Source organism: Nilaparvata lugens, chromosome 3 (assembly GCF_014356525.2).
Source record: "Nilaparvata lugens isolate BPH chromosome 3, ASM1435652v1, whole genome shotgun sequence".
In the NCBI taxonomy this organism is placed as follows: domain Eukaryota; kingdom Metazoa; phylum Arthropoda; class Insecta; order Hemiptera; family Delphacidae; genus Nilaparvata; species Nilaparvata lugens.
The window spans coordinates 35,921,570-36,065,748 of NC_052506.1; the positions used below are offsets into that span (position 1 = coordinate 35,921,570).

Sequence of the window (144,179 nt, forward strand, 5' to 3'; positions counted from 1 at the left end):
GGTATTCTGATAACATTATTTTCAAATCAGTGTGGGAGTTTCAGAAATGATGCAAAGAAATCTATGAAGAAACATTATATCAATTGTATTATAATTATGACCATATGATAAGCAAACAGTAAAATATGCTAAATAATAATTATTTTATATTATAAATTATATAAACAATAATACACTTATAATTATACACATAACATTATTTTATAATTGTAAATTGAAAGATTATTAATTTATTTGAAATGGGAAGATTTCAAAAATTAATTACAATTCAGCTGATAGCAATATCATATTTTTCAAAATAAAAGTAGGTACCTAAAATAAATTATGTCATCTCATGATGATAACACAGAATTATTAATCATTATTGTAAAGCTGTGTTTACACAAAATTCATTAAATGTTTATTTTTTCGTACTTATGGATTCTACTAGCCGTCAGGCTCGCTTTGCTCGCCATATCCGTCTAGCCAGGGGGCTCCGCCCCCTGGACCCCCGACTGGATCGTCCAAGAATGAGATCAGCAGGCTCGCTCCGCTCGCCTGCATTTTTCATTTGAGCATTTTTATCATATGTTAGGACGATCCAGTCGAGGGTCCAGGCTAAACGGATATGGCGAGCGAAGCAAGCCTGACGGCTAGTAATATAATATTCCCAGGATTGAAGTAGCAGTGCCCAATCAATTTTTCCGCGATAAATGCATTTAAATCTTCAACTTGGTGCCAACCTAACAAAGTCAACTCAACTTAATGCCAACCTGACAAAATTATTAATTTAGTTGCCAGTTAACAACTGTTTCGAAGAGGTACTCTATCTAGATTATAGTTCTATAGTAACATATGATATGGAAATTTCAATTTTAATTAAGAGATTGGGAGAAGAAGAATATACATGCTAAAAGACGAACTTTGAACCCTTAAAAACAACCCTTAGAGTTAAAATATTGCCAAAAGATTTCTTAGTGCGCCTCTAAAGGGCCAACTGAACATACCTACCAAATTTGAACGTTTTTGGTCCGGTAGATTTTTAGTTATGCGAGTGAGTGAGTGAGTGAGTGCCATTTCGCTTTTATATATATAGATTAGATTATAGTATTATACTATCAGATTCTATTAGTATTATATGCTGCTACTTACACTAATTTATATTAATACCATAAAAAAATTTATAATATACCGTATACAAATTATATGATAAATATACTATATTCATTATATTCTGATGCTTAACACCAAATTTATATCCATAAATTACATCATACATAGAATGTGTGATAGAATGAATGATAGTCTTTGTAGGGAAACATTCACAATTTCTGCATCAGATATTATTTATTCTTTTTTGAATAAGGATTATTTGTTCTTCAACTATGTTTTTTATTTTAGATGCTATAAAGTAGGCCGAAATTTTCAATAAACATAGAAACTATCACAGTACGGTATAACTTACTAGGAATATAACCAAATTTGTTGTTTTATTTTTGGTCAAATAAACTGATCTATATAGAAAGAAGTATTGGAGATGTATGTAAAACAAAAAGATTTCTTCAAATTAATTAAAAGAATAAAAGTTTTTGACTTACCTGTGAGATGGTATTTTATTTCCTTTAACATGCCCATTCTTGCATCCAAATGCAACACAATACATCACCATTTTTCGGTCGTATTTTTATTCAATTCTACGCATTTCACTACAAATACATCACAATATTTAAGAGAAAAGGTTGTGATCTAATACTAATAGCCCTAATACTCATTCAAATCCGTTTTTAAACTTTAAAAATGAAAAATCGTACTCAAGAGCTGCAACAGCCTGCTTGAATGTATGAGTACGAGAGAGAAGGGAATCCCACACGGTATGCCTGTCTCACTCACTCCGCCTTACACACTTTTGGTTGTAGCTAAGCATTGGACAGCCCGTTCCAGTTAGTTTAGAGTTCACTGGGATATAAAGGCTATTGGATGAAGTGGTTTCATGTATTTTTTGCTCCCTCACGATTTTAAAATCGCAGTGGCTACTAACAGTAAAGCCCTGCACAAACACATCGATTTTTGTTCTTACGATATTTTAGCGTCTTTATGAATTCTATCAGATTAAACGGAACTTGACAAACATAATCTGTTGAATCATCTGTTTAATCTAATAGAATTTATAAGGACGACAAAATACCGTACGAACAAAAATCGATGTGTGTGTGCGAGGCTTTACGGTAACCGTGTCACCAGTTAACTGTAGCCACAGTGCACACGTCTTTTTCCCAATTCTAAAATATTGGGTGAAATTGTAGATTGGGTGAAAAATTAATTGGGTCTATTGGTTGGCCCCTCTTGATAGGAAAGGGAAGTAGGAATAGGAAATCCAAATAATTTAACCGGAGCTGTTGTAAAATGAAAACTGGGTGTATCCCACCGGCAAAAGTAAAACATTAGTAATTGTTTATTTGCACAATTACAATGGATAGTGAAGGAAGGAAGGTTATTGTCTGTGATAATGGAACTGGAGTAAGTAGAAAAACTTTTTTTGACACTGGTTATAACACATTCTGTCACATAACCTAACTTTGTATTTCTCTCCTATATTTGCCAATGTTTTAGTTGTTTTCTTTTCTGTGCTCTTATCTTATTAAAAATTTAAATTATTAGATATTAAACTAGACTTTCTTTAATTGTTACTTAACTTTAAAGGTAAATAATTAGAGGGATAAAGTTGATCTTATATCCTTGTAGGAGGCAGCTCACAGATAACACACCTTTTTGCTTTCCCTTTATCAAAATTAGGCTTACTTATTTATAACCTACTCATCCTAAATCATGAATCAATAGTGATATTTATTGAAAACCCTCAATTTAGATATTTGAATAAAGCACTTTTCCTGGTAAATTTCGCTCGTCTCGTTGACAAGACTTGCGGCCAGAAAACATTACCTAAAACTCATTAGATTCGATGATCTCAGTAGATATAATTTGTAAAATCAATATAGAGAAATAGCCAACACTTCCAGTTTATCTACGGCCTTAACGAGCATACAAAATAAATTCCAATAATACATGGAATTCAATTTATTTATAGGCAATATGCTCTAGCCGCGGCGGATCAATCTACGCGACTCGAGCCGCGCCTCTCAATTCGTAGCTAAGGAACCGCAACTCTATAAACAATTATTTGATGAGTCGCTCAGTAAATGCTTTCCAGTTATCAAAAGAATTAGATCAAACATAGTAGCTTACTTTGTTTTAAGTTACTTCATATGAGTTACTCCTGTAACTCATGATTACAGTATTTATTATATTCTTACTAAACTGCATTATATTCCATCTTATATATATCTATACTCTTACTTGATTCAAGTTTGTAACTATAACTTTGAAGTGTAAGCTTCAAGTTAAAGTGAGGTGAAGATAATTCAGGTGTAGGTGTGCCGTGCTATGAATTTAGAAAGTTAATTTTGAATTTAGAATTTAGAAGCACACACAATAGGCTATAACTTAATAAAAGGGATGCTTGATAAACATACCTAGTGCTAGAGAACGGGAAACCAGAAATGACAAGAGAGACAACGAAATAGAGAGAAGGTATCAACTATATTGTCACCTCTTACAGTTAAATTCAACAATTAATAAAACAAAGAAGTTACATCATGAAAACCGAAAATAAAATTACTAAATTTAAAAGTTATCTCTGAAATAGATAATTCGGTAATAACCTACTCTGTATGCTCTACATTTGAAAACGTTTTAGATTGAATCATAAAAAGCTTAAAGGACTCTAATTTCAAAAGAGCAATTATTGAAAATTATCATAGATATGTCTCAGAAGTTAATCATAAATGACAATTAATATTTCAAGAGAAGATCCACATAAAATTCTTAGAACATTAAATTTAGAACACACTTGGAAACTTTAAAACATTATCAAATATTAATGATCCCCAATAATAACTATTCTGTAGACTATCTTTATATCATGAAAGCTGCAAAGACAAACATTCCTCAAGTATCACATCATGGAATACTACCTTAAAAAAAACTATTCAAAAATATATGTCATCAGAACAAATTTAGAAAAGGTTAGGGTCCTTGAAACTTCATTTGATCCTTTACAACTTTAAGATGAGAAATATTTTAAAACATTAATTTAATCAATAAGGGACCTTTAAAAATTCATATACTCATTCAACTTTTAGTAGTTTAGAAGATTATAATTATTTATAAATTTAAAGAAAACTGAAATTCCCAGCTGGATCCTTACAGAGAAAATATGGCCTCACATTTCAATGTAAAGATACAACCGAAAATCTATTACTCAAACCAAATTAATAAAATTAATAATCTATCTATCCCCAATAATATCTCAAAATTACGATTTAACAAAAAGTCTAATTCCGCACGTTTTAATTGATTGAAAGTCTGTCATCACTAAAACCCATTTTGTCACATCCGGAGTTCCTGGGACGTTCATTTAATTTGGAAAAAGTTGTTACCTCATAGCCGTTTCTTCAATTTGAATCTAGGCTCGGTGATCGAGCTCTACACGTCCAGATGGACAGGAGACAGCATACCGCAAGCTTCTAGGACGGCCATCGATTCAGAGGCGTCTTAGCGGCTTAAAGACACACGTTCATGAACCCGTGAATTGATGGATTCGTACGTTGATCCCATACTTGATGTTCCCGTACTTACATCGCTTTAGTAGCGGTTATAGGAGAAAAATCTCCATTGTGAGGTGTTAATTTGATACTCTCTCTCTTCTTAATTAAAGCAACTACTGAGGCGGAAAAAAAACTTAAAATGCTACTGGAACAAACGGTTCCAGAGCCAATACTAAAAAGGCCTAAAGCTGGCATGAGAGCCATGATTAACACAAAGTTCTGAACAGACTACATTTAGTACTGCTTATGTCGGAGGACAGATGCTGAGTGAATGCACTTCGCTTTTCTCATATTGCCATGGACAGCTGCAAACGGCCTCACTAGATGGGAAGCCAACCAACGCCAACTGTGATTGGTAGCCACTATTCTCTAGAAAAATTTCCACCAATAGAAAGGAATGTTACAACTACAATTTAAGATACATTCTCCCACCAAGTGAAAGCTATTTTTCCTTGACAGCTATAAATTCCTTGCCTTATAAGGTCGTGAACCAGACTGATATTCTAGGAAAATCGTTGATCTTCCCAGTACCACAACTTCTACACACACACACCTATAGAGTCGACACTACACAACGCAGAAAAGCAAGGGTCATGAACTAAGCTGTTGCTCCAGGAAAATTTATGTTATTCTTAGGATCATAGCTTCTACGCACACACTTACAGAGTCAACACAACACAACGCCAAAACGCAAAACAGCAAAATCCATTTTCACAACAGGCTAACTTCTCAGGCTAATTCACATAATTCTCATCACTCACAATTATTGTAACAATATTTATTGTTACATAGGATAAGGTAGGACATATGTATAAGATAATTTGAATAACTCAATAGTGTTAATTCTATTGCCAAGGAATAACTTGTCAAAGAATATAACGATCACTTCTGAAAAACTATAAATTATCAAAGCTACAAAGCACAGAATTATCACGGTAAGTGATTAATAATACTAGAAAGAAGATTTAATTTTATAATTTAATGATTTTATTAAATTCTATTTAATTAGTGTTTGTAGATTTACCCTATTTCCTTGATAGAAATCCTTGTTGAGAAAACCTTGTGTTCGATCTCAATAGATTTAATCCAACCAATTAAACATAAATTAAAAATTTATTTTAAACATGTTTCTTGTATTGCAGTTTGTCAAGTGTGGATATGCTGGCTCCAACTTTCCTGCTCATATTTTTCCATCGATGGTTGGAAGACCAATCATTAGAGCTGTTAACAAGATCGGTGACATTGAAGTCAAGGTAAATTATTTATTTTCATAGCCTTGATATCATGCTGATTATTACAATGTCTTCAGTGCATGTCTTCAATACTGCCACACGATTGTGCTAAGAAGGCAATTCTATTTTCCCATGAATATCTGTCTAATAATATGATTAGAACAAATGAAATAGGCTGATCAACTTAGAATATTTAAATAAAAATAGCCTTATATTGTTTTCCAGAATAAATTTACTGAAAGTCTAATCTGTAAATTTTAAATTATAACATTATTATATTAATATAGCGTATTCTTTTATTATTTTTATCATCCTATGTTATTGTAGGCTAGGCTATACAAAATCTTCTTCGGCCGTATCAGAAAAATGGCCTTCCAATACCATTTTGATGAAGAAGTTCTTTTATTAACCTTCCGGCAGTCGCGCTGTTGTAAAAAGTAGAACAGTGTCAGTTTTTTTGCTGCACAAAACTATTGAATGAGGTGGTGTCAGTGAATGAGTCACCTATGCATTCCAAAACTTTTCCACCATCACTTCACTGAGTTGCAGTATCAACCCAGCAATGGTTCAGTCTTTAGGTGCCATTTAGTCGCGACAGTGCATAAGTCGCACAGTGCATAAGATAGGGGAAGACTGTATACGGGGACTGTAAACGAACCAATAACACATAATTGATGGCTTTGCTTGATGCACCTTATTGGGCTATGAAATGGTAATCATCCGAATGTTCATAGGCGTAAAATAATCCAAGAAGATGGAAAAAGTAATTATACAATATTAATTAATATGTTTTGACAGTAAACTGAGTACATAACACTTGAAAAATTGGATGTTGTAAGAAAGGTTAATTTCCATGATTTAAGAAAAATGAATACTATCTTATAAATTTTTCATCTACAGGATATCAACCACATTACGTTCACCGCTTTATATACATAGGGTTTGAACTCAATTCTTCATTTGTTTAGATAAAAGAGTGACATATTGTTGGGAATTTTTTATTTCTTATTTTTATTCTATAAGAAAAATTGGTGTTATAGTGATTGACAGAATGTTAACTCCTTGTTTCTGTTTATCTGTGCTTAGAGAATATTATTTTTCCAGGATTACTGTATCAGAGTAAGAAAATACTACTGTAAGAGACCTCTCTCAATTCATTGTCTTTACTCATTGAATATTAATCCTATTGTGTGGTTTTGAAACTAATAGTGCAACTATTACGATTTCAAGTTATATTAACACTATTCATCAAAATGCTTCAAATCATTGTTTTCATTCAAATGAAAACCATTTTTGTAGTTTCATTAGTGTTATCTGTGACAACTTTTTAGATATTGTAGTTGTAAGTGGTGATTTGAGATTGAAAAATTCCCTCAAATGATCAATGTACAACAATTTCAAGTTATACTCTATTGTTTTACCAGTTGGACTCCTAATTGTATAGATAGAAAAACTGGATAATAAGTTAATCCAACTCAGTCTAATCTATAATTATTATGTTTTTCACCTTGGTTTATATCACAAATTACACAATTTTTTGCTTCATCTTCAAGTGTAGCCTATTGTTTCACAATACTTGTCAACAGATCATAATTTTAAATTTTATTTCTGCAACCATAAAACCAATTCAGGAATTACCTGTAAGTGAATAACATTGTCATTATCTATTCTTGTTGGATCGTATGAAACTAAAAGATGCATGGGTTTAGAAATGAATTCGTAAGCCTTTTAGCTTCTTCTCTCGAAACTCAAATTATCAAAGAATAGTTGCCAGCTTATGCTTGCGTTGTTTTTATATTGTGTGATCCATTTACTTATTTTTTATGACTATAATTTCAACTCATAACATAACTTTTAGTTATTTATTACTTCTTTAAATAATGAATAGTAAACTGACTTCCACTATTTCATTAGTTTAAAATTACTTGGAATCATGACATAGAAATTTGAACTTGGTCAGTCTAAGAAAAGTTTTTGCCATTTTCAATTACAAATATAATTTTTACATCAGTTAACAATTTGAGCCATTAGAAAATTATTTTCAAATCAGTGTAATCATTACTATACTAAATTAAGAATAATAAGTCTTTATAAAATATTTTATATGCTTGCAACTGATGCCTATTGGTGTACTCTATCCCCAATAAACCAATAATATTGTTCATTGTCACTTGGAAAAGTAGGATGTGCATAACTTCTCACTATTTCTCATAATAAACCTGCAGCTTAGATAATCAGACAAGTGGTTTGGGCTACTGTGTTTCCTGTAGTGAGTGTACCAATTTTAATAAAATTATTCAAAAATAAAGAAAGAGTTTCCAAAATTATTGTTCAGTTTTGTTTCACTGAATTTATAAGCTAGATCGTTTGAATATTAGTTATTTGAAGTGAAAAAACGTGTTGTGATTACTGAATTTATTTTATTTAATATTTGAAGTATATATGCCTTTTTATTTTGCATGAATTTCAAAAATTAATTATTACAATGAGTGTACCAGTGTTCTCCTTGAGTTATGAAAACTGTTCCTGCATGAATTGAACTATGTAATTTATATGTTGTAGATTATTTAATTGAATCTGTGTCCTTTAATTATACATATTTAATAACTCGTTAGCATCGCTATTTTGCAGGAGTATATATATATCATTGAGCATTTCAGAGCAAATCATAACTTCGAAGGATAAGAATTTAAAATTAACTTAATTAAGATTTACTTAAAAATTGTTGAAGCAAGTATTTATAATTTTTTTGGTACAGTAGAAGCTCTCAGCCCTGCATCAATTGCGAGGATTTAGTTCCATTGCTCTTTCGGGGCTCAATATTTTTTTCTTTATTATTTCTATTAAAACTAGACACTAGGAATAACAATCAATTTTGTTCTCTTATTTCTCAACCTAAAATATGAATTTTTATTGCTCACGTCTTCCAGTTAAGCCCACAGTTCTAATCTATTATTTCACTACTTTTTTATTTTTTCACTACACATTTATTTAATATACTTTTTCGCTCTACTAGCACTACACCAACTCGAAGGGGTTTGTTCTCTTCAACCTCCTTGTGAGCTCAGTGTTGTCTAGCAGTTTAATGACTCATGATGGGCTGCCAATCGTCTCATCTCACTGGTCACATAGGGGATGTGCAGATCTCGGTGCAAATCGCTGTTCCTTATGTACCAGGGCACATTCACCATGTTCCGCAGTACTTTGTTTTGAAATGTTTGGATCTGATTGATGTTTGAAGCTCTAGAGCAGCCCCAAAGCTGAATTCCATACGTTCAGACTGGTTTTAGAATTTGTTTGTAGATCAATATTTTGTTGTCCAATGAGAGTTGTGATTGACGACCCAACAGCCAGTAGATTTTACTGTATTTGAGACCGAGCTCGCTCCGTTTCATCTTGATAAGCTCTTTCCATTTCAACTTGGCGTCAAGAGTCATTCCAAGGTATTTTGCTGTGTGGTACTACATTCCCATTTACATTTATTCGAATCGGATCATTGATATTCTTGTTTGTGAAGTTTATATGAATGGACTTCATCTCATTCAAATGAATTTTCCATTTTTTGGTCCAGTCACTGAATCTGTTGGTAGCAGTCTGTAGTTTTGTGGCTGGTTTTTTTACTGTTTCCCTTTTGCCAGTATTGTAGTATCATCAGCAAAAGTAGCAATTGCCACTGCATCCAATTCAGGAAGATCGCTTGTGTACAGCACATAAAGAACTGGTCCAAGAACATTACCTTATGGAACTCCAGTCCTTATTTCCTTCAATTCAAAGACGTCGTCACGTTGTTTTACTCTGAACAATCAGAGTTGGTGATGTATGATTTTAAAAGTTTCACAAGTTGAGTGGGAAGAATTTTATGAAGTTTATAGATCAGTCTTTCATGCCACACTTTGTCAAATGCCTGAGCCACATCAAGGAAGATTGCTGAGCATATAGATTTTTTTCTCTAATGAATTCTCTATTACATTGGTGATTCTATGTACTTGGTCCAGGATTGAGTGCTTCTGCCTGAAACCAAATTGATGGGCTGGTATCAGATTCCTACTACTTATGATGGGAGTCAATCTCTTCATTAGCAATTTCTCAAAAAGCTTTGAAATTACTGGTAGAAGAGATATCGGGCGGTACAATTTTGCTTCTTGAGGACATTTCCCAGGCTTTTGCAACATAATGACTTCTGCCACCTTCCAAATTGTAGGAAAATGTTGTAATCGGAATGATGCATTAAATAAATATGTTAGCATGACAATACCTTTCCTTGGAAGTTTCTTCAAGATTTCACCTGTATACAGTTTAAATCCAGGTGTTTTTTTGGTATTCAGATTATATTTTATTTCTTCTTGAACCTCATTTATAGTAACTGGATCAATCTCTGAATCGGAATCATCTATTATATCTTCTTCAGGATCAATTTCAGATTGAATGTTGTTTGGCTGGAAGATTTCTTCTAGATGATTAGCAAATAAATCTGCCTTTTCTCTGTTATTTCTTGCCCAAGTACCATCTGGTTTTCTAATTGGAGGGGATTGTAATATTGACCGCTTAATTCTTTTTGTTGCTTTCCATAATGAATAATCTGTACTGGCATCAGCTGTCAAATTTTGAAGGTAGTTATTAATGGATTCCTCAGCTAGTTTCCTTACCCCTCTTCTCAATTGTTGTGTTTTATTATTCAATTTTTTTTTTGTCAGCAGGATCACGAGTTTGTTGCCATCTTCTTCTTGCCCTTCGTTTTTCTAAAACAAACTGTCGAATCTCCAGGGGTAGTCCAGTCAACGAAAGATTATAGAGGGAAATGTTTGGAACACAATTTTCAACTCCAAAGCTCTTTTAAGGATAGTAAGAGGATTAACATATCAAAATTCCTCACCCCTACCCCCTGTGCTAAAGGGGTGGGGGTGGTTTGAAAGTACCATTTTTTCATTTTTCGCATATATCTCGGAAACTATGCATCTCATGAGCATTTGTATCCTGTGCAAAATTGAAGCTTACACAATTACTAACAAGTTTTGTTCTTTACATTTTTTCCATATCTCTCATAGTTTCTGAGATATCCGCTCTTGAAGGTGAGACATTTTTTGAAAAACCACTTCTGCTTCCAATTTTTTCATCTTTTCGGCCTTATAATTCTTGAACGATTGATGAAAATAATCCGTGCTGGTTATGAGCTGATAGAGCATCAAATTATCTTCAATTAGATGTATATTTTCACTATTTTACGCATTTCCCTACGACTGTTGCAGCAGTTTTAGTGTTGATAGTGAAATTTTCTGTTCAGCAAAATATATCAGTTGACAATGAAATTTGGAGGGAATGATTGGAACACAAATTTTGACTTTGTTGACACTATTTTGGAGGTGATCATATAAAAAATCCCAACCCCTACATCATGTGCTGAAGGGATGAGGGTGGTTTGAAAGTTGCATCTTCCACTTATTACTTACATGCTTACATCTTGAAAACAATGTGTTCTATTGACATGATCAACTACATAAAAATGAAGCTTAATAAATTTCCTACAAGTTTTGTTTTGTAGAGGTTCTCGATAAATCCGATAGCCTACTTTTCGAGATATTTTTGTTTTAAAGTGATGCATTTTCAAAGAAAAAAAAACAGTTTTTCTTCCATTTTTTCGCTCTTTCAAGTCTTAAGGTGCGTACAGACTTTCGCTCTGCTCCGCAATCGAACGTCACTCGAGCAGATCGATTGATGATCGAAGGGGGAGCAAGAGTGGAACGCGAGAAGAGCGTGTAACAGAGGTCGAGCTTGGCTAGCTCCTCCTAGGTCGAACGTCGAACTAACCAATAGTTGCGCATGCGTGGTCAATGTTTTTGTTAGTAGCCTAATGTTTGTTAATAGTTACGATCTCTGTGTTAGCAAATAAAATTATCGAAATTAATAATTAATTATTAAATTAAATACATAATATAAAGTCATGAAAGCATTTATTATTATTATAGGTACCGGCATATTAGCATTTAGAAGAAAGAATCCGAACTCCCAACCAAGCCTTCCACCTTTTGAAACATTTACAGAAATTAACTTTTATAATAAAACATTAAAATAAATGCAATAATCATAATATTTATTATAAACTAGCCGTCAGGCTCGCTTCGCTCGCCATATCCGTCTAGCCAGGGGACTCCGCCCCCTGGACCCCCGACTGGATCGTCCAAAAATGAGACCAGCGGGCTCGCTTCGCTCGCCTGCATGTAGACCTCAGCGGAACCTCTGTACCGAATTTGAACGTATTATGTTAATTTGATCTCGAAAAACACCTGTTACTATATCGGCTTATCTTTGGCGAACAAAATTCTTCCACATCAGCTAAACCTGTGTTTTTTTTTAAATATATTTCCATCAATTATTGAAAAAGGTGAGGAAACGCAGAAAAGCTGAGAAAACGCTAATTTTGGCTAATTGGATAAATATGGTATTTAGGAGGTCCTGGATAAATGCATTTCAATCTTCAACTTGGTGCCAACCTAACAAAGTCAACTCAACTTAATGCCAACCTGACAAAATTTTTAATTTAGTTACCAGAACAACTGTTTCGAAGAGGTACTCTCTCTAGATTATAGTTCTGTATTAACTAACATATGGTATGGACATTTCAATTATAATTTTAAGATATTGGAATTTATTTATTTATTTATTCATATGCAAATACAATTCAGGTAAAAACAACAGGCATTTGCCCAAAACTGCTTCAAACCTTAATTTGGAATACACAGTCTAAAGGTTATGCTACTTACGTAACTTAAATGATAATTCGTACTCAATTTTGAGTCCAGAAAATGTATCTACTACAATTTTGAATTTATTAGATTGATCAATTTCCAAATACGAATCCAAATAAAACTCTTCCTTCACAATTGCAAAAAAATATTGAAAATTTCACTCAAATCCACAAACTCATGTAAACATCAAAACATATTGAATGATAGTTCATCTTGTTTTAAAGAATAATATACATGCTAAAAGAACTTTAAACCCTTAAAAACCACCCTTAGAGTTGAAATATCGCCAAAAGATTTCTTAGTGTGCCTCTAAAGGGCCAACTGAACATACCTACCAAATTTGAACGTTTTTGGTCCGGTAGATTTTTAGTTCTGCGAGTGAGTGAGTGAGTGAGTCAGTCAGTCAGTCAGTGAGTGCCATTTCGCTTATATATATATATATATATATATAGATTTATTTTATAAACATAATTTATTATTAGGCTACCCAGCAATCCCCTGGTCAATCTGTGTAATCACTTGTCAGCTGATTTATGATGAATAATTCTATAGTCTGATTTTTACTCTAATATTGGCGTATGAAGGAGGCTCCTTTTTCCTTTTATATTATCCTTGAAATGCAAAATTTCCAAAAACCTTGTATATACGTCGACGCGCAATTAAAAAAAGAAAATATCTGTCAAATTTCATGAAAATCTATTACCGCGTTTCGCCGTTAATGCGCAACATAATATAAACATTTAAACATTAAGAGAAATGCCAAACCGTCGACTTGAATCTTAGACCTCACTTCGCTCGGTCAATAATGATAATTATTAATAATTATTATTTAATAATTGGTGGAGAACCAACTTTCTTATCAACTTTTTTAACATACCTTAACTATTGTCTGCGAATCAGTTTATAGAATGCATCTATATTTATCACTTTGAAGAAAATAGTGCAGTACACTGGTTTTATAATTGTAATACAATTATTCCAATCCAAAATAAATATATCACAATTTCATTATAAATTATCTTAATTATATATGTTATGTGTACTGTAACTAAACTTTTATGAATAAAACTAATTATAAATTATTGTGTCATCTTTTATACTTTCAACTAGTTCAGAAATGTAGTCTTTTGTAGATCTAGTTAGAAAAGCAAATTATACTCAAAAGATTATAATATGATACAATACATACACATCATGAGAATAGGGTGTAATTTTAGCTTCAAATTTTCTGAAATAACTTACATACTTACTTATGTGGCACTACAACCCGATAGTCGAGTTTTGGCCTGCTCTACAATCAGTCTCCACCTCTCTTTATCCTGTAGAGTCGTCTTCCATCGTAGTATTCCCAGCTCATCCAGCCATCTGAGTTTAGGGCGTCCCACTTTTATTTTTCTTGTACTGTGCAGTACAGTACATTCTTTGGTGCCCTTGCCGGATCCATTCTCTGGACATGTCCTGCCCATCTTATTTTATTCCCAATTATTAATAATGACACCAATAATGTCAGGTTCCCTGAAAATGGCATAGAGTACCTGGTTGTATCTCCTTCTATAACCATCTTCTTCTCTTACTGGTCCCAGTATTCTACGAAGAATTTCTCTTTCAAATGCTGCTAAAACTCTGTAATCCTCTCTAGTGAGCGTCCAGGTTTCGCTACCATACGTCCAAAACTGGCCGAATGGTTGTTTTATATATTTGAAGTTTTGCCTTCCTGGATAGAAGTCTTCTGGAATAACTTAATTTATTCACTTTGCTTTGATTATTGAGTGTAATATTTTACTATAATTTGATGTTTCAATCCTTATAAATTCAAAATTCCTAGCTCATATATATTTTTTGGACGGAAATTGGACTTGAATTTTCAACAGTAAAAACATAACATTTTTTCGGTCATCTTATCAAAATTTGGGAGTAGGATAGTTTTGGGCCAAGCCTGCTTTTCAATCCCTATCATCTTCATAATAATATGATCTGTAATATTGTATCCACATATGAATAAATGAATAATTAAATGAAGTTCAATTTTTCTGATGTACAGTAAATATAACCACAACCCTAAAAGATATTCATCATAAAAACCGTTACAAGCATCACAGTTCCAAGTAGATGTTTGTAAAATAGACACTGAAACAGGAAACTACTAAGGTATCTAAGTCAGTATTGTTAATTGTTAACTGCAGACACAGTACATCACAACATTTCTTTCTGTGTCATAATCACCTCGCGCGAAGGGTGCACGGTTAAATAGATTTTTCACATCATGAAATTAGGTTAATTTTGTCGAGCATGGTTGGTGAACATGCTGCTCAATAGGTTCTTGACATCAGAAATTAAAATTAAAATGCTGTCGAACAGGGAGACATAGTAAAAGTATAATCACTCAACTACGTCTTATTTTTGTATTTTACAAATTGAAAATGTACTTTATCTATTGATGAAGATACGTATGCATTTGAAGTATCCTCAATTATTTTATGTTACGAATTTATTAGAAGTTTGTTCAATTTTTCTAATGATGAAGTTCATTATTTAAAAAAATCCATCAAACTTTCTATCATATCATTTCAACTGCTAAAAGTGAATAATTCTGTATTAACTGTGAATATTTATAACTCTTTTTTTAATTAGGATCTGATGGTGGGTGATGAGGCCAGTAAACTGCGCTCAATGTTGGAAGTCAATTATCCCATGGAAAATGGAATTGTGAGGTAAAGTAGGCCTATCATCGCATCTATTCTACTCAATATCATAATTATATTTTGTATCAAACACCACTCAATCTCAACAATTAAAATCCCAGATTTAAGTCTCAAATTGTATTCTTTCATTTGTGATATACCATTATCATTTATTTTCAATATATATACTTCATTTCTAACTGTATTTCATTAATCTTAGACCAGCTTGAATGAGATCAGAACATTTAAATGTTCAAAGATGAGTTGGAGATCAATTAGTGATGATTTTTATAATGCCAGAAAAAATTTGAATCAAATAAAACTGAAATGTTTTCTCCATAACTGGAATATCTAAAAATATATTTATTTGAAAGCTCATTGAAATTACCAAATAATTTTTCTATATAATTTGGTGCATTGACTACTTTGTCAATTCAGTTTGAACAAAATGAATCTTCATTTTGGTTTTATTTCGACGTAATTCAGTTCCTTATTTCAATATTTGATATATATAACACTGTAAAGGAAATATGAAATTTTGTAAAAATATGTAAATCAGTAGAGATAATTGATTAGCACTTACAAATTGATTGTCTTTTTCCACCTGATAATTTTATTTTTGCAATCTCATTCTTTATTGACTTTTCTCAGAAGCGTGTTTTATTTAATAACATTACCTATGTAAAAATGTTCTTCTATTTCAGGAATTGGGAAGATATGCGTCACGTTTGGGATTATACGTTTGGTCCAGAAAAAATGAACATTAACCCTCAAGAGTGTAAAATATTGCTAACTGAACCTCCAATGAACCCAACTAAGAATAGGGAGAAAATGATTGAGGTAAGTTAAAAAATTGATCCTTTATTGTAAATATTCTTTATTATTACAAGTGGATGTTGTAATTTCCACTTGGAGCTTGTCAAAAGTCATGAAATTACGCAGTAAAATCAATTTAAATTTCAATTCAATTTCTTTAGTATAATAATGTGAAGTAATTATATCAATACTCTTCAATGTTTCCTTCCATTTCGAAAACTGCTTGTAAATTATCACTTTCAAATACTTAAATTATGACATAGCAGTCTGATTTTTATGGTTAAAAGCTATTACCTTCTACTCACGTTTGTGGCGCGCTTTCGAACACCGAAAGTGTTGAAAAAGGGCCCAGCGTTCCTGCTATCAGACTGTTATGTCCTAATTCAAGTATTTGTAAGTAATTATTTCAAGTTGTAAAGTTATCAAGACTTCTTCTTAAGATGCGTACAGACTTACGCTCTGCTCCGCAATCGAACGTCACTCGAGCAGATCGATAGATGATCGCAGGTCGAGCAAGAGTAGAACGCGAATAGAGCGTGTAACAGAGCTCGAGCTTGGCAAGCTCCTAGGACGAACTAACCAATAGTTGCGCATGCACGGTTAAAGTTTCTGCTTGTAACGTTTGTTGATAGTTACGATCTCTGTGTTAGCATAAAACATTATCAAAATTAATAATCCATTATTGAATCAACAAAATTAAATAATAGAAAATTATACAAATATTTTTAATAATAGTTACCAGCATATTAGAATTTTAGAAGACAGAAGCCGAACTCCCAACAAAGCCTTTCACCTTTCAAAACATTTACATACATAACCTTTTTTTTAATAAAACTTCAACATAAATGCAATGAACATAATATTTATCGTCAATTTATTATATAAGCATAATGTATTATTAGGCTACTCAGCAATCCCCTGGTCAGAATATTTTATTTAGTTTTGTCACCCGATCAGCTGGATTGAACGTTTCACATTTGTGAGGTTAGGTTGTACCGAAGTTAACAATACGACAAGCGCGCGATCATCCTTCGAACATATTTCGAACCTCTAGCGTAACATCTCGCGTAGCGTTCATTATCGGAGCGTGTTCAAGGCGCTTATATCTGGCACGTACCTTTACATGTGAAACTAAAAAATTATGAGCGTACGTATTATGATTACGTTTTTTAATTTTACAACGATATGCATGTTCTGCCCGGAAGGTAATATCAATGATTTCTTCCAAATCCATCGTATATTCCAGAGTGCTGCGGCACTGGAAGACTTATAGTTTGGGGTCTTGTGAACAAAGCCGACTTCGCGCCAGCTGGCTCCGCCCTGCGCGAGAGTTTTACAGGCATTTCCGAGAAAGACGTTCTTTGACAAGTCAGAGTTGAAAATGCAGTGCTCCCTTGAGCAACGCAGTGTGTTGAAGACCCAGAAGTTCCAGAAAATTGTATCATCGGAGATGATTCTTGAGTATTCGAGTACAACCCATTTCTATTTTTCAACAACATTTCCTAAAAGTCTGGTCTTTGTCGCACTGCGTTCACGAGGGAGCGTTGCATTTTCAACTCTGAAGCGTCACGGATATGTCTGTGAAAAAATGATTTGAAATTCTAAAATTAAAATAATAATTCTGAATAATACTAGCTGATTGCAATTTGAAATTTAACCTATAACCCAACCTTGACCACTCCATAACCTTATCCAATATGACGTTCCTTTATTGGGTTTTAGCCGTTTGACAAATTATAGTTATATGGTCAGTAGACCAAAAACATCTGGAAAAACATTTTTTTTAGCCTCTACTCTGTTTGATCAGTTGCGATGCACTCATTCAACTTCATGTTAGACATTCACTTTCAAAAAAACGTTTTGTCCTACCAGTGTGCGATGCACTAATTTTCTTCCATGTTAGGCCATCCACTTTCGACTGTTTTTGTCTCACCAGTTTGCGGCCAGCTCAAGAATTGTGATTCGTAAGTCCTCAGTAACATTGATTATTTTGATTGATTTGCAGGTGATGTTCGAGAACTACGGCTTCGCGGGTGCTTACATAGCGATACAAGCGGTGCTGACGCTGTACGCGCAGGGGCTGCTGAGTGGCGTGGTGGTAGACTCTGGTGACGGCGTCACTCACATCTGCCCTGTCTACGAGGAGTTCGCGCTGCCGCATCTCACCAGGAGACTCGACATTGCTGGCCGCGATATAACGCGCTACCTCATCAAGGTAATCTCACCACTTCAGTCAATCTCAACGTTTGCCAAATGGGACGAAAATTGTTATAGTTCCATTCACAGTCTGAATAATCAGATAAAATCATTCTATCAGTCAACGCTATAAACTTTAGCACAATAAATAAGAATATGAATCGGTTGCAACTTCGTATCATTATAATACTACTTATTCATAATAGCTACAGTATTTATGTATTAAGAGCGTAAAACGTGACTTTATTACTTGAGCAAAACCGTTATTGTGCAAAATAAAATGTTTTAATCTCCTGTTCTGAGACATCATAAACTTGTGACTTGTTTTTTACCATCTTCAGACTTGTGTAATAGTTTTGTGCTTTAATTTTTAAAATCATTCCTATTAGGCCTATACAGATTGATAATCACCCATTATCCCCTCAGTAGGAGAATATACTCTTTGTATACTCCTTGTCCATCCACTCATGCTGGGCTTTGAAATAGTCACTCTATTGCGCTTAAAAATACTCGACTTTTCTAATTTATTTGTCAACGTTTATGTTGGATTTTGTGGGATTACGGAGGACCGCGATTTTACAAGGGAGTTCAGACAATAGAAATAATTAACAGTGGCAAGCAGCCAATAATTACCTGCGATTCAGACGGCGTTTCGCGACACGGCACGGTTCCCACAGAAGTTGTAGGCAGACTGGATGAGGTGGTGACTGCTGGCTGGTGGCTTGCTAAGGGGAAAGGGTGAGGGGATGCGCTATCAAAATATTATCTCTATTGAAACCTTTTATCAGAGTCAGTTCGATTCTCAACAGTTTATGTTTGATAACACTTTGTCGGATAAATATGTGCGAGTATTATATTTTCATACCGGTCCTGCCTTCTTGAGATTTATAATTTTGTATTAGGCTCAACTATAATAATAATGTTGCAACAGGCTATGAGAAAAAAATGAAATTGATCAAACAGCAATAATAATAATGCAAATAATGTAGATGTCAAATAATAAAAATGTTGATCATGCCAAACATAATACTTTCTCTGCAGTTTGTGACTGGGCTATCCATACAATATTATGTATAAGATTATGTATAACTAGCAGGAACCCGTGCTTCGCAAGGATCTATTTTCAAAATTGATAATCTGAAAACTTGACGTAATGAAATTTTGAAGAATTGAAAATAGGCCTATAACATAACCATCCTTGGTTAATTAAGAATCTAGCCTATATGCAAAATTTCAAGTTGATTAGTCCAGTAGTTCAGACGTGATAATGCGTCAAACATAATTTTCCTATCCCGTACATGTATAAGCCAACTCTTTATTTTATTATAGATACGGTTAACGACTGCAAGAGATAGGAGTGTGGAACAGAATAGTTGTGAAACTATGATAGCCCCAGAAGTTTATCGAACACAATAGTAGGTACTACATGAACTTTTTGAAAGTGATTTGAAAAAAATGTTTAAACAACAGAACTAAAAGTTGTCAACCTTATCATTCTACCTCCATTTAGAGAGTTCGATTCTTGTTGGCAAGAAACATGTTATTCAACGCAGAAATCATTGTTAATTTACTAAACGATAGGATAAGTTGAATAGTTTCCCTTTCAGAGGGAGTTTTGACAACCCACAAAACTCATTTGAGGAAATATCGAAAAGGTGCATAGGATCTTATTTTTTGTTCAGCTTGCCAAAATACCCCTCATTTCAATATTAAAATTTTTGACTGACTCTACAGTGAGTCAATAATTCTATCATGGCTCGAATAATTTTGAAATTTTAATAAAATAAAAATGGTAGAGAATAATTAATTCATGTGAATGTCAACACCTTTATTTAAAGACATATTAACTGCATGCGTTTTTGTATTGCCGATACAGCATTGATAAAACTGTAGACGTTTATATTTAGCAGTCTCAAAAAACTGTTCTAGCTAAAAAATTAATAATCCATACATTGGGCCTATACATTGCATCAGGAAAATGAAGTTCAAAACTATGGTTTTCCTAAACATATGTTGTTGACATAATTTCTTTGATGCAGCTGTTTTACATTCGTCATATTATTATACAGAGTTTGTGAAAAAAATATTGATTATCAAAACAATACTTTTATTATATTAATAATAATATTAAACATATTTATCAATTATCAGAACAATATTATTGAGGTTAGGTAGAATCAGGTAGAAAGCAATAATAGAAAAGATGTTCTTTTTTGAATTTATATCATATTATTTTGTTATTTCCAATGATTACAACTAACATATGTTAGAATATCACATGTCAATAAATAAATTATCTCATTTCCATATGGCACTCACCTTACCATGTTCATAACCTTACTTAATAGGATCCTTTTTCATCCTTTGAAACCCTTAGAGGCAATATATCTCAAAATCCGTTCTTAGTGCGCGTCTAGCATGTTTGAAGAATATTTGTGCAAAGTTTCAAGTCTGTAGGACAATTAGTTTGAGCTGTAGTGTGATTTTACATCAACATTTTCGAAAAATGCCCTCTCCTGGACCCCCCTGTGCTCCCGATCGAAATTTTTCTGCATAGATCTAATTTTTTTTCGTAGCTGAACAAAAAAGTTCCTCATGACTTTGCTGTGCAATGAGCGGTTAAAAAGTAAAAAAAATTGGGGGGGCCCTAGCTCCCTCAGGGGGGCAAATTTCTGAAAATCCTTTCTTAGTGGATGTTTTCAGGCTACCATAAACAATAGTGCAAAATTTCAAGTTTTTAGGCTCAGTAGTTTGGGCTGTGGTGTGATTTCAGTCTGTCGGTGCTTAGCCTTTTATAAGTATAGAGATGATGAATAATGCACATGAAATATCGCGAAAAAGGAGCCAAATGCTATCACCTGTATTTTTTCTACTTTCAATCAATGTCAATTTCACTAGAAAATCGAAATAGCCTCTAGGAATTGAAATATAATTTGTTATTGGAAGATTTTCATTTATCTATTCGAGGTCCGAATCAGAATCAGGTCAGAATCAGACATAATAGGTCTAAGGCCGGTTGCAGACGAACCACTATTGCATGTGGGATGTGGGACCGAAATACCTCAGAACAATACGACAAATGCAGAGAGTCTTTCACACTACATTTGAGAAAACGCTCATTAGTGCGATTGTGGTACAGAAGCTAGGGAAAGCGAGGTGATCAAACCAGTGGTACCTACCACTATCGCAAGGAAAATAATCGCTACCACAGCAGGCAACGCCATGTGGAAGTATCAGTGCCACTGCCATGCATTCCATATGCGCTGCGTTTGTGGTACCACAGAAGGAAAATATTAGCTCCCACATCCCACATGCGATAGTGGTTCGTCTGCCACCGGCCTAAAACAGACTTCATTATACTGACTTCATTCAGTCTACTGTAAACTCAACTGCAATATTATCCATATTTGAATAAGTTTTTTCATAGTTTTGTTCAAATCAAAAATATGAATTTAAACTTTGAATCAAAACACTTTTGAAATGGAAACACCTACTTCTTAGCAGTGATGACGTTTCGAGCTGTTGTTGGTAAACTTCAGACTCAACATGAGTGAAGAAGAGCAACATGAGTCTGGAGATGAGCAACATGAGTGAAGATGAGCAACATGAGTGAAGAAGAGCAACATGAGTCTGGAGATGACCAACAACAGATTGAAACGTTGTCACTCTTAAAAATTGAGTGTTTCCACTTCAAATATGTTTTTAATTCAAAAAGCATCCTATTAATTTATGAGTATTATTACATGATTATTTATAATTTAAAAAATACTTTTGAACTTTTTAACTTATCTATAAACTTTTTTAATTATCTCACCTATCTAATTTTTTATCATTTTTTTCAGTTGCCAGATGGTAGAGTTATCCGGGTTGGAGGAGAACGTTTTGAGGCTCCAGAAGCACTTTTCCAACCTCACCTTATAAACGTTGAGGGTCAAGGTAATTCAATACAAATTTCTATCACATCCAATGTAGGCCTATCACTTATTATATCTAAAAACAGGTTCATGCACATTCAGTTCATCAACTGATTGGACCTTGAGAATCTTACAATAATTCATAATTAGATTGACTTCAATAGATTGTGGACATAGCAAAGTATTAAATGTATTCTTTCATAAAATTAATTATTCATTATTAATTAATTATTATATAAGTATCTGGGTGTCACTTTTGATTCTAGGCTCAAGAGGATAGAACATAATACAGACTTTCAGTTAAAAGCATTACGTAATTAGTCTATATTTATTTACAATTAGGCAGTAGTCCAGTCACTATATACATTGGTGCATGCAATTTATATTGTAGTTCTGATTTTTAATATATTATTTAGGTACATAAGAGAAGTCCAGAACCAATTTCTTCATGCAAAATTTCCTTGTGCTAGATACCACCTAGAAAAACCTCGTATTTTCGGCTCATTCTCCAGTTTTCAGCTATTTCTGCCAAATCTCGTAATCGGACAGAAAAATTCGTTCTAGCCTTTTTTTAGATTTTAAAATTTTGAATCAGATGAGATCATTCGGAACTCTCTATCTCCAATGAGTACTGAGTTATGATTTTTCAAAAATGAGTGAAATTTGAAGGAAAAATCATTGTTGATGAATTTTAGTTTTTGATCAACAATATCTTCCGATTGTTAACATTTAGATGTATAATTCAAAATCCCTCTGGGCGTATTTTTGTGCTCTACAATCTGAGATCAGGGAGAGCGCTCTATCTCAAATAGATTTCCAGGTACATCTGACAACAATGCTCCTTGTATTGTGAAAAACACCCAATTTTCAGCTTCAACCATCATCACCAACTACATTGTCCTCACATTGATATTTTGCACAATGACATAAGTTCATGAGATTATGTTCTATGAGAATCACCCGTTAGATGCACTTTATTTCAGTATTTCCTAGTGGAGAGGCGCGCTTAAGGACACTTCAAGGATCAAAATTTCAAACATTTATAACTTTTGATACAATGCTCAGATTTCATTGTACTACACTTCATTCTTCTCGGCTCGTCAATATGGTCCAAAATCATGCATTATAAGTCAAATTCGATCGAAAAATGAAAAATTTATTGTTGTTTGTACTTGAGCCCATATTCCAATGCACAAAAAATGGCCAATTTCTATATTCAAAGCTGCATGTCTTGTGAAATACTTCTGATAAAATTTCCAAATCTAGTGAGGATGTGAAAATTGTCCCCCTCTACCCATTCCAATAAATGATACTTTTGATTCAAATACAATTCGAAAGTTACAGAAGATTTTAAAAATGGTGATTTCAGATTTTACATTTTTTTTAGTGATTTTACTGTTGATCAATAGTTTCCAAAACGAGTCTAATACATCATGAAACTCACGATTGATTCCAAATTGTAGATAAATTCATCCTCTACTAGCTAAGCTGCCTAAAATCCATCTTGGATCACTCTGGCATATCATAGAACTGCCAAAACCGTTAATATGAGAAAAATATCTACAATTTCCGGATTTTTTTCAACAATCAAATCTCACTCTACGAACATATTTTTTCATGAATCGTTTACAGCAGATGAAAGAGAAAATGCCATTGCACATTTCTAGATCAAGTAATGATTTTTATAATAAGAGGTGTAAAGCCGTATTGACTTGTACATATAATATATATGCCCCACGTTGGTTGTGACGTTTCTATGTAACATCCTTTTGGGGTTACAAGTGCCCAGCTGGCAGTAGTCGGTAGAGCAAAAGAGATTTGAATATTTCTTATATTTGCGCGTGCTGAAATAAAAATACTATAAAGTTCTTACCAGCTCTTTAAGGAGCTCATATAAAATTCTGCTATCAATTGCTGCAAACTGCTGCCGCTTTATCAATCTGCAACCCTTACCGCTGCTCTGGTTGACTCCACTGAAGATATAGATAAATATAAGGGTTCTAAATATTGCACAAGACAATATGGTATCGACACCAATCCAACTATCTACCATCTGACAAAGAGGTCAGCAATGTGAGATAATACCGAGTGTGATCGAAGACGGTATTTGATTAGAATTCCTTATACTTTCTATTGATTTGTAGCACTGCTTCAACTTAATTCTATGACTCTGTGTTTCAGTCAATTTGATTTCAGTAATTATGTTGAACCATTTAAATAAATCTTGAGAACGTAATATTTCTGAAGATTTAATTATCAATGCTGTATATCGCTGATGTATCCAACACATTCGATGAAGAAAATAGTTGGTTGATAATTTTATTAATTTGTCAATAATGATAAAATATGCTAGTACAACATTGGTCATGCATGAAGACAGGATTATAAATGAAAGGTACATCATTCAACAAATAAAATATATAATTGTACACAAATGTATATCCAATGAGCAATAATAAAATACGAAACAATAAATATAAAACAATATGAGAAAATATGCAAGAAAAATATCACTGATAGCTCACTAAAAATCTTACTATGCTTACCAGCATCGATTGATAAATCTCATATTTTTACTATCAGCATATATTATATGTATTTATATGGCTGAATCTGTCAACTTGCTTTCGCTTGTCGAATAAAATTCATAATTCTGTATTCCAACAATATCAAAAACTAAATGTTATTAACTTTCAGGGTTTGAGTTCGGCCTTCAGTGGAATTTAGATAAAATAAATTATCTTAGGAACTTTGAGCTTCTGGTAATTCTTTTAAATAATACTGATATTAAATGAGCATATATAATAAATTAAATATCGATAAATATTAATTCTGTGAATACTTAAACATTTAGTTCTCATCAATGTTCTTAATAAGATTTTCCCTTATTTTTAATTAATTGCGCAAGTAATTTTAAATCAAGCTTGATTTTTAATTATGACCCTCGATGAGCTTGCTTTTTTTAATAACTCTTGTCATACAACGACTTCACTGAGTTATGATAATTTATTTTGATTATAGTTCAAAATTTAAACTTTGGTATAATTTACTTTAAAATAAGGGTTCAGTCTATGGATCTCAATTTTTGCTGGTGACTCTGGTGACCCCTGGCAAGCAAGTGAGAGATCTCGCTTTTGCATTTTCTTACGATACTTCCTTTCCTAAATTTGCATAATATTTACATAGTTGCTACTATTGGTGGATTTCAACAAATCCCCATGAGGTAATTTGACTCTATCAAATAGTTCACAATACAAAGACATAATACTCAATTATACATAAATATTTTCACACTTAAATCTTATCCCATGCAAATTATAATTATACATGAATTTTACAATAATTGTAGGCTATATTTTTATAATTTTAAAAAAGACCACGTGGTGACTTTGAAATATATATTTTTAGCGCCTACTAAATACTGGATTATGATTGGTACATCACCAGTTCTTGTACAAATTTTGATATTGTATTACTGTGCCTAATAAAACTAGATCCAATTTCCTTTTTATTTTTATTATATTTTTCATAAGTTTGTTTGCTCGTATATACACAATAAATATTTTTATATTTTTTCAAACGTTTTATGTCCCTTATTTAGCATGCTAGAATTTACAAAACCCCTTTGTCCTCGCTTTATTGAGTACTGTATGCTTGCAATTATTTTTTCTGGAAAGTATCTAACTGAATTTCAGATGTACGGCTTGACCGTTTTTAATGTTTCCGACAAGTGCTATCTCCAAAGAACCTAACCTGTATATTTTATCATTATTTTTATTGAATAATTAAAAAATGACTTCCATTTTCGTATTGTTGCAGATAATCATAGCCTTTAGCGTCGTTATTATCTTATCTCTATTATCCGACTGATAATATAATTGATGATAAACGTTTCTGGTTTCTTTCCATGAGACCTAATAATTCCTTTAACAAATAAATTTGAAGTGTGCCAAAATGCACCGCTATAGGGGTTACAGAGATACATATCTTTGAATATAGAAATTGGCTATTTTTGTGTATTGGAATATGGGCTTAAGTACACTCAATAATAAATTTCTCATTTTTCGACCAAATTTGACTTATGATACATGATTTTGGACCGCCTTGACGAGCCGAGAAGAATGAAGTGTAGTACGATAAAATCTGAGCATTGTGTCAAAAGTTATAAGTGTTTGAAATTTTGATCCTTGAGGTATCCTTAAGCGCGCCTCTCCACTAGGAAATACTGAAATAAAGTGCATCTAACAGGTGATTCTCGTAGAACATAATCTCATGAACTCATGTCATTGTGCGAAATATCAATGTGAGGACAATGTAGTTGGTGATGATGGTTGAAGCTGAAAATGAATTGTTTTTCACAATACTAGGAGCATTGTTGTCAGGTGTACCTGGAAATCTATTTGAGATAGAGCGCTCTCCCTGATCTCAGATTGTAGAACACAAAAATACGCCTAGAGGGATTTCGAATTATACATCTAAATGTTAACAATCTGAAGATATTGTTGATCAAAAACTAAAATTCATCAACATTGATTTTTCCTTCAAATTTCACTCATTTTTGAAAAATCATAACTCAGTACTCATTGGAGATAGAGAGCTCCGAATGATCTCATTTTATTCAGAATTTTATAATCTAAAAAAAGGCTAGAGCGAATTTTTCTGTTCGATTACGAGATTTGGCAGAAATAGCTGAAAACTGGAGAATGAGCCGAAAATACGAGGTTTTTGAGCCACTCTGTATCTAGCACAAGGAAATTTTGCATGAAGAAATTGGTTCTGGACTTCTCTTATGTACCCAAATAATATATTCTATATTAGAAAATCAGAACTACAATATAAATTGCAAGCACATCCCCTTTTTATGTCTATATTGACTGGACTACAGCTTGGGGATAAATTTTCAATTTTAGTAAACTACCTATATAGCTTACTATAGCTATATATATACTATTATAGCTTACTTTGCCTTTGTTCAGTCTCGCCTCTCATATGCATCTTAGCATGGTGAGCAGCCTACTGCACAACAAATTTTTTCTCTTAGCTCAGGTGGCTTACCGTAATTATCGAAGTTTATTCCTTCAAAATGACATTTCTTTTATCAGTTAGTCTTTAATGTTCAAGAATTGGTCGTTTGAAATAAGTGATGAGGAAGCCGTGGTTGTGGTCTTGGCGAGCGACGGACTGATGTCAAAACAGACAGATGTATACCAAATGATGTTATATTGACAATCATTTGAATAACATTCACTCTCATTAATCAATTGGCTTCATTTTGGCTCTTATTCTACTTTTTCATCATGACGATTCTCTACTTGAGTTTCCCAACTCGAGTCTACGCACAGGCCACAGTGCCCATGTCATTAATCATTAATCATTCATTTCACAATACACAATCATTCATTGAAATGTAGGCTTTTCCATATTGTATATGAAAACTTAAATTCAAGTACTTTGTTATTTGCTGAGTGAAAAAAATCTCATCGCACTGACTGATGGTTTTTTCTTAGACCCAGAGTATCCGCTTTTACCGGATCGATTTGTTAAAACTCGATCCGGCTACGTCACCCGGTTGGCAAGATGGCAACAGTCCGTTTCTTACAGCTGCTCCAGCCATTCTCGACCAGATAATCTAGCAGTGCCAATTCAAAAATAATTATAAGAATTAATAATTATTTTATTTATATTGTTGGTAGAACTTACACTAAAAGTCTCATTATGTGTTGCAGGAATAGCTGAACTTGTTTTCAATACTATACAAGCGGCTGAAATTGATATGCGAACGGCATTGTACAAGCACATAGTGCTATCTGGTGGGTCGACCATGTATCCAGGATTGCCCAGCCGTTTAGAACGAGAAATTCGTCAACTCTATCTGGAACGAGTTTTGAAGAACGATATTGACAAGCTCTCTGTAAGTACCTATAATACTTTTTGAACAATTTTAAATAATTCCCAATATTTCATTAAGTTATTAATGAAAAATGAGTAGTCTCTCTGGAATAGTTGTTATTTGTGCAACTAGTACGCACATGCCATAGGCGAGTGCGGAATGGTTTCTTAAGTGCAGCAAAAGAACTTTGCACACGTATTTTACATTAAATTTTCCTACAGTTACCATTGAATAAGTAAAGTGAGTAATTATGAGTAAAATGTCCTGAAATTCATCAAATGTTTGTCTGTGTGATTTTTTAATTAATAATTAAATAGATTCAATCGATTTGTACATTTAATTAATTTAAAATCAATTTTGATTCATAAATAATTTATCAGCCAATTGATTAATTGATTTTGAAGAAATATTTAAAATAATTAATATTAAAAATGTTTAATTAAATATATTTTTTTTAATTTTATCATTCTAAATACAATATAAGTATTTACTATTACAGTAGAAGCTCTCTTAACCGACCTCGGATCAACCGCCTGTCGGATTAACCGACCGTTTCCAGGAATATATAAACTTCCGCTGCTGCTGCGATAACGATCCAAAAATAACTTTCATGTTTCAACAGGTCGAACATATGATTCCGTAGCAAGTCAAAATTCAGTCAGTTGCTCTCAATATCATGTGCGGGCAGTTTCTCGTGTGCTAACTGTGTTTGCAAACTTTGATATTTAACAGTTTTTGATACCATAATTGTTTTTTTTAATTGTTTATGTAATTGACTTTGTTAGTGTAAAGAACAGTAGTGTAAAATGAGTGGTGTTAAACGTAAGAGACTGGTTGTGACGATGGAACAAAAACTAAAAGCAATAGAACGGCTTGATAAAGGGGAATCTGTTAAAAGCATTAGTGATGAACTCGGTGTCGGTGTTACAACGGTCAAGGACTGGAAGCGTAATAAAAAATCCATTCAAGACTACTGCACCCAAATTGAATCCGAGAAAATCTTAACCTCTCGTTGCACTTTAAAGAAACCTACAAACGAGATTGTTGACGATGCATTATGGCTGTGGTCTACTCAAGAGCGGCGGAAAGGTACACCGATTAGTGGACCAATTTTTAAGGAAAAGGCGATGGCGTTACACGCTAAAATTGAAAACTGCGGGACTTTCACGGCGAGTGACGGTTGGCTAGCACGATGGAAGAAACGTCATGGTATCCATCTTCTGAGTATATGCGGTGAAAAACTGTCAGCCGACCCAGGTACATCTGCAGGAACAGTTTTTAAAAGCTTTTTTTCACGTCTTTGAATGATTTTAACACCTATTACGACTATTTACAAAATTATTCGGTTCAACCAACCTTTTTCGTTATCCGACCACGGTCCGGTCCCGTAGGGGTCGGTTAAGAGAGCTTCTACTGTAATACTATTATTTATTATTAATTAATAATTCAACCTATTTTAACTTAAAAAATCTTAATTTTAATAATTAATCAATTAGTTTTAAATATTTATTTTGTCAAAATTACACGAATAATTTTCATTGAAGTTGAAAATTATCAGCCGAAAAAAAAGAGACTTTGGATGGAATCGAACTCCCAACCTCATTATCTATATCAATCTTCCATTTACCAGGCCAGTACGCTCTCAACTGAGCTGCTGAGCCACTCTCTGATGATTGAATGCTTGAAGGGGGTCTCATCTCATGTAAGCATTGAAATGACTACCACAGTCAGTGTTACCAACTTAATTTCGATTCTCCCGCACTAATCCTCTATATAACTTATAGTGAGGTCCACGTTATAATGGCAGTGTACGATTGACAATACTGTTGCTGTCCTTTTCTATCATACAACAAAACAGATAGCGCTATCTCTCTCTAGCTTTGCAATGTTGTCAGTTTGCTAGAATATATTATTTTTACTTTTGACAGTGACTGTACAAAATTAACTCAGCCACCAATTTTTTTTCTTCATTCTATCAAAATACTTTTGTACACAAGTCGTATAATTGATTTAAAATGTATTTTTGAAACAATTAAATAATTTTTAGACATTACCGTATGGGAAACACTAATTAAAATACCTGAAATGACATTTTAAAAGTTAATAACTAACCATCCAGCTTCAGCTTCCACTTCTCCCATGTACAGTCATATACTTTTGTAAGAAACATTATCACAAAAATACAGGTCTATTTATTTCATTTTATCATCCATTCTATTACCCTTGTTGTTTCATAAAGCTGAAGTCTGTTGATAGAAATTAATATCACTATTGAAGGTAATATTTATTACAATTATTTTATTAATTACTTCGTAAGTAGATTAATGTTAACGAGGAGGAAGTCTGAATACCTTGCTACATACGGCGGACAATTCGACAAATATATGTTGTACTAACGATCAGCATAGTATCTACGGAAATTACTTTTTCCTACAGTTACCTTGAAAAGTGACCATTCCTGCACTGATTACAGAACGCAAAGAATCACTTTTCCGCTCTAGTGCGCAAAGTATTACTTTGCGTACTCCAGATTTGCAACATGGCAACACAAAATAGTTGGTGGGTTATATGGAGGATTAGTGCACGAAAACAAAAATTAAGTTGGTAACAATGACTGTGGTTAGATTTAGATAAGAATCATTTTAATGGCTACCCTACATTTATGATAAAATCCCAATCTAGAAATCCAAAACAAGAATAATGTTCATCTAAATCATCATTTATGAATTCTCATCATTCAATAATAAATAATAGTTCTTTTCTATTGATAATAATTATTATTTCAACTGCAAGCAATGAGAAAAGTAGCAAATATACATTATAAAATTCGAATTTTGAGGTTAAATGATTACCGTTTGATAACCATATAAATAAAAATAATAAACATAAGAACACTACAATAAATATTCTCTGATGTCTATGTTATTTTTATAAATATTTTTCAGTTTACTTTGAGCATTTTTCTCGGTAATTTGAGCAAAAGTCTAAATTTCTGAATCCTGTTTCAGTACTTTTTAGCTGGACAAAACAAACTTAGGTACGATTATTCCCGCTAGGTCGCGCGCTTGTCGGTTCAGCCATCTTGCAGCCATCCCAATCAGCTGTTAGCGTGTATTTTGAATGCGAATTTTTGTTCTATCTGTATTTTTTCTGATTCTTGAATGAATAAAAATGAGAACTTTGGCTGAGAATTTTTAACTTCAATTTGATTATTAATTTTTAAATGAATTAAGGTTGTTATTAGTAACAGCATCACACACACAAACATTTGATGGATTTCAGCCATCATTTTACCCATAATCAACCATTTCTCATATTCAATAGTAACTGTAGGAAAAGTTTAATGTAAAATACGTGAGCAAAGTTCCTCTGCTGCACTCAAGAAGCCATTCCGTAAACGTTTCTTTCGGTGCAGCAAACTGTCACTTTGCGCACTAGTTGCACAAATAACTATTCTGGATTATTTTTGAAAGTCTCAGTTTGTCAATAATTGGTTGGATTTGTTTGCAGAAATTCAAGATCAGGATAGAGGATCCACCGCGGCGCAAAGACATGGTGTTCATTGGTGGAGCCGTGCTCGCTGACGTCATGAAGGATCGAGACAACTGGTGGATAACCAAACAAGAGTACGAAGAAAAAGGAATTATGAAAGTGCTCGGTAAACTAGGATCGCGGTGTAGCTAGTTTACCACCATTTTCTTCAAAGACTGGACTTTCTTGAACATTATTTGGCTACATAGCTAGATCCATTCCAAGTATGAGCCTCATTGTTAAATGAATACAGTAGTTCAAAGACATACAATTTGGAATTCGACTGGCTCTACTCTTGCGCATTCTCATCCTCCATATTTGAACAACTATCCAGTTTCTATGTCCCAAGTATTTTTTATACATGATCGAATGGTCAACTTATTATACCCTTAGGTTTCATTTTATAAGCTATGCAAGTATAATTAACAAAATTCATATTATCTAGAGTTTATTAATCAATTATTATAGTTTGCAATTGTTAAACAGATTTTTATTTATTTTATTTTATATCGAAAGTCTCTGAATTACACAACAGTTACTGTCTTGTTGATGCAATAAACCAATATCAAATATTGCCCGATGAATAAATATTATTAGTTTTTGAGTGCTCTAACTATTGAAAATAATTGGGTGCTCAGTCAAAAAATATAGTAAAAAATTTAGATACATTGCATTTATATCAAGATAGTTGCAATCTATGTAACTTATAGTTCTAATCATATTATACTTGAAATTGGTTCTACCATCCAGTCATAACCTATAAAAGACTACTTCGACTATTCAGCGGTATAACAATTCATCTTATCAGAGACTGTTGTGTATTTCATTATTACTTCAGTGTTGATTTAGGACGTTGATTATAGTTATTTGTTTATCTAGAGTGAAAAGTACTGCTTTTTCTCCCTGAGGGGAAAAGTTTGAAGCCGAGGGCAACAATTTCCCTGGGGGAGAAAAAGCATTTTTCACTCGTGATGTACACAACATTTTTCCTCCACCTACATTTTTTGTAGAAACTGCAAATCAAATAATTTTATTAACTCACGTTATTGGTGACAATGTTTTCTTTTACAACATAACCTAGAATCTAAAACCTAAAAACCGGTCATCTGGTTGGCACCGCCGATTGCGCTATCTATTGGCAAAAGCTGTAGCAATTATCAGCTGGCCGACTATCAACAATGGCTGACTCCAGTTCGCGCGTTTCAGATTATAATCACAGATGAAAAATATTTTTTGGCTGGTATTTTGAATATAATAAATATTTAAAAATATGTACAAATTTGTATTGTCTACTAATATGAAGTATGTAATATCATGCAAACATATATTTCATGAGTCATGATCAAATTTCTGGTTGAGGTATTGAATTCAGTTGACACAATGACAAACACTTCTATCAGGTTTCCTCATCTGAGCTCAGACCTTCTAACCTATTTCAGAAGTAAGTTTTTTAAAATAGAGATGCTTCCCATGTTATTTAAATGGAGTTACTTTTACGCCCTAGGGAGTTTTTCTGTTTTTTCGTCCCGAATGCGAAAAAGTGACACTTTAGTATTATGTTCCAGAGAGTAAAGGGAGGACTTAAGACAGTAGGTGGAGGAAAAATATATTTTCATCTATCAATACTATACTTTTGGAATGTAATTGGCAATATCATTCTTCATTATTAAAATCAATCAAAATTTATTAGATTTCCAGATGTATTTATTTACTTCCTGCAAACTCCTCTCAATTTCCAAATGGATACTGAAACCTGTGTTCTCATGAAATGTGTCTTCATGATGGATTGCTTACCCTTTCAAATACTAGTATATGAACTATGTTCTTTGAAGACGCGAATTTCATGTTTTGCGTGAATTATGATATAGATTAATAAACTTGCAGTTTTAGTGAGTTCCGACCTAGCGTGAAGTGATATTAAAGCTCTTAACTGTAACTGTTCAAAGTTACTCGTGTGAAAATAGTAGCTACAGAGAGTATTACACTTATCTACTCTGAGCTATTAGATTAATCTTCCTCTTATTCCAACTTCTGTCGAATAAATTGGCATTCAGATAAATATTAATATAGGTTTCTCATCGAATAATTTATTATGCTATACGTGCACAACAGTATTTTCAATTTCTAAAACTTTCATTCAATACATCTTTACTAAAGTGATGTAATCAGCTCAAATAACTCATATATTACTTGAATTTACGATATTATTCTTGCCTGGAAAACTGGTATCTCCGCCACACCTAACTTATGATTTGTACATCCTTAATATTTCATGTCTACTAACCTTGAATGAAAATTGCAAGCAGACAGTAATTCATTTTTTTTCTTATCAATATTATTTGTTGGCAATCTTGTCTGTTTAATTTAAAGTAATCATTGCTATTTTGGAAATTCATACTGTAATTGATGAAATTACGTCATCATTAGCAATAAGAGAGAACTGTTGAAAAGCGTTACCACTCCACCACAATGATTAGGTCAATGCATTCAACCTTGATGCTCGTTTCAAGACAAGGGTGATCTGTTCGCCGCTAAATTATGTTCACTCTCAGTTGAGTGTCTACTCTCTTTACTCTGTTTATTCATTACAAATGTGTTCATTCCTGTTCTCAGTGATAGTTGTGTGATACAATACTGTAATACAATTCCAGTTTAATTCTATGAAACTTATGCTTAGTTTGGAATAAAAAGGTACGGTAACTTGAATTAATTTATTACTAGATTCTACTGTTTTTATAGGTAATCAATACTATCTCAATGTTTTATTTATGTGTATTGTTAGTGCCGAAACAAACATGTTCCGTAGTTCTCTTTCAAAATTTCAAACTAATTTAATAATCATTTAATAATCCCTTTGTTATCAAATTCGATTATTGAAGTAATTTTTTCAAATGTTCTGGGGTCTTTATCTGATTATGAAATTTTTCTGTTATCTAATCATACAAAAGGCGTATTATATCTAAATTATAAAGTTTCCTTTTTATTGCAAAAAATAATATAGAAGTAATTTTTTTTTTTAATTTTCTGGGATCTTCAACTGAATATGAAATTTTTCTGTTATCTAATCATACAAAAGTATTATTTCTAAATTATAAAGTTTCATTTTTTATTGCAAAAAAAATATATTATTGTTTAGCTTCTTCAATCAAACCATTACTCGTGATTTAACTTGTTTCGCTGAATTGTAATAACTTGTTTGATAGAATTGTGGGATAGGATAGATATTGAGTTAGGAGCCTTCCTGCTGATGAGACTAGGTTCAAGAGAACCTAAAAAATAACGACAACAAAATAACTCCTCTTTTTTGTTGAATGCTCTTCCTGTAATCTTCAAAAAAGCCTGCATGATTCATGAATAAAGTATAACAAAATAGAAAAGTTAGCGTAATATCTATCTCTTGCTATCTTTTTTACATGATCTATGCTATAACGACTCAAATGCCTTGGTAGACTGATAATCAAGCCACACTAGATGTGATTATAAATCTTCCTTATGTGCTCTTACCAGATCAAACTTCTGTTCTCTTGTTTCTTCAAATTCTCTTATTTTGTCATTTTCAGGATTTTATTTTTGATTCGCGATGGATTCTGGTAATCCCATACTAATATGTATTGGTTTATTAATCAGTTTCCTCATCACGGTTGCTTATGTCTATTGTGAATGGTTGTATGGTTATTGGAAGCGAAAGAATGTGCCACACAAGAAAGCAACTTCCATCATCTATGGTAGTATTAGGAAAATATTCAAAGGTGAAGAGAGCCAAGCAATTTTCTTCAAGGATATCTATGAGTGAGTACTTCACTAATTTATTATTATAAATTTGAGTACGATCCCTTATTACGCCTCTAGTCAAATAAATCACCATGCATAATAAATCACCCATGCTCTGTAATGGATCACTGCATTTTTCAAATTTATTCTCATTGGACTACTTGATGGTTTTTTATCGGTAGGCCTACCGGTAGCCTTAAATTTATTATTTCGTTTTTCATGAATATTCTATATATTTTTTGTCAACAGTTCTTTTCCTGGCGAACCTTTCGTTGGATTTTATGAGTTTCAAAGGCCTAGTTTACTGTTAAGAGACCCAGAAGTTGTAAAAAAAGTAATAACTGAAAACTTCAATTCATTTCACAAGAACGTTATGTACATCAACGAGAAGGAAGACTCCTTTTTCAGTCGAAATCCGTTCGTTTTGACCGGTACCGAGTAAGTAATAATCCATTATTTATTGGGGCAATAAATTACGACGATTTGAAGTTGGCTAAAAATTCAAATTCCATGTTATAAAAAATGAAAATAATTACTATTTTCTATTCCTCTTACTCTTTTCAATAGAATATCTAGGCTATTGTAATTGTTATTAGAAAATGAAAATAATTATAAGTGAAATACAAATCCATAAAAAAATTTAATTCCTAAGAGGTAGTCTTGTTATTGGGCATTATTCAAGGTTTTGAAGATTTATATAGCATATGGGTAAAAATTCAATTGAACGATTAGATAATATTAGATCATAATCGATTATTCTATTTATTGCAAGAAGAGACACATACTCGCTTACACAGATTTGAAGGATACCGTAAATCTCTTGTCTATAAAATGATTAGTGTTATCATTCATTTGAACTGTAACAATTCAGAGCTAATCCAGTCATGAATAAAGTTTGACATCACCATGATTCTCATGTTATTTGCTAAGAAACAAGTATAACTTTGTGCAATATTTTGCTATAAAAATTTACCTTTGCTTCTTCAGTTTTCTTTTCCCAATAAATAAACGATATTCATTCTCAATTAAATTCATTTGCCACCAACTAGTTGGTAAATGAATAAAATAAAAAGAATACTAACAAAATATAGCGACATTACACTTTCAAAATTTAAAATAGTAATATACAATCTATCCTGTTCAAAACTCTTAATATGGTCCATAATATATACATATAGATTTCAATCTAAACTTCAGTATATATTTATATGAGAATGCTCATTGGCCTGTAACGCATATTTTGAATATTCATCACAATACGATTATCTTATTGCTCAGAAAACCTTATGAATGATAATTAAATGTAAGTAATCGAAATTGATTCTTTGTAGATGGAAGGAAGCTAGGTCAAAGCTAACACAAGCTCTAACAGTGAATAAGCTCAAATTTATTCCTGAAAGTGTTTCCAGAATGTATCCAAGCATGAAGACATTCCTGGATGAAACAAACGATAACATCGAGGTAAAAGAAACACAACTCATATTCTCAATATTTGTATTGTTTCTATAGAGATAGAGCACAGTATGTTACCGTACAATAATTTTCCCCTAATTAAGTTTATCCTACTGGTACTTCTGCAATGATCATGTAAGTTCTGCAATAATTTTCAATAGGAAATTTACCAATGCTATCAAAATTGATTATTTTAGTTGAAATATAAAGGTGTGTCACTACGGTACAAATTCTCTTTTAATCCAATAAATTTCAATTTCTTATTTTGAGTTTTAAGTTGTGGTATTCCATTTTTATTTCTTATTCAATCGTTCTACATTTCAAGTATAAATATTTTTGGACAGAAAACTGTTTAGTGGAGTAAAAGTAAAAAAAGTACTCAACCTTATTCGAACTGATATTAATTTAAATTTGGGAGAGGAATATTAAAGGGGTTGCCTGTTTTTCCTCTTCCAATATCATTTAATTTAAGTGATTTTGTACAAAAATGGATAAATAAATTTCATAGTTCATGTTTACCGATGTAGGCTACAGACTTTCTAATACTTATCTTATTCGTATTCATATTGTCAACATTTTTAATGTTCTAGATCATACTTTCTTCGACCAATCAACATACATTGTACAAAATATTTCAGAAAACAATATATTTTATGAATGATAATAATTAAATATAAGTAATTAATCGAAAGTAATTATTCAAAACTAGACAAAACATAGCTGCCTCACTTACTGCTACCTCCAGTTCTTATTGAGCTCAGTGTGTACTTGTCGCATGCATCGTGCCAGCTATGCATTCCCAGTCAATAAGTCCCTTTCCCTTCAGGATGCTCATTGACCTTCTACTTTTTCTTTTACCTGTATCGCATATTTCGGATATTCATCACAATACGATTATCTTATTGCTCAGAAAACCTTATGAATGATAATTAAATGTAAGTAATCGAAATTGATTCTTTGTAGATGGAAGGAAGCTAGGTCAAAGCTAACACAAGCTCTAACAGTGAATAAGCTCAAATTTATTCCTGAAAGTGTTTCCAGAATGTATCCAAGCATGAAGACATTCCTGGATGAAACAAACGATAACATCGAGGTAAAAGAAACACAACTCATATTCTCAATATTTGTATTGTTTCTATAGAGATAGAGCACAGTATGTTACCGTACAATAATTTTCCCCTAATTAAGTTTATCCTACTGGTACTTCTGCAATGATCATGTAAGTTCTGCAATAATTTTCAATAGGAAATTTACCAATGCTATCAAAATTGATTATTTTAGTTGAAATATTAAGGTGTGTCTCTACGGTACAAATTCTCTTTTAATCCAATATATTTCAATTTCTTATTTTGGGTTTTGAGTTGTGGTATTCCATTTTTATTTCTTATTCAATCGTTCTACATTTCAAGTATAAATATTTTTGGACAGAAAACTGTTTAGTGGAGTAAAAAGTAAAAAAAGTACTTAACCTTATTTCGAACTGATATTAATTTAAATTTGGGAGAGGAATATTAAAGGGGTTGCCTGTTTTTCCTCTTCCAATATCATTTTAATTTAAGTGATTTTGTACAAATGGATAAATAAATTTCATAGTTCATGTTTACCGATGTAGGCTACAGACTTTCTAATACTTATCTTATTCGTATTCATATTGTCAACATTTTTAATGTTCTAGATCATACTTTCTTGAATCAGGACGGAATTGCTTATTTCAAGACATTTAAATTGCTTTGTAACATTATTTGTAATTTTGCTTCACAAAATTATTAGGTACCATTTAATAAATCTCAATTCTCATGCCTTGGAAAAATGAATTTCATTTAGAACACCTACCATGAAGGTAACCTTCGATGTAATTTTACGCAAGGCATACGAATATTATTCATTATTCATTCTCAATTTTCGACTCTATTATTACATCATTTCATCATCGTTGATACCGGTGATAAATTTGAGTTTTTATTTCTGTATGCTTTCAATATAAGTTTCCCGATTCATTAAACACCAACTCATAAATTCTCTGGTTGCAGGCTTATGAGTTGGGTACAAATATCACTAGCGGAATGGCAGCATCATGGAGCTGGGGAATAGAGGACAGTGGATTTACAAAGACCAACTCCTATGTGAGAGAAATTGCACAGAAATTTGTAAATCAGTTTACTGGATCTGACTTCTCTATGCAACTTATTCTTACCAATCCATGGTTTACGCCTCTCTTCAGACCCTCGTAAGTTCTATTAGAATTGTTGCATGGGAATACTCGTTAAAATCTCTAAAAAAGTACATAAATTTGTAAAATTGATTAATTATAATAGGATCGATTAGATATTATATATCAATATTCAAATTGTTCATGTATGATCGGTCAGGCTGCATTCAAAGCTCTTATGGATCCGTTTGATCCGCTAGGTGCCGTGTAGTTGCATTTAAATAGTTTTCAAGTTTCTACTCTGAAAAATATTAAATAATAATTTTACTTGGTCACAAAAGATCTTGAAAAGACATACTGTAATAGGTTTTACGAAGCTCGGTCAAGACCGAACACAGTCAAATCGAAAACGCTTTAAATGAGTGCTCTTGAATTATCAATTATAATAATATAGAAATCATTTTTTCAGTGCACTCTTTGTAAATCGTAGGCGATTTGATAATCATGCTCAAACGTCTTGACCGAGTTTGGTGAAATCGAGCACTTCTCGTCTTCAATGCTGTTGAAGTTGAATACTAATGTTTCCACTTTTATTATTCTGATTCTAATCCATATATAGTTTTAACTCGGTTTCGTAATTATATCAGTATCTGATGAATTTTTAAAATGATTTCAAATCGTTCTGTACTATAAATCTGAGTTTATTTCAAGTATTGATTGAACAAAAATCAAAATTTTCTTCAAAATAATTGAAAACTACCGCAACTACGAATATTGCTAACAGAGAAAATAGCTGAAGAATAATTATCAATAAAACCCACTAAATATTCTATATTTGCCAAAAGTTATTTATTTGCATAAATACATATATGGAGACAACAGGTTAAACCCTTATATGTCTCCTTGAAACATTACAACATTCTTCATTCAAAAATTAGATTTAAAATAAATAACTAGCTAAGAGTAAAATAAAATAAGAACAAAATAAATTAAATAACAAAAAAGCGTCTCAACAATAGAAATGTGTTTTTTAATATAAAATCCTATCATAAATTTATTGATGAATCAACTTCCCAAGAGAAAAGATGAGAGGTGGAAAAATATGCACTTGGAATATCTTACATGGGCACAAACCATGTAAGACAGAACAAAGAATCATGTGGGCACTGAGAAGAAAAAATGTTATAAAAAAGAAAAATGTCATACAGAAACCTGGCCACAAATATCTATCCTAAATGAAGCCCTTCAGAGTGTTGCGGAATCTGCCACGAGAGCACCCAAAGACGTCTAGGCACCCAGAAAAGAGATTGAAAAGCCTCTAGATTCTATTAATTGGAGAGTTATAATGACTTTCTGTTCTGGAGCGTGTTACTAGAAAAGAAAATGAAGAACGACGAGCTATGGATGAAATGTAGATATTAAGTTTTTAGAAAGTAAATAAGCAGAATCGATTTCACTGTTTAGTAAATTGTAAAGGAAAATAAGGGATCCGATCCTTCCTTGATTTTAATGTTTCAGCTCCAAATATAGGCTACACCTCAGCGTATCAGTTGGAAAATCAAATGGACAGTAGACAGTAAACTTCTTGTAATACATATATCTCAGAAATTTGTTTTGTAAACGCTCCAGAATGAGAATTTGGCCATTGCAATATGGACTCCAGATCACAGAGGCATATTCCAAGAGCTAGCATATGAGTAATTTGTAAACTTATCATGAACTTGATAGCGATCAAAAATTACGAAATTCCTTCCATGTATGAGTAGATTAATCTTCAATTTTTCATCAATGGTATCGATAAAATTGTTATCAGTTCTAAACAACATTTGTACTGTTCTTTCTCTCCATGTTGTTATCAAGTCTTTTTGAAATTCCTCTTGAATTATTTGTCACAGTCAAATAATTTTTCGTAATTCTAACGTGCCTTATGGTGAGAGGGTAGGCTTTTCATTCACTTGAATGTTTATTTTGATCATCATGTAATCAATATTGAAATAATGCTCGAGGTGGTCGTAATTTATTACTAATCTTTATTCACAATTTTCATCCTTGCTGACACGAATGATATAGCTAATTATGTGTTAGCTATAAAGCGGGCCATTCACTATCCGACAGTTTGCTCCAACAACTTCACCACTCACGCTCCGTCTGGTTAGGCAAACATTCCCACTTACGTTCCAAATTGAACCTGAATAGGTGGCTGGCCTTACGTGGTCGGCCAAGTCAGTTGAACAGATCACCAGACTTCCAACAGCATTAGCCCCGCCCATAACAGCCCCATTCACGTTCCGATGTTTAATTGAAGGACCTCAAGTTGGACAACATAATCGGATACTGAATGGCCCGCTTAACAGAGTCTACACTTTCTGTAACCAATAGCCAAGCTTTAATAATATTTATTCGAGAAATCCATCTTGTGAATGAAAATAATTGAAAATAGGAAGCTTCTTCCTCTCTAAAAACTGAAGTGCCCAACTTATTCGATTTTCAGAATGGTCTCTCAAGAAACTGGGTTTTTCAACGACCTCACTGCAAAGTCATTGAAGATGCTGATCAGTACCGGTAACAGAAATTCACCCTGCATTTTGAATTCTCTAAGACAAACTCGGCTGAAGTCTGGACAAACAGATGATGATTTGAGTTGAGTTGGCAACATCCTATTCATTTACATTTTTCAGTTCATGCTTTATCATTAAATCTTTATATCTTTACATTTTTACTATGAAATCAGATGGTTTATCAATTACCTTGTATATTTCCTTCATTGCAACGATTCCCCGTGAAACAGGAATCGATGAAATTATAATCTAGTGTATTCAAATATTGTACAGTGTTAACGTAAAAAGTTTCATAAAATTACCCATCATAAAAACCAACACACTACTCATCAGCAAACACCAAAATTTTTTTTGAATTGAAACACTAAAAAATTAATTAATTTTATGCAAGATACTCAGAAATTGTACCCAGTATACAAATTAATAAAATGAATTTTACCCGCTACAATTCGCTTGTAATGATAGTCTAGTTGCCAACGTTTCCATGAAGCATGATAATATATATCTCTGAATTAGAAGATTGAATCTGTTATGAAATATTTTCCAATTCCCATAATGGTTTATATTAGTAAATTAGTCATTTAATTAGTTAATGCATTTTTCTCAACTGAATTTTCTTAAGAAAAGATCATGTGTAGTCCTATATTTCAATTTACTTTGTTCTTATTTTTCATTATTTTTAATCCCCAATCTAACACATTCTAGTGAAAGATGATGCAATTAAAGATCTGAGCGGAGTTGTTGCATCCTTCTACTTCGATGCTTACGAGACAACAGCCAGAGCAATGAGCTTCATGTTTTATTCTCTTGCCCAGTATCCAGACGTACAAAGTAGGCTGAGAGAAGAAGTGAAGAAACTTTCCAAAGAGCAAATAACCCTGGAGGAGGTTCAAAAGTTGCCATATCTGGATATGGTTTTTTCAGGTTAGTACTCAAAACTTTTGAATTTTTTCCAATGTACAAAACTCAGTTTTGATGTATTGATAGTACACATTTTAAAAAATCGGCAAATAATCTACGTTGGATAAAAACACCTATTATTAAAGGGTCTTGATTTTAACAAATGAAGAAGAATAATAACGAATTGAGCTAGATTGTAAACTTGAGGTCTAATTTAACACCATCGAATAAACCTTCTTCAAGAGAGACATGGTGATGCGTGAAAAATGAGGCGATTGATTAATCAATCTCAGAGTACCGGTATTCATTTCTATTCTATCAGACAGTAGAACGACAAATGATAAAAATGGTCTTTCCAAAATACTATGATATTAGATAATAGTATCAAATATATTAGCAATTGAATCATATTTTTATGATTAACAGTGTTGTCCCTTATTAATAGATAATTGTTTTTTACAAACTACCTACCGTAAACAATTTTTCGTCGTCCTAGAATTTTTCCTCTGTCATTCGAGAGCTGTATTTAATTCCCAATTTCAATCTATAATCTATAGAAATTTCAAGCTAATAAAATGGATGTAGAAATTAAGCAAAGGGCAATACAGTAAAATTTGAATTTAAAACTTTAGTAATTATTAACGTAGCACTTGCATTTTTGAAACAATTCAATTGAAGAATATGAGTAGAATGAATAATGAATTTCTATAAGTGCATCTCCCAATAAACTATTCATAAAAATGATTCATACCAGGAATTAATCATTGGTATTTATTTATAACGATTGAAATCATTTTTGTAATTCTGATGTATAGCAAAATTATTGAATTATTTTGTAGAGGTGTTGAGGATGTATCCTCCAGCAACGTTTTTGAGAAAGAAGTGTACTCAAGATTGTGAACTTAGTGGAGTGAAAGTAGAGGCTGGAATTCACATTGTTTTGCCGATTTTGGCGCTGCACATGGATGGTGACATCTACGCTGATCCCGAAAAGTTTGACCCTGAAAGATTCTCCGAGGAAAACAAGAACGATCGCCATCCTTATGCGTACATCCCATTTGGCTCTGGACCTCGCATGTGTCCTGGTAAGAACCTTTCTATTTCCAACTTGGACCATAATTTTTATTCCTCTTCATTTAGTTAATTCAATATTTTGCCAGCTGGCATGTTGTAGTGGTCTGGGTCTTCCAACTTCAGCCTGCTACACTCTGCCTGGTGGTGGGTTCGAATCCCGCTGGCAGGCATTTGCACCTACCGACAGTAGCTCATGGATAATCTTATCAGTCACCTACTCACAAGCAAAAAGCTTAAGCGGGTATTATCCACTATGAAAAATAAATGAAGAAAATATTCACATTGGAATAGACCTTCACTTTATTATTGAAAAATGTAATTACCGTAATTCTTGATTTTTAACGGTATAATTACAAATAATTGAATCTGAATGAATTTTTTCATTTGTAATTAATTTCAAGAGTTCAATATTATACACTTCTCCAGCTAAAATTCTCCTTCAAATTTCATTGCAATTTCGCTGAAAATTCAATTTTAATATCGCTATCTATTCAAAACTCAACAAATTGGAAAGTAGGCCTATGTTTACTGAAAAATCAATTAAACGTTAATTTCCAAGTTACAGTTTCCAGCTACCTCTCATAGTTATACGTTTCATTACCCATGCATAAGCCTGGAGCTCATTTGGGCATCACCCTCAGAAAAAAAAATAATAATAATAATCATAAAACTATTCTATTTAAAAATTCGTTCAGACTGTTTTCTAATACAGTTTTCTTGTTCAATTGTTTAAAATGAAATTAGGCATTGAAATCACTTAGAGTTTAATGAAAGATTGAATTACTGTAACCTAAATTTAACAAATTTTCCGAAATATCAAGCTCATTGAATTTTATATTTGAGCTCAAATAAGAAAAGATTTCCCTAGAAAATGAATAAATAATCATGATTTCAGGAAAGTCTGAGTACGAATGAATTAAGGTATTCTAAGTATTTTAGGGATTGGCTCTAAATTGTGATAAATTATAGTCAACTGTTGTTGTAGTTGCTGTATTGATAAGTTTCATTAATAATCTCCAATAATCATAAAGAAAAGAATTGACCTATACATGTACGGGATAGGAAATACACGATTGACGCATCATCACGTCTGAACTATTAAATTGATTGACTTGAAATTCTGCATAGAGATTCTTATTTACCGAGGATGATTATAGACCTGTTTTCAGTTCTTCAAGATGTCAGTAAATCAAGTTCTCAGTATTTCAAGTTTACAATTCGTCAGGTTTACAGTTCGTTGAGTTTCCAGTTTGTAATTCTTTGCTTGAGTGGTCATCTATCTATAATATTATGAAGGAACGAATTGGCTTAAACATGAATTGTACGAGACATGGAATGCACGATTGACGCATTATCACTTATGAACTACTGAACTGATTAACCAGCAATTATATATTAATATTCTGAATTTACCGAGGATGGTTGTAGGGCTATTTTCATTGTTATTAATTAATCAATTCTAATTTGACAATAAAACAAATTTATTCATTTGTGATTTAAAGCTTATACGCAACGATAAAAGCCCAACTAAAAGGAGCTTTCTCTATGTGATTCCGTGGCGGAATTGTTATTCTTGTTCCAGATGCTCCTCTCAAACTACATATTGTCAAACTAAAAAAATAGTTTTTCTTATTTATGAAAAGAATTCCCTTAATGTAGTGCCAAATATAATAATATATTCCTGTTAATCGCCATAATGATACTCTTCAGAATGTAATTTTGATTTGAATATGTCTATAATATATCCATATATCCTCAAGCAACTTGATAGATTTCCAAATTTTTTTGAAATTATGTATTTAATAACGCATTCTTTGACTAGTTTTTCAGATCGTTTAAGATTTAAGACCTTAAGCCTTAATGTATGAAAACATTCTCAAAATGTTAAATAATAAAAATCTTTTTCTTTATTAGTAGGGAAACTGTTGATGTCAATTGATAAAATTCTTTAATATCAATATTAGAAAACCCTCCTTAGATGTGTATACTTTTAACAGGTTTTTCAGTTAGCATGAGGTTCATTTTATTAGTATATAGAAGTCAAATTCAGTAGTAATGTAGTTCATAGTTGAGCTAGAAAATATTAAGTAAAGGAAACGAGTTAATAACAAAAAATGTTTTGTTGAATTTGAAAATACAATACTATTTCCATTTACTAAATACTAATTACTACTTTACTTTAAATACTAATTGATAGTTTTCGTGGTTTCTTGGCCATTACATCCAAAACTTGATCAGGGGTTACCTTGACTACGGTATTTCTCTATGGATTGACAAATGTGCTAAACCGTTGAGTCTATTCTGTGATGTAGGTGGTAATGACTCATTTAATTCTACTCACTTATAATAGACATAATAGGTAAGTTTGGTAAACACTTAATGACAAACTACTTGTGCAATGTGCATGTTGTAAAGAAGATTCTTGTAAAATTTTTCTGTTTTCTCCTAAAAATTTCGGGCGGATATCGGGATGATGATACGGGATGATCCACTGGACGTATGTAGTCTCTCATACTCAGCCGCTCTCACACTCTCTCCCTGCCAAAACAGTAATAATAGACAGTAATAATCGGCTTGAGTTATCAAAAAATGGGCTTGAAATTTGGAACATAAACGTCCTATACCATGGGATATCTTCTTATGCTATCTCTTCTCTATATTGTATTAATTTATAGGTACCGGTACATAATAATTACTATTTTCTACATGAAAATAATTGTTCATCTCACAACACATTTATTTATTGCGCATTTTTAGGCTCCTGGATGATTATCCAATTGTTTTTTTTCTATTTTGAAGCTTTATTTTCAATTTATCAACATTATAGACACATCTTAATGTGTCCTTTATAAAAAGTAAATTCATATTGGTTGTCCCTTGCGGAAAGATCCCTCCTCGCCTGAATGGATAATTTAAGCTGTCAATGGGCCTTAAGGCTGTTATACTTCAGCCGGTACCGACAATTAATGTGCCCATCCGATACTCGGGAGTGATTTGGGACTAAAAACTCTTGTTCATATTTTGGTTTGAACCCGGGATCTCTAAGCTACTATGCAATCACTATACTCACTACACCACGGATCTCTGTTCAAAAATATAAATATAATTATATTAAACTGGGTGTTTACGAACTCCCTACCAATACACTAGGGCATTGTTCCTGGGTAAGAAACATATCTAAATATCATATTTAAATTGTCCGGAAGTCTTCAGTTACTCACACAGCGGTCATTTTGCTTTTTTCACTTATTATTTCTAAATAATGGTTGAACATACGGAATTGAAAGTGTGCACAATCATTTATAACAACTAGACAAAGCTACAAAAAATTATGATAATTTTTCAAATTCATAAAACAAAATGGCGGTCATTTAACATTTTGTTTCTCAAATAACTCAGAAACCGATGGTTTTACAAGAACTTTACAAGAATAACTTTTTTAGTACATTTAATCACCTATCGATTGGTACCTGATTTTTTAAGATTGGACCAATATTAACTGAGATATGGTAACTTTAGTGGTTCGTGACCCACCTTTGGAGGGTTATGTAACGTTATTTTTTTATTGTTTGAAATGACCTAAAATCGCTTACTATTAACATGCAATGCAAATAAAGATTGTTGCATCATTGAGGCGACTCTATTAGCATGCATTGGTTTGCACTACAACAACAAACTTTCACACTTATCACTAAGGCTGCCATATCTCAGTTAATATTTGTCCAATCTTAAGAAATCAGGTACCAATCGATAGGTAATTAAATTTACTAAAAAAAGTTATTCTTGTATTTTTTTTAAACCAACGGTTTTTGAGAAACAAAATTTTAAGTGGCCGCCATTTTGTTTTATGAATTTGAAAAATTATCATAATTTTTTGTAGCTTTGACTAGTTGTTATAAATGATTGTGCACACTTTCAATTCCGTATGTTCAACCATTATTTAGAAAAAAATAAGTGAAAAAAGCAAAATGGCTGCTGTGTGAGTAACTGAAGACTTCCGGACAATTTAAATATGATATTTAGATAAGTTTTTTACTCAGGAACAATGCCCTAGAGTATTGCATGGTAGGGAGTTCGTAAACACCCTGTATATGATTCAGAGGCTATTATGGCATACAATTGATTCATGAAGTTGCATAAGATGATAGAATATGATAATAGAGTATGTCATACTTTCAATTGACAATTAACGTACTTAGAATACTCATTCTATCATTTTTAAATATATACAAGCTGGTCCTCAAAGGTCTGGTAGAAAGCACAAATGGATTGAATTTAGTTTTATAGTTCCATGCTGATATTAAGAATATTAACAATTGTGATAATTTACAACAGAGAAGCTATTTGATTGTTGTTTTATAATAAGTAAAGTTTGTATCACGAATAGAATAAATCCTTTTCAATTATTCTATCATAATTAATATCATGATTAATAAAAATGAAAAGATGCCTGTAACCATCTTCTGTAAATAGAGTATCTTTATCCAAAATTTCAAGTTAATTAGTTAAGTAGTACAGACGTGATGCTGCGTCAAACATGTATTTCATAACCCGTACATGTATAAGTCAGTTTCTCCATTCATATTAATATTTATATATAGTATAGCATGGATTATCCATTTCTCTTTTTACTTGTGCATGTATGTGTAGACTTTATAGTAATTTTAAGAATTTACCGCACTGATTGCCTTGATGTTGAACGAATCATTGACATAATCTCATAAATCATTGACATAGTGAATTTGTGTTTAAAAATGAGTTTTTTTAATTTAAACACTATAAAATAAAAAATCAGGAAGTGAAAGTGCAAATTATTAGTGAGAAAATATGAAAACCCCACAATTATAAATTATTGATTTGAGCGTTAATAGGCAATGACATTGGGTAATACGGCGAGGCAGAACATCCAAAAGGATCTCTCTGCCGATAAATTCCGTATGAATAAATAAATAAATAGCACTACAGTCATTGACATAATTTTTAAAAGCATTGACATAAGTTTATAAATCAATAAAGAATTTAGTATTCTTCACTGCAGAAATAGCAATTTCTGCTTTTTGAAAAAAATAGCAAATTCATACTCATGAAGTAGCACATAGAATACCACATACGGTTCTAGGTACATAATATGTATTTGTATACATAATATGTACATGCTTTGTATTTGCAAATCAGGTACAAATATACACGTATACTCTACTGTATTAGAAGTCATTAGTTTAATATTATACTTTTGTATTATAATACGTGTATATTTGTACCTGTATTTTAATACAAAAGTATAATATTATACTAGTGACTTCTAATAAAGTAGACTGTACGTGTATATTTGTACCTGATTTAGAAATACATAGCAAAAAATCAACCGCTAAATAAACATAGAGCAAAATGAATGCTCCTTGCACTGAAGACCCTTATTAGCCTTATTGACAGTGATAACTGACAGATGGAGGTGAGAGACGAATCAATTCATTTCAAATCTATACCTAAGAGAAGCAATAAAACTCAATAATGGATTTGACCTCACTCGCTCTGAGATCTTTATGACGACTGAATTGTTGAGTAAGGTGTTTTGTATTAGAGCAGTTGTGACTTGCAAATGTTAACCAAATAGCGCAGTTTCAAGTGGTTGTCTAGTGTGCTATCTTGATCACGTGGTCTCACTCTTTTGAGTTTTATTGCTTGGTGAATTTTGAAATAATCGACTTGAAAGGGATTGGAGACGAGATAAGTTAGGAACATTACTAAAGAGAAGCAACTCAAATCCAAACATTGCGATAGGCTAGAATATGATGCCGTCAATTTTTAGAATTTGAGTGCTCAAATACTTGGAGTATTATTGTTATTTGTCAAAGGTCAGTTTGAAATGTACTATTCATAATTTCTAATTAATATTCTATTCATTCACTTTTATTTATTATTATTCATAATTTTCATTGTATTTTAATTTTTGTCAATATTTCAATAGTTTTTCCAGTGGATGCAAAGTATTTAATTCCATCAAGTTATAAAATTATCCCAGAACAGTGGACTTATTCATAAGGAAAACTTGGACTTCTAAATGCCTTGCCTGACCAAACTATACCTGATTATCTACTTTTATGGTTTGAGATTATTTTTCCAGTGAGAAGATTGAAGTTTTAACAATAATATATTATGGATGAAGGCCTACCAATTACCAGTTATTGTGAAGTTTTTATTCGTAGCACATGTTAAATAAAGTTTTTTTTATTTTGGTGTATTCATCGAGAATCACTCTATTATAAAATCAGTTTTTGGAGTGATAATAATTGATAAACTTGAACATGATTCATACCAATTTCAATTCAAACATTTTTCAAGAAATGCTTCTATCATAGTAACAGCATCAAGATTGGCGTTATTTCAACCTTAATATCAAATCGAGTCCAGCTACCAATTCAGTTCAATCAGCAGATAATATTATAGAAATTCAACTGAGTTTCTTGTTCTTGTTCATCATTTTACATAATTCATTTCTACCGTATTCTTGAATATTTCAGTTGAAGCGAGGACATGGAAATCAACAACTACATCAACATAGATACCTTACTTGGTGTCAGTCTTGCAGTTGTTGTACTTCTCTATCTGTACTTAGAACGGAAATATGGTTATTGGAAGAGACGGGGTGTGCCACATCTACAGGCAACTTCTCTCATTTTTGGAAATGTCAAACCATTATTTTTCTCAAAGGAAGACATGAAAAGTTTCTATCAATATATTTACAAGTGAGTGAATTTTTAAGTTCTGTTCCCTGCTTCTTGTAGAAACATTTTTGCAATATCATAAGATTCAATGACGTATTATGAATAAGGAATATTTTATCAAGGTGTCATGATCTTTGAAATAATTGATAGAGAATCAAAAGATTCCTATTATTTTTCTCTATTTAGATAACCAATTTTTTCCTGATAATAACTGTTGAATGTGAAATAAATGGTATTAGATCGACTCTCACAATTTATTTGAGAATTTGCTAAAGGGTTTACCATTGAGAATTTCATTTTCTTTCCATTATAATCATCATCATTCATAACATTATGCTTGTACGGTAGAGTAGGCTACACGAAACAGTAGTGAATTAAATAAATTTATCTTTTGCTCATAAAAACCACCAGATAATTGAATGAGTCATTCACTCTCCTATTATCAATTGTTTGAATTGTATTTTGTACATTTTTTGACATGATCTATAATGCTTATTCTTATAGTTAAAGCTACTCTAATGTTTTAAATTCTTCACTCTCATGCCTAATATGATTATATTGCAGCAAGGTAATATTCTTGCATCATCCTGATTCAAATATAATTTAACATAATTTTCTTAAATTATTTACAGCTCTTATAAAGGAGAACCTGTTGTAGGATATTATGAGTTCCAAAATCCTGTAATCATGGTAAGGGATTTGGATTTAGCAAAGAAAGTTTTATCTCAGAACTTCAATAACTTCAGCGATCAGAGATTCTCAATCAGTTCAAGTGTGGATCCCCTTATGGCGATGAATCCATTCAGCAGGACATACCACAACAAGTGAGTGCGGATCTTCATTATTCATTCAAATATACATGATATAATACAATACAGGGTGTTTCAGAAGTAGTGTCGAACATCTTAGGGTATTGTTCCTGGATGATAGGAGACTACAAATTCGTCGTATTTGAAGTGTCCAAAACTCAGCGGTTATCAATCAGTTATAGCTGCCATTTTGTTTTTTTTCACTTCGTAAGTCTTATCTCAAGAACGAAATGTTTTATTGATCTGAAATTTGGCATGAATATTTATGCTATTAAGACTCAACTTTAAAAAATAAAATAAAAAATGTTCTATGTAAATTCGTAAAGTGGCGGCCATTCTAAGTTTTTGATGGCAAATTTCATGACAACCGTCCACTATACAGAAAATTTACAGGGGACAAAAAAGTTAGCAAATTTTATCAAGATTTCAAGGATACCTTATTCATTAAGATTGGTCAAAGTATAAAAGAAATTAATTATTTTCGTACTGTATGCATGACCACTTTTCACCATTTAAACATCAATATTAAATTTTTAATTCCAATTGTATTTAAGATGAAGCTTTGAAACTCGGTAAGGCTCCATATGGTCATATAGCTGATTTACAATGTTTTCAAATGATATTGTTTGTCTTATAAAAGTAAGATTTCACGAAAAGAATTAATTTCTCTGTCATTCTACGACCAATCTTTATAAATAAGTTATCCTTGAAATCTTAATAAAATTTTCTAGCTTTTTGTTTCTTGTAAATGTTCTGTAAAGTGAACGATTTTCGTGAAATTTGCCATCAAAAATTCTAAATGGCCGCCATTTTGGAAATTTACATCGAAAATTTTCATTTTATTTTTTTAAGTTGAGTATTTATAGCATTAATATTCATGCCAAATTTCAGAGCCATACAACATTTCGTTCATGAGATAAAAATTGCTAAGTGAAAAAAACAAAATGGCAGATATAAGGATAACCGCTGAATTTTGGACACTTCAAATACGGCATTTGTAGTCTCCTATCATCCAGGAAAAATACCTCAACATGTTCGACACTACTTCTGAAACACTCTGTATAATAATATTATTCTACAGGCTTTATGAATAAAATAATTAAATGTATAGGGCCTTCCAGAAAAGCAAGCTGCTTGAGCTATAATTGAAGGAAGTTCGATTTATATTTAAATACATTATTTATAAAATATTTTATTCAAAAATTGAGAAAAATGGGTCACGATGTATACAACAGATTACACATTACAACAGAATGATACAACATGTGGATGAAGGAACAAAACAATTATTGCAAGATTGTTTTCACTCAAGAAATACGCATTCTTCCATTCATAAAAAACTACACATCAACCTATTATTTATTCAGAGAACAAGCCCATACTGATAGATCTCGAATTTCTATTGTGCCGAATACATAAGCTGCTTTCATGGTACCGTACTCCATGATAAGCATTTTATATAGCCTGCCAGTAAAATTCACTCTTATATAGACACAAATCCGTCTCAGTTAACCAATCCTAAAAGTTTGTATTGTTTATCTCACTTTCGGTAAGCTTTTTATGCACATTAGATATATTATTATACCTCATATTAGATATGATAATACTAGTAGTTCAGAGAACAGTAGAATTCACTACACTCACTAAAATCACTATTGACACACGCCCGCCTATTCACACACAAACACACATACAAATTGAATTTAGAATATGATGATATAAATGCAATAGGATCGATGGTGGACGCTGAGAAACAGAAGTTCTTCATATTTTTGAGCTAGGATGCACAGTTAAAAAGATAAAAAATCTGAAACTTGAAATGTGGGTCTGGGGGGTCTGGGTGTAAATAATAGAATTACAAAAAATTCAAAATTTTCAACATGTAATGTATGAAATAAGACCGCCTTCGAGCTCTTGAAAATAAAAGTTTCCTACACTTTTGAGCTAGGATGCACAGCTAAAGAGATAAGAAATCTGAAACTTGAAATTTGTGACTTTTGGAGGGGGGGATTATGGAATCCTAAATTCTTTAAATTTTGAACATGTGATATATGAAATAAGACCACCTTGGAGCGCTGAAGAATAAAGGTCCTCTACACTTTTGAGCTCGGAAGCACGGTTTAAAAGATAAAAAATCTGAAACTTGAATTGGGACTTGAAAAAAAATCGAAATGCCAAAAATTAGAAAATTTTCAACATGTGATACATGAAATAATACCGCTTTGAAGAGCTGAGAAGAATGAGCCCAATTTGAACCTGATCTGATAAAGTATTGAAAAGTTAGGTTGATTTTTCGGGTAAAATTTCCGAATAAAGGGCCGTCATCTTGAAACGGGAATGAATTTAAAAAATTGAATACATACTTTTCTGCGCCTTGTTTCGAAGTACTTGTAAACCAAATTTTATCCAAATCGGACCATAACTGCGACTGTAACTGCGGTACAAACAAACAAACAGACAAACGCCGATTGACTTGAAACATAGAATTCGCTTCGCTCATTCAATAAAAAGTTACCACAACTCCATAAAAGTAATGATGATTTGAAGAACTTGAAAAACATTTGAAATAATATTTAGTTGATATAGTGTTTTATAGTGTACAAGAGTTCCTTTGAAACCAATAACTCAACTCTAAGAATGTGGTTTTGTAAGCAGCTTAACTGATTGTTTGCAGGTGGAAGGAGTCTCGTGCCGTGTTGACTCCTGGCCTGACACAAGGCAAGCTGCGCACATATCCTCAAGTCTTCTTCAAACCTTTCAAAGACATGAGTAAATTCATTGATGAAAGCAAAGCAGATATAGAAGTGAGTCATTCAGAAAGTTTTACGATAAATTGACATATAAATATCGATCAGTATTTTTTATGATTATAGAATAATTGTCGATGTTATCGGTTTCCAATGAGTGGTGAAGAAATTTTAATAGTGCAAGATCTTAGGATATTTCCACCTCGCCAAACAACCAAATGTTCTAAATTTTAGGATTTTTTTAAATTCAGATGTATGATACGTACAAAACACTAACTAGAAGGAGACAATTCAATATTTTATTCTACTGTGCTCTATATCAATAAAAGTGAGTCATCCATTGAGTTTTACGATAGATTGAGACAGATATCAATAGATCTGATACAGATATCGATCAGTATTTTTTATAATGAATGACTCACTTTTATTATAGAATAATTGTCGATGTCATCGGCTTCCAATGAACGGTGAAGAATTTTTATAGTGGGAGATCTTCTAGTGATATTTGTAAACATTGGAAATAGCGTAGGCCTACTCAAATTTGCATGTAATTTCGTTCAAAATTCGATTGCAGTTGATGGACTTATCGAAAAGAGTGACGTGCGATGTGGTTGCAAGCTGGGGATGGGGAGTGGAGGGGAACGCCTGCTCAACAAAGCAATCACCAATCTATGATACATTCAAAGGCATGATTATTGAAAGCTATGGTTTGGATTTGATGGTGTCCAACAAGTTCCTTGCTAGAATCTTGCGCTACTGGTAGGTACACAATATTTTGGTTTTCAATTATTATCGAACATATCATATTACTCATATAGTGTATTTTTCGTTAGGACTACTCTTGAATAGAAATAAAAAATAAAAATTCAAGTACCCTTTTTTCAAATTGTTTACTCGAACAATTTGTAAACAATTTTAAAAACGGGTACGTACTTGGATTTTTATTTTCTATTTCCATATTACTCATAGGCCTATTATGATTTGTGTATTAATCAAAATAAGACATATTTTTTAGTGTCTCTGCATACGAGTGTTGACACATGCAATTGATTCCAAAAAACGAGGACATGCACTTCAAACCCATCAATTCAAGTTGTCCACAATTGAAGCTATAAAGAACATCCTCTCATACCTGCATTGACATTCCTTGAAACAGAAATGTCATAGTGTCTGATTTACAAAGGTATGAAGGTGCTCCTCTAGTACACACTGCTCTACTTCATTCAATGTTTTTATAATTATTTTACTGCTGTTCCTGACTCCTGACAAGGCTGTCTCAGCTACTTATTACCATATTCAATTTTGGTTGAAGGTTGAAGAGAATAAATAGTTAATAACAAAACATAATAAATTGTAAGAATAAGCTTTCAGTATAAATCAGCTTGATTTGGATAACTACAAATAATAGAGCTTAATCATTCACAGCTTTGAGCTTCTGTTGAAGGCAATCATATATTTATAAACTAATTTCAATTATATGGACACTATATTTCATTTATAAGAAATTATTATTCTGTATATATAAGGTATATATATATTTATGAATATAAAAAGGGAAATCATAGGACAAAATAACAATTAAAACTTATATAAAAAATATGTTATAATCTCAATAATTATCCCGATATAGCGAATACGGTATGAAAATAATTCACCCATTGTAAGTCTAGCCTATAATTACTGGAGTAAGCCATAATTTTCACCCATTGTAAGTCCGTGTTAATTAGTACAGTAGGCTATATTGATCAATTAGAATTGAATTTTCTATATTTGTTTGTTGTTCTAGTGTTTAATTGTGGATATACCTCCTTATTTTTCAGCTTGTTTTCGAAGAAACAATCAGAGTTTTTTCTTGATTTAACGCGAAAGTGCCTTGCTGTCTCAGAAGGAAGCAACGGTCCGCCATGTCTCCTGCAAATCTCGGCTCAGGCAATTTTGAAATGTGATGAATTTGATTCTGATGATAAAGGTGATGAAGGCTCATTTATCTTAGATAATTTATGAATGTTCATTCAATTCATATGAATATTATTTCCTAATATGATGATGAGCTTATTTTCAAGTAAGAATTTCAGAACTATCAATATTCTACTGTATGATTATAATAGAATTTATCTTATTAGGTACTCAAAATAACAAATCATATTATGATAGCCTGTTCATTTCTCTGAATATTCTAAATATATACTCACAACAGTAATCATACACAACAATTTCTTTGTTTTTCTGTATAGAATGACTAAGATTATTGATTATTGGATACTGTACTTTTATAATTTCTTCTCATTGAATGGATTAAATTTTCCTCTCCAAACTACAGAGAGATCAACTTATTTGTTTTAAAAATGAATTTTCATCTGTAATCCTAGGCATGGGAGTGATGGATTTTATACGCTACTGAATTCTGATTCACGATAGTGTTATCTTAATCAAGTTCTCAATAATTCTTGTAAGACTTCAAATAGTATATTATTTTCAAAAATGAATCACGTCACAGAATAATCTATTCATACACAAGCAAATGTTCCAATTAGCTCATATATCAGCTAACAACTACAATTTGTTCCTAGGAGGGAACTATGAAATAAAGTACCATTATTTTGCAAAATTCAAATAATGCTTGTACCTTGCCATTAAACCTTGCTTTCCCTACATATTGTACCTTGCATCTTGCTACGGTACCGGCATGTTTTTTATTCCATATTGTATATAGAATCAAATAAAATATAGAATTGTAAAAATTTAGTGCTTGTCTCCAGAAAACTTCATCAAGGAAGTGACTGGTGGTCTCTGCACATTCTTCCTAGACGGTTATTCAACGACATCAGCCATTCTCTGTGTCCTCCTCTACGAATTGATGTTGAACAAAGATGTTCAATCCAAACTGAGAGAAGAAATAAAAGATCTAGACAATGATTTGAGTCTGGAGAAACTGGAAAAGTTGGAATACTTGGACATGGTTCTATTAGGTAAGATATGTTTCAGAATTTTTATCTTCAAGATGAATAATTGACTAGATTGCCTTGTTCATTGACCATTGTAATATTTCTCGTTTATTTTTATTATGTTACCTTAAAATCAAACAATTTCGTTGAATAATATTTTTTATGAAGCTGTGGAGATATTATATTATTATTCTATTATAATTGATACTGTACAGTATTATGATATTAATATTATCATATTAGATATCTAATATTATTGCAGTATGGAAGATATTACCAGCACATGGAAGTTGTGTGAGAGTGTCACAACAGAATGTCTATCCCATTATGATCAGTATGCTAATATTGAATCCCACACGATATTTTCACGAGAAAATTGTTACACCATAGCCTACCTAAGTTTCTCCATTAAAAGTCTGAATATTCATCTATTAAATTTGAAATTTTACTGAGCAATAATGGCATTTTAGAAAAAATCGTTTGCTCTTCTGATTTATTGCACAGAAATTCTCCGGATACGAACTCCGTTCCACTACCTTGGCAGGACTTGTACAGAAGCATGCACTCTCGGCTCTGTGGAGTTACAACCCGGTGATGACGTCATAGTGCCAATCAGCGCAATACACATGGATCCACTGTATTTTCCAAATCCAGAGCAGTTCAATCCTGAAAATTTCAGTCAAGCCAACAGAAAAAGCCGGCATCCAATGACGTCTCTTCCCTTCGGATTCGGACCTAGAATGTGCTTGGGTCAGTGATATTTCCCTATTTTAATATTTCAATAGAAACCCATTATATAAATAAGAATATTAATCTGAGTACCCTTTTAAGTTACTTCGACACGACATGTTTCGGCTACCAAATGTAGACTTGAAAATTACTCAGATTCATTTATATTTATATTAAAAGTAGCCCTAAAGAAAAAAGACAAACCCATTATATTATGCCACTCACTCAATTTATATTCCTGCTTCTAAGAATCCTATCAATGTACTTGAAAGTGCCAAATTCAATTCAATTACAGAGCCAATTCCAGCTAACTTAAATTTCAGTAAAAATGGGATTTCCCTACAAACGATTAATTATAACGGGTGAGAAAAACAATTTTAATAGAACATTCAATTAATAGGCTGTTTGTGTCATGCTTCCCTCCAATACAGTGGAGATTGTTTCTACTTTCAGTTTTTCTGCTTCCAGAGAAATTAATTAAAATAAATTCAACACACACTAGTACACTAGTCGACGTTTCGTTTTTTGATGATTCACCTGTCATCCTATTGTTGTCATCTCATTAATTTTGAATATTCTTTCTATCAAAATTATTTGGTGCTGAACATAACCCATTCTTTGACTTTTTTATCTGAATATGGACTTATAGATTCGGGAGAAAAATAGCACAAGGTTAATCTTATTTTTCTCTCCCAATTGTTAAATTGAAAATTTTAAGTGTTTTTTTTGTAAAAAATAATGAAACTATTATCATTTTCATAAAAATTATCATATAACGAAAATTAATTTCGGATTTATACAGTGGTGTATTCCTGTTTAGACTTTTCATATTTCACTCTTGATTCTGAAATAAAATGTAAAAATCCCAAGTAGGTGTTATTTCGAAGCGTCATCCTCATAACTATATTTTTCATTAGTTATTGTACTAATAATTTTCCTCAATCAATGATGAAGTCTCTACATTGATCGAATAAATTTTATGAAATGGACATACACTTTGTCCAGCTAGTCAGATTCAATTGAATCCCATAACGCAGTTTTTCTTTTATTTTCAGGTTTGAATTTCGCCAAAATTTTCTTGAAAGTTATTGTAAGCGGTTTGATCAATGATTACGAGATAGTTGCTCCTGCAAGTCACCAGTTTGGACCTGTTCATTGGAATAGATCTAAAGCATTCGTCCAATTCACTGAACAGTCATTGTATGTCAAATTTGAGAAACTGGATAAAAATTGAACAATTCACCTTATCTGAAGACTTCTTCCAAGTTGAAAATATCTCAGAACCCTAAAAGGCTCTAAGGAAAATTAGAGTTCTACTCTATGTCTTGAAATAAGCCTAAAATTGTAAACCATGCATGAAATTATAACACTCGAGAAAATATTGATAAACTCAAGAAAATTGTAAAAACATTGTGTATGAAATTATTATAACGTTGCATTTCTTCTTATTAGGAAGCAATGATATTATTTGTAAATGTGAAAAACATAAATGATTTGGAATCAAATGTTTTATGTTATTTATACATTACTTGCTCAATAGATTAGAATGGTACGGCACCGTGTTCTTCAAGAAGAAATGAAAGTGATCACTTGATAGTGGATACCGGTGTGAACACTAGTAATATGGAAGTGTTTAGCCAATAAAGCGCTATTTGAACTCAAAATGGGTGAAAGAAAGGAGACGGAGCCGCGCTACATGTGCACTGGGCTGTTGTTCCAAAAAGGTGCTATCTTGGAGGAAATTCTAGCTGGTTGCACAAACTTATCTGTTACTTTGCACCTTACATTTGTTACTTGTATTTTCTACAATTATTGAATGTAAATCAGTGATCAGGAGATTACAATGGGCTGGGCACATACTCAGAAGAGGAAAAGAGTTCAAGCTGAAAAAAGTTTTCAAGCTGAAAAAAGTTCCAACACCCAACCCTCTAGGAAGAAGACCCCGTGGGAGACCCAGACAGAGATGGTGGCAACAGGTTAAGACTGACATGGAGAGACTTGGAGCGACAGAAAGAGATGCTGAGGAGCGAACTACGTGGTGACAGTTTGTTGGTGCGGCCAAATGTCAACTTAGATATAGATGGCCCTGGGAGTAAGTAAGTAAATCAGTGATCAAGAACTTGTAAGTATTGTATTATTCCCAATGGTTAATTTTATGAAACTCAACTTGCTCACAAGCTGTATATACAGACTAACTTGAGTTACATACAATAATTCGATATACTTATTAAACATACGTTTTTTGGCGTCCTTTTAAATTTCATCAGATTGAACACAACTTTTTGGCAAACATATAATGTGCATCATGTGTTTGTCAAGTCCCATTCAATCTCGTAGAATTTATATAAGGACGGCTAACAAATGTACGTCCAAAAATCGAAGTGGGCTTTACACACCACGTACGTTTGACTAAATTTGTACTTGTCATCGATAGTAATGTGTGTGTTTATCCAATCACTGTAGGCTACCGCTGGTTTACAGATAAAAGTGCCTTCAAGTAACCACACTGGTCCACCAATGGAAACCACAAGAACACGAAAATGTCGAAATTCAATAACAATAGGTGACCACTGAAGGGTCTCTAGAGAACTGCTACCTGTCCATCCATTGTTTTCGGCGGCCCCGTCTCATTTCTTTATCCCCTCAAAATAGATGACAATGGAACTCAAACCTATATTCAAACTAGTTTTAAGAGGTATTCAAGAGCTTGGATTGGTGTTACATGGTATACTGTATTGAACTCATTGGTTTGGCTCTAAATATTTCAATAACTGGAATCATAATATCAAAATGTTCAGTTTTAAATCTATATTCATGATTCGGCATTTAAAAAATAATTTTCCGCTAATTTTATTTCGATTGAATTGAATTTTGACCATGATGGTTTCCATTAACGATTCCTTATCGATAGTTTGTATTAAATAAGTTGAGACTTGGCCCTCCGAAGAAATAACAGCGTTTCCAAATTGTTTAAAAATGCGACTTCCTCATATTTCCAATTTAACCACAGTATCAAGACATTTAGAGCAGTAAACATGATTTTTTTGACCTGTTAGAAACTCCCTAGTTCAAAAGATAAGTGGGTGGTGAAACCCAGAGAAGATTCAAACTGAATTGATGATGAGCCACTGCCAATCAAGTAGACAGAAACCGAGATAAAATATACAGTATAGCCCAACTATGTTAATTCAAATATATTGCATTATATAATGTAGCAATTGTTATAAATTTAATTATAAAGCCATGAAGGCAATCAAACCCTATAAGTTCACCCATTGCAATTTATTGAGCTTGGGATGTATGTTCTCACAAAGCTCAATGAAGATCAACGCAGCACTGCTGTTATGTGTACGGTATTTATAGGAAATTCAGATGCTCCAAGCACTTACGTTTCGTGCATAGCACACATAAACTGATAATTTAACATTATAAGATATTTCAAACGTTTAGCTTATTATACATGATTTTATAGCTCTTGAAATGGACTACATGAAATGTGTCTCTCCGGTTTGTGAATTGTGAGGGAGGTGGCGAGCAAGTTGTCAGCCAGAGGATCGATCCATAGAAGGATCTTGAGAGCAGGAAGCATGGTTGAGCTGCCCAGATGCCGACTCACCAAGATGATAGAGAGACATCCATATACCTTTCATTTAAATGTACAACAGGTTGCCACTGAGAATCAGAAATTTGGAGGCTGGCAAATTTGCAAGGACCATGAAGACATAGCTGCAAGAAAACTCTCTCTATTCCCTCGATAAGTTCCTGCGGGAAGCTCATTTGAGGACTTGATGTGGCACTATACCCAGTTGTGACACTGCCGGTCCAGGATTTGAAAACATAGTTCAGTTAAACATTAAAGATAAAACAAAATGTTGCTGATGATAGAAAAATAAGAATTTCCAAATTTGAGGTTGAAAATTCTACTTCTTCCATCTTAACTCGTAAAATCTCTTAAACGCACAAATTAGCCTAATACAATAAAAATGTAGAAGGATTATATTTTGAATACAATGGAATCAGATTCAGATCGATAACTGGATAATTAGAAGCTGCTAAATCAACGATCTACGAAACCCTTGCAGATTGGCACTTTGGGGGTATTCAAGGGGACTCAAGAGGGAATGAGAAGAAGACTTGTTTTCATTATATTTATTGATGAGAAAAGAGAATAGCTTGTTCCGAATTTGTTATCTTGTACGGGTTATCCGACTATACAAGTCGGATGAAAATGATGTAGACACCAATAGAAAGGAGGCATTTTCCCCGTTATTTTGGTATAAATTTCTTACCTATTACGGACATTCATAATTTCGAGAGTCGTGATATTCAAAAGAAAAACAAATTTTCACGATTTTTTTTCAATTTTATCAAAAAATTTGAATTTTTCTTTCTACCTAGAAATTTGAGAAATCTGATCGAAATTTGAACAATATTTTGCAACGCCTCAACTCTTTGCAATCAATAGACTCAACTCTAATTTAGACTGTATTAGAAAACATAGCATTAACTTTTCTGTTTCGATCAATTTACAAGTTTGGTACGGTATGATTTTGAAAAAAAATACCAATATTATTTGTTTGTAAATCGTGTCTGTTAAATTTAAAGAATCATTGTTATTTTGAAAATTCATACTGTAATCGATAAAATTACATCATCATTATCAAGAAGAGCTGTCAAAAATATGTTGCTAAAAAGCGTATCCACTCTACCACAATGATTAGGACAATGCATTCAACCTTGACGCTCGATTCAAGTGGATAGTTCAAGATCACAGAAGAGGGCGATCTGGTCGCCGCTAATTATGTTTACTCTCAGTTGAGTGTCTGCACTCTCTTCCTCTCTTCATGCTTTATTTATTCGTTACAGATGTGTTCATTTCTGTTCTCAGTGCTAGGTGTGTGTTGAAAATTTAAATTGTATTTCAGGTCTATTCTATGGCATTTATTCGAAGTTCTAAATAAAAAGGTACGGTGACTTGAATAAACTTATTACTTGATTTTCCTGTGTCTATTATCAGAATACAATTTTAATGTGTTATTCTAAGTATTCTTTATGACAAAAAACGTGTCAGCAGTCTCTCTCAAATTATTTTTAAAAGTAATTTGAAAATGCTTTAATTGGATGCGTTAATCATTCCATTTCATCATAAAAGTAAGAGTGAGTTCTTTACTATAAATTTTGAAGTTTTTCTGCTGGTAATGAAGTGGGCGCAATATATCTCACAAATTTTATATTTTTATTGTAATATTACATTTTTAATGTCTCAAAAAATGTATAAATATTTCTTGGAAATATTACATTTTTAATAATCTCTCAAAAAATTATAAATCTTTCTAATGTGCTGGTATTTTATCTTACCTATTGTAAGTTATCTACAGTACTGTTGTATTTTATCTTATCATTTTTTTTTTCATTTTTTGGTTCACAAATACTCCAACTTATTGATTTAATTTCTCTCATTTTGTCATTCACAGGATTTTATTTTCGATTCACGATGGATTCTGGTAATCCCATACTAATATGTATTGGTTTATTAATCAGTTTCCTCATCACGGTTGCTTATGTCTATTGTGAATGGTTGTATGGTTATTGGAAGCGAAAGAATGTGCCACATGAGAAAGCAACTTCCATCATCTATGGTAGTATCAGGAAAATATTCAAAGCTGAAGAGAGCCAAGGAATTTTCTTCAAGGATATCTATGAGTGAGTACTTTACGATGAAGAGTTATTTTTAATTATTATTTAACGAAAATCCCAAATAAATGCTGCAAATCACCCCGAAGACCTCTACTACTGCAGACATTGACAACAGGGTTAACAGCTAGATGGAAATTCGATGAGCAATTGGGAGGTACCGGGTTCGATTCCCGAGCTGGCAACTAATTTTTGGATAGTAGTTCTCATCGAATTTCCATCTAGCTGTAAACCCTGTTGTCAATGTCTGCAGTAGCAGAGGTCTTCGGGGTGATTTGCAGCATTTATTTGGGATTTTCGTTAAATAATAATTATATATTAATTAGCATTTGAATAAATGCATTCTCTATTTAATTCCATCTGTAATAGTTATTTACACTACACACAGATAAAAGAAAATACATTATAAAGCCATGAAAGCTACCTGAAATATGGTACTGAATACACCTGTAATATTATTACTCCTCAACAAGTAGGTGCAAGTAAATATATCATACATCCAACTTCAAAGTTTACTGTTTTAATTTTAAAAGTTACAATCGTTCAAGATGTTACATGTTAGGCTACATCAAATGTTTATTAATTAATTTCTACTTCAAACAATAAAATTTTCTAGTTCAGGCATGCTAGCAAACTTAGTTGTACAAACAAGTTGTAGCGCCTTACTCCACTACTCTACCAAACTGGCCTGCAGGGTGGTTTCTCAAATAATGATTAGCCTATTGTAAGCCTTTGGCTAAACATTCAGCAGCAGTGGCGCAGTTGTGTGCCTTTGCTTTTTTAAAGATGATAGATAAGATAATTTTGAATAAAATTTAGAATTTAGAAATAGGCCGACACATCTAGAAAATACCTGAGTCTATACCTAATTCATGCAGGTGAACGGGCTAGAGTCAAGAAAACTTCAATTAATCTTGCCATGCCTGATTTAATAGGTTTATACTATAGAATAACACTACAATTTGAAATAATTGAAAAATACAAACAGCTTCAATAAACATTGGCAACTAAAATCGAACAACAGAAAGAACAATTTCATGTTACTTTGGTGACATTCTTCATCTGATTCGGGGGCGCATTACTATCCCCGATTAGATAGCAATACGTCACAAAACCAAACAATATCAGTCATCAAATAAAAAATTTATTTCAACTTGGAATTACTCAAGAAGAAAAGCCCGTTGAACCCAAGTTTCGTCGATAGTAACCCATATAACCCATTTCATAATAATTTTGAATCCCCACTTTTATTGACATTCTCGAATGAACCTTTGTTTCACTACACTGCACTTTCGTTGGTCTGTACGTTGCTTTATCGTCGGGGTTACAGTACCTTGTTTTTGGCGGTGAGCTTTTACCGGTTGAATTTGGCTTGACGGCGACGTCCTCTTACGTCCCTAGACCTGTCGTCTGAACGGGTGTCTTGAAGCGGTGTTACATAAAGTTGCGGAACCAAAGGGGTGGTAGTACAAGAAGTTGGTTTGGGGACACACATGAACCGCTGTAAATAAATGTATTACAGCATTAATTTCTAACTCTTCCTACAATTCATCAAAAGCTAAAACAGGAGTTTATTCTGTTATTCAATTTAGATTTTATCTTGACGTTCTGATTTCATTCTCAAAATTTAACAGATTTAAAACAAATTTACTTGCCAGAGTGTCATTAATATACAATGCAACATCTATGAAAACACTCGTAATAAATTAATATAATTCTTTTAGAAAAGGAATAATTCAGATTGAAATGATGCTAACTTCTATGATATTTTTCGTTTGGTTTGCGAAATCAAATATAATTTTTCATATAGTAGCTCGACTAGTATTGTTGGAAACTTGTGCGCTAGCCAACATTTATTAATATTAATTTCATGGAAAAGAAAAACTTTCTTCTTCGTCTATTAAAATTTCTATCATAAAAATTTACTAAATCATTCGAAAGCCTTAAAGACATAAGAAAACAGAGTCTGAAAAATATAAATTATAAAATGTCATAAACTCAATATGAACATAATCTTAAAAATTTCATTCCAATTTAAAGGCTATCTTCCTGACTTTCAGCAATACTCTACGATAATATATTTCCAGAAACAATAACTCAAATGTAACGTAACTGAAAACTTTCTATACTTCTTTAGAAAAAAAAAATTATAATTATCTTCCATCACTAATAAAATCAAAAGGATTATTCTCAATCAATATTATTAACTTGAAAAATAACAGGCTTAATTAATTCAATACTCTTATGGAAGTTTCAATCAATTAAATTCCCTAAATTATATTTTAACCTTATTTTACGTACCTTAGCGGTTATTTGAAGAAACAATTATTCATACATGATGAAGAAACACAATTAAACCTTTCAGGACATGGCACTACTAGAAAATTTTAACATTAATAAAAATAAAACTAGCTCCTACATTAACTAATGAAATAAACTTGCCCAAAAAGGGCGAAACATAGTGACTACATCTTTACTCTCCTAGTGCTCCTAGCAAAGTGTCCTCCGAAACGTAATCTGGTCTCGCGGTTGGGGAATCCCCCCACTACTGTATTTAGAAACAGGTCTCCTATTGGGCGAAAGGAATCAATTTGACCAATCGTCGCGTGGCTTCTAGAGCCTTTGGACCAAATAGTAACTGCAAAATCGGTAGTTTGTTATAATTTCAATGCTTGCTGTTTTCCAACTTATCGCACTTTATGTCGCGACAAGAAGGCTAAGTTTTAGAGATAATTCCATAATCTACATTCCTCGACGACTCGGAGCCACAATTTTTAAATATCTATCATGGGAAACTCGAAGTCATGGCCGTTCATAATAGAGAGAGAAAATAATTTATTTCGCTAACTCACTTACAATAATGGCTCTAGTCTATTGCGTATTAAATTTACTATTATAACTTGGGAAAAGGCCTGAATTAAAAGGAGTGCTCGGCACACTATTATTCAAATGTGAATAACTTTGTTACTGAAATAGCAATGTGCCATTTTCACCATCAATTTTTCTAAAATTTTGTATTGAAATCATGCATTGCATTAACGCATTCCCATTAAAAAACATTATGTTACAATAAATATTGTGTACAACATGTTATTGGAATCACAGAGATCAAGTATTATTAATATGAATATGAGTAAAATACCCTATCACACCTTCCGTCAAATTATGCTTGCATATATAATAAAATTATTTAAGTCCGTTTCAAAAATGTTTACCCTCACTCGTCTGTATATGGGCTAACTACTGAATTTTGTTTATTTATTTTTATATGGCAATACTTGATGGTTTTTTATTGGGATAAACTAGTACCCTTTAATTTGAATTAGGTTATATTTAAATTAATATTGTATATATTACCCAAGGGTCAAATTTGGGACCCTTGCTTTTCCTCCTATATGTCAATGAGCTGCCTGATCTAATGGCAATTCTGAGTGTCTCATGTTTGCTGATGACACGAAGATTTTCAAGGTGATCAATTCTCTTGAGGACTGTATTGAACTGCAGCAGGATATCCATAAATTGACTGGTTGGTGTTTGGATTCTGGGCTGGCACTGAACGTTAGAAAGTGTAAATCAATGACATTCACTCGTCAGAGATCTCCTTTTACGTATGATTAGGCCTATGTGATTGGAGAGACTAAGTTGGATAATGTGCATATGTATAAGGATCTTGGGTCATGGACACACATCTTAGTTTTGAAAATCATATTGATTATCTTAATAGTAAGGGCAATCATATGATGGGCTTTATATGCAGGACGTGCTCATGTTTTGATAATTTGGGGTCAATTCTCTATCTATATAAAACTCTGGTCAGGAGTGTGTTGGAGTATGCAGCACCAGTTTGGAATCCGCACTAAATAGTATCCACCACGCGATTGGAGAGAGTTCAAAATAAATTCCTGAGATACACTTTTTTCAAAAGATATGGACAGTCTTGTGCTATTGATTTTCCATCAGATGAATTGCGAAGGACCTTCTTGATGCCTTCCTTGAAAAGCGATTTATTTTCTATTCTTGTCTTTTACATCATCCTTCACAACAGAATTGATTTACAGTATCTCACTTCTAAAGTTTTTTTTTCCGTTCCAGTCTTAAGCCGTAGATGTCACTCTTTGTTCTTCATCCCCAGGTCAAGAACTGTTCATAGGTATTTATCCCCTCTAAATAGATTCCCTAGATTAATGAATAGTCTCGGATATGGAATAGATGTGTTTACGGAACCTTTAAGAGGAAAGCACTCAGTGCAATCCAATGAGTTTAAATTAGTTATTTCATCTTGAAAACTGCTTCTATGTGTCAACTCCTTTAATACCGTTTTTTCTCACTCTAGTATCTTGTTTTTTTCAATTTCGTTTATTAGATTTAATCGAGTTCCTAGTTTGTAATAGTTAATTCATCATCTCATTTTATTTTTTTCCTTCTACTGATTATCAATTTATTATTAATTTCATCTTCATTAATTTCTCCAAGGAATTATCATTTTCATTCATTTCAATGTATTATTTTTTATTTAAAGATTTATACTAATTATAATAATTAGTATAAATTATACTAATTTATAAGAATTACTTTATCATTATGACGTTGATTTTTTTTTAATGTATAAGTTTTTATTCTAAGTTTATATATCTTTATAACATTTGCATTATGTAAGTTGTATTAAGGAGGCAAGTTTTGGGTTTTACCTGTTTGCCTCCACATATTTTTTGCATGAAAAAGTAAATAAATAAATATAGGTCTATAATGTTAACAGTTCATTCCTTGGTGGACTTTTCCTTGGATTTTATAAGTTTCAAATAAGGCTACTTGTGGTTTTTTTTATTGCAATAGCCAGTAGTCCTAGCCTTAATTTCTTTTTACATTTTTCATGAGTAATCTATTGTATACTTATTATATGTCAACAGTTCTTTTCCTGGCGAACCTTTCGTTGGATTCTATGAGTTTCAAAGGCCTAGTTTACTTTTGAGAGACCCAGAAGTTGTGAAAAAAGTACTTACTGAAAATTTTAATTCATTTCACAAGAACGGTGTCTACACAAACGAGAAGGAAGACTCCTTCTTCAGTCGAAATCCGTTCGTTTTGGCCGGTACGGAGTAAGTACCTGAAAATGCATTACCGTACTTATTAGGGTAATAAATTACGAAGATTACAATATCTAAAGTTTCATGTAATGAAAATTGAAAAGAAACATTCATTGGAAAAACAAATAAAATTCAAATACGACCTATATTATGTAAATAGGTAGGTAAAATAAAAATCCATAAAAAACTTAGAATTCCCCAAAGGTAGTCATGTATTTGTAGTAATGTAGGTACTTTTTTAACTTTGAGTGCTCATAAAACGTTCAAAAACGTCAAACAAAGAAACAAGTTAAATGAATCTTATTAGAAATTTCTTCTTCTTTCTAACCATATCCCTATAATTAGATTTAAAGCCTGTTTAAATGACAGCGATTTACGCTCGGTTGTGGCGCGATTGACCAACCGAGCGGTTGCTAGGTGAAGGGAAACACATGGTGCCGTACACATGCAACGCAACGCTCGGTTTTAGTAGTCGCCGGCGAATCGCGGCGGTTGTAGTTTCCAGTCCTACCGCCCGGTTGTTGGTCGTTCGCCGGGCGGGTCTATATACTAGAGCAGGCATGAGAGTATACAAATGTCTTCGGTCAACCGAGCGGTTTCGAGCAGAGCAGTTCAAATAGTGCACATTCTATTACAATTTCAGTTAAATTAAAATTTTTCTATTACAATTTTTAGTTCAGTTAGTTGATAAGTTCAGTTTAAGTTAGTTTGTAGAGGATCATAAGACAGACAGACAGATATTATCATAGTAGGGTAAACTAGTCCACGTTGGGACACCGAAATTCAAACAGCTATAACTTGGACAAAAATAAAAAAAATCTTAATTACTTCATTAAATCTTACCTCATTCTTTAATTCTATATATTGATTGTATTTGCTTACACTTTCATGGCAACTGCATCGATTGTCAATTGATTTTTCATCACAAAAACAATTTTTTGAGTGTCCCAACCTGGGCTTAAGATCGGCCCACGATGGGACATCCCTTGCCCAGTTATGTAGCCTACTACAGAAAATCGTTTCGACATTCGTTCAAAAATGAGTACCGGTACCGTAATAGCTACCGTATTGAAAATCTTGGCCCAACTCTGTATGTAAGAATGCTCATTGGCATTCAATATTGCATATTCGAATATTAATCACAATATAATCATCTTATCGCACAAAAAAAACCTTATGAATGATGATGGAATATAGGTAATTATAGGCTAATCGATATAATGATTTTTTTGTAGATGGAAGGAAGCTAGGTCAAAGCTAACTCAGGCTCTCACAGTGAATAAGCTCAAATTTATTCCTGAAAGTGTCTCAAAAATGTATCCAAGCATGAAGACATTCCTGGATGAAGCGAACGATAACATCGAGGTAAAACAAACACAGCTCATAGGCCTACTCTGAATATTTGTATTATTGTTTTTAGAGCCTGTAGAGCATTATGTTCCTGTTCAATATTTTTTCCCTTATTGTTTTCTGGTATATCTTATGCAATGATCATGTTAATTATTCTACTTTAATTTTCAATAGGAAATTCATGAATGCTAACAAAATTAATGAGTATAAAAAATTAAGGCAAGCCTCAGATGCGATGTCCGACCCCATTTCGATACTTGTTATAAATTTGAGTTTTTGATTTCGATTTTTGTATTCATTATTAGTTGCCTGATTCCATTTTTAAACATTTGATTCCATTTCAGGCTTATGAGTTGGGTACAAATATCACTAGCGGAATGGCAGCATCATGGAGCTGGGGAATAGAGGATAGTGGATTTACAAAGACTAAATCCTATGTGAGAGAAATTGCACAGAAATTTGTTGATGTGTTTATTGGAACTGACTCATCTATGCAACTTATTCATATCAATCCATGGTTCACGCCTCTCTTCAGACCTACGTGAGTTGTATTGGAATTATTCCATAGGAATAATCTTGGAAAATTTTAAATTTGTAAAATGAATAAATTATAATAGGATCAATTAGAATTTAGTTCAGATTAATTATGTAGGCCCTATACTCTGCATATCAATATTCAATTGCTCACGTATGATCGGTCATGCTGTATTCAAAGTTTGTTCAAAGTATAGTTGCATTCAAATAATTTTCAAGTTTTTACTCTAACAAATATGAAATAGTAATTTGACTCGTAGTCCAGTCAATATTGACACGAAAAAGGGGGTGTGCTTGCAATATATACTGTAGCCTAGTTATATTATTAAACGAGAATCCAAAGTTAAATGTTCTGAACCTCCCCGAAGACTCTCCTACTGCAAATATTGACAACAGCTAGATGAATATATATTGTGTAGTTAAGATTTTTTATATATAGTTTGGATTCATAAGAGAAGTCCAGAAATAATTCTTTTCATGCGAAATTTCCTTGAGCTAGTTACAGAATGGCCCAAAAACCACATATTTTCAGTTAATTTTCCAGTGTTCAGCTATTTCTGGCAAAGTCATCGGACAGAAAAAATTGCTCTCTTCTTTTTCTTAGAATATAACATTTTAATAAAATTAAATAATTCGGATTTTTCTATCTACATTGAGTAGGCCTACTGGGTAAGAATTTATCAAAAACAAGAAAAATCAATTTTTAAAAATGTCAGTATTTTACTAACAATATCTTCCGATTGTCACCATCAATGTATAATTCAAAATAAATTCATTTGGGCATAATAATTGTGCGCTCTACAACCTGTGACCAGGTTGACCTGATACAAATGCTCTTTATATTTTTTGAAAAACACCTTAATTTTAGCTTCACCCATCATCACTAACTTCATTGTTCTCACATTTAGATTTTGTACAATGACATAAGATCATGTTCTATCAGAATCACCAGCTTGGTTCAAATCCTTGGTTTCAAGTTAATTGAGTTTAGTTTAAACGACCGTTGGAGAAAGCGACATATTTTCAAATAATTCTCCGTTATTCATCCACTAGAATGTTTATTTTGATCATGTAATATTGGAATAATGCATAAGGTATTCATAATTTTTCACCATTTTCCAGTGTTCAGCTATTTCTGGCAAAGTCATCGGACAGAAAAAATTGCTCTCTTCTTCTTCTTAGACACTATAACATTTTGAATAGAATGAAATCATTCGGATTTTTCTATCTTCATCCTCAATCTTCATCCTTGCTGATAGGGATGATTTGTTAGCTATAACTCATTAGAGCCTACACTTTCTGACTTGTAGCGTGCAATAACCAATAGCCGAGCTCTAATAATGATTTAAGCGATCTATCTTTTGAATGCAAATTCGAAATAAGCAGCCCATTCCTCTCTGAAAACTGAATAAACTTATTCAATTTTCAGAATCGTCTCTCAAGAAAATGGCTTTTTCAACGACCTCACTGCAAAGTCATTGAAGATGCTGATCAGTACCGGTAACAGAAATTCACCCTGCATTTTGAATTCTCTAAGACAAACTCGGCTGAAGTCTGGACAAACAGATGATGATTTGAGTTGAGTTGACAACATTCTATTGATTTACATTTTTCAGTTCATGCTTTATCCTCAGATCTTTATATCTTTCCATTTCTACTGTGAAATCAGATTATTTATCAATTTAATAGTGCCTCAATTTTCGTCTTTTACAACGATTCTCCGTGAAACAGGAATCGATAGAATTATCAACTAGTGTTCAAGAGTATATTGTTTGGTGTTAGCCTTAAGGTGCGAACAGATATACGCGCCGCGAACATGAGCAATTCACTTTTAATCAGCTGATTATATCTGTATTTTTAAATAAACGGTAAGTTATAGATATAAAAAGCTTAGCATCAGCTGATTAAAAGTGAATTGCTCATGTTCACGGCGCGTAAATCTGTACGCACCTTAACAAGATTGACAAGTTCGATAAGATTTCCCGCCATAAGAACCATAAGTTCACCAATAACTACTCATCAGCAGACTCTAAAATAAATTGATTTTGAATCGAAACATTGAAATTTATAAACAAATCTTATGCAATCCTCATAGATTGTATACCGACTATATAATTATTAACATTAATAATTATAAAAAAAGTACTAGAATTTTGTACTTTTGTTAACTTTATTACTGTTTATAGTGTATTCTATTATTTTTGATTATAGCAATATCTGTACAATTATTTGGCAAATAAATTTATTCTCTTGATGGTTTGTAATGAAGGTCTAGCTGTCAACTTTTCCATGAAACATGTTTGAAGAGCATGATAGTCATGATACAGTATGGAGTTGATGAAAATTATGGATACAGCCTAATATTCTTTACAAGAATAATACGGCTGTGGGCTTCATTGCGGATCTGATTTGAGTTGAAAAAAATTAATTTTCTGTCACTTTAAATTTTGGTCCGCCATTTTGAATCAAACTTAGTTTTTTCAAATAGGAAAATGGTAATGTCATACCTACATGAATTTGATACAGATTTTCAGGTGAAAATGAATGGCGAAAACCATACATCGATAAAATAACTCAAACTGTTTTAAAGATATTAACATTTAAATAATATACTAATAAATCATACAAAAATGGATTGAGTAGGCTACATTAAATATCTGACAGTGATATAAAAATTCTCTGTCCTTTTATGCTAAATATGTGAGTACATGTTACTACTGTATTAGACTTTTTTTAGATTTTCAATGCGGAGGTAGGCTACTCATCTTTTTATTTCAAATGTTGTATGATTGAATAGTATTTCTTAATTCGTTGCAATCTTTGGAATAGTTTGAGATATCGATTTGAGGTTTTCGCCATTCATTTTCTACTAAAATTATGTTTCTAAATCATTTTTAGATTAATTCTGTTCACCTTCCCATTTAAAAAAGGTTAGATTCAAAATTGCGGAACCAATATGGCGAACCAAAATTGACGGAAAATAGTTATTTTCAATTCGCATAGAATCCACAATGAAACCTACAGTCAAATTATCCTTGTAAAATAAATATTAGGCAGTTTCCATAATCTTCGCCAACCTTTAACCTTTTATATTCCTGTAATCAATTGATAAAATCTGTTTTTATTTTTCAATTCAGTTTGTCATAAAATTGGCAATTTACTTCATAGACGCAGTCTTCTCAATAAAATTTTGCTAAAAAAAGATTAGTACTATTTCTCAATTCAATTTTTTCATGTTTATTGTTTTTTAACCACGAATCTAACTTATTCTAGTGAAAAATGATGCAATCAAAGATCTGAGCGGTGTAGTTGCATCCTTCTACCTGGATGCTTACGAGACAACAGCCAGAGCAATGAGCTTCATGTTTTATACTCTTGCCCAGTATCCAGACGTACAAAGTAGGCTGAGAGAAGAAGTGAAGAAACTTTCCAAAGAGCAAATAACCCTGGAGGAGGTTCAAAAGTTGCCATATCTGGATATGGTTTTTTCAGGTAAGTAGGCCTACTCAAAACTGTTGAAAATTATAGTCTTTTTCTAGTGTTCAAAAAACTCAGACTATGATGTATTGATGGTATAGATTAAACAATATTCAACAAATGATTGCGAAAACATTCGTTTGAAACAATTATTGAAGAAATTGTAAGCAGCGTGGGTAGTACCTAAGAGTGGCGGGATTATTTGAATGGTTGGCGGCGGGGGTGGCGGGAATGTTCGAATTTGTAGGTTATTGGAGTAGGAGGTTGAAGAGGCTGTGGGATTTGAAATTTGTCTTTTCATTAAGGATGTACGATGTTGTCTCTTTTGATAAGTTAATATATTTCAAATTGTTCTTGGGTGTTCAGTTCAGGTCCTTTGTTTTTGATGTGTAACATTTTTAAATGTGTGGCTATGTCTGTGTATGTGTGATTGCTTTCTGAGCCCATTGTGTGGTACATCATTTTAAAGGCCTTTTCAAAACAAGGAAGATGGCATAAATAAAAATGTTCTATGATTTCTGTATCCAGAATTGCGGTTGATTGAAGTTTTTTCATCAATAGTTTTAAGTAAAAACTAAAACTTCAATCAGCCGCCATTTCGGGTACAAGAATCATAGAAGATTCTTATTGATGTCATCTTTCTTGTTTTGGAAAGGCCTTTAAAATGATGTACCACACAATGGGTGTTTACATTTGAAATATTTAAGGTATAACCCCTCTTTTTTTTAACTAAAACTTCAATTTGCCCCCATTTTGGATACATAAATCATAGAACATTTTCATTGATGCCATCTTTCTTGTTTCAAAAATGTCTTAAAAGTTATGTACCATACAATGAGTGTTTACATTTGAAATATTCTAGTTACAACTCCTAAGTTACCCTCTTATGAGGGGTTAAAATTCATTTGTACGTCAAAAGGTGGAGTATTTGACCAATAACTTATCCTGAAAGTTACAGTATTATATCTACAACAGTCTTCAACTTATTGAAGGGTTCCCATACATATGACTCACTCTGTATATTGTATATACATACATTGTATTCTACTCATTAAAATTACTAATGTATTCATTTTTCATTAGTAGATAACAATAACTATTTTTGTTACTCTGATGTGTAGCAAAATGTTTATTACCTATTGAATTGTTTTGTAGAGGTGTTGAGGTTGTATCCTCCAGCAACGTTTTTGAGAAAGAAATGCACTCAAGACTGTGAACTTAGTGGAGTGAAAGTGGAGGCTGGAAGCCACATTATTTTGCCGATTTTGGCGCTGCACATGGATGGTGACATCTACGCTGATCCCGAAAAGTTTGAACCTGAAAGATTTTCTGAGGAAAACAAGAACGATCGTCATCCTTATGCGTACATCCCATTTGGCTCTGGACCTCGTATGTGCCCTGGTGAGAACAATTCCAATTTTTAATTTTTACCAGACTTTTTTATTTCACTCTTTGGAATTCGAAGTAATCCTGATTGGAATATTTTTTAATGTACTCTCCAGATATCTGATCTATTAACTGATGCATTATTATTCAGAAAATAACTAATTATTCACTGTAGAATCTTGAAACACCTGGAATTTGAAGCTCGTTCATAATTTATTCTAATAATTCAGTAAGCCTATTATACGTCTCTTCAGCTAAGAGAACAAAACTTCAATTGTGGTCAAAGTAAGATTTTGGTATCAGTATTTCATTGACAAAATTCTTTCAAACCTCTACTAAGAAAAATATGAAAAACTGAAGAATCAATAAATTTAAATGTTAATCAATTGGAAACTAGAAACTTTTTATAAAAAGTTTTATTTTTTCGTTATTAAAAGTGACAACAAAGCTCCCTTTCAACTCCAGTATAGATTGTTACTATTCAGTTTTCTTGTGAAATTTTTTGGAAAGAAATTAGTCCGTGTACATTTGATCTTTTAAACCCCGTATGATGAATGCAACCATATCTACAAGTAAACATGGTTTAGCGTTGAACTTAGTACCATTAGCTCAAGTCAGTGATAAAGCATAAAGCATGATCAGAGACAGCAAATTAATACTACAATGATATCTATATGGTTGGTATCTTTACTCTATAGTAGGCCTATGGTGATGTAAATGGAAGTAAAGATGATACTGCTTCTGCTGCTGCTGCTGCTGCTGATGCTGATGATGATGATGATGGTGATAATGATGTGATGGTAAAAATTACTGAACTTGAAAATTGAACCACAACATAATCAATATCATATCCATCCAAAATGAAAATGGATACACACTTAATTGGTTAAACAATAAAAATGCAATAGACTAATTGAGATGATACATAAAACTTCATCTACTAAGGACCTTTAACCAACATTTAATAAACTAATCTTTTTTACTTGAATTTTCTGATGTTTTCAAAATTATTTGATTATATCATCCTCTGTGTTATAGATCATTCCATTACTGCTAACCCATGATAATGACATAAAATACAATATCATAGCTTCATCAGACGTTTATGCTATTTTCATAATACTATTTTATCAGTAGTACTACTATTTTGAGGAGTAATTATCCGAGCTGACATATTTCTTTCTATTTCAGGTATGAGGTTTGCCATTTCACTAATCAAAGTCATCACTTCATTTCTCCTACAAGATTATGAAATTCTTCCCCCTAAAAATGAGGAGCTCAAACCGATTAAACCGAGTGTAAGTGGAGTTCTGCTTGTTCCAGATGCTCCTCTCAAACTCCATATCGCCAAACTGAATAAATAATTTTGTTCGAGAAGAATTCCCTGTCAATTACCATTATGAGACTCTTTAGAATGTAAGCTGTATCGGAATATTTCTCTATTCATAATATTTCCTTGGTAGGCTACTTGATTTTGAATTTGAATTTTTTATTTTATTTATTTATTTACACACACATACAAGTTTGATACAGAGAACAGCAAAAATAATACATGCAAACAACAACATCAATGCACATTAGAACAAAATAAAAAGAAAGTGGAGCAAAAAAATAAGGGTGGAAAATTGAAGGGTTTTTCCAACTAAGGATATCCATGTACTAGGAAAACCTTCAATCCTTGAGAAGGTGAGAGAGGTATCAGGAAAAGTAGAGACGGTAGATATGAAAGGATGGAATGGGGGAAGAAAGATAAGGAAAAGGATGGAAAAAGAAACCGATAGGTCCAGGTGTTGAAAAAAAAGATTTGAGTGTCTATATGAATTACAAAGGATTGCAGAATAAGCAAGCACACAAGTCAGAAGAGAACACTTTGTGAAAAAATCTCATAGTTAGAAGAAGTAATTGCATTTGATCCAGGTGTTAAAATCCTGTTTTAGATTTTTAGTTATTTTCGCACATTCAATATATTGTTCGGGGAGTATATTAATGATTTCACTGCTTATGACATTGATTGATTCCCATAAGTTTTAAATAGCTCATAGAAATTGATCTTATCTCACTTCTATCTCCAATTTTATTCTAAAGATCAATACGCATTACTATTTGTAATGTTTATTATATTGTGTTCCTTTGATAATATTGTTTCACTATGTTATTTTATACAGATATTAATTTTATTACATTAAAATGATTGTTTATTATTAGGCCTATGCGCTCTGAGGTTCTTGAGTGATGATTACTCATTTGTTTTGTCTATTTTGAAGCTTCATTTTGATTTTATCAACCATATAGGTTGAACAAACCAATAAAATCAACCAATTCCAGAGACCATGCATTAAACCTGACACCTGTTGGTATTCAGAGGTTATGGCATACAGGTGATTCATGTAGTTGCATATTAGTATTGGTAAATGTCATAGCTCAGCTATAGTGAGGTCCACGTTATAATGTCAGTATTTGATTAACTTTGATACAACTATCCTTGTCTATAATCCGACAAAGCAGGTAGTGCTATCCTTTTCTAGCTCCGCAACGATGCCAAATCTGTTTTTGACAGTGTTGAAATGTAATTAATCGAGGCAGAGAAGAGGCAACGCTGTTCTTTTATCCACTGCCATTATAACGTGGACCTCACTATAGTGCACTTACGTAAAATTTACGTATATTCATTAAACGCCGCATGTTATAAGATTCTTCATCATGAGAAGTTATACATCACCTGAGCCTGTTTATAATCCTTACTATAATTTCAAAAAAGCCAATTTCCTTCAGCTGTACCAAACACTTTTTAATTCAGACTGGGACAGATTATATGAATTTCAAGACGTTGATAATGCTGTTGATTATTTCTATGAGATAATATACAGAGCTTTCTCTATGCATGTTCCCAAGTGTAAAAGAATTATTAAATCCAAGTACCCTTTCTGGTTTACTAGGGATATCATCCAAATGATCAAACAGAAAAAGAAATGTGCACGAAAAATGGCATACTCTAGGTATTATCGTGATAAATTTATTAATCTGAGATCAATTATAAAGTTAAAAATTGCTGAATGTTACAAAGATTATATAGCTGATCTGCAGAATAATTTGAATTCGAACATAAAACATTTTTGGAATTATATTTCTAGTAAACGAGAATCTAGAATGATGAATGATTGTTTTGAATTAAATGGTTGTAAATACACTGGCTCAGACGTATCTCAGGCATTTGCAGATTACTTTTCATCGATCTATGCTAGTATAAAAAGGGACAGTGATTTCTCCGGGAATGACCTACCTCACCTTGATACCAATAGACCCACTTATAACATTGATACGCTGATTATCCCTTCCATTTCAGATGATTGGGTCAGCTCTGCTGTTGATAAGCTAAAAGCAACTCGCTCAGCTGGTCCTGACGGTGTCCCTGCCTATATTATTAAGGGTTGTGAGGATATTCTATTAAAACCTTTACAATATATTTTCAATCTCTCTTTAAAAACCAATAAATATCCTACTAAATGGAAAAATGCCCGTATAACGCCCATTCATAAATCTGGTAAACCCAATTTAATATCTAATTTTCGACCTATTTATATATTGGATGCACCTGACAAAGTATTTGAATCTATTTTATGTAATATAGTATTCAATCATGTAAAACACGTCTTATCACCTTTCCAACATGGTTTCATGCCCCGAAGGTCTACTGTAAGTAATCTGTTAACATTTACTCAATTTGTCTCTTCTAAATTAGATAGTCAGGATCGGGAAGACGTGATTTATCTCGATTTCAGTAAAGCTTTCGATTCAGTTAATTTTGAAGTTTTATTGGAAAAGTTAGTTACTTATGGGTTTTCAACTGATTTGATCAAATTTTTCCGCAGCTACCTATTTGATAGATTTTCACACATACATATCAATAGCTACAAATCTGCTGACTATGCAAATACATCAGGTGTCCCTCAGGGATCGAATCTTGGGCCTCTTTTGTTTTTACTCTTAATAAACGATCTTCCCGATTGCATTATTGCATCCAGGATCCTAGTGTTTGCAGATGATGTAAAATTGTATAAATTAATAAGGAGTGTTGAAGATTGTGCTCAGTTACAACAGGATCTTGATAGAGTCCATCTATGGTGTCATAGAAATAAACTAAAATTAAATATCTCAAAAACCAAGTTTATGGTTTACACGAGACAGAGGAATTATGATCGTTACGCTTACTCATTTGCAGGCATCAATCTAGAGTATGTCAATAGCATTCGAGATCTTGGAGTGTTGATGGACTCGACTCTTGATTTTAAAGACCAATTTAATCACGTTCTTAGCAGTGCTAATAGGCTACTTGGTTTTATACTTCGTAATTCAAAACCTTTTACTAGTTGTGATGTAAGTATAAAACTGTTTAATGCACTGGTACGGAGTAAACTTGAGTATGCATCTATGGTGTGGGGTCCTGCTAATGTAACTGATAGTTACGAAATTGAGAAGATTCAAAATATATTCCTAAGACACCTTTTCATCAAGAAATTCCGTATGTTCTGTCCATTCAATTTCCCAACTAGTGAATTGAGATCCTTATTTAATATCCGGTCATTGCAGGTGCGGAGATCATTGAATGCCCTATTGCTGTTATATAATATCTTGAATCATAACGTCCATTTACCATATTTTATCAGCCTAATCAATTTCAGTGTACCATATGCAAGACCTAGAAGGAATATATTGTTTGAGATTCCCTTTGCTAGAACAAACCATCATTACAACTCATTCCTATATAAAACCTTACGACTGTTTAATAGCTTGAATGAACACATTGATCCTTTTTCGAACTCATTCAATGAATATAAGAAACATTGTGAACTGATACTATCATAAGACGCTCGTTTTTGAGATGATTTGTTTTGTAAACTCTGGCTGGAACTCTCCTAGTTTAAGACTTTTCTTTTCCTGTTTACTTAGCTTTTTTTTATTAGTTATTATTTTCTTTCTCGTAATCTTTAAATAGTTTTTTTTAATTGTATTTTCCTCTAGAATCTTTGGAAAGGATTGTTTTACTTTCATTCTTTTCACATTTTTCTTTATAATAATGAAATTAATTTGATTATTCTGAGTAAATGCTTTTTGCTTTTTTTACATTTTTCTTTATATGAATGTGATTAATTTGATTATTTCAACTGTGTAAATGCTTTTTTTCTTTCTTTTCTTTATTTACTATATTTCAAAATGTATATAAGTTAAATTGTTGTTTCATTTAATTGTGTAAATAAGGCTCTTTATGGATCTCTGTGAGCCTTTGTATGTAAAGAAAATGAATAAATAAATAAATAATGACCATTTACAAACTTCATTCAGTGATATAGGATTGAAGTTTTCTATATTGAAATTAGTAAGAATTGATAATACAAGAAAAATTGTAACGCCGCATGTTAAAATGACCATTTACAAACTTCATTCAGTGATATAGGATTGAAGTTTTCTATATTGAAATTAGTATGAATTGATAATACAAGCAAAATTATGAAATTAATAATTATTAATATTCTATTAAGGATAGTAATTAGAAAGTTGATTTGAAAAAATGGAAAACTAATAAAGGAAATGAAGAATAAATAGTTTAAATATTTACAGCTCAACTAAATTTTCAAAGTTTTCTACTCCAATATCAACTACACCAGGAAAATAAACTTTTCTTGAACTTGTGTCTATTGAATTCTTTCCTAACGCTACTTGTTATTGAATTGTAAATTTTTGGTCCCAAAATATAAGTAGTTTCTTTGTCCAAATGTTGTGTTCATCCTTGTTACTATTAAATTCGTGTTTCTCTACCTTGTTTTATGGTTATGATCTGCCAGTCTTTTTTTTCGTTGTTTCTCCTCATTCGCGTGATGATAGCCTGGATGTAGAGTTGTCTTACACTTGGTACTTTACTGTCCTTGAAGAGAATGTTCGTGGGGAATTGATTCTCCTCAATTATGTTTAGTATTCGTTTTTGAAGTTTATAGAGAGGTTCAACATGTATAAAATTCGTAGCTCCCCAGATAATTATGACGTATCTTAAAATTAATTGCACTAAAGAAAAATAAACAGTTTTTAATATCTCATAGTTGAGGATTTTACGGAGTTGATAGAATTTGTAGAGGTAATTTGTAGAACTTGAAGTTTCCTGATCATTTCCTGAAATTGATAGATTAATGTGCTTGTCCCATTTAAATTTTTTGTCCACTATTGTCGATAAAGTGATGAAGTATCCGTTCTGTGTCGTCCGTTCTGTCAGAGAAGAAGCTAAAACATTCGTTTTTGTTGCATTTATCCCTCCCTCCTCCCTCTTATCTTAATTGAACATAGCTAATTTGCATATTCCAAATACAAAATTGGCCCAAGAACTGTTCCTTGGGGAATCCCAAACTTCATCGTTTCCTCTGAACTGAGATGTTCTTCAACCTTTACTTTCTGACGCCGGCCACTGAGGTATGATCTAAGCCATTCTAGAGGAACTCCTCTAATTCCCATGGCTTCTAATTTCTCCAGCAGCAAACTGTGATTATGAGTGTCAAAAGCTTTTGCTAAGTCCAGGAACACTGCTGCAAATTTTTCGTTATTTTCTAGCTTATCTGTGTCAATTCTAATACCAAATCTTTTGTACTCCTTCCCCTACGGAAAGCAAATTGATTCCTAGATAGTAAGCTGTTTTTCCATGTAATTCACAAGACGTTTCTTTACTAGTTTTTCCAAAATCTTAAAAATATTGCTTATAAGTGAAATAGGGCTGTAATTGGTAGGCATTTGTTTTGTCACCTTCTTTATGCAATGGTCCAACACATGTCTCTTATAGCTTTTGGAAAATTTCCTTTTGCCAGACTTGGACTAAATATGAGTTGATGGTTTCACAATTACATTTTTTATTGACTTCAATGTTCTTCAGTATTCAATGAAGTTTAAATTTTTTCGAATACCTAGATTTTCTGGATATAATATACGTGAATTTCAGGCTTAAATAGCCTATATCTATAATTCACTTAGCAGATCATATATTATGCAACTGAATTTATCGCTGCAGGACAATAATCATAACAAAATTTCTTACCGTGGAAGAAATTGAACTAAAAGTGATGAAACTATTCCATCTGAAGTTTTGGATAAAGAAATTGATGCAGCAAATTCTATAATCAAGTGGATCCAAACAAAATGAGAAGTATGCATCTGATATAAATTCACCAAATTCAAACACCACTTCTCTCAATAAGAAAATGATACAGTGTGTTTTGAGAGAAATATGTCAAACTTCTTAGTCTGGTACTTCTTGTTCTGCCTTTTCATCAAATGGTTGAAAACGTTTTATTGGGAATAACTCTGGAAATGCTTTGATAGAATGAGATAACAATGGCAGTGGACTGTTTTGACAGTAAAGCTGTATATTCTTCATCAATACGATGATTTTTTAGGGGCATCAGAAAGTGGAGAACTATAGACTCTATTAGAAATCTCTTCCACTATATGGTGTGAGAAATCAGCCTGAGAATTTTAGCATATTCTAAATGAAACACACTGTATATTAAAAGATTAATATTAGTCCAGTCAAATGGTCGATTTTCAGGAAACAGCCCCGAAAGAATTTTTCTCGACGGTTCTATATGTATTTTGAGGCGTTGAATTTGAATCCGAAATTTGATGACACGCCAGAAGGCGGCTTCACCCCCAAAACCCCCAAATTTCGGACTTTTTTTTCTAATTTCTCATTCAATCTCGAAAACCTTGGGTTTCTCAAGAAAAATCATTCTCGACAAAATTAAAGAAAATAGAATTTCCAATTAATTGAGTGGTCGCGCAGGACTCTACAGTACCGTTTTTGGTTCCGGAGCTACAATTTTTTTCAAAGAAGGGTTATTTTGTAAGGGTTTTTCAAAATTATGCAAACTTACCACTTCTACCCTATACAACTTGGATATTTCACTAGTAATGATGAAAATCTACACATCACGTGAAAGAGCAATCAATTCTGAACAGGATTACTTAGGAGTTTTCGAATTTAGTTGAGGGGAAGGGGGGAACACCCAAAAATAGAAAACAAATCATTCAGTAAAAATACAAATTTTTCATTATAATACCTTTTCAAAGCCTTGCTAACAAAAAAAAACATATTTCGGCTGAAATCATCAGAAGAGGGTTATTTTCTATGAGAATCACCCATTAGATACACTTAATTCCATTATTTCCGGGTGGGGGGACACCCATAAGGATACGTCAAGGATCAAAACTTTAAACATTTATAACTTTTGACAGAATGGTTAGACGGTTCAAAATCATGTATCATAACTTGAATTTGATGGAAAAATCCTCTTTAGTGTATTTTAACCCATATTTCAATACACAGAAAAATACCCAATTTCTATATTCAAAACTGTGTATCTTGGTAACCCGAAATTATAAAAAATGGTACTTGGTCTTGATTTAAAGAACTGAATCTCCTCTTTCATTTGAGGTGAATGAATTTTGTAAAAATATAATCATGAAGTAAGATACGTTTGTTTCAAAAAATCAAGAAATTTGCGATATTTTCCTCATCTTCACAGTCTCGACAGTTTTTCGATAATAAACAGTAATGCAAGATGAATTTGAGGCAACGTAGCTTATAGAGCATGTAATTCACTTTTATTTGAGACTAATCGCAAGTTTCTATCATGTTTCTATCATCTTACTCGTTTTAGAGACTCTTGAATAACAGTAGAATCACAGGAAAAATTAGAAAATGAAAATGATCATTTTTTCAATCGGTTGTAACTTTTGAACGGTATTAGAATCAGAAAAACGATTTAAGGTAGCGAGAAGACGAGAAAATTCTCTACAACCTTGACTACTTTTTGTATTTTTTATCTGGAGCATTTCACAAGATACGCAACTTTGAACATGCGAAAAATTAGTGATACGTTAATCATTTTCACAGTCTCGCATATTCAAATTGGCGTATCTTGTGGAATACTTCAGACAAAAAATCCAAAAAGTAGTCAAGGTTGTAGAGAATTTTCTCCTCTTTTTGCTACCATAGATCGTTTTTCTGATTCTAATACCGTTCAAAAGTTACACCCGATTGAGAAAATGATTATTTTCATTTTCAAATTTTTCTGCGATTTCACTGTTAGTCAAGAGTCTCTAAAACGAGTAAGATATAATTACCAGTGAACTATCCTATTTGTATAGGGTAAAAGTAGTGAGTTTGCATAATTTTGAAAAACCCTAAAAAATACCCCTTTTTGAAAAAATTGTAGCTCCGGGACCAAAAACGGTACTGTAGAGTCCTGCGCGACCAGCACTCAATTAATTGGAAATTCTATTTTCTTTAATTTTGTCGAGAATGATTTTTCTTGAGAAACCCAAGGTTTTCGAGATTGAATGAGAAATTAGAAAAAAAGTCCGAAATTTGGGGGTTTTGGGGGTGAAGCCGCCTTCTGGCGTGTCATCAAATTTCGGATTCAAATTCAACGCCTCAAAATACATATAGAACCGTCGAGAAAAATTCTTTCGGGGCTGTTTCCTGAAAATCGACCATTTGACTGGACTATATAGACTAGTCTAGATCAGTGGTCGCCAAACAGTCGATCGCGAGCTACTGGTAGCTCGTGGGGTAGTTTTTGGTAGCTCACAGAAATACTCGTGCAAACGAATGTCATCCAGTTTGAATTTAAACACTTTCCTAGTCTGAAAAAATCAGTGGCGAGAAAAATCCTCCACAGCACCGCAGCAATAACCAAGAATACGTTACAATTCTTTCAGACTTGAGGCAACAGTTTGATCAACGATTTTAAGGTTTTAAAAGCATATTAAATATGGTACAATTCATCAACTCTCTTTTTTAGAGATCTATGCAGAAAATTTTACAGCTTGTGTTGTACAACATTTTGGTGAAGATCAGGCTTCAGTTGAAATGGAATTTGTTGATTTTCAAAATTATCTGTCTCTCAGATCACTTTCTAAAACTGGAAATATTTGGCCTCAAGCCCCCAGAGACAAATATCCAAATACTATTCAAGTTGCATTGAAGTTGAGAGCTATGTTCAGCTCTAATTAATTGTGTGAAGCATCTTTTTCAAGTATGAAATTCATGAAAAATCTATATAGGAACAGACTGACTGATTAACATTTGGACAACTGCATCAGAATGGAGGCTAGAACGTTCACTCCAAACATCAAGAAAATACTTGATGACCTGAAAGAGTTCCACTGCTCTCATTGAAATGTACATTTCAACTTTTGTTATACTTTTTGCTATGAGATAAGTAGATTTCAACACTAGAAATGTATCTTCATAGGCACACTAGGCATCCTTGGTAGCTCACTAGAAGATTTATAAATGCTATTCTAGCTCACAGGCTCATAAGTTTGGCGACCATTGGTCTAGATGCTATTGTCAAAATATACACTCTACCTATGATTATATTTACTTATATAAATGAATATAGATCTAACAAAGATGATTATTCAAATAGATTTACAACTGGTCCCAATCGGTATAGTTATTCCAACCACATTTTTCTCAATAACAAAATTCGTAAGCAAATTATTATCCTAAACTGAGAGCTACAGTGCGATCATTGTGTTGCGCACATTGCAGAACATAACATTATAGTGACTGAGGTATTGATCAGAAGTGCTCTCCCAAATGAGCTATTCGAAAAAAATAATGACTTTTATTTGATGACTTGGTGAAGCTTGGTCAATAGGTTCTTACCACTTAACCACGTCGTTAGCAGAATATTTACATTACACCATACATGCTCAATAGATTAGTATTAAGGTAGACGCACACAGATCGTCATCGGACGGTAGGCACGCATCGGACGGATCGGATAATTAGATTTGATGCATTGTTTTCAATTGGAGTGCGCATACCTATCCGCATCGTATAGGTATGCGCACTCCAATTGAATGCAAGGCATCAAATCTAATTGTCTGATCCGTTCGATGCGTGCCGTCCGTCCGATGACGATCTGTGTGCGCCTACCTTTATTCTCCAAAATGAGTTGAAATTGATGTGATTACTATAGTGCATATATGATCAGCATCAAGTGATACGGAATTGGTAAGCCAAAAAAGCACTATACGGATGCGGATAGGTGTGCGCACTCCAATTGAAAATAATGCATCAAATCTAATAATCCTCCAGTCCGTCCGATTCGTGCCGTCCGTCCGATGACGATCTGTGTGCGTCTACCTTCAAGGTAGGCGCACATAGATCGTCATCGGACGGACAGCACGCATCGGACGGACTGGAGGATTATATTTGATGCATTGTTTTCAATTGAAGTGCACATACCTATAAGATGAGGATCTATGGAGGACAAATAGAAGAAAAGAGAGAGCACCAATACTTGTGAAATTCAACTCCATTATAACTAAAAATATGGTATTGAGGAAGAAAGAGAAACTCCAAGAAGAAGAACACTTCAAAAATATCCAAATCAAGGAGGATTTGACCCAAGAGACTAGAGCAATCAAATTGAATTGAATTGAATTGAATTGAATTGAATTTATTTCAGCAAAATTTACACAATTTACAATAATATTTCAACAGAGCAAATACACAACTTGAGATATGTAATACAAATAATACTATTAATATCTTATCCTATTCCCTATCATATATATCTATATTATATTTATGATAATAATATTCCTAGTTTAATCCAGTTCAACAATGTTTTAGCATATTTTATTGTGGTAAAACTTATCTTATTGCACCTATCCCAAGTGGATTCACTCTATTTAATGAAATATAAGAGCCCACATAGACCTTTTTGGCCTGTTCGTGGGTCAATGAGTCCAGTACTGTGTGATTAAAGTATACATTTTTTTCCTGATTGAACTTAAGAGAAATAAGTTTTTTCAATTTCATAATCGCACACACACACACACACACACACACACACACACACACACACACACACACACACACACACACACACACACACACACACACACACACACACACACACACACACACACACACACCACACACACACACAACACACACACACACACACACACACACACACACACACACACACACACACCACATACACACACACACACACACACACCACAGACACACACACACCACAGACACGTTGGTCATCACAAGGTGAACCGCTAGGCAAAAAGATATATTGATTGGGACAAAGAGAATATACAAACATTAGAAGTAACCAATATCCTATTGATAAATAGATTGAAGTAGCCGTTCACATTGATCTTCATTCAGCGTTTTTATCCAATTTGTAATTATTGATTTATATTTTGAGAAACTACATGCGCCCGGCTGACTTATTTCTTGAGGAATGTTATTCATAATAGTGTGGCATAGGTATGATATATTCCTATCACAGGCTGAACGGGTGTTTCGTTGAAGACCCGAGTGATGAAAGCGGGAATGTCTTGTCATGTAAAGATGATTGGACTCTGAATTGAAATATATTTTATTCTTGAACATGTACATCAGTACTGATTTAATGAATAGCTGCCTGATTCTGAAAACGTTGAAGACCTGAAACAATCGTACGGATGGAAATCTTCTGCATAGACCAAGGCCAACTTTTATTATAGTTTTCTGAGTCACTGATATTTGATCTAACAACGCTTTGGGTGCACTTCCCCAAAGGATAATACCGTAGGAAATAATGGACTGAATGTACGCATAATACACTGTTCTCAAATGATTTATATTGAGGATTCCCCTAAGCTGGTTGAACACATAAATCATTTTTCTCAGCCTACTATTAAGGTATCTAACATGAGAGCTCCATGTCAATCGACTATCTATATGAATGCCCAAATATTTATATTCATAGACAGTCTCTATTAAATCACAGCCACATGTATTACCCCAATCAGCCCCGCACGTGTGAACCCTCAATTCCAAGTTGGTAGGGGGAGCACGACTGTCACGCAGGAAAATAGGCAAACACTTAGTTTTTTTTTGTATTCATGCTGAGTATATTGAAATCAAACCAGCTTTTCAATTGTCTTAGCTCACTTGAAGCTACTCTGTACACATTTTCCCATCTGTCTCCCTCAAAGTAAACGGCTGTGTCATCAGCAAAAAGCATCATTTTACCACTCATATTTACCTGAATAATATCATTAATGTAGACCAGAAATAGAATTGGTCCGAGGGTACTGCCCTGTACCACACCATAATTGATATCTTGGATGCTACTTTCGACTCCTGCAATAGATATCAACTGGCGATGCTTCGACAGGAAACTTTTAAGCCAATCGAGTGCAGCACCAATTATTCCTATGGCCGTCAGTTTATTCAACAACAAATCGTGATCAATGGAGTCAAAAGCTTTTGCCAGATCAATAAATAGTAATAGAATATATTTATTATTATTAATACCCTGTCCCAGATAGTCGCTAAGCTGAAAGAAACAATTAGACGAATTCCGGTCATCCCTAAAGCCAAATTGATTATCCATTGGAATGTTATTGTTTTTAAGGTACTTGGTCAATTGCTTCTTGAAACATTTCTCGATGACCTTAGAAATGAAACTAAGAAGGTTTATAGGTCTATAATTATTTAAATCATTTTTAATGCCAGACTTATAGAGTGGAATAACTTTCGCTAATTTGAGAATATCCGGAAAAGGTCCTGATGTAAAGCTTCTATTAATAATGTGACGAAGAGGAGTAACAGTAGATTTTAAATTATCCTTCAAAAGAGATGCTGATATGCCATCGCAGCCAGGCGCAGAACCACCTCGTAGCTCCAAAATGCAGTTTTCAACATCCATCTCACTCACCTGATGTAAGTCAAAAATCGAATTGCATGGAGGGTGATCCATGTCAGGTAGATTAATATTATGGTTGCCTTGTTTTATAACGTCTGCAAGAGATTCTCCAACTTTAGAGAAAAATATATTAAATTTATTGGAAACATCAGAAACCGTAGTACAACTTCCTGTTTGAGGACTTCGGCTGTCGTTACTATTAGTAAGAAAACTTTGAATAGGAAATGAGTTATTCCTTGGATTTACACCCGATATTTCATTAATTGTTCTCCAAAAGGAAATAGGTTTAGAATCGGATAATAATTTATTCCTATAGTAATTATATTTTGTAGTTTTTAATGATCTATTCAATGTTTTCCTATAATTATTGTAGTATAATTTCAATTGTAAATTAAAGGGTTGTCTGATAACAAGCTTACTTAATTTATTCTCTTTTTAATCGATTTGATAAGCGAATCAGTATCCAGGGCTTTAATTTTTTTAATTGGACTCTTTTTGGTTTATTTGTTGTATAACTATGTTTAATTTCTTGAATTTTCTTAACGAATGATTCAGTAGATTCATTGACGCTTTCTATCATTGTTACATCCTGCCAGGTTTGCTGTGAAACAGTTTCTGAGAATTTCAAGTAATCAATGGAAGCATGGAATTGGAGAGGTTCAAATCTTGGTATATTCTGAGCTTGATTATCATTTTTAATTAAAATAGACGTTACATAGTGGTCAGTAATGTCAGACCGGAAAACGGCCGGACGGAGACCCTCCGTATCAAAGTGCCTGACAAAAATGTGGTCGATGCAAGTCGAAGTGAAGGCCGTCCGCCTTGTAGGAACGTTAACGCAGGAAACAAAACCAGCCCCATAGAGCACATCTAGATATCTGTTACTAATATTATTAATTTGGTCAGTAAGAATATTGCAATTGATATCTCCAGCGATAATCTCAATAGTGTTGTTCAATCTATTCCTCCTATCGATGTATCTATCTTCAAGTCCACTGATAAAATTTGACAGGTCCAAGCCCTGACAGCGATAAGCACATAAAACGTTATAACTCAGCTCGTATTTTTGGCAATCCAATATTAGACAATTTACTCCTCCAACATTAATCTCTTCACAGGATGCATTCAGTTCAGATCTTACATAAATAACTACTCCATCATTCTGATTAAATTTAACTGAAGTACGAAAGCTAGAATATTCTTCCAAGTGTGTTATGTTCTCATCCACACTCAACCAGGTTTCGGTTAAAATAATAACATCAAATTTAAATCCAAGACATTCCAAAAGAACAATAAAATCGTCAAAATTTTATGGTAGCTCCTAATATTCAGATGTATAACACTTAAAGCATTCATTCCATTCTCTCTCAAAAATCCAGCATACACACCACACTCATCAAACTCCTCACAACCAACGTGTCTGTAGTCACTCAATTCATCTAACACATTCATTTTTCTTACTGCCGATCCTTTTACTAATATATATATATATATATATATATATATATATATTATATATATATATATATATATTTTATACATTAGCCTAAATAAGTTCATATATCCAAGTAATGTTCGGTACTGAGGTGGCGTTGATTAATTACTAAATGAATATAATAATGATAATAATAGTAGTAATTAAAGAAATATATTTATGTATATTATCAAAATTTGATTTACATTTAATATAAATTATTAAATTTCGAAAAATGTTTTCCAGTAATTGGAACATACATAGAAAATCTCATATTTTATACTGGTTTAGTGATTAAAGGCAATAGATTTAATGATAATATCAAATGATAGGATTACAAAAGTATGCTTATGCTCTTCGATTTCAATTACAAACAAATTTATTAGCTGGAAAATAATTATTAATTCAATGAAAAGTTAGCTTAGATTGTCATTATGTTTACACAACGATATCCAAAATCATAAATAGAAGTAGATACTATTCTTATATAAGTACATGAGAATAATAATGAAACAAGTTCTCAAAGAAATGAATAGATTTGAAGGAAAATGGAATGTTGCACTGATAAAAACCAAGGAATAAATTAATAGAATAGACAATAGAAGGAACTTACATGATATGAAATCAATAAGCGAAAATAAATATTACAATAGAAACAAAGGAAATTATAAATGCTACTCCCATTTACGACTCAATTAAGATGAGAAAAAAATCAATTTAAAATAATCCTAGAAAATACTGAGTATCAATAATATTCTCCCCTATAAAGAACTATTATTGTGAGATAACATGCCAACATGAGTTGTTTCCTCTTTTCCCTTCACTACAACAACTCTCTTCCTTACTTCTTTGTTGAACAAAGCTAACTCATTTTATGTTTTATAGAATTAAATATATTATTCCATCAATAATAAACTAATTCAAATCACCTAAAAAGTTCCAGTAACACAGTTCATTAACTATAAATCCTGCACGTGGAAAATAATAACTATAGACAAATAAAAATAGGAAATTATTAAATTGTTAAAAACCCAACACGTTTGCATTTATCAGAAAATTAACTTAATAAAGAGTTCAAACCGCCACCATTCTGTAACCATGACTTTATCTTGCAACTTACAGTTTATTTCCTAGTTCCTTGTTCAGTGTCGTTCGTAAATATTTTCAAATCATCCTCTACAATAACCCTTACCACTGGACCTTCCGGATTTCTCCTAACAAAGATTTTACCTTCTCTAACCCAAGCGAACGCGATCCTATTTTGTTTCACTAAGTCTCTCGCAGCATTGAGAAGTGATCTGTTAAAATCAGTTAAGTGTTCGTTTATGTAGATTTTTTTACTATCGAATGATTCATGCAGTAACTTCGCTTCAATTCCCTTCATTTTACGAGCCGCATTCAGCCAGATTTTGCGGCAGTTCCTAGACATAAGTCTCACTACGATCGGGGGTCGATGTGGGCCTCCTTTATTATTCAGGCGATGTGCAGTTGAAATGTCCGATATATGAAACTGAATTTTCAAGATCTCAGCGAGTTTTTGCAGAATAAGATAGACGTCCTCTCCCTTGGTTTGGGGAACACCGATAATCACCACATTATCTTTCCTTGAATATTGGTTGATAGAGTTAATTTCATTTTTCAAATCACAAATTTCACCTTGCATGCGAACATTATTATCCCGCAAAACTTTACATTCATTCTTTAAACTCGCGTACTCTTTTACGGATTTGTTGACTTCGAGACGTAACACGTTTAATTCCGATTGAATCATTTCAGTAAGTGACTGCTTCATTTCTGCAAACTGCTTGTCCATTTTTATACCTAGGTTTTTAATAGCAAGTTCCAGGCTACTATTTGAAGCACTATTGTCAACGGAAGATTTCAATGTAATACACTCATCACATTTCCAGGTATTTTTTTTCTGTCCCAGTTTACGAAGATTTTCTGTTGTACCTACACGGCAACACTTTGCATGAAATGCATCATTACACTCGACACATTTGATTTCGTCCTTAACATCATTCAAAACCAAATTACACAATGAACAGTTAACCATTTTGAAAAGGCTAAATAACACGGTACTGTATTACGGATCGGCACTACTACTACTATCTAATCAGCCAGAGCGAAAAACAACCTTCTCTACCGAATGCCAAGACTAGACTGTTGAATCAGAAGAGACTTGTTTGCTCATCTATTGAAGTTAAAGAGTGAGGGAAAACATGTTGTAATGATAAAGGATAAGCTGAAAGTAGATGGAAAACTCTGGAAACTCAAGGACCTGGCGGAACGGGAGGCCAAGTCAGCGAAGCGGGCGAGAAGTGAGGAGTCATCTTCGAGAAAGCAGAAGGAAAATTATAAGAATTTTCACGGCAAACAGGTTGCCAAAAAAGGAAGGAAAGTTGGGAATAGCGGAAGCATAAAAAAGTTTCTTATTGAAGCCAGTGGTACAAATGGAAAAATGAGTCAGATAAAAGATCTGAAAGTAGTTATAAATAGTGATAGAAGCGGTTTTGAGAATTCAGAAAGAGAAAATGATAGAAGCCAAGGAGTCTACGAATCAATCATAGCAAATAATAAGAGGAGAAGGCGAACCTGCATATGACGGAGCATTAAAACCCAAAATATCATAAAACCAACCCTGCCATCGTTCAACTGAATTACGGAGCAATTACATGATACTATTCTGGAATATAGGAGGCATGAACAATTTTCATTTATTCGATCTTGAACAGTTGTCTGTTCTCTCAGACTTGGATGTCATTTTTCTCTGTGGAACCTGGTTGACGTCGAATTGTGTGCCTCTTCCCCGGGTGATCAATGATAAGTTAATTCCATCTTCGTGAATGCTATAAGAAATAAGGACATTGGCAGACCGAGTTCAGGTTTGATCGCATTGGTGAACAAGCTACATAGTTACAAAATAATAGATCAATCGCCGTTCTGGCTTGTACTCATCATTGAGACTACTAAAAATAGAAGATTTGTGGTTTGTTTCGTGTATTTTAGACCGTCTGATTCAATGCAGGTTCTGCTTGACCTCTTCAATTCCGTGATGTATGAAATATTGAAGCTCTACGGAGAATGTGAATTTTTCGTTGGTGGGGACCAGAATAGTCGCATAGGTATTTTGAATAACATATACGACCCTGACGTTTTCGAAGATAGTCGCATCCGAGAGGTCCGAAATACACAGGATTTCACCGTTACAGCAAGAGGAAAACTTTTGGTGGAGTTCATGAAGAGTGATGGAATGTATGTTTTAAACGGCTGTACTGATAGCGATAGAGAGGGTAACTTTACATACTTGAGTAATAGTGGCCGTAGTGTTATTGACTTAGTCTGGACCAACTTCCACGGCTTAGCTTCTACAGTGGATCTTGAGATAGGTGATGATTTTCTTACCTCAGATCATCTGCCATGCTTCTTGAGAATTAGCAATTCATATGATCAAGAAGAGGAGAGACACACCGGCCGTCAGTCGAAAACAGAAACATGAAACCAAATCTTGAAATACCGTACAAGGAATATTTCGAGCAGAGTACAACCCAGGCTTTACATCTAGGTGCTGAATCGATGTACAAGACTTGGTACAAGAGATAAAACTATTTGGGCAGGCTCATGAAATGCTCCGTAGTAATCACGGCGGTGTTCAGACTGGACGACGTGTGGATAAACCATTCTATAATCAAGCATGTCGCCAAGCAAAAAAAGCTATGTATAAATCATTTAGAATTTATAAAAACAGTAACTTGGAAATTGAATGCTATCAGATATTTGAGATTAAAAAGAGAGTATAAGAGAATTGTGAAAAAGTCAAAACGGAATTTCCACACGGAACAGGAAATTAATCTGAGCAGTGTAAAGAATTCCAAAGAGTTTTGGGAAATGATTCGCAGGATAAATGGTCTGAAGCCCAAAAATAACAGCATTGACCTGTAATGTTGGCAGGATTACTTGCAAAAATGCTACCCGCCGAGAATTGTCTGCACAACGTGGGATGTTCTTGACGTATTGCATCCATTCTTTGATGCCCCTCTTTCTCTAGGTGAGCTGCACTATGAAATTAGTGAATGCAAATCGGGAAAAGCTGCTGGGCCTGATATGATAACAAATGAGTTCCTTAAAAATCTCCCCTTCAACGGAAAATTACTGATTTTGAACATGTTCAACAAAATTTTAAATAATGAATCAGTCCCCGAAGGATGGAGTAAAGTCAATATGTTCATGATTTTCAAAAAGGGAGATAGCAGCCGACCTGAGAACTCTATAGGAATTTCTTTGGTCAATTGTATCTGCAAGCTTTTCACTCAAATAATGAGTAATAGGCTTTCCAACTGAATAGAGTATGGAAATCCATTGAACGAAGCACAAAATGGTTTTCGCATGTCTAGAGGCTTTATGGATAGTATATTTACTTTAAATGCTTTGGTTAGTTGGCAGATTGTGAAACAGGGGAGGAAAGTGTATGCAACTTTTGTGGATTTCCAGCGAGCTTTCGACTCCATAGACCACACATTGATGTGGGAAAAACTATACAGATATGGTATAAGCAGGAAATGGATTGCAGTTCTTCAGGACTTCTATCTCAAGGCTACTTACAGTGAGAATAAGTGCTGCTAGTGGCTATACAGAGGAGGTTCCAATAACACAAGGAGTGATGCTGGGCGACACTATCTCACTGATCCTGTTTGCAATCTTTATCAATGATATGGAAGACTATTTTGTGAAGAAAGAGGGCGGGCTTGAATCTCCTGTCATATCCTAATGACTCTGTTCTGTTATCCAACACCCGAGTAGATGCACAAAAGAAATTGAACGTTCTGAGGAGTACTGTCATCTAAACAAACTTGTTGTTAATGTATTAAAGACGAAGGTATTGATATTCAAAGAAAGTCACGGTGGAGCAAGGAGAGAAACACTTTACTACGGAAATAATCCTTTGGAAACTTTCAGTACAATCAGGTACCTGGGTGTAGTATTCTCGAACTCTGGTCTTTTCCACCAGGCTGCCAAAGACATGAAACGTAAAGCAGCATCAGCATCTGGATGTGTCCAGAGAATAGTAGTGGATTCCCGTTGATCGGTCTCATGGAGTTCGAGAGCAAAATTGTTTGATGCTATGGTAAGGTCTGTACTATTATACAGCAGTGAATTATGGGCGCTTAGATACTGGCAATAGCTGGAGGTCATTCAAACAAAGTTCATCAAGTCATCTTTCTATTTGCCAATCAGAACACAAGGTTATGTTGTAAGACTGGAAACAGGACGTCATCATCTTGTCTTCAATATTTTCAAATCAGCATTCAACTGGTGGCTTGAAATCCTGAATATGTGCGACAACAGAGCACCAAATATGTGCTTCAGGAGACTACTTGCAACTGATGTAAATGAGAATAAAAAGTACAATTGGGCTTCACAGATGAAGGAATTCTTCGAGGACATAGGCTACGGTCACATATGAGCACAACAAGACGGGCAAGTGGCAAAGGTTCATAAAGCAGAAATATTCAAGTCCTTTCGTCAGAAATTGTATAATTTGGATGCGGCTGCGGCGATCAATTCACCTCTTCGTGAGGCCTACCATCAGTTGACAACCTACGACATCGCTCCATATCTTGAATCCAACTTACCACATTATAAAGTTAGACTGTTTAGCCAGATAAGGATTTCCATGCATACTGAAGCCATCGTTCTCCACTTGAAAGGTGTCAAATATACAATCAACCCTCAGGTACCTTGTCTACTGTGTGGTGAAATCCTGGAGCACATTTTTCTACATTGTGATTTATATAGCGGTTTCAGACAAAAATATCTGAGGAAATTCTCTCTGAATTGCCTAACGACATTTTAAATATAAGTGATGGTCCGGAAATGAACGACGTCTTCAGTTTCATGTGTCAAATGCTGAGACTAAGATCTTTTGTGCTTTCAGAATAATATCATCATGGACTGTTGACATGCCAGCAATAATACCTTGGACTTTTTTATTATGAGTAGAAATAATAATAATATGGAACTCTATATTAGTTTTGTTGTGTGGAAAACTGTCTCAGTTCATTTTTGTGGAACATTTTCAAAAAAATTGTAATCATAACAATGTATGAAGCAATAAATAAATTCAATTCACTCCAACTGGAAAAAATGCATCAAATCTAATCGATGATGATCTTTGTGCGCCTACTTTACAACTCAAAACAGATAAACCTGTTCAAGTTTATGGTATAAACTTAAACTATACTGTTTGTATAAATTTTGACGATAATAATATTAATTATTCAATTACCTTTTGTACAAGTTCTTCCTTGACGGACTCCTGATCGACTTCTTTGATTATGAACTTAAACCTGTTGTAACGTATCAGCTTTAATATGTATTCAAGATTTAATTATTTTTCAAAAAGTGTTTGTGTTCCACCTTACCCCGTAAGTTCTAACCAAATATAGGTAAAAACCACGAGATAAGACTGAGAAAAGTTTCCAAGTAGCCGAAATTGGTTATCTAGGACTGATGCTAAACCGCATAGCAAGCAAGGAAAGGAGAGCTAGCGATAAATTGCTGCAGTTACCTTTGTTAAGGATCACTTCCTGCAACAACAAAGTTCTAGCTCATATCTCCTATCGTATCTTACCTAGCTTGCTTGGTTCGGTGTTTCTAAACATTAATACCACTGTTTACTGAATTGAACTCATGGCTGAACACCGAAATAAAAAAAATGTATAGCTTATTTTATTCCAATTGCATTGAATTCCACCCATGTTGGATCCCAGTTACGATTCCTGATCTATATTTTGTTTAAAATAAGCTGTCTTCATACTTCTGCTCAAAATGGTTTTCTTTCATTAGAGCTATTCCTACTGCTCTTTCTCCACCTCATCCTCCTTCTACTTTTCATACCTCTCCTCCTCCTCCTCCTAGACACATATCTCCGTTAGTTTCGGTACTCTGATATTAAATTCTTACTCATGATATGAAATTCTCTACTTATTACGACATCCCCTCAATTCTGAGAAGAGTACCATAATGTATCCTAATAGAGAATACCAAATGTGTGAGTAGAATGAAGTGATCAACGTGATAGTAAAGTTCAATTCTAATATTAGAGTTTTCATGGAACAAGGTGAAACTCAGTGGATTTGTAGAGTGTGGCTGTGGAGGTGACTGGAGTAGTAGTTCAAATTTAGCAGCATGACGTGAACCAGACACATCTCTATCTACCACGAACCTGGCAGCATTGGAGTACGCTACATGTTACAATCAGCTGGTGTGGATGTGGTGGGAAAGAGTGAGAGGGGAGGAGACTGGTGGTGGATTGCTCTACATTTCGAATTTCACGTGTGACATTTTCAAGTGAGTGGAAAACTGACAGAATTAAAGCGAGCTACCTCCATGTTCTGATGAAAATAGGAACAGTTTTAAATTATTCTCGAACCGTTTGCCTTGTTTGGCATTTCCATCAATCTTAATTTTGTAATGTATTAATCAATCTTCCCAAACCCTGAAGTATAACGCGCATGGAATAGTTGATAACCCTGGATGAATTGCTGTAGCCTACTGATGTGATATTCAAGCTCATAAACAGGTAGGATGTTGCTTGAATAATCTACTCCCAAATTATACAGCCAATTACATGATACAGATGAATAACTGAACTACCATTGATTAGCATAGAACTGAACTAAACTATCAATTAGCATAGGTATTACACTTGAAACTTGATAATAATTATCATGTTTCAATATTATTGATTAACCGTTCTATGTTGGAAACTTTCATTTGGATACTAGATACGAACTTATCATGCTTTGAGTTCGTAAATTATTATTAAAAACTTAACGAAATTATTCCTCCCTGCACACAGACAAATCATCCACACTATTAAATATTGTAAAACTATTTATTGAAAGTATGCTTTTATTAATAAATGGATTTGAATCTATGAATATATTTAATTTGAAATAATATTGGATGTTTTTTTCAATTTCTAACCATGAAACATCTCAAATTAATTTTAGGGACAATTCAATTGAATTACAAATACGAGTATCAGATTACAATTTTATCTATCAATACAACCTGATAAGGAGTCATTCCTCTCGAATATTTTTATCTTCTAAACTCTAATACACTAATATCCCATTCAATAATGGAATAGGCCTGTAGCCTAAAGTCTGATTCTATTTAGTTTCTGTTAATATCGATTACAACACAGGTTATATTCCATTCTAAATGTGAGCATGCAGATTCCTGCTAGAATGCATCATTCACTGTTTTCACCGGATTTTGAATTATTGCTTGGCACTTTCCCGCTGTCACTTCTCGCCTGACAGTTTCTCACAGTTCGCGTGGAACAGATTCACAAGTTGAGTTTCGGCTACAGCCAAGAACACGCCGCAGCTCGCAGCTGACTTGGGAACAAGGCTCTGCCATTAACTCACTATCAAACTTGAATGACGGTTCCAGTTCCATTCCGACTTTGGCTCTGGTGTCTGGTGGTGCATGCAACACTTGGTTTGGGTTTGGCGGTGCTCCAATAAAAACATCTCTCTACATAGAGAGAATGCCATTGATTGATACTCTATGAATAGGCCTATTTACAAAAATCTTGTTTATCATAGCCTATCAACATTCTGAACTGATAAACCAAGGTTTGATAACTAAGGCCCGGTTGTACAAAAGCCGGTCGAATTTTAACCGTGATTAACACGAGAACCAATCAGAGAAAGGGTTTTGAATAAACGGCTTCTCTGATTGGTTCTCGTGGAATCACTGTTCAAATTTAACCGGCTTTTGTGCAACCGGCACTAAGTCTTAATTCTCTCTCCAGTATTTAAGAAAGAATTATTTTCGGTTACTGACAGAATTATTTAATTAATGCAGATTTTTTTTAAGTATAGGCAAGAGAAATAAACGAGAATCTTCCTCAAAATCAAATCAAGAAGAAATTAATTTCAAGAGTTTTAACGCTCTAAAACATTAATTTTCAGAATTGTGCTTAAAGTTGAAACTTCTCTTTCATTTGAGAATGTTATTGGAAATGGACTTTATTAACTAGAAAAATAAGGTGTACCTCAGACCATTCTTTGATTCTACCTGAACGATAAAATCACTATTAATTATTTTAGTAGTAACTTATTAAATTGAATCATCCGAGGAGTGGTTACTGAAACATTGTAATTTCTATATTTGTACTTCCCTTTCTTTGTTACATTCATCCCCGCTAGTATCTCTTCAATTAATTGGTATACCCGCTGTTTTATTTATTTTCTATTGATATATTATTGGAGATCTATAATAATATAACTAATCACAGCTATAATATTCTGAGTTGCCATATACGTATTATAAAATTGAACTAGCATCTGTAACGTATCAAAATCTGATGGGTAAATAAAATCCCTATTTGAAAGAAATTTATAGGTCTAATGTGGAATAATAGTCTAGTATCGCCAAATGCGATAACGTTTTTAAAGATTAGATAATATCAGGTATCATGGCTAAAATTAGAACAGCCGAATAGAAATAGAAATAATTTGCTACTTATATAATATTATATAAAGTATTGAAAATTTGAGGTTAGGCATAAAATATCTATTGATCGGCGACATAATGATCGATTGAGTCGCATAACGTAAAATCTAGCCAGACACCTTGGCAGAAATTTATTGTAACTAAATGGTATGCAACTAGAGGAACTAAAAAAGCACATGGCAAATTGTTATAAAGTGAGAAACAACCTATAAACATTAGAAAATTGTATGGCATGTAAAAAATGTACTAAAAACCCAAAATAAAAATTAATTAATGTATTAAGGAAGTAGGAGGTTCATAGGCGCATGTATACTGTGAAAAATTTGCATGAACCAATCAAATGGTAGCAATCGATGGGCGGTAATAGTGAGCCGATTCAAATGTATTTGTATATATTTCTATAAATGATAAGAGTTTATGAATTATTGTTGTTCAGTTTATGTATTGGATATGGCCCGAAGACAGATAAAATATCAAATGTGTGACATAAGTAATAATTCAATAGATTGGCACGAACTATTTGAGCCTTGAATGGCGTGGTAACAAATTATTTAAATTATATGTAAATTTGCAAGTCGGAAATGAAAATTGTGAAAAGAAAGTAGAACTTGCCCACTTGCCTGCTAACCACTACCATGGAATGTCACCAAAATTTATAGAGCACAATATCTTTTACTGTACATTTCTAAGGACTTAAAGTTTAATCAAATTATTAATTTTCTATAAGACTTTGTAATGCTATAGTAAAGCAAAAGTCATCCAAATATTTTTAATCCCTTGGAAGAGACGACTTCGGCCACCAACAATCCAGGACTACCAGGAATTCGGATCACCGCCAGCAACTTATAAAAATTCAGCACATGAGTGATAAATAGTTAAAGTAAAATTAGGGCCCCCTCAGTGCTTTGAGTGGAATAAGGAATAAAGCTAGCTCATTGGAAAGGTTTTAAATATTAAGAAATTAATAAAAATACTTGCACAAGTCTTAAAATGGTATAAGAAATATTTTATTGAATAGGAATGAGTCAATTTATATATCAAGGGATACACCAATTAAAAGAATATTAAGTTCTTAGCTAGTAATACTAATGTTCACATGATAATTGATTTTATAATATAATTTGTAATAATATAATGTAGCTCTGGTTCATTGGATAAATTGATTTATCTATTTCCATCAGGTGCCGAATCTTGCACCCTGAGATATATATTTTATTATTGAGAAATTTATTGAAAATTATAAAAAATGATATATTTATAATTATTGATTCATCAATTTATTATTCTCTGATTTAAGAAAATATATATAAAGTGAGATTACCTAAATCAACAGGCAACAGCAAGTCGATACTAAGCTACACACAAATAAATGCATACTATCAATGAATCAAAAAGCACATGGTAAAGTTTTGTGCTATAGAACCGAAAAATAGTAGCTGATTTGTGATATTTTGGCTTGATTTTTATTTTTGTTTTATTGTATATTTTGTTGCTCTATATATTCTCTATATTGATCTGACTTTAAGATTATTTGTTTAATATATGTATCAAATTTTTCATGGTGTACCATTCATTTTATTCCCCAATACCATAGAGTACAAATTATATATATATATATATATATATATATATATATATATATATATATATTATATATATATATATATATATATATATGTTAATTATCAATATTAAATTATTGTGAGAGCTCCTGGATGAGCCTATTAGGATTTTAATGAAATTATATCCTAGAAAACCCCGACCAGATTTAATAATATTTAATTCTTATGCTCTACCGATTGAAGCCAAGCAGGAGGCAAAGCGTTATTCCATCAAAAATAATGTTACAGAAACATGTCGCATCCAATGTGGGACTGATGATGAGAACAGAGCTCATTAAATAATTATTGAAAATATGTCAAGACTATATATTGATGATAATAACTAAAGACAAGTCTAGGCATATTGAAATTTGTCGTGGATGGATAATAGATATAAGAGTAAATTGAGGAATGCAGGCAAGTTAAAAAAAACTACTTTTTGGGAAACAATAGCTTTAAACAAGAAGAAATTATTTTATAAAAAAATTTTTATTATTATTGTGGAAAATATATTTTAGAGAGAGCTATATTATTTTATGGGCCTAAACTGCTGAAATTTGTCTAGTCATAAATATTTTATATATAAGCCGGTTGGAGAACAGTATAAGCCACAGTTTGTAAGCCGATCAGGAATCAACATTCCAATACTTGAGCGCTAGGGTATTATAAAAAACTTAAGTTATAAATACCTTGATCAGTGTTATCCAAGCACTTTGCACACAACTGTTTCACTGTAAATCCTCATTTGTGTCCTTACAAAATACCCTTTGCATATTATTCATCACTTTTAATTGGCATTTGACACACATCAGCATAATGAACCACACTCCCGCAAACTCTGAAGTTTCATACATGTACGGCAGTTGTACAGACCCCACTTTGTCGACTCCCAGCACATCAACCCCCACCATGGCATATGCCACAAGAAAGGGAACCAGGAAGTTTCAGGTCGATAGTTTTCGATCCACAAAGTCTGCAAACTCTATCATCCACTCAGATTGACGCCGCTGACGCACCAGAACCGACGCCGTTGAACCAGAGGATAGCAGAGATCAACATCGAGGGGGGCGAGGAGCAGCCCGCAGATCCAGTATCCCCGGAGGCAGAGGCACATCTGACAAAAAAAAGCATGTTTTCAGATATGGAACTAGACCCAGTAACTAAGGTAATAATGGAACAAACTACCAGTATGTTCACTATCATGCTACAAAATTCCATGAGTAATATGATGGAGGAGATTAAAAAAGAAAACACAGCAATTAAAGAGTCAAATAAACAGGGTCTGAAAGAGGCAACAGACGCCATACAATCAATAGAACGGAGGTTAGATGCTATCAATATCAAGGTAGAAAGTCATAGGGAGGAGCTGAAGGTAATGATAAATTTACAAAAGGAAAGTCAGGACAAAGTTATGGCAGGATTATCAGAAAGGTTAGATACAGTTACCTGTGAACTAAACGAAAGGATAGATAGTCTAATAATACAATCCACCGCACCTATTCAAGAAATAACAACCAGCATTAAAGCTGATTGCCAACAGGAAATCAAAAAACAGATTACAGCCGCTAACCAAAATATCTCAACTACAGTGGATAAAAATACTAATAGTATCACAGCTATGCAAAATAAACAAACCAGTATATACACACAAATGAACCAATTGCAAGGTAATCTTAATCAGAACACAGAAACATGTAAAGCTTTAAATGGAACTCTGCAAATACACAAATCCACTCTAACACAATTAAACCAAGAGGTAAAGACTAATAAAATTGCAAGTAATAATCAATGGCAGATGGCACATGAGAAAATAACAGCATTAGGAAGTCATATCCAGCAACAACCTCATGGAATTCAAGCAGACGGCATTAATTCACACAGTATACTGCAGGGACTGAGTAAATTTGATAATACGGATTGTCATTTGCAACCTCAACCGTTCATTGACCAAATAAAATTAGTACAAACTCTTGCACCCACCTCTTGGGGTATGTGGCAACTCCGTTTGACCAGCTTACTAAGTGGCGAACCCCTGATGTTTTTTTGGAGTAGAGCCCATGAGCTTACATCATTGGAGGAGTTTATCGCTGTCTTCCTGGAACAGTATTGTAGCAGAAGTAAACAGTTGGACGTACTAGCGGATATCATATCATGCGATTTCAATCCTAATTTAGACGGTGCATGTACCACTTTTGTCACTGCCCTACAGTTCAAGAATTCTCAGCTGAACGAGCCAATAAACGAATCTGCATTAGCGAGTATTATTTTAAAGAAGCTACCTTATCAAGTTAGAATGGCGCTCGCCACTCAACCAATAACCAATTGTAAACAATTAATAAATCATTTATATGGCATACAATCTGTGATGGCAATATCAAATCACCGGTCAGATCAAATGTATACACAGAATCAACATAATTCAAAAATTAATCAGTACACCAGCCAAGCTTATGAACCGGTACCATATGATTGCTCTCGATCTACTCCTCATTTTGAACGCTGCTATGATCATAAACAAAATAATAATTGGAATAATAGAAATTTTCAAAATCGCCCAACAAATCATTACTCACAGCAAAATAATCGCAGGAATTACTATGATGGCCGTGATCAATTAAACACAAATAATGGTTATGCTCACAATAATTATAATAGAAATTATAAACCATCACCACATCAAATAAGTGCAAACTACACATTAGCGCATGCAACAAGATTAAACCAACAAAGAACACAGAACCCAACACCCGACAATCCACCACCAGACACAGAGAAGACTACAGCTAAAAAATCATGACTATATGATACCCCCGATATAACGCATACAAGCTCTGATGAAACAAACAAAGAAAAGAAAGATATTTCAGCATCATACACCACCTTCAGAAATGATTTACCGGAAATTCTATTAGAAGAACCAGAAAAAGAATGCAGGCTACCCGATACCCAAATGCAAGCGTATATCGATATCGAAATATATGGAATGAAGGTTCAAGCATTAGTAGATAGTGGTTCACAATGTAGCCTTATACAAACAGATATATTTCAACGTCTAAAAGAAAAAACAAAATTAGCTACTCTACCGCTAACAAATGTATATGTATCAGGTATCAGTCCAGGATGGCAAATACATATAACTACCCAATGTTTACTGGAAATAGACCTTCAACAACAACGATTCACTTATACATTTCTTGTATTACCTGTATCCGGTCCACACTTAATAATAGGCACAGATTTTCTCCAACATTTCCAAGCCTGTTTAAAATTCCAAACATTGAAATTTCACGCTTTTACCGAATCCGAATCACATGGAGTTATAGTACCACTTGATTTGAAAAAGTGCACTGAAGGAATTACAGAGATACACTTTGCTCACTACATGGAAGGCGCGCCGAGGATGTGGAGTATCCACGAAATTGAGAATGCTATGGAGCATATTGATTGATTGATTTTTGATTGATTAGCTGCCTTTATTAAAAACCTAGGAGGGCGAAGTTAGGGCGCAGCCGGCCCTCTCTTACACTTAACCCTCCAATACAATTCTAAGTAAAACTAAAACACTATACAACAAAGATTATAAGATAAAATAAAACAATTACAAAATAATAAAATTTTCAAATAGCGAATGAAAGAAAGAAAAAAAAAACAAAATTTCTTTCTAATTTGAATCAGTGAAAATAATACAATGAGAAAAAGAGAAAACTGAAAAGTGAAAACGGAAGAAACGTCAGTTCAAAATCCATAGATCATTTCGATAGAAGAAAAAAGAAGAAAGAGAGGAATAAATTAAAGAAGGAAGAAAGGACACACACACACACACACACACACACACACACACACACACACACCACACACACACACACTAACACACACGTTAAGATTTAGTGAACATTCCAGCCGAGTCCACCACCTCTGATCCACCGCAAGACAGCCGCACCGAACCGACGATGTCCCTCAACAAGCCTTAGCTCAGCAGGCAGAGAATTCCACAAACTACAGGCTGTCACAAGGAACGACTTGTTGTACATAACAGTCCTATGTGTTGGGACAGCCAGCAGATGGGATCCATGCCGCGTTCCTCCACGACCAAAGTCACCCAAGTGACGGTACTCTACTGCCAGATACTTAGGGGTTTTAGTTTTCAATATCTTATAGAGGAAGCACAAAGCATGATGTGATCTACTCTCACGCAGCTTCATAAGTTCAAGTCTGTTAAAGTATTCAGTTACATGGTCGTCACGTCTCAGGTTAAAGATAAAGCGAACACAGTAATTCTGTGCACGCTGCATCCTCTGCAGAAGTTGAACTGTCATGTCAAGAGTCACAATGTCACAGTAGTTGAAGATCGGGAAGATCAGAGTCTTGACCAACATAACCTTCGTTGAAAAGGAATGAAGTCAGAGATCCTTTCAATGTCATAATCCCCCCAATGACCCTGTTACAAGTCTGAGTCACGTGGCTGGTCCAGTCAAGAGTCCTTGTCATTGTAAGTCCTAGATTTTTCACGTCAGAACTGTATTGCAATTGTATGTTATTCAATTTTATAAATGGTCCGTTAGTTATGTCAATTGTGTTTAAAAGTCTTGAATAACCTATGACTATTGATTTTGATTTAGTTTCGTTAATTTTCAGTCCATTATTCTCAGTCCATTGTACCAAACGAGTCAAGTCAGCATTGACTTCATCAACTGTGACGTCGAAGTCATTTTTCTTGCAGTGCCGATATACTTGCAAGTCGTCGGCATACAGGTGATGTCTGGTCGTGAGTAGAGTGCTTGTCACGTCATTTATGTATATGCTGAACAGCAGAGGACCCAATACCGAACCCTGAGGAACTCCTCTGTTCACTTCACGCCACCGTGAAGAGGCATCCCCGACTCTCACACACTGACACCGACCCTGAAGATAGGACCTCACCCATGCCACAGTGGAGTTGGAAAAACCTAAGTTTCTGAGTTTATAGAGTAAAGTGGGATGGAAAATGCTATCGAATGCCTTACTAAAATCTATTAGGACTAGAACTGTTAGCTCTCTACCATCCATAGCCCTACGGATGTCGTCAGTGACTCTCAGGAGTGCAGAGGTGGTGCTATGACCACTACGGAACCCCGATTGAAAGTCACCAATCAATCCAGAACCATGGATAAATGAGCTTAATTGGGAGTGAACGATAATTTCCAGAACCTTGGACAAAACGGACAATAAGCTTATAGGCCTGTAATCGGATGGAGAGAGAGGGTTAGGGATCTTGTTCAAGGGAATCACTATAGATAGCTTCCAGTCATTAGGAAAAACAGACGTTAAAAGTGAGGTATTGATCAAATGGGTGAGAAATGGGAGGATAAAAGGAAGGATAATTTTGATGAACTTAATCGGGATACCGTCTGCACCAACAGCATTACTCTTCACTCGATGAACAGCCAAGAAGACCTCTTGCTCCGTGACATTGGAGAAGTAGAAGTCCTCATTGGGATGAAAATCAGGCAGAGAGTCAAAGTGAGCACGAGCTTGGTCCAAACCCACAGGGATGTCAGTGAAGAAGTCATTGAGATCATCCAGCGAGTGAGCTACAGTCGGTACCTGCCTCTCCTTGCCAGCCCCAATCTCCCTCAGAGCACGCCAAAGAGATGAAGTTGATGATCGCTTTGAGGAGATCAAGTTACGATAGAATGTAGCTTTCGCATTTCTAATTGTTTGCTTGCAAGAGTTCCTCAAACGCTTATAATGATTGAAATCATTGGGGCTTTTTGAAGCTCTTGCAATTTTGCACCAATAATCTCGATCCCTCATTAGCTGGCGTATCTCATCTGTGAGCCATGGAGCAGGATCTCTGGTTACTCTGCGATTTTTTAAAGGAACATGTTTTTCAAAAAGAGAAACTATATTGTGGTTAAGAATGTCCAACATAACATTAACATTGTTAGTTTGGAATATCTGTAACCAGTCAAGGTTAATTGCATCATTGAACAAATTGTGGTAGTTTATATTCTTATAATCTCTATAAGTGATTATTTTTGGTTTAGGTTTAGGCCTCTTAATATTATAAACTAGGAATATCATATCATGTGCAGAGAGGCCTGGAAAGGGGAACTGCCCATGGCACACAGCTGCTCTCACATCGGCAACTGCAATAAGATCAAGCAATGTGTCCGAAGTGGATGTATGGTGCGTAGCTTGGAGAGGCAGCAAGGTCATACCATTCGCAAAAAACATAGTGGTCAGTTGTATTTTGTCATGAGTATCAGGTCCAAGTAAGTCAGTATTGAAGTCACCCATGATAGCCACATGTTCATAGGGCACCATCAGCTCAAGTAGTGCTTCCTCAAATTCTGACATATACCCAATATGAGGCGGCCTGTAGCAAACTGCTATTAACATTTTAACTCCGTTACACTTAACCTCAATAAACATGTATTCAGGTCTAGCTGCACGGGAGGTATCAGAGGAAAACTTATGAACAGGCAGCAGAGAACGCTTGACAAACGCGGCAACCCCTCCCCCATTCTTGTGTAGCCGGTCATTCCGAATGAGCACATAATCCTCGAGTGCAACAAGTCGATTAGGGATTGTCGGTTTTAGCCAGGTCTCGGATACAAGAATGATGTCACAATCTTTGCCCTCGAAAGTGTGCCTAAATTCATCTATATGACAGAGAAGGGATTGCGCATTAACATGAGCGATCTTAAGTCGATCCGGGAAAGGAGAGAATGCCCGCTTGAGGGAATCGCCGACACTCAGCGCGGCCGCGCCGTCATCCTGCTGTATAGACAAGGTGGCTGCGACGAAGCAGCAAGGCAGAAGAGGGGGGTGAATCGGCGAAACAATGAGAAGCTACAAAAAAGACACTTACCACATTCATACTGACACACACACACAAAGAAGGAAATGATAGAAGAAATATAGAAATCATAAGAGATAGAAGAAGAAAATAATCAAGTGAAGAAGTCGAGCGCTATGAAACGATAAGATAACGCTATATTAAAATGGAGAGATAAAAAACAAAGTAATGTACAGCAGTAAGCAATGAGTCGGAACGCTAGCTACAGGCTTGAGCTGTTCGGCTCCTAAAAGATAAAATTGAGGTTCTAATTCGGTTTTTGTGAATGACAGATCAAAAGTATTTCAGTTCAAGATTAGATACACAGTAAACTAGAAGACTGTAGGATGTCGATCAATGCGAGAGTCAAACGGAATAAAAGATAGTGTGAACCGAGTCCACTATTACAGATAGCAGACAAGAGCAATCACGACAATCCTCAGGTAAATGGAATAGATTGGGAGCAGAAAAAATATGAAAATGTAGTGTGAGAGAGAGTAGAAGAGAGAGAGAAGGAGAAAAGGAGAGAGATCCAATAATATATTGATAATTGAGAGCAGAAAAGTAATGAATAATAGTGGGAAGATAAACCACATGAAAGATAAATCAGATAGAATCTGTAATTATTTTAGGCTATAAGAGTATATCATCTAAGTTGTAAGAAAATTGTAGACAGATTACTATCTACCTATTCTTGTGTTTTAGAAAAATAATTATCAATCATTAAATCGTACAGTATTATGGCAAACAAAGTATTTCATTATGGCGAACAAACCCAACTTTGATCTGATAAACTGTGTTCTGTCTTGTAAATGTGTTCTGTCTTATATAAGACAGAACAAATTTTTACTCGATAATTTAAAATTTCAGAAAAATATAAAATTAATAAGGAGAACAAAGAAAAGTAATAGATAAAATATTTTAAAAAAATAGTGAAAAATGGAAAATGAATCAAATAATAATAAACCAATGATAAGTCTTTCACAGAAACATAGATACTACGATTTCTAAATTCAATTTCATAGTTCAGCTTCTACTAAATTTATCAGAAATTTCTCCGAAACATAATTCTATCCCCCTCCCTCCACTTTACCGTACCATCAACAGTCCAGGCGTTTGCTTGGCCCACACGAGCAGCCACCTCGCGATAGAAGCTGTTCCGCTTCCGAGTGAGGTCCTCACGGATGGTGATCGAGGACCCCTTCAGCTGCCGCCGCACGGAGAGAACGGCACGTTTTGTCTGATAACTGATAAACTTTACCAGTATCGGACGCGGCCTAGGTCGCGGCTCGCCGGGCCTTGGATCGACAACACGGCCGGAGCGATGGCATCGGTCAATCAGTGCAGGGTCTATATTAACGTTGAGCTTGTCGCGGCATATTTCAGTCACGATGGCTGTCACGTCCTCACCCCTCACCTCCTCCACGCCAAAAATTCGCACATTGTTGCGCCGCTGGTACTGCTCCTGGTCATCGATCTTGTTTTCGAGCAGCACCTGACGGGCCCTCGCGTCCTCGCGAACGGCGACAACCTCAGCCGCAAGAGACTCCACTCTCGCCTCCAACGCCGACAGTCGCGGTTCAAACGCTTGGATAAAGCGCGCGGAGATGGTATCTGCCAGTCGATCGAATAGATTATCGGCAACTTTATCCGCTAGCCTGTTCAGGAACTCGTCATCGGAGAGGAATGCCGAGAATTTCTCTCGAGCCGCTCCTCCCCCCATCGCCGTATCGCTTCCACCTTTGGACGAAGAGGCAGAGGGGGCCGAATTCGACCGTTGATTTACTGGCACGGCTGGGCGCTTATCTCCTGCAGCAGCCTTATCAATCGAAGCCTGCGCCTTAGAACCGCTTCGTAGAGCTTTTGGCGATGGAAACATGTTACTTTGATTTTAAAATTTCTCAATTGCGCAAGATATATGAGGTGGATCGCAACAAGATTCGGTGATGAACTTGATAACACTTTCACACACTATATATGAAAGAATCACGCTGATTCAATGAGAAAAACCGACTGAAACGACAATAGTTTTGAGGAGCCGAAACGAGACGCGTCAAGCTGCTTTCATAACTCTTATCTCACTCCATAACTCTTATCTCACTCCTATTGAGGTACTAAGTCTAACAGCTGAGAACCAGGTACAGCTGGGAGCAGACTCTAGTACCGAAGAACTATTAGAGATTTTAATAAATAAAATCCATCAGCATACCGATTGGCACCCTGGCATTAGAAATGAGATAATTCAAGTGTTCCTTAAAAATGCAGACGTTTTTTCTGAGCAACCCGGACTAGCTACTCACTTCGAATGTTCACTCAAAGTTAAACTACATGACACTTATTACTGCAAATCATACCCCATACCTTTCACCTATCGATCAGCCACCATAGCAGAAATCACTAGCATGGAACAATTAGGAATCATAGAAGAATCAACAGCACCCTATAGCTTGCCGATTGTGTGTGTAGCAAAGAAGGATGGAACAGTAAGACTATGTCTAGATGCCCGCGCTTTGAACCGCATACTGGATAACGACCGAGAAGAGCCCGACCAAATTGAACAGGTCATGCAAACATTCCATGGCAAAACCATATATTCAACGGGTACATTTGAGTGCAGGATACTGGCAAGTCCAAGTAGCACCGGAATCGCGCGACTATTATTTATCTTTTCTATTTAATGGTGTCACAAAGTGAATTTTTGTGACGGATGGAGAGCCGTCGTCTAGTGTAAAATTAGCGAATTTATTCTGTTTTAGAATAAGAATAGGGTCGACTTCCAGATATATCTTGTTAGACTTGTAGTAGTGTATGCCCATCATCACCATTGTCGCCAACCCCTATAAATCATCAGCAACAGATTCATCATAACCAGAAAATTTCCAGATCTTGTTTACCACTCTGAGCGTTCTCGTATTTTGTATTGCATTAGCAGCATCTGTATCATCAAAACGATAAGCGGCTACTGAGTCAAGTCGGTATCATTCTTCTTGTAATTTCTGGTGAGAAATATTGTTTACCGGCCTGAATTAGTGTAGCAATTAGTATCATTGTCATCATTAGCTGCACCCTTAGCATCAGCACTAGTGGATTCAAACCCTGTCACATGACCAGTGGCGTGATCATCTTTTCAGACTCCCATTGGTCGGCAATCTCTTTTCCACCGGCCTCCTAATTTTCAGCGACCCGGTGCTGCTTCAAGAAGACCTGGGAGAGAAGCAGTTGTTCAGTGAATGGGTTGGTGTACGGCTGCGTTCCGAGCGGCGCTCCTAATAGTGGTGTACTAGAGGGTTAATATTCTATTCTGTATTTTAGTGAATGGAATATTGTATGTCGAATTGCCGACTGTATTTGAAGGTGGATTTTCCTGGGGGATTCTCTGTCCTTGTAGGTTTCATTTAGGGCAGTTGTTCGTTGGTTGAGCGTGAGATCGGGTCGCGAATCTCCTCTCATTACGACGTTCCCGATACTAATTATTATTCTATTTTGTGTTAACATAGAATATTGTAGGCCGAGTTCCGAACAACTCGGAGTTAGAACTCCCTTGTGGGTTTTTCTTTCTTGTCAGCTATTTTTCCTAAATTTGTATCACTGGGGGTGAACGTGTTATCCTTGGTTTGAAACCTGTAGGGATCTCAAGTTTGTGCTACAATAGTTGAGTGGGAATTTAGCTAGGCTCTTATAGCAGATTATTTTTGAGTACTTAATTTATAAGCCTCGACTCTGTCGCTTCACTACGTTTTTAATTATAATACGGGAAGTGGGAATCGGTTCGCTATTCTCCGTATCAGTATCCACGTCGATTCAGGTAATTGTATGTCAGGACTGGTAGTCCGTATATTTTTCCTTCTCTGTAGTAAGGTGGCCTTTAGTTTAAAGAGTAATTTTTCTCCATTGAATTTTTATTCTTGTAGGGAAATCCCTATCCTTTTTAAGAATAGTTTTTCTCAATTAATTTTTATTCTTGTGGAAAAATCCCTGTTCCTTTTGAGAATAGTTTTCTCGATTAATTTTTGTCCCTGCAGAGAAATTATTATCATTTATAGTAAGTTTTCCTTGCTTGGTTTTCATACTATAGAGTGGCCCAGTATTTTAACTTTTCTTAGCAGTTTCTGACTTGCTGTAATACCTAGTAGGAAAATTCCAATCATTTCCTAGAGAACTCAGGTACAGCTTGAGTTTGTGCTTGTCAAAGTTGGTAGACTGCGACGTCCTTTCTCTTTCTTTCTCTCAACTTTCCCTTTACTAAAGTCCTTCTAGCTCTCAGGTACAGCTTGAGGACTTCCTCGTCGAAGTTTTTAGACTGTGGCATCCTTTCTCTTTCTTTCTCTTAATTCTTCCTGTGTTAAAATCCTTCCTGATCTCAGTTTCAGATTCGAGATCGTCCTAGTCGCGGGTTTTCAGAACCGCGAATCCTTTCTATAATTCTCAGAAACCTGTCTTCTTTAATAGCAAATATTATTTGCTGGCTTTACCTGTGGAAAATTCACGAATTTTCCCGTGATCTCAGTTGCAAATTAGAGATCGATCTTGTGGTAGTCCTTAGACTGGCAATTACTTGGAAAAGTCTATTGAAATCTTTTCCTGAATTAAGAGTCTCTGACTCGATATTTTCCTTGTGGAAAATCCTGGAAGAGTCCTTTCCTACCCTGACAACGACAGACTGTTGTCTTCTCGATATTATTCTACAGACTGTGTTTGTGAAAAATCTTTTGTATCCTCTCATAATAGTCGACATACTGACTATTAATTTAAAAGCGACAATTGAGAGTGATTCCCCTACCCTTAAGGGCAGTCACAGATTGACCCTTAATAACCCTTAATAATATCGGCCAGCAACGGCACGGGCAAACACTCTTCCCCTGAAAGTAAAAATCTCGCGAAAGAAGCAGAGGGTAAATAATCAGGATAGAGGGAGAAGTGTAGGTCCGGTAACTCCACCTGTCAGTACGGCTACTGACCCCGACCCATATCCGACTGTAGCTAGTCCGCATTGTAGCAATACTTCGCAATTATAAGGAAACCTAGAGGGTGGAATAGGACATGCTAATAATGGATGTAACTACAGGTTCACTCGTTTAGCATTTGGATTACAAAATGCTATGGCTATATTTATATGATGTCTGAGACAGGCGCTAGGAGACGATATCGGAGACTACTGCACGCTATACGTGGACGATGGATTGATAGCCTCACAAAATATACACGAGCATTGCCAGCATCTGGATACAGTATTTGATAGACTGATAAATTGTGGACTGAAACTGAAACTATCGATTTTTTTCCGAACGAAGTAAAATACCTAGGACATATCATTACACCCATGGGCATATCACAGGACCCAAATAAATTAGTAGCTATCAGACATTTTCCATCACCAATCAACCGCAAACAACTACAAAAGTTTATTGGATTTCTACAGTTCTACTGCCGCTTTAACAAACAAATGTCACACTACACTGCCCAGCTCAGTCACGTATTATCCAGCACCAAACCTTGGAGATGGACTGATAATGAAGAGACCATATTTCAACAACTGAAAGAAGCCTTTCTAAACTCTGTCGTACTGAAACATCCTTATATGAAGAATCCTTTTTTCTTGAATGTCAATGCATCGGATTATGTGATAGGCGCAGAGATTTTCCAAGAAGACGATCAAGGAGAGAAAGGAGTGTTGGCATTTTTCAGTAAAACACTCAATTCAGCACAACGTCGATATTCTGTGACCGAGAAAGAGTTGTTAAGTATTGTTGAAGTATGCATTAAATACCGGACATTATTACTCAGCAACAAGATATTTATCAATACAGACCATAAAGCCTTAACATTTTTCAAAACAGCCAAATTAAATCACAATCGCTTATCCAGATGGTTCCTTGCACTTCAAGAGTACGATATCGAATTGACCCATCTGCCAGGAAAGAAAAACCAGACCGCTGACTTTTTATCCAGAGAAATAGATGCTACATATTGTCAAGATACCAACCTGAAATGTTTCACAGTAAAGAATGGAGAAAGCATACCATATCCCCCAATATCCAACCACGAATTCACACTGCCATACTGACCCCTGAAAAGATCTGCATCGCCCAATACAAAGACCCAAAACTATCCCGGATCCATGAACTGATGGAGGAAGGAGCTACTGAACCGCCCAATTACCTGCGACAGTACACCCGCTACAAAGGATTTATGTTCCAATAAAAATACTTACGACTGGTGCATAATAATCCCAGAAAACATAGAAACAGATTTGATAAAAGAAGCCCATGAACGTATCAGACATTTCGGAACAACTAAGACCCTCCACATGCTAAAAGAAAGTTGTTACTTCAAGAACATGCATAAAAAAGTGGCCAAATAATAAAAGCTTGCGATATATGCCAGAAAGCCAAATACACGCGATACCACATCAGAGGCGAAATGAATCCCATTCTACCTAGTGCACCATTGGAATTGATATCAGCGGATATATATGGTCCGTTACCCATGGCACAATACGGAAAGAAATACATATTTGTGCTTACATGTATTTTCTCAAAATATACAATGCTATTTCCCATAGGTAAATTAACAGGAGAAGCCTTGGCCCGATGCGTAACAGGAAGATGGACTAATGAAGTAGGAAAGCCTAAACGCATCCTATCCGACAATGCAACCTATTTCTGTGGCAAGCAGTGGAAAGAAATACTTCACCTGGCTAATATTAAATGGTCGAGAACTTCTCTTTACAACCCCAGCGCTAATCCCATAGAGCAACATATGGCAGAGATCTCTCGTTTTATGTGGACCTACTGTAATGAAAAACATAAACAATGGGTTAGATATTTACCATTTTTGGAAGAATGTTATAATAATAGCCTAAATGAATTACTGGTCATACTCCTTATGAAATCATGTTCGGTAAGAGAAATGATATATTTATCAAAAAATTAATCAATTTTCCAAGCTCAGAAATAAATAAGCCAACAAATTCTGATATCCATCATCTAGTTAGATTAAAACTAGAACAAACGGCCAATAATAGAAAGAGATATCATGACCAAGCTTACAAAATATTCTCATATAAAATTGGAGATGAAGTTTTAGTAAAAAGCCACAGATTATCAAATGCTTTGGAGAAGGTAACACGAAAATTCTTTTTAATTTATTCAGGGTCATTCACTGTTGTAGCCATATCGCAACACAACACAGTCCAGTTGCAAGAGAAAGAAGATACGCACACTGTTTGGTGGGAAAATGTAGCCAATATTAAACCATATCATGGAATTTGAAGTAAAAACGATAAGAAGTCAAAGGAAAACATCACTATCAACCAATTACTGACCTGTCGTAATAAATTTAATATTGGTGTAGAACCACGTGTCAACAAATCAGATTTTTGTTGCCTTCCAACTGTTAGAAGCCTAAAACAAACAAAAGAACAATTTTTAAGTATGTATTTTTGTAATCAACTTCATATAAAAAAGGACACAAGCGAGGATAGTAAAAATAAATTAAGTAAATTACTTAAAAATGTGAAAATTGTGACGAATAGGTTAGCTCTGAACCACTAGAATAGAAAGCTAGAGAATTATGACATCAAAAACAGAAATCCAAAATTCAGTCAGCTGGCCAAAGCAACCTGAATCCAGTATGTAGCTTTCATAGACATGTTGATAGAAGAGATTGTTCCCAAAAAAGCTATTTATATATGTTATTTAATGTATTTATTAATGTCAATATGTTTATTCATATGTTTTATAATATTATTATCATTATTTATGCCATGTTGTTACCGAGAAACCTCAATTGAAACGAGTTACCAAAAAACCTAACCCAATGTATAGCAAAAAGAAAAATTGTACCTGATTTACAAAATGTTATTAACATTAAAGACCTAGAAATTGTAATGAAGCCCCAATAAATTTGTTAATCGAAATTATTTTTTTTTGAAAGAAATCTGTTATATGAGAGTCAGATGTGTTTGTATGAAGATAAGTTGGCATCATTGCAAGCCGCAAATTTGAAAAGTACTGTATTGGGTTATAGAAGAGGAAATGTTTTTAAGATGTTGTATTTGTGATATTTTTGTGTTGATAAGGAGAAAATTTGTTATTATATTTGATGGAGATCTAAGGGGGGCGTAAGCAGATAAGGTCTGCGAATTGTTGTGATATTTGAAAGTGTTTTTGGTGAATATTTATAGGGTATGTTGAAGAAAGAATTTGTATTAAAAACATTGTTGATTCTCAAAATATGTTGAATTCAAATTCGGGGGCATGTGTAACGTATCAAAATCTGATGGGTAAATAGAATCCCTATTTGAAAGAAATTTATAGGTCTAAAGTGGAATAATAGTCTAGTATCGCCAGATGCAATAACGTTTTTAAAGATTAGATAATATCAGGTATCATGGCTAAAATTAGAACAGCCGAATAGAAATAGAAATAATTTGCTACTTATATAATATTATATAAAGTATTGAAAGTTTGTGGTTAGGCATAAAATATCTATTGATTGGCGACATAATGATCGATTGAGTTGCATAACATAAAATCTAGCCAGACACCTTGGCAGAAATTTATTGTAACTAAATGGTATGCAACTAGAGGAACTAAAAAAGCACATGGCTAACTGTTATAAAGTGAGAAACAACCTATAAACATTAGAAAATTGTATGGCATGTAAAACATGTACTAAAAACCCAAAATAAAAATAAATTAATGTATTAAGGAAGTAGGAGGTTTGTAGGCGCATGTATACTGTAACAAATTTGCATGAACCAATCAAATAGTAACCTCCAAATATTTTTAATACCTTGGAAGAGACAACTTCGGCCACCAACAATCCAGGACTACCAGGAATTTGGATCACCACCAGCAACTTATAAAAATTCAGCACGTGAGTGATAAATAGTCAAAGTAAAATTAGGGCACCCTCAGTGCTTCGAGTGAAATAAGGAATAAAGCTAGCTCATCGGAAAGATTTTAAATATTAAGGAATTAATAAAAATACTTGCGCAAGTCTTAAAATTGTATAAGAAATATTTTATTGAATAGGAATGAGTCAATTTATATATCAAGGGATACACCAATTAAAAGAATATTAAGTTCTTAGCTAGTAATACTAATGTTCACATGATCATTGATTTTATAATATAATTTGTAATAATATAATGTAGCTCTGGTTCATTGGATAAATTGATTTATCTATTTCCATCAGGTGCCGAATCTTGCACCCTGAGATATATATATATATATATTTATTATTGAGAAATTTATTGGAAATTATAAAAATTATATATTTATAATTATTGATTCATCAATTTATCATTCTCTGATTTAAGAAAATATATATAAAGTGAGATTACCTAAATCAACAGGCACAGCAAGTCGATACTAAGCTACACACAAATAAATGCATACTATCAATGAATCAAAAAGCACATGGTAAAGTTTTGTGCTATAGAACCGAAAAATAGTAACTGATTTGTGATATTTTGGCTTGATTTTTATTTGATTTTGTTTTTGTTTTATTGTATATTTTGTTGCTCTATATATTCTCTATATTGATCTGACTTGAGATTATTTGTTTAATATATGTATCAAATTTTTCATGGTGTACCATTCATTTTATTCCCCAATACCATAGAGTACAAATTATATATATATATATATATATATATATATATATATATATATATATATATATATATATATATATATATATTTGTTAATTATCAATATTAAATTATTGTGAGAGCTCCTGAATGAGCCTATTAGGATTTTAGTGAAATTATATCCTAGAAAACCCCGACCAGATTTAATAATAATTTAATTCTTATGCTCTACCGATTGAAGCCAAGCAGGAGGCAAAGCGTTATTCCATCAAAAATAACATTACAAATCATAAATTAAATTCACTTACATATCCGCCACAATTAATATGTTTAGGCACTTGCTCAATAACTTCCTATCTCTACAGTTGGCCTACTCCTTTCAAATTCAAATATAAAAAATAAAAAATCGAGGAAGGAACATAGTAACATGAGGCCATCAAATAATAGAGTAATATGAGATAAATAGAATTGTATGTTTTGTTTGGGATTCTTGAATAAATTTTTGAAACACTTGGGATAACATGAATTAAATCAACATGAACAACATCTACTCCTGGAAGCCAATTTCACTGCATATATTCTAATTTCTGCTATCTTGGACTGTTACATGTTTCTGTTGCTGGAGTGACCAAGTGCCTTCTGCCTTGCAGCCGGTAACAAATGGCTTGATACTGGTCTGACATCTTCCCATAATAGTGGAGGGGAAAGGGGTTAAGTCGTGGGATTGTCGTTCTTCCCCAACCCCTCCGCACTCCCACGGGACCAATAACAACATAGAATCTACCCTTATCGTTGTATTAGTGCCACCTGCGGTATAGAGACCAACTAGAATGGGCACGTGTACATTCAGATAATAGCTAAACAACAAGCTTAAACGAAAATTGAAATTAGCGGCTCAGTCGCGTCCCCCCGAATATGTATTAAGTCGTTCGAATATCCTGTGTTATCCTTGAAACAGATAATTTTTGTATCTGTTGCCATCTTCACGAAAGTCATTGTCCTATTGGAGTAAAGATGTGATAAGTTGACAGTATAAGAACATAACACAGTATAATATAAGAATGACAGTATAAGTTGACTGGTAGAAGAGGAAATCGTCAAGGAAAATATTTTTCATACTAGAATGATCTTTATTTGAAAACAGTGAAATTTCAACCACAATTCCCAGAGCTACAATAATCATGATGACTATTTCAATGTTCCAGTTAAGTCGCTTTGAAAGACTTGTAATATATTAATAACTTATTCGTCCAGTCAAATGGTCGTTTTTCAGGAAACAGCCCCGAAAGAATTTTTCTCGAAGGTTCTATAATGTATTTTGGGTCGCTGAAATCGAATCTGAAATTTTCTGACACGCCAGAGAGGGTGGCTTCACCTCCAAAACCCCCCAAAAAACCCCAAAATTTCGGATTATCTTTATTTTTTCCATTTAATCTCGAGAACCTTGAGTTTTTCGAAAAAGAATTCTCTACATTATTAAAGATGATAAAATTTCGAATGAATTGAGTGGTCGCGCAGGACTCTACAATTTTTGGTTCTTGAGCTACGATTTTTCAAGTGTTTTCAAAATTATGCAAACGTACAACTTCTGCCCTATACAACTTGGTTCTTTTCCCAGTAATGATAAATAACCACACATAATGTGAAAGAACAATCAATTCTGAACAGGATGCCTTAGGAATTTTCGAATTTAGTAGTTGGGGGAGGGGGAATACACCCAAAACTAGAAAATCATGTCCTACAGTCGAAATTCTAATTTTCATTATAATACCTTTTCAAGGCCTTCCTAACAAAAATGAAACATATTTTGGCTGATATCATCTTACGAAGGAAGAGAATTGTCTCCTCTTTCCACTTCCATGGATTATACTTCTGATTTCAATACCGTTCAAAAGTTACAACCAATTAAAAAATTATGATTTGTATTTTCTCATTTTTCTTGCGATTTAATTGTCATTCAAGAGTCTCTAAAACGAGTACGGTACAATTATACATGTGTATTGGAATATGGGCTGAAAAACACTAAAGGAATAATTTTCAAATTTTTGAAAAATTCTTTCGGGGTTGCTTCCTGAGAATTTAAATTTGACTGGACTATATATAATTTATTATCTGTTCGATTTTTTCAACAGTTGAGTGTCGTATCTAATTATTATTGAATAAATTCTAACTATAATAACGAAAAATCTTATGAAAAGTTTTAGCATGTTGAACACTACATTTTTTTGTGAAACTCAGAATATTACTCTTACAGCCTATAAACTCTAATTATACTTGAAAACGCTTTTTGTAGCACTTTCTATCACTGCAGAATCTCTCTAACTTGAAAGCCCTTCGAAGCAGTAAAACAGAACCATGAGAGAAATCTCGTCCTGCTTACTGGAGCGTAGAGTTATGGCAGTTTTCTTTTTCCAATGATGCTCTCCAGCTATTGAAGCAGATAGAACGGCATCTTCACCCGCAAACCCGCAACATCCTAACATGCTTTAGTACACCAATGTCACTTCATTTATTCATAATAGTCGCATTCACTTAGTCGTTTCCATTGTCACTCATTTCCTAGCTATTCTACTATATTTATTTATTTATTTATCATTTACAATCAACTTAGGGACAAAGAAACAGACTACAGTCCAAAACTTCTTTTCATCCCAATTTAATTCAGTATGAAAGAGTAAACGTGAAAATCAATAGGTTTCCTGGAAGGATGATATGATTCATTTCTCTCAGTGATGATGAATCATGAATAATATGTCTTTGATCCAGTATCTCGCTGGTATAAATAAAGGAAAAATTATGAATAAAATATGAAAATAGAATAATTATTATTGAATTACATCCCTCATGCAGGCAAATAATATTTCACGGAAACAATAAACACTTTTCAAATATCTAGTGGAGCAGAAGATTGAGAGTGATGACGAGAGAAATATCCATGATGGGAAAATTTGACAAGAGTGAATGGAGGAAGAAAAATAAGTTATAGTTTGGTGGGATCTATAAATGAATGACGATATATCCGATTTTACACTATATATGTACAGTTTTATATATTGTGAGTTCTGAGTCCAAAAACATTGTTCATTGAATGAATCTGTTTAGAAAAGTTAATTGGATGATGTTTAGATGTACAATGGAGCTTGACAAAAACGTAATTTAACGGACCACACACTTAATGACCCTATATCAAATTGACACTATAAAAGAGGTTTCATAATCTTAATTTTAAACCAAGGAAAAATTAAAAACATAGTTTTTATATGGAAAAAACACTTTTAAAAAGGTAATTTAGGAAATATATAGTTACTTTATCATATATATACAGTATATGTATATACTAAACAAACCTTATCTGAAAAATCATTTAGAATAAAAATCAAGTATAAATGAACATTGGCCCTAATGTCCAAGAACGAAAATTTAAATGATAATTCACAACTTATAAGCACGATCATAGGAAGTTCCACTACACAAAGAAGTCTGTAATTTCCATCTGAACAGTCCTCTCAGTCCTTCTCAGCCAAATTTTCTTGACGTTATATGAGAGTTTTTATAATTTAGTAACGATTAATCCGAGGTTTTCACAATGTAAATTACTTATAGTTTGGTGGGATCTATGAATGAATGACGATATATCCGATTTTACACTGTGGCCGAGGCCTCAATAACCAAGTTCAAATTAAACATTTAGTTCCAAATTGACACAAATTAAACACAAGCTAAATGAACAGTGTTCACTGTAATACAGTGTTTAACTGGCAACCTCCATAGTACTTACGCTTTTCTAAGTTTATGATGATATTCGATCTTTATAAATTATACATCTATTATTGAACTATTGGGCAATTTATTCCAGAAGGTAGGCCATCTGATCATTAGACTAATAGATACTAGTCCAGTGAATATCTTGATACAAAACCCAGTCCTTGCCAGATCACTGCAATTCATAGCATTGATTTCAATATTTTCAGAACCAGCTCAAATTCCTATTGCGTTTATCACGTGTGTATCCTTCATGGTCTTGTGGAAGTGTAGTGTGTATACAGCATTGTTTGTGACTCCAAAATACTGTTGCTTTGAGATTGAGATACCAATCAATCAATCACCCTTCATCCTTTCAATCTGTGTTAGCTGAATCATCAGAAGCAGAAGCGATTGCTGTGGGAAACAATCAAATATTTTTGTATTTGCTTTCAATTTTACTGTTTTGAGTCATTCTCCGGCATGCCTCTCAATTGAAATATCAAATACGCAGAATACACACACAAACACAACCCCCACACCCAATCCTAGCATTGTGAACGGATAGAAGCTCAGCCAAAATAAAAAAAACAAATCAAATCCGATAAATTCGTTTTCGCTCTACCTTTCACAGCTTGCATACAGTACATCATCCCCACAATTTCAATATGTATGAAACTTGTTTGTGAGATTTTTCTATTTTAAGAGATCAGACGTTGTTTACTTTTAAAATCTTATCACAATAAAATGATCATTGTCACATTGTGAATATAAATATGTTGAAAATGTTCAAAAACATTGAGTATATTGTAGGAATGCATTGTTCAATAATAACAGCATCAGAGCAATTACGGTATTGATTTGTTGTCGATCACATTTGTAAACTATTCTGACATATTTTACTATTTTTCCAATAAAGACAACAGAATTACAAAAATCCTATAGAAACCGTGGACCTAGACTTATTTTCTTTTTCTTCGAGTTTCCCAAAATGCATTTAGTTCAGTGCTCATTGATTTATCCAAGAAGATAAAAAAGCATTTTCTATGATAATATTTTTCTTCTTAGCAAACAAAGAGAAAATTAATATATATTGCGAGTTTCGTGGAGAATCAAGCAGGAAAAAATAACTCCCACAATGGTCAGTTGATTAGCAAATCAATTATTCTCTGATACCTGCTGTTTAAAATCCGATAGCGGATGGCCACTTGTCATTCCAAATTACTGTTCAAACATATGACAAGAACTTTAATAATGCAACCACACAAGTTGCATGCAGCTGGCAATTCACTCGTTTCTGATGCATGTTGGTGGTCTGATTAATAATTATTTGAGTCCTCTCATTTTGGGAAAGCCTTTATAGCTATGACAAGAGCTTCAAAATTCCATATATTTTATTCAAAATATCTGAACTGAGCAGCAGTACAAAAGTAATCAAATTCCACTGGTATGTAACGGTATTGAAGTCAATTCAGACGTATTATCCGATATATTGAATAACTGTGGTTTTAGAACTGACTGGAATTTCTCTTATCAATCATGCAGTTGGTTTTCGCAGTTGCACTGACACCAACAGGTACAACCAACGTGTGCGTCAAATCAACATTATTTGTCGATCCAATAATACTGCTTGGAATAATAATTGTTCAATGAATGGATACCGGTAATTGTTATCGAATAGTCACGGTTTTGTGTGCAATTCTTAATCGATTCATTATACAGCATAATCAGTATAATTTATTATAAAATTTATGAAAACCACAGGCAAAGCTCAGAAGAGACCAAATCAATATTACCATCATAAACAAACTCATAACTGGGAAATAAATTATTGGGAATATTGAAAATATAGAGAGAACATTTTCCTTTAAACGTAACAATTGATTGGACGATTTCAACTATGATATGCTTGAAAATTGAGCCAGTTGCCTCTTCCTTACTCTGCACACTTGCCACATAAGACTCACATCACATCACCTATTGAATATGGTAAGTTCTTTGTTTTGGTCCAATGATGGAGTCGAGTAACTCCTGGATGACACAGGTCCTCATGAATTTTTATCAGTTTCTTTATATCTGTATGGCATCCAACAGTGGCACAGACTCTTGATAGTGTATCTGCTGGTATATTCTCTTTTCCAACTCTATAAATTATATTGAACTTATATTTGACAATTCAAGGCGCCATCGTTGGATTTTGTCATTCTTAATCTTGCTGGTTTGTTTATTACTAAACATGAATGAAACTGATTTCTGGTCTATGATAAGTGTAAATTCTCGTCCAAGTAAGTAATGTCGCCATTTCCTGATTGATTCCACAATGGCATAAGCTTCTTTTTCCACTGCAGAGTGCCTAGTTTCAGATGTGGAAAGAGTTCTTGAGAAAAACGCCACTGGTCTCTGGCATCAGTTTCCAAAGTGAACGGGACTTTTTCATCAATGTGCACTAGAACTGCAGATCCTATTTCTTTCTTTAATGATTCAAATATATTTCTGCATTCTTCATTCAACGGGAAGTGAGTATTATGCACAAGTGGATGGATCTTTTTGAAAATTCTTTTATCCATTTGGAGTAGTGTGCAAGCATTCCAAGGACACGCTTCAATTCTTTCTGATTTTTTGGAGCTGGTAAGTCAAGGAGTGGTTTCAATCGATCTGGATCGGGCTTAATCATACCCTGACCAATTTCGAATCCCAGAAAGGTTAAATTCTCCATAGATATTTTACACTTTTCTTCATTAATCGTGAGGCCATATTTTTCTGTTGCTCTCCAGAAATTTTCTAAATTTTCATCATGTTCTTCTTGGGTCCTTCCGCATACAATAATATCATCTAAATAGGCATAACATGATGTCAAATTTTCTTGTTCTATGATTTGATCAATCACTTTCTGGAAAGCAGCTACTCCATTCGTGACTCCGAACGGAATTCTTTTGAATTGATACAGTTTGTGTCCAACTTCAAATGCGGTGAAATGCCTTTCCTCAGGCAAGATTGGTATCTGGTGATAGGCAGATTTCAGGTCAATAGATGAGAATATTTTATATTGCGCTACCTTATTGACTAATTCTTCCATTAGTGGTAGTGGATAGGCATCCAAATTCGTGAATTTGTTGATGGTCTGTGAATAGTCAATCACCATACGTTTCTTTTGGTTCTCTCTTGAAGTAACAAATGCTTGAGCTCTCCAAGAAGAATGACTATTTTCTATAATATCAGCATCTTTAAGCCGTTTGACTTCATTCATCATAAACAAGTAATCCTCTTCTGAATGTCGTCTCGATTTAGTTATTATAGGCCGACAGTCCGGTTGAAGATCACGAAACAATGAGACAGGTTCTACTGTAGCTTGGGCTAGAGCACACTTTTTAATTTCATAAGTAGGCCTTCTTGCGTCATTGTCTTCATTCAGTTGTAGTGCTGCTTTAGATCCACCGAAATCAAAAGTGATGGATGAAAAGTTCTTTAGAAAATCGTGTCCCAAAATTACACTAGCGCAACATTTGTTCAATACGATCAAAGGAAAATCATTATATTCTTCGTTCTGGAAATATATTTCACTCAAAGCGCACTCAGTTGTTTTAGTGTTGCAGGCACTTGAAGCAAATGTAATCAAATTGGAATATGGCATAGTTTTCATCTTCGATTGTACTACTAGTTTCTTATCTATAAAACTTGCTGTGCTCCCAGTGTCTAATAGTGCCAATGTATCTATTCCATTAACACGTATAGGAACAAGACATTTTGAGAGGTCAGTGCTGGTATTTGCTGCTGAAATTACTGTGGCAGATACCATTTGGTTTTTTTTATCGTTTCGTGCTCTGCATACTTTTGAAAAATGGCCTATTCGATTACAAGTTAGGCATGGTTGTCCTTTTGCTGGGCATTGGCTATTATCAGTATGATTATTATAGCCACAAAATCTGCATTGAATCTTCTTTTGGTAAGAATTACGGACTAAAGTCGTTTTCTCGGTATTTTTATTCTCGTTTGCTAGGACTGTGTTAACATATTCTGAACTGGTTTCGTATTCTTTAGCAATGTTTTCAGCATTCTCTAACATTCGTGCTTGTGAGATAGCGTCTTGCAAAGTTAGCGATTTCATTTCGAAAAGATGTTGTCTGATTTTCGATGATTCTAATCCGGAGATGAACGCGTCTCGGATATATTCACTTTTGTTATCGTCAGCCGTGACTGCTTGAAAGTTACATGGTAAACTTAGCCGTTTTAGTTTATTATAGAATTGATCAATTGATTCTCCATGGGTTTGTTTTGCTTTAGATAAGCAGTAACGTGCATGTACTACATTTTGAGGTTTTATAAAGCTTTCTTCAAGAGTTGTTATAGCTTCTTCAAATGATATACAATTGCAAATACTTTCAAAAATATTCGGTGACACATAATTGATCAAAACATTCAATTCATCCTTTTTCGGGATTGAACTGTTTTTTAAGAAGTTTAAAAATGTTACCTTCCAATGTCTCCACGTTTTCGGTGCTTCATCTGAATCTTGGTCAATCGATAAAACTGTTGGTTTCAGTATTTTTCCAAGCATTTGGTTTTGCGAATCGTTTTCTCCTTCACTGACTAAATCTTGACGTTTACTCGTTTTTTTTTCGGACCCATTTATTTTATTTTTAATGTCGAATAAATTGTAATAGAATTGGACTCAACACGAGCTTTATTCGACATTAAATATGTGTCTTAGTAACAGAGATAACAGATTATAAATATTACAGCTGTTTTATCATCACACAGCATAATCAGTATAATTTATTATAAAATTTATGAAAACCACAGGCAAAGCTCAGAAGAGACCAAATCAATATTACCATCATAAACAAACTCATAACTGGGAAATAAATTATTGGGAATATTTAAAATATAGAGAGAACATTTTCCTTTAAACGTAACAATTGATTGGACGATTTCAACTATGATATGCTTGAAAATTGTGCCAGTTGCCTCTTCCTTACTCTGCACACTTGCCACATAAGACTCACATCACATCACCTATACTCTCAGGCCTTTATCCATTAGCTTCGACGAATGTTGCATTCATTAACCTTTTTTATTGAAAATACCACATTGTGATATGCAGATAATATGATTAGGGGCTACAATAAAATTTAATAGACTTGAATAGACTAATTTTTTTGTGAAGCATAGTCTGCAATATCAAATTTAGAGCTGACTCCCTTAAACATCACTTATGAGTCTAAAAATATCTTCTCTGATTAGAAACCACCTGGAAGCTGTGGGTGCATGGTGTACTAATCTCTCATTACCATTCGTCTAATTACCAGCGCACAAGCCTGGAGTTCATGAGGGCATCACCCTCAGCAAAATACAAAAAAAGATTTTAAAATAATATTATTATGAATAATAATAGTAGTAAAACTCTCAACAATATTCACCAATGAATTATTTATCCATTATGAAATTTAATTCACGGTGCTACTCGTCATGTTTAATATTATTTTGTTGAAATGTCTTTTCCAAATCCTTGAAGGGTATTAGCATCTAAGAGAATTCCCTAGATTTCTCCTAGGAAGCAATCAGGCCTGATTTTATCGTTCACTGGCAAGGGCTACACAGGTTTCAATTCAGGATGATATTTCTCGGCCTAATAGATTCGACCTGCCTTGAACGAAACATTCAGCCGGATCCTGAACAGTGAATAATTGAAAAGAGGACTGAGCTGAGCAGAGAGATAGAAGCCCAAGAAGGATGCCTTCTACTGTCACTCGTCTATCCTAGCTGCTCACTGAGAGCCCGACCAATTTAATATCCTCTTCCCAGTACCAGCCTCCTTATCCCTCTTATTCCTCCTCCAACTTCCTCTTAACCTCCTTATTCCTCCCCCAACTTCCTCTTTACCTCCTTATTCCTCCCCCAACTTCCTCTTTAGCTCCTTCTTCCTCTTCCAAGTCCCTCTCCCCACTGAGTCATGTAACGTACCTTACGCACAAACCACGTTCACTAGCTTCCACCAATCTTTCAGCAGACAGCAGCAAACCCCTACGAAACTCACGAGACTCGACAGTTTGACGTAACTTGAACTGTGAAGTATAGATAACTTGACACCATTCCTCTATAACAAATCATTTTGTCTCGAAATTTGATCAAATCAATTGCTATATAAAATTTCATAATTTCTAGTAGGCTATGGTTTCCATAGTCTATCACTCCATTCACCACTTCTCGCAAATAAGTCAATTTATTAGAAATTCAATTCCTCAATTCACACAACCTGGTGGTATTCTGTCGAATAACTAACCATCTCTCAAGATAACCCAGAATGATAGCTATCAAAAGTGAAGTGATAAAGGTGTGGGAGCTGTGAACTGAGATAAAAGCAGCGGCAGATGGTGAAAAGAAGGGATTGGATGAAGAAAGGATGAGATCTTAACAGCAACACCTCATGCATCGCATCTCCCAACCACAACGCAACGTCATCAATCACCTCTCGCCACAAGAAAGCCCGTTCTCTCTTCACAAATTATCTTATCTGGTCTCAAGAAAGGCGAGCATGAACTTTTTTGGCAGCAGGATTCAATGGGCCGAAGCAAATAGGCTCAGGCCATCGGGCACGTCTATATTGACCTTCACAAGATAAAACCCACCGAAATGATGATGGGTTATATGTGGCAAAAGTTATTACATATGGCAAATGCACAAATGTACTCTGTAAACTGTTTAACTATCTTATTCCTGAATATATTTTGCATATCAATCCAAGTATAAAAACAACTTTTATTTAAATTTATAGCACAAAGTCGTTAATCATTTGACTCGCATCAAGCGAATAAATAATATTCTGCTGACAATGTATTTATTTTAATCAGGCACAATCCTCAGCAAGCTTCTACGAATATAATTATTCTATAGTTTATTTTTCATCAATATAATTGAGAAAGTTATCAGTATCAGTACCACATCTTTTTGTGTAGTTGAGAAGTTGATATTGTGGTAATTATTCATATTGAATGAAAAAGACTGAGAAATTGTCAAAAAACAGTTTATCAGAGATTGACAATGGTGTAATAACCGAAACCGGTCTTTCTAATTATCAATAAATCAGTGGTTTTTTGAGAATTTCTCAGTCTTTTTCATTCAGTACCACATCTATTGACATTTTTATCTGTAAAAGATCAGTGCCAATATTCCATTCTCAATTATATTGAATGGATTTCAACAGATGATTAAAAATTCTGGATCTAAAGGTGCGTACAGATATACGCGCCGCGAACATGAGCAATTCACTTTTAATCAGCTGATGCCAAGCTTTCTATATCTGTATCTTACCGTTTCTGTAAAAATTCATATATAGTCAGCTGATTAAAAGTGAATTGCTCATGTTCGCGGCGCGTATATCTGTACGCACCTTTAGACTTTATCGAATATGTTTCTAAATGCTTCAATCGTTGTCATTATAACAATTTTATCAAATCTATTTTTAACGAGCTTACATAAGTGATTCAATATTGGTTATTTTGAAAAAATCATTATTCAATATGAATAGAATTCGTCCATGATATCGTCTCAAATGAGAAATATGGAACATATTAATGAAGAAAATATTCGTTCATTCCATGTGCATGTCTATGAGATTTGTCCTTATTTTTGGAATCGGTTTCCACAATTCCTCAGTGTTTCAACTGATATTCAATATCCATCTATTCATGCAACTATCTCAGCATCAAATGCTGTTCTTCTAAACTCAATTCATTTAGGGCTACAGGACTAATGAAACAAATCATTTTTAGAGCATCAAAGCTTTAATAACCTGTTATTGCTACAATGAGAATCATTTCTCGGTGATTAGTTCCTTTCATCGCTGCATATTCTGTTCAGCATACGCTGAATCATCTGGTTACTTTATGAGGGTTTACAACAGTGGACCTGATCAGATTCATGTAACCTTCCAATTGTATTCTCTGATGGAAAAATTACAGGAACCACTCGTGTATTCAAAAACTCATCACATTGAAACTTTTGATAGCAGTGGGCCTACTTCGATAAAGTTTAGACATTTGGTGTCTAGAACTCGTCACTAAAAGTGTTAGTAACAAAGCATGTTCTGTTCTGCATGACTTATTGGGGGTCTGAGGGTTTGCTCCCCCATCACATCAACATAACTTGTAAATGCAGAAGGGCAGTCGTCAAATCCCCGTTCACTTTTTCACCCTCTTGTCAACAATGTACGAAATCTGTCCAAATGACAATTGCAAGTACTGTACTAACCCAATTGAATTGCGAAATTCCGCTCTACAATACAGGATAGTTGAAGCTTACTTGATAATTCAAGCTGATTCCCCAACTGAAACTGGAGGCTCAACATTTTCATGATGTGAAACTTTTTTAACTCGGTATGATCAATTGGCTTCCATTTTCACTCACTCAGATCAGAGCTTCATTATCATTATTCATGGATACCTCGCCTATCAAAATACTCAGTTTAAAAAAAAAAGATTGTGATAACATTCTCATTAAGAATACATGAAGATCTAAGCTTTAGGATCATTGTGAACCTAATTTTAATTCATATAGAACCTAAATGCTTCCTGAACTAATTTGAAACAAGAATAGTGACATAATACACTTAAGATTAAGCAGTAAGCTGAATTTGTATTAAGGTTTGAGCCTTTTCTTTTTCAGATTTTAAGTTCCTTCATGGAGATTAAAGTGAGACAATTACTGCCAGTTGCCTTTGATTTGATTCAAATTGAAAACGTTTCTATCCTATCTTTACTTTTATATGTAAGAGTTTTTATGAACAAGATTTCAGTACCTGTCCTCTTATTATAGGAGTTCCATGTTTATTAAATTCATGTACAGTTTCATTGCTCGGTTCAAATTTTATCCAATAATCAGGTTGGTGAGCTGAACATCCATCAATCTTCGTCACAGATATCCATCCATATTCTGTCTCTTAAAAGTCCCAGTGGAGGGTCCAATTAACGTCAACCTTTTTGCAAGAAAATGTAAGTTCTGGCACGTTTGTTACCATCCCTAACAGATGTGTAGTTTTACCTCTCCTACTTCTCCAGATATCACCTTTTCTTGGCCAACTCATTAGAGTAGAAAAAATGAAAAGCTATGGGGTATGCACAAATCCCAAGGCCTATATTATACAGCTGGTGTCAAGTTTCCGGTATTCGGGCCAAGCAACGAAGGTTTTCCTTTCTTTTAAGATTGAGGAGAAAATGTTGAACCCCATTGCGCAGTGTCCATGAGCAGTCTCCGCCACCGAAAACAAAGCGAGAACCCCATCAAAGAGATATTGTGCTGACGTTGCCGCCCCATAATAAACCCCCTTAGACCCCATGAATCCTTTCCAAAGATCGCTCTCCTTCCTTCTTTTCACTACATCCGACCCCACTTTTACTATCGAACCGTTCATTTCCTCCCCCTCTCTCACTGATCGACGTCAATTGCTTTTCTTGAAACTTGAACGATTTTCCTTTTCATTTTACGACCAAGCACACTGTCTCAAAGTTCGCCTGCTTCCAAAGAGCCTGCAGTGCAGCCTACCTACTAATTTATTATGGAATCTATGGGAGCCCTCACTATAACCGTCTATATTCTGCGTACTGAGACCCTTCATCCTTCCCAATATTCTCAGATTTACCATTTTTCATCTTTCCTATCTACTAATCATGAGCTTTGTATTCATTGCCATCATGATCATTATTTACATACGGTATCTTCTTTATGATAATATTTTGAAAAACAATATCTATTACAGTATTGTATAGTGAAAAGCAACATTCTCGCTTCAGTATCAAAAGCAAACTAGTCCGAAAATATTAATGAATTCATGAACATATTGTCGGGATTTCTTCTCAGAGTACATCTTTTTTCATTTGAAATTGGAATATTAGATTTGAATCACAGCCAAAACAGTCTATCAATACAATCTACAAGAATTCATTCTTATACAATGAATGTATATCATGAATACAATAATGTATATATATATATATATATATATATATATATATATATATACATTATATCTTATACAATAATGTATATCAATGAATGCTCACTAGATTCATAGAATGCAACGAGGGATTTCTTGTGTAATGAAATATGATACATCAGATTCATTTTGATTGTTTCATGTTAAGCTGTGGTTAATTAAGATGTTTACATGTTTTGAAATAGTAAATGGCAATATAACTCATCACATTTGCTCAAACCACAACTCCTGATAACCTAGCCATAAGCCATATAATCTTATACAAGTTAAATGTTTCAATTAAAATAGGATGATTGAAAAATTTTACGTACTTAGATAGTATTGATATTATAACATAATTCCACCTCAATACATCGTCACTATGACTGTTATTCATTTACATTTACATTAACCAATGCACAAATCAAATACATGATTCAATCTTGGTAATTTATATGAATTGATTGGAACCTAAGTACAGCTTATTCAGCTAGTTCATAAACTTTTTCATAAACAATTAATTAACCACAATTATTATCCATAAACAGAATAATACGATTACAATGGAATACACAAAAGATAAAAATCTGGTGTGGTACACTCACACAACTTTCCTTGCTCATTGAACTGTAAGCCTCATTCTCAAACGAGAATAATGTAGGGGAATAACATAATGACAATTGGCGGCAACATATTTGCAACTACGATCAGACTACTGTATATGTGTATATATAATTATTGTTTTCAGAGTACTTTTTCCTTTGTGTAAATTGTGAAATTCGATGATTTTTTTAAAAGTCGTCAAAACAGCAGTTCTACAGATGAAATATCTTGACTATGACTGTGTACTTTTTATAAACTGCTCTACCTATATACCTCATGCACGAGATGGAGGTTACAAAGTCCATTTCTCAAGGATGGGGTGGACCCCCATTAGTTTCCCAGGAAAAAGACTCATGCCAGTTGATAGATCTGATAAATAAATATACAGGCTATGAATTTGAAAAAAAACGTTGGAGCCGTTTTTGAGAAAATCGTGAAAAACATGGTTTTTTGGTAACTGCCATTTTTTTCAAGAATATTACGGAGCTCCTGCGATTTTCCCAGAAATGAGACTCATGTCAGTTGACAGGGCTTATAAATAGCTATTCATGGTATAAATTTGAAGAAAATCGTTAGAGCCTTTTTCGAGAAAACCGTGAAAACATGGTTTTTTAGTCATTATCCACCATTTTTCTCAAGAATATTACAGAGCTCCTGAAATTTTCCCAGAAATGAGACTCATTCCAGTTGATAGGGCTCATAAATAGCTATCCATGGTATAAATTTGAAGAAAATCGTTAAAGCCGTTTTCGAGAAAACCGAGAAAAACATGGTTTTTTAGTAATTATCCGCCATTTTTTCCCGCCATCTTGGATTGAATTTTATTGGATTTCTTATTGTCGGATCCTCATGGTATAAGGACCTTAAGTTTAAAATTTCAAGTTAATCGGTTGTTTAGGAATGGAGTTATCGTGTTCACAGACATACACACATACACGGCAAGGAAAGTAAAAATGTTTTATGAAGATGTTGAATTGTTAGTGAAAAAGTCAGATGATACTGGCTGGATTCAGTCACTTTCATTCAATCAAAATATAGTAAAAATGTTGTATTTGCAACTTTTAATTAAACTTCGTGGTTAATATTCACAATACAAGGCATTATTCAGTGGGCTAGATATTGTGAAATGTGAAGTCATCTGATGAAATCTTCAATCTCAATGAACACTATATTATTGACCGAGCGGAGTGAGGTCTAAGATTCAAGTCGACGGTTTGGCATTTCTCTTTATGTTTATATTCATGTTTTTATGTTCCGCATTTACAGCGAAACGCAGCTACCGATTTTCATGAAATTTGACATGTATGTTCCTTTTTGAATTTCGCGTCGACGTATACATATTACGGTTTTTTGAAATTTTGCATTTTAAGGATAATAAAAAGGAAAAGGAGTCTCCTTTGAACGCCAATATTACAGTAAAAATCAGACTTTAGAGTTATTCATCAGCTGTCTAGTGGACTATAATACTACCCATTCAAAAACATCGAACATCTTGAAAATGTATCTTTCCATCAACGTTGTACACAGTTGCAGCCAGACCTGATAACAGCGCTCACACTCACATTCGGGACGACACGTCACGTTACGATGGAACAGAAAGCTCTATGTTTATTTATGATTTTTTCTAGATATTTCAAATTGATAAATTATTTATTAATTTTTGAGAAAACATAACAACAGGTCAATGTAACTTACTGAGCGCGAGGTCTACTGTTCACAGAACTACTGGTAATGTATCATTGGGAATCAACGTCCAGAAAAGTCTCACAGACTCAAACTCAATACGTTCCCAATCCCATATGAAACATATAAACAGATTGCTCAATAGATGGATCTACATTCTACACATTTTCCTGTATTGCGGGTTGCCTATGCGTAGTTGTTTGAAGGCGTTGAGAACAATTATTCAGAAACACTTCTGAAAACACTTCTGTGTTTTGACTTCTGGAAAACGGCTTACCACATAATTTTTATTCAGTCTGCATGGAAGCTAGTCAAGTCAGCAAAACTCTGTGAAATTTCAAAATATTATTTTCCCGCTCTTTGTTCAAGAACACTTTATTCTTTATTTTGTTTGCTTTCAATTCACTCAGCATTTTTGACTTCATCAGTTTTAATTTTGGCAAAGTTATTATTCATAATATCTTTTTACAACATTAAAATAATTCTGTTTTCTAAAATTCATTCTTTCAAAGAATTTTCTTGATACTTCACTACTCGAAACACTGATGCTAATCTAAACATCTTCTAGAATATTAATCAAGATATGTCTGCATTTTTCAATATGTATTACATTTAAATCATGATCCAAACTGTGCCCATGATCCGAACTGGAGATTAAACTTCACCCAAGAAATATCTGAATATAACACATATATAGGATTTATGCGGCTATAGCTTGGTCAAGTCCACCATCTGTTGAGGTTAGCGTTGAACTTTGACTGTGAATACAGTTTTCAGTACGTTATTTTGGAAATATTTCGAAGGAATAACAAAAAAGATTGAATATTTTTCATGCTATGAGACAAACAATATTGCCAAATATTCCCGAATAAGTAAAGAACAATGTGACTTGGAGAGAAGAAACGAAATTCACTTTGTTTCTAAACTGTAGAAGACTGAACAATTTTGTGAGAACCACCCCACTTAGGAAGCGACAAACGACCTCATTCCTGTGGACATTCTTTTTAACGTTACAACTTTTCTCTCTGCTTCTGAAATTCTTTCCTCTTGATACAGAAAAAACACGAGAACTTGGTTTGGTAACAATGCGCTCACCGCTGTTATCAAACTCTTATTAAACTTGAGTAGCTTTGACTTTTATGGGTCTTGATTTACAATGCAATGAGAAGGATAAGATAAATTCAAGTCTCAGTATTCTATCAACAACAAATATGAAAACCAAATAAAAAGTTCAAATACTTTAATTGTTCTGATCCTTACTATACTTGGTTAGAATAAATCTGTCAGTTCAGCTATCAATAATGTAAATTAACGTGATTAAAGGTTAATAAATTAATGTTTTTATGTAAATGAAACAATGCATTCATCTTAGAGGAGTTGAACCGTGCAATGAATAAATTCATTTTAAAGACAGCTCTGAGTATTTTCAACTTTATTGCATTGTTCTAACTTTTCACTTAATAACAGTATGAGATGTGATGAATTACTGATAATTTTACAGTAATAAATTACTAGTAGTTCTGTGAACAATAGACCTCACGCAGTTTTCTCATCCACATGTATCTGATGTCACCTGTTCTAGTTGATTCAGTTGAATTACGATCCACAGTTGAATCATAATTTTCTCTTAAAAACTGTTATTTGTTTTCTCCTAGATCAAAAACTCACTTATGTTAATAAAATCAGTTCACGTTTTAATATTTGTATCCCATGATGATGATTTATCCAGTTTCGTGATAATCTTTCCATCTGATAAAAATATTTCTCAACTATTTTGAAATTAATTTTTTCAATCAAGAATTATTATAATTTCTTCGGCATTATTCAGTTCATTTGATAATTTTTTTTTATTTTTGACCGAGCGAAGTGAGGTCTAAGATTCAAGTCCACTGTTTGGCATTTTTCATAATGTTTAAATGTTTGAATGTTTAAATGTTTATATGTTGCGCATTTACGGCGGAACGCGGAAATAGACTTTCATGAAATTTGACAGGTATGTTCCTTTTTTGAATGCGCGTCGACGTATGTACAAGGTTTTTGGAAATTTTGCATTTCAAGGATAATATAAAAGGAAAAAGGAGCCTCCTTCATACGCCAATATTAGAGTAAAAAACAGACTATAGAATTATTCATCATAAATCAGCTGACAAGTGATTAAACAGATGTGTAGAGGATCCAGAGTCTATTGCTGTATTTCCATAAGGTCTATAGTTTCAATCAGGTACTTGTGGATGAGAATACTGCGTGAGGTCTACTGTTCACAGAACTACTAGTATTTTCAATCACCTATTAAATTTGTTTTTTCAAATGTGAGAATATTGATACTGATAGGCAAGCATCATAAAAAATATTAAAATCCTACCTTATAGAAGTAGACACGGTCAGACATCTTCTGTGCAATGCATGCAATGAATAACTTATCACTTGTCAGCTGATTGATTGTGAATAATCCTATAGTCTGAGTGATCCTATCTTTAAAGTAGATGATATATATAGTGATATCAGAGTATGGAGGAATTCCTTTTCTTATTATACTTGAAATGCAAAATTTCAAAAAACCTTGTGTATAGTCTAAATCGACGCGAAGTTGTAAAAGGAATATTCCTGCCAAATCTCATGGAATTCTATCAACGCGTTTGGCCGTAATCGCGTTTCATACGGACAGACAAAAGCAAATCGAGTTGAAACATAGACCTCACTTACTACGTCAATTACTGAATACTATTCAACGCATCTTAAAAATATTTGGTCAAGTAGTATTTGTAGGTATCTATTGTAACTAATCTTGATTGCACTTGGAAAATAGATGGTTGAAATTGTTATAATCAATTTCAGTTATCAATGTAGCGTTGAATTGAGGCCTTGCATCACAAGAATGAAAGTGGGTTGACATGGATCGCAAACGCCAATTCACCCAATCAAATCAATTTAGCACACTCTACTGAGAGATGTCTCACGTCTCAACTCATTCAATCAAATTAGCTGTTTGTTTTTTCAATGCACCACTATGGCCGCTGTAGCTGATAAGATTTTCAAATTCGTAAAATAGCAGAGAAGAGGTTGTCATAAATATTAGTATCACTCAAATAATAGAAACGAGAACCTGGAACTGATAGAATAATCCAGGGAATATGGAAATACGATAAATTTAGAATACAATTCAACTTCAACAGAGAAATATTAATTTTTTTTTACCATTTACAATATTATTGTATATTTATGAAACCACAACATATATTTAAAAAATATCGGGGGACCGAGCTTTGCTCTGGAGTGTAAAAGCAAAGACAATTTGTAACGAAAGATTGAATTTCGTCTTTACGCACCTTCAAGTAAACATGTTTAAAAAAAATAAACAAAAATAAGTATTTCTTGCTGGATTATTCCTCTTGTAAGATCAGCTGAGGAATAAACCACACATGCACTCGCTCACTCACTTTCATTACGGTATCGACAGACGACAAAATTTCCAGCTGTTTTTCCAATGACGTATTTATCCTTTTAATGTCCCTCAGCGAGTTATCCCAGAGTTGAGACCTAGTGCAATCGAATTTTCATATCATAAACCTACTTTGTTCCAAATTTCTTGAGAATCGTTAGAGCCGTTTTCGTGATCCGGTCACATACAGATATATAAACATCTAAACATATAAAAATGAATTGTTCGTTTAATAGTATAGGATATATATTCTCAAGTGTCTTTACTACATTTTGTCATCATTCACACCTGAAATAACTATTTCTCCCATTAATATTCCTTTATCACTAATATACTCGTTTATAACATTATCAAAGTCCTTTTCAATAACGGTTGGATTTCTTCCCTTTATTATTCCACTGATGTTCAGCATAACTGAATCAGACATAAACGCAATCATAGACATAGACATTTCAGTTCATAAACGCAATCAGTTATAAACTAAAAGAGTTACAAGCCATGTTACATTTGAATTGAAAACTGATAAGTAAAGGTATGAGAATGGAATATTATATAATTATAGTTATTTTCTAGAACTTTTAGGTTTCGTAGCATTATAGTAGAGACTCTATTCTTCATTCCATCTTCAAGCATACCTTTCATTATTCGGTTATCTATATAATAATTATACTGATGAATAGATCACCATGATGAAGATAGAGAAGAGGTAGTGTGATCAATCTTCGTTTACGTATTACCGGTTTATTATTATTACTAGAAACTTACTTTGATTTGTGGATGTATCAACAGAAAATTCCACAAGAGCTGAGTTGAATTCCAAATGTATTAGATTAGGAGATATATCGAAGATTTTACGATAAACAAGTGCAGTAGTATTAGAGTGGAGCAGATCTCTTGGAAGTTTTTGTGGTACAAAGCATACACTCCTTCGCTTTGGGCGAAAACGTGTGGATTCTTTTTATGGCAAATGGCAAAACACAGTCCGGAACCATACCAGGCACAAAAATAAAAAGTGTAGACGTTGCGTTCTGCATTGAAAGTAGGCGAATTTTGTACTTCCTAGCAGCGTTCTTACCAACACACCACTTCATAAAACAACTTGTGTTCTAGCATGCTGATCTTGCCCATGCTCTTGCTGGTTCTAATATTGTTGCGATCCTGCCGATATATCACATTATTTAATCACAAAAATCTTCAATTAATTTCATTTTTGTCAATTCAGTTTGAGAGGAATTCCCATACACTTGTAATAAGTTTCCAAATGGAATTCTTCGAATTGTAAAATCATCCAGGTTTGATTCGAACTATTAATGATATCCATACAGAAACAAAAAGTAAAAGTAATTCATGCTCACTCATATCTATTTCTATCCTCATTGGGAAATATGAATCACTTCTGTAAAAATGAACTATGGATTTCCATGCTCTTTTCAATTCATTAATATTATATCTATTTGCTGTGTCTCTTTTACTGGGAAATTTCAGTTCAAGCTGTTGTGAATCAGGATATTTCTACTTCAGTTCTTCTTGAAAGTCTGCTTAGTGATGAAGTTCGATTTATCAGTACTTCGTCTTCATGGAACCCTCAAAATTATTATAGTGTTCTCTAAGATTATTATTTTTGTTCCCTATTCGAAGTACATATATATCGTGAGTGCGGTTTGGAAATTTGTTACGTTATTTTTTTTAAAGAGTGGCGTAGTTTGTAACGTTATTTAGTTTTTTTTAACAAAGTTTTCTTAGGTTAGTTTATGGATGACCATTTCATATTACGATCTAAGATAACAATAAGTTGTTATTTGCATTTGAGTGAGAAAGGGATTACTCAAAAAGACTTAATAATATAAAAAAACTCTACAGATTTATTAATGGTTAAACAAAACAAAATCAATAAATAATAACACATCCAAAGTTACACAAGTTTAGTACCGTAATTAAATTTCAATATAAATACCTTTTTTAACCATTTTTTGTAGGGGCCCCAAAATAATATTTCACACAACCTTTTAATTTTAACGAAGTATCACGGCACGAATTCCATTTTGTAGTTGACGACGATAGATGTTTCCTGTTTATTTAGATGATTTCTTTGTCATATTCTTCTACTGACGTGATATCGCGGTAGTTCTAGTAGTTCCCATAATTTGCATAGTCGGAATCGTTCGAGAAGTTACGGTAGTTAAAATAGTTCCAGGAGTTCGAGTAGATTGAAAGGTTTGATCGACCGCTGTATAAGCGGATTTGAAGGAGAGAAACATTTTTGTAAAACTTTACGAGAAAAGAAAATGAAAACTAGAAAAAAATAAAGCTAGAAAAAACATGTAGAGTTCTTAAGAAAAATTACTTTGAAAAAAATTTACATATTGAAAACTAACACAAATTAAAAAAAGAATTAACCCCACTCGGGTATATAAAACTTTAAACAGAAGATTAATTGACTACATCTTCTTCAAATAATGAGAGATTAAGAAGTTATTAAAGACGACAGACAAGAAAATGAGTGTGAGTTGTGTCTATGAAACTCAAAGTAAGAATGAATCAAAAATTGAAAGGATGACTTTTTTACCGCTTCAATCCGAAATACATGTAGTATTTTGACAAATGATAGCACAACAAAGAGAGAAAAATCAGACAAGCAGTGTAACTGACGGAGACAGAAAATCAAGAGAGAGAGTTAAAACTCGATAAATAAAATAGTGCGGAATACTCGATTAGTGATCTCTTTGTCTCACAATGAACAAACATGACAGATAAAGTTGTTTTTCGAATTACAAAATTTTCCACTACTTAGATAATAATAATAACTGTTAAAACTGGATAACTGAATAAAATATGTTACAAATTATGACACCAGACCTGAGCCAGCCAGGTACTTGACGTACTTTATTTATACAGGAAAAACATGTAGTAAATGTACAGGTGCTTTATTTATTTCATGTTTAAGCTCTGTGATTATTTTTGGCAATATCAATGCTACAGAAAGCATGTCTTTTTTCTCCCATTCATACCCTGATATTTTACGTAATTCCACTCATCATTACCATAAAATGGTTGCACTACTAGTGTTTGAGAAATTATTATACACCTCAAATAACAAAATAATTACTGAATGGAAATCCAAATTAAATGCTGTAAATCACCCCAAAGACTTCTGCTACTGCAAATTTATTTCCACCTTGAATAATAATTATCATACCGAAGGTGCTAGCTGTGTCATGCATGTGGGTCTCATCACAACATATATAGGCCTTATAGTTGATTGCACTGATCCTGATCTGCCGCTTGAGGCAAGCTAGGACGATCGCACGATTGGACTGTACATTAGGCTGCCTCAGTTTGAATGTGCCTCAGTGGATATAACAATCCCTAACCTCGTTATTCGGTGTCGGTGTACAGTGTACAACGTTCGTTCTCCTTCCAATCCTCCAATATAATTCCAGCCTCAGGACAACTCTCTCTCTCTTCCTCCTCTTCTATCATGACTCCTCTTTGTTCAACCTCAAACAGAGGTGTATTCGCTTCCATTGCATGGTTTAGTTGGCATCCGGGTTTCACCTCATTTCATCGCCAACTCATCAGCTCTTTTCTTCTATCCACATAATATGCGATCCAGTCCTTAGGATTTTCCCTTATTCCTTTCACTCCTCTCTATTAAATTTCCCAGTCGACTTCTCTCGTCTTTACTTCCTGTTTCATGGATCATGGAAGAACACTTCTCATCCCCGAGATCTCATAATTTTGTATCTTCTGCCTTCGTTTTGAAGGAATATCAGATATAAATGATCAGAAAAGACAGTTCAAAGACTAGAAAATACCACAGTAGGCTACTTTATTTCCGGATTTGACACTCTTAATATTCAATCCTTTAATAACTATCCACTTTGTTGCTTCACAGGTATAAATAATTTGGTTAAAGTCTGGTTCTACACATGAATGAAATTTCACATCTACTCAACTAGATATTTTTATTCATGGACAAAGTTATTATTTACTATATACATAACGTAACGTCGTACACTATTATAAAGTATGACACTACATATTTTTGTAATCTCGCTCCATAGTTCAGTCACTATATACATTGGTGCATGTAATTTATATTGTAGTTCTGATTTTTCAATAGGTATATTATTTGGGTACATAAGAGAAGTCCAGAACCAATTTCTTCATGCAAAATTTCCTTGTGCTAGATACAGGGTAGCCCAAAAACCTCGTATTTTCTGCTCATTTTCCAGTTTTCCAGCTATTTATGCCAAATCTCGTAATCGGACAGAAAAATTCGCTCTCGCCTTTTTTTTTTAGATTCTGAAATTCTGAATGGAATGAGATCATTCGGAACTCTCTATCTCCAATGAGTACTGGGTTATGAATTTCAAAAATGAGTGAAAATTGAAGAAAAAAATCAATTTTGATGAATTTTAGTTTTTGATCAACAATATCTTCCGATTGTTACCATTTAGATGTATGATTCAAAATCCCTCTGGGCATATTTTTGTGCTCTACAATCTGAAATCAGTTAGAGTGCTCTATCTCTTATTGATTTTCAGGTACACCTGACAACAATGCTCCCTGTATTGTGAAAAACGCCCAATTTTCAGCTTCAACCATCATCACCAACTACATTGTCCTCACATTGATATCTCGTACAATAACATAAGTTCATGAGATTATGTTTTATGAGAATCACCCGTTAGATGCACTTCATTTCAGTATGTCTTAGTGGAGAGGCGCGCTCAAGGACACCTCAAGGATCAACATTTCAAACACTTATAACTTTTGACACAATGCTCAGATTCCATCGTACTACACTTCATTCTTCTCGGCTCGTCAAGGCGGTCTAAAATCATGGCATCAAATTCGGGCGAAAAATGGAAAATTTATTGTTAAGTGTACTTAAGCACATATTCCAATACACAAAAAATGGCCAATTTCTGTATTCAAGGCTATGTATCTGGGTAACCCCTTATTATAAAAATCATGACTTGTTCTTGAAATATACAATAGAATTTTCTCTCTCAAATGCTGTAAACGATTCATGAGAAAATATGTTCGTAAAGTGAGATTTTATTGTTGAAAAAAATCCGAAAATTGTAGATATTTTTATCATCGGTTTTGGTAGTTACATGATAGGGAGAAGTGGCTCAAGATGGACATTAGGCAACTGAGCTCGTAGAGGATGAATTTATCTACAATTTGGGATCAATCGTGAGTTTCATGATGTATCAAACTCATTTTAGAAACTCTTGATCAACAGTAAAATCACGAAAAAAATGTAAAAACCAAAATCGCAATTTTTAAAATCTTCTGTATCTTTCGAATTATATTGGAATCGAAGGTATTATTCATTGGAGTGTATAAAGGGGGACAATTTTCACATCCTCTCTTGATTTGAAAATTTTATCAGAAGTATTTCACAAGACATGCAGCTTTTAATATAGAAATTGACCATTTTTTGTGTAGGGGCTTAAGTACACTCAATAATAATTTTTTCATTTTTCGATCGAATTTGACTTATGATGCATGATTTTGGACCGCCCTGACGAGCCGAGAAGAATGAAGTGTAGTACGATGAAATATGAGCATTGTGTCAAAAGTTATAAGTGTTTGAAATTTTGATCCTTGAGGTGTCCTTGAGCGCGCCTCTCCACTAGAACACACTGAAATGAAGTGCATCTAACGGGTGATTCTCATAGAACATAATCTCACGAACTTATGTTATTGTACGAGATATCAATGTGAGGACAATGTAGTTGGTGATGATGGTTGAAGCTGAAAATTGGGTGTTTTTCACAATACAAGGAGAATTGTTGTCAGGTGTACCTGGAAATCAATGAGATAGAGCGCTCTACCTGACCTGATCTCAGATTGTAGAGCACAAAAATACGCCCAGAGGGATTTTGAATTATACATCTAAATGTTAACAGTCGGAAGATATTGTTGATCAAAAACTAAAATTCATCAAAATTGATTTTTTTCTTCAAATTCCACTCATTTTTGAAAAATCATAACCCAGTACTCATTGGAGATAGAGAGTTCCGAATGATCTCACTTTATTCAGAATTCCATAATCTAAAAAAAGGCGAGAGTGAACTTTTCTGTCCGATTACGAGATTTGGCATGAATAGCTGAAAACTGGAAAATGAGCCGAAAATACGAGGTTCTTGGGCCACTCTGTATCTAGCACAAGGAAATTTTGCATCAAGAAATTGGTTCTGGACTTCTTTTATGTACTCAAATAATGTATTAAAAAATCAGAACTACAATATAAATTGCAAGCACACCCCCTTTTTTATGTCTATATTGACTGGACTACCAGTTGAATTTCCTCTAGTGAATTTTAATTTTCCATATTGATCTGTTCAGATCAATATTGATATGCTTCTGTATTGAACAATATTTATTCATCAATGATCATTGATCTGTAGTTTAATTATCTAAAGTTTCGTACGGTAATGTCTTGCTCCGATCGTTCAACGAAAAAATAAAATTTGAAGCAAAAACCAAGGATTAATGAATAAGGTGAAGGACTGAAGGATCAATTTCAATGAAATATATTTCTAACCAGATAATTTTTATTCATAGTTTATTATATATATGCAGTATGTTCTGATGAGTTGAGCTGTGGGCTTAATAAGGTTGTTGAGAAGAGCTTGAGCAGGCTGAAGACAGAAAGCTTGGTGATCTCATAAATTATAATAGAACTGGTGATTTGTTAAGACTTTATACTACTGGATAGCCTACTGATCTTCAATGATCATTCCACTGGATCCAAGATATCAAAATATGAAGATAAATTTCCCTATCCTCCACAGACATGAACGGGGCGCTATAAAATCTTTCGACTATAATTCAACTTAACGGTCGGCTCTATTCCTGGGTTCTTTCTCTTATATTACTTTCTCCCAGTGTATTTCGTTATACAC

The 144,179-nt window shown here is 33.7% G+C and overlaps 3 protein-coding genes and 1 long non-coding RNA gene across 6 annotated transcripts; all 4 read left to right on the forward strand.

The window, feature by feature from the left end:
- Positions 1-2,155: 2,155 nt before the first annotated feature.
- Positions 2,156-33,337, forward strand: LOC111059630 (actin-related protein 2-B). 3 transcript variants are annotated; one of them, XM_039423650.1, is made up of 8 exons: positions 2,186-2,496; positions 5,786-5,896; positions 15,250-15,329; positions 16,004-16,139; positions 18,121-18,330; positions 21,962-22,247; positions 27,952-28,136; positions 31,626-33,337. In XM_039423650.1, the coding sequence occupies exons 1-8, from the start codon at positions 2,449-2,451 to the stop codon at positions 31,797-31,799; spliced, it is 1,230 nt and encodes a 409-aa protein (XP_039279584.1). In that variant the 5' UTR covers positions 2,186-2,448; the 3' UTR covers positions 31,800-33,337. The 3 variants fall into 3 exon arrangements, with proteins under 3 accessions (XP_039279582.1, XP_039279583.1, XP_039279584.1); XM_039423648.1 differs by lacking the exons at positions 21,962-22,247; positions 27,952-28,136; positions 31,626-33,337 and adding an exon at positions 6,980-6,994 and having other exon boundaries at positions 2,156-2,496; positions 18,121-18,459; XM_039423649.1 differs by lacking the exons at positions 21,962-22,247; positions 27,952-28,136; positions 31,626-33,337 and adding an exon at positions 7,507-7,515 and having other exon boundaries at positions 2,157-2,496; positions 18,121-18,459.
- A 1,889-nt stretch (positions 33,338-35,226) lies between these two features.
- Positions 35,227-44,465, forward strand: LOC111059646 (probable cytochrome P450 6a13). Its single transcript, XM_039422779.1, has 7 exons — positions 35,227-35,435; positions 37,833-37,962; positions 38,900-39,096; positions 41,510-41,580; positions 42,282-42,500; positions 43,316-43,561; positions 44,446-44,465. The coding sequence occupies exons 1-7, from the start codon at positions 35,227-35,229 to the stop codon at positions 44,463-44,465; spliced, it is 1,092 nt and encodes a 363-aa protein (XP_039278713.1).
- Positions 44,466-48,890: 4,425 nt separating this feature from the next.
- Positions 48,891-76,831, forward strand: LOC111059656. The gene is made up of 19 exons (XM_039422781.1): positions 48,891-49,405; positions 50,065-50,296; positions 50,908-51,099; positions 53,759-53,888; positions 54,406-54,590; positions 55,652-55,800; positions 56,591-56,800; positions 57,281-57,526; positions 58,561-58,736; positions 59,438-59,557; positions 62,267-62,399; positions 62,980-63,208; positions 68,107-68,295; positions 69,519-69,648; positions 69,978-70,174; positions 71,597-71,745; positions 73,441-73,659; positions 74,800-75,045; positions 76,222-76,831. Exons 2-19 carry the CDS (start codon positions 50,085-50,087, stop codon positions 76,392-76,394), a joined length of 3,285 nt encoding a protein of 1,094 aa, XP_039278715.1. The 5' UTR covers positions 48,891-49,405; positions 50,065-50,084; the 3' UTR covers positions 76,395-76,831.
- Positions 76,832-80,572: 3,741 nt separating this feature from the next.
- On the forward strand, positions 80,573-96,024 carry LOC120350413. Its single transcript, XR_005570753.1, has 3 exons — positions 80,573-80,582; positions 81,727-81,728; positions 95,864-96,024. It is a non-coding gene; the product is annotated as an uncharacterized LOC120350413 (long non-coding RNA).
- Positions 96,025-144,179: the final 48,155 nt, after the last annotated feature.

Excerpts from the sequence above, each read along its gene's own strand:
- LOC111059656 (XM_039422781.1), top strand. The coding sequence starts at position 50,085 with ATGGAAATCAACAACTACATCAACATAGATACCTTACTTGGTGTCAGT. Across the intron at positions 53,889-54,405 it reads AAAGCAAAGCAGATATAGAA|TTGATGGACTTATCGAAAAG; the intron begins GTGAGTCATTCA and ends ATTCGATTGCAG. Across the intron at positions 71,746-73,440 it reads ACAAACAGATGATGATTTGA|TGAAAAATGATGCAATCAAA; the intron begins GTTGAGTTGACA and ends AACTTATTCTAG.
- LOC111059646 (XM_039422779.1), top strand. The coding sequence starts at position 35,227 with ATGGATTCTGGTAATCCCATACTAATATGTATTGGTTTATTAATCAGT. Across the intron at positions 37,963-38,899 it reads AAACAAACGATAACATCGAG|GCTTATGAGTTGGGTACAAA; the intron begins GTAAAAGAAACA and ends CTCTGGTTGCAG. Across the intron at positions 39,097-41,509 it reads ACGCCTCTCTTCAGACCCTC|AATGGTCTCTCAAGAAACTG; the intron begins GTAAGTTCTATT and ends TTCGATTTTCAG.
- LOC111059630 (XM_039423650.1), top strand. The coding sequence starts at position 2,449 with ATGGATAGTGAAGGAAGGAAGGTTATTGTCTGTGATAATGGAACTGGA. Across the intron at positions 5,897-15,249 it reads TCGGTGACATTGAAGTCAAG|GATCTGATGGTGGGTGATGA; the intron begins GTAAATTATTTA and ends TTTTTTAATTAG. Across the intron at positions 22,248-27,951 it reads TATAAACGTTGAGGGTCAAG|GAATAGCTGAACTTGTTTTC; the intron begins GTAATTCAATAC and ends TATGTGTTGCAG.